The 107972-nt window shown below is 41.5% G+C and overlaps 3 protein-coding genes and 1 long non-coding RNA gene across 12 annotated transcripts in view; 1 reads left to right on the top strand and 3 right to left on the bottom strand.

Moving 5' to 3' along the window:
- CCDC170 (coiled-coil domain containing 170) overlaps nucleotides 1-11578 on the bottom strand; it is a 130608-nt gene extending 119030 nt beyond the window's left edge. Inside the window, exon 1 of the mRNA XM_045391355.3 lies at nucleotides 11405-11578. Coding sequence (XP_045247290.2) covers nucleotides 11405-11488 — 84 coding nt within the window. The 5' untranslated portion in view covers nucleotides 11489-11578. The remainder of the gene's footprint in view (nucleotides 1-11404) is intronic.
- Nucleotides 11579-37243: 25665 nt separating this feature from the next.
- Nucleotides 37244-55384, bottom strand: ARMT1 (acidic residue methyltransferase 1). 3 transcript variants are annotated; one of them, XR_012433547.1, is made up of 6 exons: nucleotides 55318-55384; nucleotides 53268-53373; nucleotides 50004-50248; nucleotides 44302-44488; nucleotides 43310-43475; nucleotides 37244-39228 (listed from the first exon to the last, which is right to left on the bottom strand). XR_012433547.1 is itself a non-coding variant. In XM_005552149.4 (5 exons), the coding sequence occupies exons 1-5, from the start codon at nucleotides 55356-55358 to the stop codon at nucleotides 38461-38463; spliced, it is 1326 nt and encodes a 441-aa protein (XP_005552206.1). In that variant the 5' UTR covers nucleotides 55359-55384; the 3' UTR covers nucleotides 37244-38460. The 3 variants fall into 3 exon arrangements, 2 of the variants coding, with proteins under 2 accessions (XP_005552206.1, XP_073893384.1); XM_005552149.4 differs by lacking the exon at nucleotides 44302-44488; XM_074037283.1 differs by lacking the exon at nucleotides 55318-55384.
- A 361-nt stretch (nucleotides 55385-55745) lies between these two features.
- Nucleotides 55746-103166, top strand: RMND1 (required for meiotic nuclear division 1 homolog). 7 transcript variants are annotated; one of them, XR_010586292.2, is made up of 13 exons: nucleotides 55746-55888; nucleotides 60959-61476; nucleotides 70391-70499; nucleotides 73669-73744; nucleotides 77369-77408; nucleotides 80212-80312; nucleotides 84014-84120; nucleotides 85050-85114; nucleotides 86346-86422; nucleotides 90586-90706; nucleotides 96463-96573; nucleotides 102223-102339; nucleotides 102787-103166. XR_010586292.2 is itself a non-coding variant. In XM_005552147.3 (12 exons), exons 2-12 carry the CDS (start codon nucleotides 60973-60975, stop codon nucleotides 102817-102819), a joined length of 1350 nt encoding a protein of 449 aa, XP_005552204.3. In that variant the 5' UTR covers nucleotides 55746-55888; nucleotides 60959-60972; the 3' UTR covers nucleotides 102820-103166. The 7 variants fall into 7 exon arrangements, 2 of the variants coding, with proteins under 2 accessions (XP_005552204.3, XP_005552205.1); XR_012433544.1 differs by lacking the exons at nucleotides 102223-102339; nucleotides 102787-103166 and adding an exon at nucleotides 101663-101700 and having other exon boundaries at nucleotides 70270-70499; XM_005552147.3 differs by lacking the exon at nucleotides 96463-96573.
- LOC141410073 (uncharacterized) lies at nucleotides 74141-89191 on the bottom strand. The gene is made up of 4 exons (XR_012433548.1): nucleotides 89061-89191; nucleotides 84611-84685; nucleotides 81502-81680; nucleotides 74141-74952 (listed from the first exon to the last, which is right to left on the bottom strand). It is a non-coding gene; the product is annotated as an uncharacterized lncRNA (long non-coding RNA).
- Nucleotides 103167-107972: the final 4806 nt, after the last annotated feature.

The following is a 107972-nucleotide window of genomic DNA, read 5'->3' as shown; positions in this document are numbered from 1 at the left end:
AGGTCAAAATGATGTGAAATGAAACTGTATCACCTGCATCTTGAATAAATCTATCTTTGTAAGTTTGAATAAATCCGAATATTTTCATTTCACTGTTAGGTAAATGTCAGTCTGCCCATTTGCCTTCATGAATAGAAGCACAGGCATTGATCTCTATTCAAATGGCATGGTTTAAAATCGTGAACCAGACATTAAATAGTTGGTAATTACTATCAGAAAGAAACACTTAACAGCCAATATGGTCAAAACCATAATCATTTTTTGGCAATTATTCTCTAAAATTCTAATTGTCAATTCTAAATAAATCCACGTGATAAGTCAACTCATTCTATTACTTGGAGGTATATTTTGTGGGTAGATATTGCTGGTGGGTCCAGGAGGATATAGCTTAGGCCAACACTGGAAGATTTCCCGAACTACAGAATTCTTTTATTTCTCTATTTATTTTTTAGAGACAGCATCTCACTCTATCACCCAGGCTGGAGTGAAATGGTACAAATCATAGCTCACTGCAGCCTTGAACTCCTGTGCTCAAGGTATCCTCCTGCCCCAACCTCCTGAGTAGCTGGAACTACAGACACACGCCACCATGCCCGCTGTTTGTTTGTTTGTTTGTTTAATTTTTTTGTAGAGATGGGGTCTCACTATGTTGCTCAGGCTGGTCTCAAACTCCTGGCTTCAAGACAGCCTCCTGCCTTGGCCTCCCAAACTGCTAGGATTAAAAGCATGAGCCACCATGACCAGCCTTGAGTTCTTGATTTTTAAGAAGTGGACTTTCTGGAACAGAAGAATGATTTAAATTTTCAAAAGCATGACTTTGCATATCAATAGCAAAGCCTAGAGGAGTCACAGCACAAGAATCCTTGCTTTTAATCCTAGAGTGGAGAACAATCCATATGGAGACCCATTTTCCCACCTGAAAGGGAATGTGTGCCACCAACACAGGGGGAAAGGGGAGGCAGGACCAGTGCTGAGATGCTGGCTGCCCTCTTGGGACCTGGATGCATGGTGGGCATAAACACTCCAGCTGGTTCCTGGCTTCCTAGTACGCAGGCCACTGAGACGGGAGCCTCTCAGAGAAGGTCTGCAGGCAGTACATATCCCGGGAGTAGAATAAATGACAAAGACTAAGAGAAGTGCCGAGGGGGCCAGAGGGCGGCTCCGCAGGCCTCCAAGTCCAGGTAACACTTTTTCACTCCCTACCTGACTTGACCTCCTTTTTGGCCTTTGACACACAAATCACTTACTGCTGGGGAATCCTCCTTACTCTCATGCCCCCACTCTCTTCCAAGCGTCTCTCCTTTTTCCCACTTCTCTGGCCCTCCGCTCAGTCACTACTGCAGCTCACTTCCTTCACCCACTCACAACTTGATATTTGCTGTGTTCTGTCCTCGACGCTGTCTCCTCATGAGAGTGGGACATTCTCACTGGGTTACTTCATGCCCTTCTGCGATCTCAGCCACTTCCAGTATCTAATGGCTCCCAAATCTGCATCTCTAACTAGAGATTGACATTTCCAGCCATCTAGTGACCATCATTTACATGTCCTGATGGCATGTCAAGGTCAGCATCACCCCCTGACCACCACCACCATTGCCCCAGTAACCTCAGCAAAACCTCCTTTCCCTCGTCCCTCCCTGGTCTCCTAGAGCACCCTGTGTAATTATGTTTGTTCACTGTGTCTGTCCCTCTAGGTTCTTCTCTGAGACCATATATTTACTCTAGCCATGCTTGCCTTCTTCCTTTTTAAAATTTTTATTTATTATCAATTATTATTTACCTGACTCAACTGTAAGCTCCACAGTTAGAAACAGGGAAACATTGACTTCTACTTTGTAACTCCATTTGTTGCCCGGCACATAATTTTTTAAAATTTTTATTTCAATCCTACAGAAAAGTTGCAAGAATAATCCAATGAACTCAAGTATGTTTCACTTTGATTAACCGATTGTGAGAACAGTGTGCTACATTTGATTTATTCCTTTCTCTATGTGTATATTACAGTATGATTGCTGAATCATTTGTGAGCGATTTGCAGACACTATGGCCCTTTACCCCTAAACACTTCCGCTTGTATTTTCTAAGAACAAGGACATTCCTCTTCATACAATTGTCAAATTCAAGAAATTTAACAATGACACTGTATTATTCACCAATTATCTCAATAATGTTCCTTAGAGAAACAATAAATGCATTACATGTGCCAAGTTTCTTTAGTCTATTGAATCTGGAACAGTTTTGCAGCCTTTTATTTTGTCTTCTGGCATGAGGTTCCATCTGCAATGCACTGAGAACAACACAACACCTCTTATCCAATTGCCAAAAATGCCCCAAATGATTAACTTGAATCTAATCATGAGGGAACATTAGATATACCCAAATCGAGGAACATTCCACAAACTGCACTCTTTCTAAACACATCGCCGGGTGCAGTGGCTCACCCTTGTAATCCCAGCACTTTGGGAGACTGGGGCAGGTGGATCACCTGAGGTCGGGAGTTCAAAACCAGCCTGGACGACATGGTGAAACCCCATTTCTAGTAACAATACAAAAATTTGCTGGGTGTGGTGGTGCACACCTGTAACCCCAGCTACTCGGGAGGCTGAGGCAGGAGAATCACTTGAACGTGGAAGGCGGAGGTTGCAGTGAGCTGAGATCGCACCACTGCACAGCAGCAGCTTGGGTGACAAGAGCAAGCCTCCCTCTCAAAAAAATAAAAATAAAAATAAAATAAACACATCAAGCTCATTCCCACCCAAGGACCTGGCACCACTCTTGCTGTTTCTAAGAATATTCTAATTCAGCATGTTATCTCCTTAGAGGGCCAACCCTCCCCACCCTACCCAGACTAGACCTCACCTTTCACCTCATTCCATCTCCATTCTGTTATTCTGCTTTATTTTCTTTTCAAAAGACTTAACACTCTCTAAAATTACCTTGTTTATCTATTTGTTTACTTTTTTCTTTTTTTTTTTTTAAGACAGAGTCTGGCTCTGTCTCCCAGGCTGGAGTGCAGTGGCGCGATCTCGGCTCACTGCAAGCTCCGCCTCCCGGGTTCACGCCATTCTCCTGCCTCAGCCTCCGACTAGCTGGGACTACAGGTGCCTGCCACCACGCCCGGCTAATTTTTTTTGTATTTTTAGTAGAGACGGGGTTTCACTGTGTTAGCCAGGATGGTCTCGATCTCCTGACCTCGTGATCCACCTGCCTCGGCCTCCCAAAGTGCTGGGATTACAGGCATGAGCCTCCGCGCCCGGCCTATTTGTTTACTTTTTAAAAATCTATGTCTCCCACTAGGATATAACTTTTTTTTTTTTTTTTTTTTTTTTTTTTGTGAGATGGAGTCTCGCTCTGTCGCCCAGGCTGGAGTGCAGTGGCGCGATCTCAGCTCACTGCAAGCTCCGCCTCCCGGGTTCACGCCATTCTCCTGCCTCAGCCTCCTCAGTAGCTGGGACTACAGGCGCCCGCCACCTCGCCCGGCTAGTTTTTTTGTACTTTTTAGTAGAGATGGGGTTTCACCGTGTTCGCCAGGATGGTCTCGATCTCCTGACCTCGTGATCCGCCCGTCTCGGCCTCCCAAAGTGCTGAGATGACAGGCATGAGCCACCGCACCCGGCTGCGGATATAACTTTTATGAGAGGGGTACCGTATCTAAAAGAGCATCCGCTTGAAAATGGGCACTTATTTTATTGTCGGTCAGGGAAAAAGTTCTTTATCTTCAGTGCCTAACAGAGTGCCTAAGACTCAATAAGTGTTTGTCAAATGGGTGACTAATATAATGTATGATTCACTAAGCAGAATATTTATGGTTCCCATTTCCTCCTGAGTTTTCATTTTTGCTTACTCCAAACACTCATAAGATTTCAACAAGAGTTCCTTTTCAGTGTTCAACTATCCATTTCTTTTAGTCTGAAGTAGAAAAGACTTAGGGAAATGTGACAATTATAGTCATGTCTTAAAATTGTTCCTTCTTGCACAGACATTGAGGTTAGACTACGATGGCCTTAATATGCTGAAAAATGCATTTTTATATGACACTAATAAGGAAGATTCAAGAGGAAAAGCATAAGGGAAATTCAGTCAATGAAAAGGAAGTCATTTCAGTTACTCAGAAATATAATTCAGATATTTATTTTTATGAGACTGACCCATTCCTTATGGCACTAATAAGGGAACTCAGATATTTATTGATTGATCATTTACTAATTCTTATTGCCATTATTATTTTTAGAGTCAAAGTCTTGCTCTGCACACAGCCTGGAGTGCAGTGGCGCGATCATGGCTCACTGCAATCTCAAAACTCTTGGGCTCAAGCGATCCTCCAGCCTCAATATCCTGAGTTGCTGGGATTACAGGTATGGGCCACCATGCCTGGTTTAGACAGTTATTTTTATAAGCAATATCTGAACATGCAGATATATAAGCTATCAGCAATAGCTGTGCTGGTATCAATAAGAGAAAGAATGAGGTGCTACTGGTCTGCCTCAGCAATGCCTTTGAACTTCTCTGCCTTAGATCAAAGCCACCAAAGCACCAATTTCAAAGGAAAGAAAGTTGGAAGCAAAACAAAGAAATAAAGAAACCTTGGGTAAAAGAACATAGCATAAATAATTCCTGGCTCGGCAAATGTTACTCCCTTTTTCAAAAAAAAAAAAAAAAATCAAGTTGTCCTTGAACATGGAAAAAACTCTTTATAATTATTAGTCAACTTAACTCAAGTACAAACCAAGGAATATTCACTATTGTTTGAAATACACTACACATTATATTTGGTAACAGTAAGTAAATACACGTCTCTTTAAAATATGCAAAGAAAAAGTGACTCTGGCATTCAAAAAGCTCTCTCCTACCTGTTCTTTGAAGATTTTATCTCATCTCTAAAGCCAGGTGGTAAAAGAGTAGATAATACCAAAAGAAATTAAATGTTAAAGTTAAAATGAAGTTAGATATGTGTAAACGGATTAACTGGTTATCGTTTATTTTTTGAGACTTTTTATTCTGAAATAATTTTAGAATTCCAAAAAAGTTACAAAACAAAACAGAGTTTCTATATGCCCTCTAACCAACCTCCCCTAATGGTAATGACGTATACAACTGAGGTAAATCTATTAAAACCAAGAAATCGACATTGTTACAATACTATTAACTAAGGAATAGACCTTATTCCAATATAATCAGTTTGTTTTTTCACTAATGTCCTTTTTTCTAGTCCAGAATCCATTTAGTTTTCATTTTTCCTTAGTATCCCCAAATCCTTACCTTGACAGTTTTGAAGAGTCCTGGTCAACATGTTGTAGAATGTCCTTCAAGGTGGGTTTTTCTAATGTTTGCTCACAATTAGATAGTCATTATTTTTAATAGTATAAAGCCTTTTTATTTAAAACAAGGGGAAACATTACTCATCTAATTCACTTCCCACCAATAGAGTACAATTTTTAAGCTTTTGTCTGGTTGATTATTTCATAGATGAAAGGCATTTATTCTCTTGGGTAATTGGGGAAAAATAATCCTGTTAATTTTTATAGCCATATCCCAAATAGTTTACATATTTCTATTCTTCACAGTGACTTACCCAAATTTACATTTCAGCACTTTTAGCAGCTCTCTTACCAAATTTTTGTCTGGTCGATCTACCAAATACCAAGAGATATGTTTAAAATATTCTCTTAGTTGTGGATTTGTCTATTTGTCCTTACAGATTTTTGCTTCTGTCAATTTTCATTTTTCTATTTTGATGCTGTGTTCTTAGGAACAGATACATTTAGAATTATTACAACTACCTGATGAATGAAATTTTTATCATTATTTAGTGACTCTCTTTACCACTACTGATGCTTTTCTTGCGTTAAAGTACTTTGCATAATATTAATATAGTCGATCCATTTTATGTTGGTTGTTATGTGACTGATATACATTTTTATACACTTTTGCTTTCAACCTTCCCATATCTTTTTGTTTAAATGTGTCTTTCATAAATAGCATATATTTAGATTTTTTAAATGCAATATGACTATTTCTTAGTTAACTAAGCATTTTGTCCATATGTATTTATCGTAATTACTGATATGTTTCTATTTCTTTCAACTATCATTTGTGTTTTCTTTTTTCTCTATTCCTTCGGTTTCTTTTTCTCTGTATTCTGTTTTTCGGGGTGGTGGGGTGGAGGTTGGTTTTCATTATATCTAGAGAAGACTTCTGATTTATGTTCATATGAAGAATGTGATTAGAGACAGATCTCTTCTTAAATTTGATTTTGAGAAAAAGGAGGAAAACAAAAAAAAAAAAACAGAGCAAACCAGAAGAGGGAGGAAATGGTTCTTTAAAAAGTGGAAATAGATACTACCTCATACCCATTAGAAAGGCTACAATAAAAGAAAAAAAAAACAGAAAATAACAAGTGTGGGTGAGGATGTGGAGAAATGAAAACCTTTGTGCATTGCTGGTGAGAATGTAAGATGTGTGCAGCCACTACGGAAACACTATGGCAGTTCCTCAAAAAACTAATAATAGAATGACCATAGGATCTAACAATTTCACTTCTGGGTATATATACCTCAAAATTGAAAGCAGGGTCTCAAAGAGATATTGGTTCACTCATTTTCGTAGCAGCATTATTTACAACAACCAAAAGATAGAAACAACGCAAGTGTGCAGAGACAGATGAATGGATAAACAGAACATGGCATGTGCATACAACGGAATATATTTCAGGTTTAAAAAGGAAGGAAATTCTGACACATGTCGTAACATGAAGAAACATTGAGGACATTATGCTAAGTGAAATAAGCCAGTCATTGAAGGACAAATACAGTCTGATTTTACTTACACAGACAGAGTGCCTAGCATAGTCAAACACGGTCTGATTCCACTCATACAGAATGCCTAAATAGTCAAATACAGTCTGATTCCACTTGTAAAGAGTGCCTAGAATAGTCAAATACAGTGTGATTCCACTTTTACAGCACACCTAGAATAAACACAGTCTGATTCCACTTACACAGCATGCCTAGAATAGTCAAATTCATAGAGAAAGAAAGTAGAATGGTGGTTGTTAGGAGTGGTGGGGAGGAGGAAATGAGAAGTTATTGCTTAATGAGTACAGAGTTTCATTTTTGCAAGATGAACAAAGTTTTGAAGATGGCTTGTGGCAGCTATTGCACAACAATGTGAATGTACTTAATGCCACGAAACTGTACCTTTATAAGTTAAGAAGGCAAAATTTATGTTATATGTATTTTATATGAGGTTTTTAAAAATGGAAATGCTGGGAAGAAAAAGGAAAACAGACTTTAATTCCTTTATAATTAGCTATGACCAGCTCTTAGTCCTTTGCTTTGAGGAACTATAGCTGCTGACAGAGTGTGTTGCTATTTACATTTGCTTCTCATAACAATTCTGTTGACAGTTATTCTAATTAACCCTTGTTTTACAGAAAGGAAAGAGATGCTCAAATTCCCAACAATGGTATCTACTAGAGTTCTAACTTTGAAAGTTTTCCAGGTTTGTGAAAACACTGACATAGCAAGAGAGCCTGCAGAGGATTTGGAATCCAAGCACCTTCCACAAAACTATTGCTACAGCTTTTTGCTGACTGGTGATCCTATTTTATAATTTGGTCACTTTTTTTTTTTTTTTTTTTGAAATGGTGTCTCGCTCTGTCACCCAGACTGAAGTTCAGTGGCAAGATCTCGGCTCACTGCAACCTCCACCTCAGGCAATTCTCCTGCCTCAGCCTCTCCAGTAACTGGGATCACAGGCACCCACCACCAGGCCTGGCTAAGTTTTGTATTTTTAGTAGAGATGGGGTTTCACCATGTTGGCCAGGCTGGTCTCAAACTCCTGACCTCAAGTGATCCTCCCGCCTCAGCCTCCCAAAGTGTTTGGATTACAGGCATGAGCCACCACGCCCAGCACATTTTTCACTGGGTAGCGTTATTTCAAATGCATGACAAAGTTGTGCAGTCTTACTGAAAGCTGTTTCTAAACTTCCCCCAAAGCATATCTCTTTCCTTCGTGTTTGGGCTGCTCCACTTCAATTCTCATAATATTGCTGTTAGTATTTGTCACATTTTCCATCCCAGTAAGGCTCTGCTGGTGATCACATTATAGGTAAATCCAACTTGAGAAGAGTTCAGCATTAAATTTTAGTATCAATAAAAGAGTAATATTTTATGTGTCTGTTTCTCTTGATTGTAAACTCTTTTTTTATTTTTATTTTTTTATTTTTGAGACAGGGTCTTGTTCTGTTGCCCAGGCTGGAGTGCAGTGGTGCGATCAAGGCTCACAGCAGCCTCAACTTCCTGGGCTCAAGTGATCCTCCCAACTCAGTCTCCCAGGTAGCTAGGACTACAGATCATGCCTGGGTACTTTTTGTGCTTTTTGTAGAGATGGGGTTTTGCCGTGTTGCCCAGGCTGGTCTTGAACTCTTGGGCTCAAGCAATACACCCACCTCTACCTCCCACAGTGGATTGTAAGTTGTTGATTCTTCATTATGAGCAGGGTCAGTCTCCAATTCATTTTTGTAGCCTCTGTCCCTCCTATAGACTCTCAAAACACTGATTATTGATATGGTGGCTGAAGTATTGATGGAAGCATTGGTGATGATGGTAGGAGTAGGTGCAGTGGTGTTGACACCAAAGCAAATTCCAAAAATTACAAAGAATAACAATAGCTAATATTGATATGCACTTATTCTGTGAGACACTCTCTTGGGTGCCTTCCATTTATTAACTGTGAAATCCTCAAACTACATTATGTGATAAGTTTTATGATTCCATGTTTTAGATGAAAACACTAAAATGCTGATACATGAATTGTTTTGAGCAAGGTGTCACAGATTAGTGATATAATCAGGATTGTTTGAATCTAGTTTTGAGTCTAAAGCTAGTATCTCAGTCTCTACAATATTTTACTTTTCCAGAAAGTTGCAGGCTATCAGGGCTTTGTAATTTAATGTTTTTCAGTCCAGCATGGAAGGAAAAGTACAAAACTTTTGAAAGAAAGATACAAGTCCCTGCTCCATCATTTCTAATGGAGTAAGCTATTTCCTCACCTTATATAGTGAGAAATTTCTGCCCTGCCTATCTAAATTATAAGATTATCTCAGATGAAGTATTTTGCAAACTGAATATTTAATTGTAATAAATGCTGCCTTGTCTGCAGCTACTTTTGTTTTCAATAAAATTTAGTTATTTTAAGCCAGTTAAAATCTCATGCTTAAAGGACATTTTCCTTTTGTAGGTAGTGACTTATGCTAAAAATTTCTATCTGAATCAATGTTATTACTCAACTAATATGATTACTTATTTATTGCTAAAGGGGAAAAATCTGGCAGAGGCCACCAGTTGGGGACATCACCAATAATGGGACAAGCTGATATATGCCCCTCCTGGTGTGATACACTGAGACATAACATCTCTTGTGTTATTCCTACCAAAAATCGAATCATGAAGAACAATCAGAGAAACTTATTCTATAAAACAAATGACCTGGACTCTGCAAAAATATCAGTATCATCGAAGACAAAAACAAACAAAACAAAAAACAAAACAAAAAGGTGAAGAACTGTTGCAGGTTTGAAGAGACTGGAGACATAACTAAATACAATGTGTGATCCTAAAATGGAAAAAAAAAATGGCAATAAATGGCATAATTGGGACAACTGGCAAAGTTTTAGTAGATCGTGTACATTAGATAATATTATTGTCACAATGCTAAATATCCTGATTTTGATCATTATATGTTCATTAGAGAATACCCTTATTCATAGGAGATAACACATCAGAGTATTTACAGATGAAAGGTCATAGGGCACCAGGCATGGTAGTGCACCTCTGTAATCCCAACACTTTGGGAGGCTGAGGCAGGTGGATCCCTTGAGCTCAGGAGTTTGAGACTAGCCTGAGCAACACGATAAAACTCCGCCTCTGCAAAGAATTCAAAAAGTATCCAGGCGTGGTGCCATGCCTGCAGTCCCAGCTAGTTTGAGCCCGGGGGCAGGTCAAGGTGGTGGCAAGCCGAGATCGTGCCACTGCACTCCAGCCTGGGTGACACAGTGAGACCCTGTCTGAAAAAAAGAAGAAAGAAAGAAAAGGAGGGAGGGAGAGAAAGAGAGGGAAAAAAGGAGAGAGAAAGAAAGAATCATGATGGCTATAATTTACTCTCAATGGGTTCACCAAAAATATATATATATAAATAATATAAAAATTATCACATACTTATGTATGGTTAAGACACCACATTGGGAAAAAAATTAATAAAGTCAAATATGAAAACGTCAGATGAAAGAAAAAACATCTAGTAACTGGCCTCTGAATTCGAAAGAAAAAAAAATAGTTTTATTTGCACATAGTGGTACTTATTTTCCACAAATATGCCAGGAATCAGAGAGATCTAAATACAGGTCAGATGTAAGGCAACAATCAAAACTGCTGAATATTAGAAGAATTCCGATAGCGCCTTGGAGAATCCAACTCATGTTTTGAATTCACTACATCCCCCAGCGATATCTATGGTTAGTACACAGCGCGGTAGGAAAAGTCCAAAACTTTGGAAAGAAAGAAAGAAAGAAAGATGCTCAATCATTTGCTAACTGGGTGAGCTACTTGCCGTTAGCAGTTGAGCTGAACACAATATCTCCATTTCGGGCATCTACTCCCGATACACACTATACCTGGTGGGCCCCGATGCCAGGGCCAAAGCGGGATACTTCACCCAGGCTGAGCCAGCCAGATCTTCTCGTGCGCCCAAGTGTGCATGCGCCCGTGTTCGTGTGTGTGCGCGCCCGTGTTTGCTCTCGTGTGTGCGTGTTCGCGTGTGTGTACGAGCGTCTGTGCGCGCAGGTTCGTGTGTGTGCGCGCGCGCGTTGGCACATCTAATACCTGAAAGTCCCCAGAGCCTAAGTAACTCCTGGGAGTAAATTAATAGCTGCATCCAGCAGCAACTGAATTATCAACGTTTCTGGATTAGTTCGCAACGAAAGGGCCAGCGACTCTACTCCGGGCTGGTCCTCCTCCTACCACATCAGATTTTCCAGAAATTGCTCCGAAGCAAACTTCAGTAGCTAAGCCAGAAAAGTTAAACGAAGAAATTCTTTGCTCCCAGAGGTGGCGGGGAGGAACTGCCCGGCCACACTGTCTTTCGAATTTCACATTTTTAAATGGTCAGAGAAGCAGCGTGGCACAACCTAAAATTCAGACGCACTCCGCAAACTCCAGTCCTGCCCATCCCCTCCTGAAATCAGCGCCCTGGCAGTCCCAGGCCACCGCCCACGCGCGCACAGAGCTGCTCTGATTCTGCCTACGCCTCCGGGAGGAAAAGGGTGCAAATCAAGGGCGCCTCAGCCCCTCAGGGGTCGTCTATCCCCGGGGCCACCCTCGCGCGCGGCCGGCAGCTGGGACCGTACCTCCGGCGCGGGCGAAGCAGCGCCCAATGCGGTATGGCTGGTGCAGTCCAGGCTCCCGGAGCCAGAGGAGCGGCCGCGGCTCATGGCGACCCGAGCCCGAGGGTACGCTCGGACCCGGAACCGGCCCTGAGCTAGGCGGCGGCGCGTGGAGCCGGCGGGTGGCCCGGGCGTCTCCTCGGGCAACGAGTAAACACCGCGGGGACGCGGCGGCGCCCGGCTGCGCGCGAGTCGGGTGGCCCGGCCGCTGGAGGCCGGGATGGACCCCGAACCCCTGAGCGTGGCCTCCGTGCCGAGGGCCTGCAGCTGAGCGGCCTGCAGCAGGGCGACCTGGGGGAGTCGGCGGGGGTAAGGGTCGGTCCTCCCGGTGGGACTCTGCCGTGAATGCAATTCCAGGCCTCATCCTTATGTCAGCGATAAATGCAACCAGTGGTCAGTGTGAACGGTGCTGCCAAGAGTGAGGCATAGGAGCCTTCACAAAGGTGAACGGAGCATTTATTTAGCACCCACTCTGTGCAAAGGTGTCTGCGAGCTTGCAACCTTTGCAGGTCCGGGTCCTGCGCTTGATTTAATACTCTGCTGTCCCAGTCTTGTCGTTTTTAGGAAGTTTTGAACAAGGTGTCCTGCATTTTCATTCTGTACCGGGCTCCACAAATTATGTAGCCTGCCCTGGTATGCGTTCTTTCATTTCACCTTCTCAACAACCCTGCCTGGAAATACGGATACTAGTAATAACAGTATTAGTAACAGCCACGGCTTCTCATTATGAAATACTTGTGCTCTTCCATGCGCTGTTCTACGTGCTTCCCGCGTATGATCGATCTCCTTAAATGAAACAAGATTATGAAGTGGATATTAGAATAATCCATCTTCAAGACAAGGAAACAGTCACAGGAAATAAAATAAAATTTCCAAGATGTACAGGGTAAGTGGTAGAGTGAAGATCAGGCTCCAGACCACAACACTAAAGCAAAGAGAAGATGAGTAACCTGTTTAAAGTCCCACAATTTGTAGCAGAATCGGAAAATGAAATCTTCATTCACTTCACTTTAAAGCCTTTGGGGGGCCAGGGGCGGTGGCTCACTCCTGTAATCCCGACACTTTTGGGAGGCCGAGACGGGTGGATCACCTGAGGTCAGGAGTTTGAGACCAGCCTGGTCAAGATGGTGAAACCCCGTCTCTACTAAAAATACAAAAATTAGCCGGGCATTGTGGCACACGCCTGTAATCCCAGCTACTTGGGAGGCTGAGGCAGGATAATCGCTTGAACCTGGGAGGCGGAGGTTGCAATGAGCTGAGATGGTACCACTGCACCCCAGCCTGGGCGACAGAGCAAGACACCATCTCAAAAAAAAAAAAAAAAAAAAAAAGGCTAAGGCAGGAGGATAGCTTTGAGCCCAGGAGGTCAAGGCTGCAGTGAGCTATGATCATCACTGCACTCGAGCCTGGGCGACAGAGCAAGAGCATGTCCGTAAAGACAAAACAAAAAGACAAAATCAGAGCTATGGCAGCTTTTCTTGGATTCCATCAGTCATCCTACGTGCATTCATATCGACCCTGAAGATTTCTTCATCCGGACAATGGCTTTTGATCTTACAGTAACTTTGCCATATATCTAATCCAGAATCATCTCAAGGCTTTCACCTGATACACCTTTAAAGAAAAAGTTCTTAATGAAAACTTAGGCTTTCAGAAATCTATTAATAGTACAATTTGGAGTAAACACATTTTTAAGATGTAGTTTTTCCTTGCAGTAAAACCACTACAAACTTGTCAAATTTTCTTTTCTTTTTTTAGTTTTATTTTTTTCAGACAGAGTTTCACTCTTGTTGCCCAGGCTGGAGTTCAATGGTGCAATCTCGGCTCACCACAACCTCTGCCTCCTGGATTTAAGCGATTCTCCTGTCTCAGCCTCCTGAGTAGCTGGGATTACAGGCATGCGCCACCACGCCCAGTCAGTTTTGTATTTTTACTAGAGATGGGGTTTCTCCATGTTGGCCAAGCTGGTCTCGAACTCCTGACCTCAGGTGATCCGCCTGCCTTCACCTCTCAAAGTGCTGGGATTACAGGTGTGAGCCACTGCACCCGGCCAAACTTGTTAAATTTTCTATGAACCAACACTGCCAGAGGAAACACAAAATTGATTAAAACTCAAGACACCTGGAAGAGAACCAGATGGAAATCCTTCTCCATTAACTCTAATCCAATTGTTTAAGAATCCCATGTCATAAAGCCTAATTCCGGTCACTTCGGTCAACCTCGTTGCTCTTATTCATGAGTATAGAAGATATAAATTTGCACAGTCTTTAAAAATCAGCATGAAACAGATTTTTCTCTGTATAAAACAATGTGATTTTGTGGTAACTGGAGGCGGAAAAAGTACTTGGCTCAGCCCTCGCCAAATGCCTTTGAGATTTCTGGAATATCAAGACATGAGCCAAGTGACTCTTCAAGCAGTATCTGATGATGTGATGACGTAAAAGAAGTTCAGCTGGGGGGCCCTGAGGTCTGGACCTTGGAGGAGATGATGATTTGGACTAGCTGGGACCATGGTGGTAGAACATTTCAGTCTGGGAGTTGGAGGGAGTGGTCTCTAGGTCTGATAATGTGATGATGTGGGAGTGGTCTCTAGGTCTGATAACAGTTTAAGCAAAGGAGAGAAGAAAACATGTACAAACAAGCTCCAGTCCAGACCTCTCACAAAACCCGGTGTGTGGGCAGCGCACTGTGGCCCACAATACCTCAATACAGACCTCTGTTTTGGAGTTTTCTTGTGGTGTCATAAATTTAGAACTCTCATTTCCTCCTTTTGCTTGTTTGCTTGTTTGTTTTACAGATGTACATGTTTCTCATAGGAACATTTGTAATATGAAAACTTTTGGGACTTTTGACTTCCGTATAAATCACTAAAATCACTCCTATGACATTTTAATTGCCTAAAGGTTGTTTAAAAGAGTAGGCTCGATTTTAGTATTTTCCTAAACACTTGCTATGATCTAAATGTTGGTGCTCTCCACCCCAAATTCATTTGTTGGAACCTAATACCCCTTGTGATAGTGCTAAGAAGTGGGGCCTTTGGGGAATGATGAAGTCATGGGGGCACCACCCTTATGATTGACATTAGCCCTTCTAAAAGTAGCTTGGATTTGTTAAAGGATACAAAGTGACAGCTCGACAGGGGGAATAAGTTCTAGTGTTCCATACCACTGTTTGATGACTACTGTTTACTATAGTACATTATATAGTTTCAAATAGCTAGAAGGAGGATATTGAATGTTCCTAACACAAAGAAATAATAAACGTTTGAGATGACGGATCTGCTAATTATCCTGGTCACTATATATTATTTGTATCAAAACTTCACTATGAATCCCATAAACATATACAGTCATATGTCCATTTAAAAAACACATTAAAATTTTTAGCCAGGCATGGTGGCTCACGCCTGTAATCCCAGCATTTTAGGAGGCCAAGGTGGGTGGATCGCAAGGTCAGGAGATCGAGACCATTCTGGCTAACATGGTGAAACCTCCGTCTCTACTAAAAATACCAAAAATTAGCCGGGCTTGGTGGCAGGCGCCTGTCGTCCCAGCTACTTGGGAGGCTGAGGCAGGAGAATGGCGTGAAGCTGGGAGGTGGAGCTTGCAGTGAGCCAAGATTGTGCTATTGCACTCCAGCCTGGGCGACAGAGTGAGACTCCATCTCAAAAAAAAAAAAATTAAAATTTTTAAATGAAGAAAAAATTTTCAAAAGCGAAATTCTTTCTTAAAAGGACATATCTATCTACATCTATATCTATATATAAAGTAACAGTTTTGAAACTTAGAAAAAGTGACTTGAGTGAGCTCCCTTGCTTCCTTCTCCATGTGAGGATATAGCAAGACAGGCTGGGCACAGTGGCTCAGACCTGTAATCTCAGCACTTTGGGAGGCCAAGGTGGCCAGATCACCTGAGGTCAGGAGTTCAAGACCAGCCTGGCCAATGTGGTGAAATCGTGTCTCTACAAAAAATTAGACAGTTGTGGTGGCGACTACATGTAATCCCAGCTACTCAGGAGGCTGAGGCATGAGAATCATTTGAACCTGGGAGGCAGAGTCTGCGGTGAACTGAGATGGTGCCACTGCACTCTAGCTGGGCAATAGAGCAAGACTGCATCTCGGGGGGGAAAAAAAAGAGGACACAGCAAGAAGGTGCCACCCACCCATAAGGAACTCACCAGGCTCCGAATCTGTTGGCTCCCTGATCTTGTGCTTTCCGGCCTCCAGAACTGTGAGAAATAAATGTCTATTGTTTATAAATTAGCCAGTCTAAGGTATTTTTGTTGTAGCAGCCTGAATGGACTAAGTCCTAGCTGAACGAAATGTTCTCAAAGACTGCAAGCAGCTCCTTCAGTCATCTACAAGAAGATTACTTGGTGAAGTACAGACCACTGACACCTGCTATTGCAAGTGAGAGGCAGCACTTCAAGGTCTTTAAAGCCATCCTCGGTCCTTTCCTAGACTTGTTTCACTTGTTTGCTGATCCTTATTTGATTTATCTAATAAATGAACACTTTTCAGCAGTGACTTTAATTCATCCTAAAACACATCCCCTGTCCCTTATTTGTTCTATTGTGACATACAGCTGGTTGTCAAGCAATTTGTCGGTGTCATTTCCAAAGATTTTCATACATTTTCACTTCATTTATTTTAAGGTCCATTTTCTATCTTTTCCCCATACATATGACTGTTTCCAATGTATTTTTACACCTAAAATAAATGTGATCTGTCTTATAACTTTACTATAGGCTAAGCTTGAGAACCACTGAGAACTCACTTTATGAAAAATAAACAACTCAAAGACCTTTGGTTTCACTATTCAGGTAAATCACAATTGTTCTTTTAAAAAACATCTTACCAAAAATGTAAAGTGCACTTCAAGACATTTTAATTGGGTAAATATAAGGTTCTAAAAAACACCTACAGTAAATATATATTTTCTGGTCCTATATCATGTTTATTTGACTGTAAATTCAATACATTTTAATGCCATTTTAATTGGTATTTTCTTAACTAGTCAAAAAGATTTGTTGTATATAATACAATACCACCATTCATGGCCTTACTGAAGTGATCTTTCAGTTGTGAAATTGCAAGTTTAAAATAGTTTAATATTCTTGGAAAAATTTACAGGGATAAACTGGGCATTCAATGTTAACATTTTTCTGTTCTAGAAGGAGAAAGCACTTTCTAGCAAAGGACTGCCAGAAGGACCGCATCACATGTCTTTTTATAGGAAAAGTGTCAACCAATCGGAAGGATTATGGAAAGTCTGGGGTGAAGCAAGAGCTGCATGAGCCTGCTTTGAATCCTCTGTCCTCTGAATCACCTGGCAGCTAATTATTCCTAAAGTCTTTTTCCCTTTGGGGGTTTCTCTAGAAGAGCTGGAGTCTACTACTACTAAGAACACAATTATTTTGGGGGATGAATAACATTTTTCTTCACTAAGACTCAAAGTTAGTGTTTCCTATCATCAAAATTTATTCCTAATTTCAACTTTTTTTTTTTTGAGATGGAGTTTCGCTGTTGCCCCGGCTGAAGTGCAGTGGCGCAATTTTGGCTCACCGCAACCTCCACTTCCTGGGTTCAAGTGATTATCCTGCCTCAGCCTCTCGCATAGCTGGGATTACAGGCATGTGCCACCACGCCCGGCTAATTTCGTATTTTTAGTGGAGATGGGGTTTCTCCATGTTGGTCAGGCTGGTCTCGAACTTCCGACATCTGGTGATCCGCCTGCCTCGGCCTCCCAAAGTGCTGGGATTACAGGTGTGAGCCACCACATCCGCCCAAATTTCCACTTCTTAATGCTTATCTGGAATGAAAATTTACGTGTTTCATCTTTAAAAATGTCATTCACACAGATGGGTACTGCTAACTACTGATTTCATTTCATAAGCATGTGATTTAAATTGAGCATATTAATCACTCAGAAGGCATCTATAAAATTACCTTAGATTTTTATGTTGATATTTATCTTTAAGCATGTCATTACGCTGCAGATTAAAAGCTTCCAGTTGAAGGTTAGATGGAAGCTCCTTAATTGCAGTTGAATATTAACATGTTTTTGAAATATGGGAGTTTCCTTTGCATGTGCATTGAGAGCTGAATATTTGTGTGAGAATGAAGATTTCACATTTTGTTTTAAATTTCATCAGCATAGAAAGCATATAGGGCAGCTTGACAGCTTGTACTTATAACAACATTAGCAGTTATTGCATATAATACTGTCTTACCGTGGCCGGGCGCGGTAGCTCAAGCCTGTAATCCCAGCACTTTGGGAGGCCGAGACGGGCGGATCACGAGGTCAGGAGATCGAGACCATCCTGGTTAACGCGGTGAAACCCCGTCTCTACTAAAAAATACAAAAAACTAGCCGGCCGAGGTGGCGGACGCCTGTAGTCCCAGCTACTCGGGAGGCAGAGGCAGGAGAATGGCGTGAACCCGGGAGGCGGAGCTTGCAGTGAGCTGAGATCCGGCCACTGCACTCCAGCCTGGGTGACAGCGCGAGACTCCGTCTCAAAAAAAAAAAAAAAAAAAAAAATACTGTCTTACCTTGTAATTATACCTTGAATTGATTAATAAATATTACTAACTCTATGGCAAAAGCTAATTTCCAAAACTGTTCAGTATTCAATAACACTGATTGAAGGCTGTGTTTCTTATTTGGAAAAACTTTCAGTCTCACCCCTGAGTTTCAAAAAATTGAAATAAAACATTGTCACCACTAATCCATCAAATTTCTGTGTGTCAGAGCAAGTCAGGATGTACAGTTTCTATTTCTGGCAAAAACTTGTAGAAGTGACAATGGTTAAGTCCACAAGAGTGATGAAGTTCAACATTTACACTACTGGTTTAATAATGCCTGACAAGTGGAAATATTTTCTGTGATGTGTTTGCTGATGAATAATATAATGAATAACCACAAGCTTTTCATTTTCAAAAGCTTCGTAAATGTATCCAATTAAACCCTTTTCTGGTTAACACATATTTTTACCATCATCAGTTTTAACACATCGTGTCAGATTCTACTTCAGATTGTACTGAATTTGTGTTTTCTGTTTCTCTTAAAATATTCTCACCTGTATTCTCTCCACACAGGGTTTTTTTGGTCCCTTCGGTCTTGGCACTGATATCTCAGATAACAACTGCTCAGTATTGTCAACATTTGTGAACTTGTCAAGGGCCAAAGAAAATCATTTGCCTTCTTTTTAAGACAAAAATATGTTCATGTTGCTCCCAACATCCTCAACTCTGTGAACAACCAGTCTCACTGAATTGCAAGTTTATCTTCTCTAAGAGCACGTTTCTTTGGCTGCAGCAATTAAACATGATTTAATGAACTCAACATTGGTAAATGGCTCTCTTTGCCTGGCTAACAAATTAACCACTCAGAAACTGACTTTGGTTGCAGCCTCATTTTATCTTTTATTTTTGTGAGACAATTCTGCTGTGGTCAGATATTCCATTTTAAATTTTCTAATTTTTCTAACTGTTACTTTTCTGTAAGTTAAGGATATTATAATGAGTGCTTAGTCTAGTCATGTCAATGTCTAAGTATTCTTTTAGCACATCTATAGTGTCATCTTTATGGTAAACATAATGCTCTGGCATTTAGTTCTACAAAAATAATTTACTATCCACTGTCTTAAAAGCATGACATCCAAAATCCACGTTTCTTGTATTAATGCGATGGGTAAGCTCTGGTAATTTTAAAATTAAAGTAAATGTCACCATAGTACAATACATATGGTACTTTACCAAACACTGTAGATTTATAACTGTACCCCTATTATTTGTGATTTGTGGATGAGCAGGGCAAAATGATAAAGGCACCACATGTAGTCTATTTTGCACCTCCTCAGTCCTGCTGTTTGAGTGTGAAAGTAACCAGAGACAAAACGTAAACAACTGTGGCTATGTTCCTGTAAAACTACCTATAGACCCCAAAATTTGAATTTTATGTCACTTATCTTCACGTGTCACAAGATATTATTATTCTTTTTTTTTAAACCAACCAAAAATTTAAAACTGACTCTTAGCTTTTGGGCCATATAAAAACAGGTAACAGGTTGGATTTGGTCTATGGGCCATAGTTTGCCAACCCCTGGTCTAGCTCAAAGTTTAGGATATGGGTACATTTTTCAATTAGAATCAACTTAAGCTAAATTATTTAGTAAATGATTGCATAGGTAGTATTCAGATACAACAAAAGTCATTCAGGTGATAGAGGAATGACTAACATTTGGAGAACACTGTACAGGGAAACACAGTGGAATTACCTGGCAGTGCTGAGTGAGCTCTTGAGGTTTATGGTCATGATTTTAAAATGAAACCACTCAGCTCAATTGTATGATTTTTCTCCTATATGTTTCCATTGTTTGAGAAAATGGAACATAGTTACCTTCAGCCAAGGTCAGGGTTATGCCAGGCAAGTAAGATAGAGGAACAAGGTAATTGATTGTATTTACAAGGGAGTCATTATAATGATGGATCCTAGAATTTAAGCTGGATAGTAAAGAAAATGAAGATAGAAAGAAAATAAAGGAATATAGGAGTTTGAAAAAATAGAATAGGATCAATGACTGAGAGGTCCTGATGAGGTCAGAGCATTGTTGCAATAGGGCTATTCCAGTTAAGTTAATTGAAAGGACAGTTGGTGGTGGTCAGAGTAGGATGCTTGAAACCAGAGATAGTGCAGTTCCTGGCCTAGGCTGTAACCATGGGAACAGGTGGCTCCATTGAAATATTGCAAAAAAAATCATTGATTCTGAGACACAACATCAAAGAACTGAATGGCCAAGATGGGTCGCACAGTTGGATGGCTCGCATAGTTGGACGTTGATGTCACCAAGGATGTTGACAGAGGAAGACAGCTAAGAGCAAAAGTCTTTAATAGATGTAGTACTTAAAAATTAGGGTCTGGGCACGGTGGCTAATGCCTGTAATCCCAGCACTTTGAGAGGCCAGGGTGGGCGGATCACCTCAGGTCAGGAGTTCGAAACCAGTCTGGCCAAAATGGTGAAACCCCGTCTCTACTAAAAACACAAAAAAATTAGCCTGGTGTGGTGGCAGCCACCTATATTCCCAACTACTCGGGAGGCTGAGGCAAGAGAATCGCTTGAGCCCAAGAGGCAGAGGTTGCAGTGAGCCAAGATTGTGCCACTGAACTCCAGCCTGGGTGACAAGAGTGAAACTCCATCTAAAAAAAAAAAAAAACTGGAGCTGAGGCATGGAGTTGGCAGCTTTTTGCTGCACAAAAACTAGCCCTCCAGATTGCCCAGTGAAATTGTTGTGAGGTAAAACATTTTCCCTGCTTTAACCAAGTTGCCAATCGGTAAATTAACCCTTAATTTTAAATGTATTATAAATGAGATCTGGTTTCATATATATGAAAATGAAAACCAAAAATACATAAAGTATACAAGAGATCTTTTTTTTGCTCAAGAACTACAATGTCCTTTTTTAAAAATACTGAAAGTTGGCGAGGTATGGTTGCTCACACCTATAATCCCAGTGCTTTGAGAGGCTGAGGTGGGAGGGTGGCTTGAGCCCAGTAGTTCAAGGTTACAGTGAGTCAAGATCGTGCCACTGCACTCCAGCCTAGGTGACACAGGGAGACTCTATCACTAAAACTAAAAATTAAAAAACTGAAAGTCCTTGGATTTGCCCCTGGACTTGAAGGCCTCTAACAGTGGTTGGGTAGACACACCCTGGAGTAAGGGTGTCTGGGTTCAAATCCTGCCTTTGCCATTTCTGAATTCCCTGATCTTGGGCAAGCTTCTCAACCTCCTAGGGCCTATCCCTCATATGTAGCATAGAAGTAATAGCAGTATGTAATCCATGAGGTTGCTTTGAAGATTAAGTTATTTAATGCATGTAAAATGCTTAGTCTGCAGAACCTAGGACAAAGTACAAAATAAGTATGAGCTGTTAGCATTACTCTTCTTAAACACAGAGTGGAGAATTCCCCCATAAGACACTACAAAAGAAGGGCTAGCAAAGCAAAGTATTTACTCTTACTCTAAATTACTCTGAACTTTGGAAGATCATTGGCTTAATTTTTTTTAACTACTCAGTATGTAAGAATAAATTTTTGAAGTACTTTCTTTACTTTTGGAAAATAGAAATTTTAGAAGGGGATTGGAGCAACAAAGAGGTGCCTTGCCTCCAGAAACTTAGAAATCAGTTGGCCTATGGGCCGGGCATGATGGCTCATGCCTGAAATCCTAGCCCTTTGAGAGGCCAATGTGGGAGGATCACTTGAGCCCAGGAGTTTGAGGTTACAGTCAACTATGACAGGCCAATGCACTCCAGCCTCGGTGACAGAGTGAGACCCAGTCTCCAAGAAATAAATAAATAAAATAAAATCAATCGATTGATTGGCCTCATATGGTTAAACCAAAGCAGAGATAGGTCAAACATCTTAAGAAGACACACTATCTCCCCAGCCAAGACAGAAATTTAACTAAATATATTAATACGTATAAGAAAAGCATATGGGCCGGGCGCGGTGGCTCAAGCCTGTAATCCCAGCACTTTGGGAGGCCGAGACGGGAGGATCACGAGGTCAGGAGATCGAGACCATCCTGGCTAACACGATGAAACCCCGTCTCTACTAAAAAATACAAAAAAATAGCCGGGCGAGGTGGCAGGCGCCTATAGTCCCAGCTACTCGGGAGGCTGAGGCAGGAGAATGGCGTAAACCCAGGAGGTGGAGCTTGCAGTGAGCTGATATTCGGCCACTGCACTCCAGCCTGGGCAACAGAGCGAGACTCTGTCTCAAAAAAAAAAAAAAAAAAAAAAAAGAAAAGCATATGATAATCACAAGACAGATTATTTCACAGTGGAAACTAGTTGGGGGGGCGGGGAGGCTGAGAAGACAGTGGACCTCAAATGCCAATGTCTTGATCCATTTAATAGCTCAGTTTCTCATCTAAATTAATAATAATCAACGTTTCACCCTCAAAGCCTGCAAGCCTGTGGCTACAAAGCCCTCCCCAGGACTCCACTTCCCTCAGGATCCCTGTCCATTCACAGGATGTACCTGTGAGTGGTCAATAGAACAGGACATTAAGGTCACCATTATGACCATTGTGATGGTTAATACTGTCAACTTGATGGGATTGAGGGATGCAAAGTATTGATCCCGAAGTGTCTGTGAGGGTGTTGCCAAAGGAGACTAACATTTGAGTCAGTGGGCTGGGGAAGGCAGACCTACCCTTAACCTGGGTGGGCACCATCTAATCAGCTGCCAGCAAATATAAAGCAGGCAGAAAAACATGAAAAGGCTAGACTGGCTTAGCCTCCCAGCCTACATCTTTCTCCCGTGCTGGATGCTTCCCGCCCTGGAACATCAAACTCCAAGTTCTTCAGCCTCGAGATTCGGACTGGCTTCCTTGCTCCTCAGCTTGCAGATGGCCTATTGTGGGACCTTGTGATCATGTGACTTAATACTCCTTAATAAACTCCATATATATATATACTATTAGTTCTGTCCCTCTAGGGAACACTGGCTAACACAACCACCAAAGCGAGGTTAGTCAGGATTATTCTAAGGTAGCAATAAGAAAATGATATTGCTCCCCCAAGCTGAAGTTCTAGAAAGACCAATGTTAAAAATTCCTCCAAAAAGATGATAATTGCCTAACATTCCATTAAAATCAACTTCAAAAGTAAACGTGGTTTCTAAACGTAGGAAAAAATACAGCTTCTGGATCTTTAAAATGCCCTTATTATTTTGGAAAATCTTATGGCTTTGGGTGGTGGGGAGGAGGTCAGTGTGGGATTTTCCTGACCCCATTTTAGATATGTGTTATATTTCTTTTAAAATTGTGCCAACTTTCTTTCAAAAAGCAACAAATACTTCTTGTTTTTAAAAGCTGAGAGCGACGACTGTTTCTCATATGTACTTACTGCCCTGGATTCTCTGTGTTGATTCTGACTTCCTGCTGAGGTTTCACAAAAGCATTCAAAAACATTTCAGTAAGTTTTCTGATTCAGACCAGGCTAGATTTTTATTACCAGTTGAGGTTTAGCCAATCCTATACATTTAATTATATATATAAAGTGATTCTCAGCTGCCCTTCTCAGAAACATCATCATCATAAATTAGTCTAATTTTTGGAAAGACATTTTATCTTCTGCTGATTTCACAGATTTAACCTCAACTAAAATACCCTATTTATAAACTTGCATTACTGGCCATAAATGTATTTGGTCTGTAAAACTTCCTCTTATAAAAGAGAGAAGGAAGCAAGACACAGGAAGCTGAGCAATCAGCTAATGATTTTTTTTTTTTTAAAATGAACACCTCAACCTTCCCAGAGACAGGTGTCCCTCGAGACAGCTCCTAAAAGTGTTACCACTAGATACAAAGCACTGATTTAAGACCATCAACTGCTTCTATTTCATCTGATAAATCAGCCTGCTGAATACAGAGCACTGATCAGAGTGTACAGTGAGTTAAAAAGAGAGTAAAAGGTACTCAACTCTGTCTTCAAGGATGTTCAGATTAACGAGGAATGATGAGATTCATAAAAGAGAAAAAACAAAATCCTCTCACCTTGGCCTCCCAAAGTGCTGGGATTACAGGCATGAGCCAGCTCGCCCAGCTGACTTCTTAATTTTTTGTAGAGACAGGATCTCACTATGTTGCCCAGGCTGGTCTCACTCAAACTTCTGGCTCCAAGCAATCTTCCCACCTTGGCCTCCCAAAGTGCTGGCATTAGCCACTGTGCCCAGCCTAGCCCTTACTCCTTTGAAAGCCAATGAATCTTTGTTCAATTGGAGTCTATTTCAGGAGCCTAGTATTTGGAACAGATCAATTTGGGGATCCCTCTGTTGACCTTGTAAACAAGGGGTGAGGCTCTAGAGTCTCCATGACCTCCATTGTCCATGCCACCCAAAGTCCCCAAAGTACCTCCACAGAACGCTTAGTGCTCAGAAAAGCCCAGGTTGAAAACCAACAACCAACAGGACAAAGTCTATGATTTCAGAGTTGCATTTCTGATCTCTGGGAGATCTTACTATTTGTCCTTAAATAGTAATCTCTGGGACCACAGAAAAGGCAGAAGACTTGGAAATCGTTGGGTTCCACTGCCAACCCAGCCACTTACTAGCTGTGTGGACCTAATTGAAGCTCTATTGCCTCACAGACCAAGTAAGTGTAATAATACCTATGTCATAGTGTTCTTCTGGTATACATAATATATGAATTTTTTGATAAAGTATGAAATACTTTGCAAAACGTACAATAGAGTACTATTTTTATGGGAGGTGACATAGGTCGTGGCAACAAACAATAGGCTGGGACCCCTTGACCTTGTTCAAATACAGATTCTGCCATTCGTTACCACTGGCAAGTGTCTTATTCTGAGTCATGTTATTTTATGTGTGAAATGCAGTAAATAGAGCATTGCTTCCGGACATGAAAACCTCCAGAGGAAGAAGGGGATGTCTCTTCATAAGCTTTTTGTAAAAGCAAGATGATGTTTCCCAGAAGCGTCCAGCGACCTTGCCTCACCTTGGCTAGAACTGCATCCCACGCATAAAGCAATCATTGGCAAGCGGGGGTGGTACCAACATGAGGAAGGATCCCCAGACAAGATGGTGCCTGTGCCAGCAAAAGACAAAGAAAACGACTTTTGTGTAGTCATTCAACAATGCTGGCTTCAATTTCTACCCTTGGAGTCCTGCTGCTAGGCCAGACCCCTCAATGCTACAAAATATTCCTCCATTCCATGAAGAATTTCTACACATAGTGTCAACAGTCTACAATGTGAAATTTTTTCAATGGATTTTTTTTTTTTTTTTTTTTTTGGAGACAGAGTCTCACTCTATTGCCCAGGCTGGAGTTCAGTGGCACAATCTCGGCTCACTGCAACCTCTGCCTCCCAGATTCAAGTGATTCTCCTGCCTCAGCCTCCTCAGCCAATGAATTATTTTACCTGAAAATAAGTTCTAACCTCTGGTTCTTCCTTACTAATGCATTTATTTATATCTTCATGATTTGTCTTATAGAAACCATTTTAAACTTCCCATAAAAGCAGTAAACTTGCAAAAGCGTGTTGTTGTATAAGAGATACCACCAACTGGCCGGGTGCAGTGACTCACGCCTATAATCCCAGCACTTTGGGAGGCCGAGATGGGCAGATCACAAGGTCAGGAGTTCGAGACCAGCCTGACCAACATGGTGAAACCCTGTCTCTACTAAATATACAAAAATTAGCTGGGCATGGTGGCGCGCACCTGTAATCCCAGCTACTCAGGAGGCTGAGGCAGGGAGAATTTCTTGAACCTGGGAGGCAGAGGTTGCAGTAAGTGGAGATCGGTGACAGAGTGAGACTCTTTTTTTTTTTTTTTGAGACAGAGTCTCGCTCTGTCGCCCAGGCTGGAGTGCAGTGGCGCGATCTCGGCTCACTGCAAGCTCCGCCTCCCGGGTTCACGCCGTTCTCCTGCCTCAGCCTCCCGAGTAGCTGGGACTACAGGCGCCCACAACCTCGCCTGGCTAATTTTTTGTATTTTTAGTAGAGACGGGGTTTCACCGTGGTCTCGATCTCCTGACCTTGTGATCCGCCCGCCTCGGCCTCCCAAAGTGCTGGGATTACAGGCATGAGCCACCGCGCCCGGCCGACAGAGTGAGACTCTTATCTTGGGGGAAAAAAAAAAAAAGAGAGAGAGAGAGGCCGGGCGCGGTGGCTCAAGCCTGTAATCCCAGCACTTTGGGAGGCCGAGACGGGCGGATCACGAGGTCAGGAGATCGAGACCATCCTGGCTAATACAGTGAAACCCCGCCTCTACTAAAAAAATACAAAAAACTAGCCGGGCAAGGTGGTGGGTGCCTGTAGTCCCAGCTACTCGGGAGGCTGAGGCAGGAGAATGGCGTAAACCCGGGGGGCGGAGCTTGCAGTGAGCTGAGATCCGGCCACTGCACTCCAGCCAGGGCGACAGAGGGAGACTCCGTCTCAAAAAAAAAAAAGAGAGAGAGAGAGATACCACCAAGCCGCCCGGCGTGGAGGTGGGAGTCATCACCTTATGGATGGAAGTCAAGATGGGACTTAGCCGATACTTCAATGAGTTAAACAAATTAGCAGAGAGAAAAAGTAGAGTTTTCCATGTAGACAAAAATGAGATAAGCTAAGTAGGAAGAAGGAAGTAGAATTTTCTACAAAGATGAAGTGCCAACTTTTGAGCAAGATCAAATAGGATTGCTTGGTGCATGGCAAAAAGCATAAGCAATTAGATCCTATAATCACACACAGAGCTAAAAGTGAGTTTTCTGCTTATATATAAGGACATTAAGTAGCAAATGAATGAAAAGCTAGTCAGATTTTGTGACCTATCTTCAAATGACATATTTATTTAGTAACAGAGCTGGGACTGGAAGCACGCTTGCCCGAGTTATTGACTCTTTGAATCCATCTCAATAATGGAAGAGGCTGATAAGTCTTCTCCAAGACCACAATTTTTTGGATTTCAGTGGTTCAAATCACATTCCATTTGAGAAATGATGAGAAAAAATAAAAAATAAACATGGAAAATTAATGCATACTTTTACAGATTAATGTAAAGTTGTACCTCATTTAGTTTTAAACAATTTATCAGTAATGTTATCTGTGGGGAAAAGAGAGATCAGCCTGTTACTGTGTCTATATAGAAAGAAGTAGACATAAGAGAGTCCATTTTGTTCTGTATTTGAGATGCTGTTAATCTGTGACACTACTCCCAACCTAGTCCTTGCAAGAGACATGTGCTGTGGTGACTCAAGGTTTAACAGATTTGGGCTGTGCAGGGTGTGCTTTGTTAAACAAGTGCCTGAAGGCAGTATGCTTGTGAAAAGTCATCACCATTCTCTTAATCTCAAGTACCCAGGGACACGTACACTGCCAAAGTTCACAGGGACCTCTGCCTAGGAAAGCTAGGTATTGTCCAAGTTTTCTCCCCATGTGATAGTCTGAAATATGGCGTCGTGGGAAGGGAAAGACCTGATTGTCCCCCAGCCTGACACCCGTGAAGGGTCTGTGCTGAGGAGGATTAATGTAAGAGGAAAGAAGGCCTCTTGGCAGTTGAGATAGAGAAAAGCATCTGTCTCCTGCCCGTCCCTGGGCAATGGAACATCTCGGTGTAAAACCCAATTTTATGTTCTATTTACTAAGATGGGAGAAAACCGCCTTAGGACGAAAGGTGGGACTTGCTAGCACAATGCTGCTCTTTATGCACTAAAAAGGTTTATGGAGATGTTTGCATATGCATATCAAGACACAGCACTTTTCCTTAAACTTATTCATGTCACAGAGATCTTTATTCATATGTCTTACTGCTGACCTTCTCCCTACGATGATCCTATTATCCTGCCACTTCCCTTTTTCTAAGATGGTAAAGATAATGATCAATAAATACTGAGGGAACTCAGAGACCGGTGCCAGCGTGGGTCCTCTGTATGCTGAGCGCCGGTCCCCTGGGCCCACTTTTTCTTTCTCTATACTTTGTCTCTGTGTCTCATTTCTTTTCTCAAGTCTCTTGTTCCACCTAACCAGAAATGCCCACAGGTGTGAGGGGCAGGCCACCCCTTCATTATCAAAGATACTTTGTATCAAAGTAATTTACACAAGTAGAATTTTGGATTTCAAGTTGAGAGCAAAACACCACTTTACGATCATCCATTTGGTTAGAAGAGTGAGCCAGTGTGTCCTGGTCAAATCATTTCCATCTGTTCAAAAAAAAATTTCTCTCCAAAATCTTACCCGCTGGCTTCCAGCTGCTTGGTGGCCTGAAACATCCTTTTCAATTGTAAAATACCTCTTAATAATAAGGTTAAGGGTGATTCAATCCTTGTACACATGTGAAATCTTCTGTTTCTTTTAAAGATCTTTTGAAGGCACAGAGCTGGATAAGAAAGGCTTAGCATTAAGTGAGATTTGAGATGAGAAGAAAAAAGTACACTACAATGCATCTCCTCTTTGATTCAAAAAATTAAATAAATGGGACGGGCGCAGTGGCTCACACTTGTAATCCCAGCACTTTGGGAGGCCGAGGCAGGTGGATCACGAGATCAGAAGTTCAAGATCAGCCTGACCAACATGGTGAAACCCCGTCACTACTAAAAATACAAAAATTAGCCGGTGTGGTGGTGCTTGCCTGTATTCCCAGCTACTCGGTGAGCTAAGGCAGGAGAATCACTTGAACCCGGGAGGCAGAGGTTGCAGTGAGCCGAGATCGTGCCACTGCACTCCAGCCTGGGTGACAAAGCAAGACTCCATCTCAAAAATAAATAAATAAATAAATAAATAAATAAATAAATAAAACCAGCCATGCCTTTCATCAACTTTCTGAAAAGGAAAGCGAATTGGGGGAAAACGAAAAAAAGAGCACATGTTCATAACTGTTTTTGTGCCATGGACTCCTCCAAATAAAGTATGTAAATGCCTTAAATAAACAATGCAAAGGGAAAAAATTACATAGAAATAGTTAACAAAACATTAATGACAAAAATTTGGGGTCAGGCATGGTGGCTCACGCCTGCAATCCAGCACTTTGGTAGGCCGAGACAACATTGCAAAACCCTGTCTCAACTAAAACTACAAAATTAGCCAGGCATGGTGGCCGGCACCTGTAATCCCAGCTACTCGGGAGGCTCAGGCAGGAGAATCGCTTGAACCAGGAGGCAGAAGTTGCAGTGAGCCAAGATCACGCCACTACACTCCAGCCAGAGCGACAGAATGAGACTCATCTCAAAAAAAATAAACAAATAAAAAATTAAAAAGTAGAGGAAAAAGCAGATTCCCTCCCCATGATAAGCAGTTACTTGATATTGACAACTTGGGGCTATGAATCTAATGTAAACACGATTCTAGGTGGACTAGAGTAACTGGGTGGCTCTTAATAATTAGCAGTATCTGAAGACTTTTAGTTGTTTGAAGATGTTCATTTCAGTTTTTTTTATAATAGCAAAAATTTTGAACAATTTATATAGCAAAATAAACTATGATCTAGTCATATGATGAATGTAGCCATATAAAAATCACATTTTTGGCCTGGGTACGGTGGCGCATGCCTGTAATCCTAGTACGTTGGGAGGCCAAGGCAGGTGGATCGCTTGAGCCCAGGAGTTAGAGACCAGTCTGGGCAACATAGGAAGATGCCGTATTTACCAAAAATACAAAAATTAGCCAGGTGTTGTGGCAGGTGTCTGTAGTCCCAGCTACTCAGGAGGCTGACGTGGGAGGATCTCTTGAGCCTGGGAGGTGGAGGTTGCAGAGAGCCATGGTCGTGCCACTGCACTCCAGCCTGGGCAACAGAGCCAGGCCTTGTCTCAAAAAAAAAAAAAAAAAAAAAAAATTCACATTTTTGAAGAATTTTTAACAAATGGAAAATTGATTATAATATAATATTGAAGGAACAAAGCAGTATTTAAAGAAGCATACACTTATCAAAAACTCTCGGGCTGGGTGTGGTGGCTCATGCCTGTAATTCCAGCACTTTGGGAGGCCGAGGCAGGTGGATCACCTGAGGTTAGGCGTTCAAGAACAGCCTGACCAACATGGTGAAACCCCATCTCTACTAAAAATACAAAATTAGCTGGGCGCAGTGGCGAATGCCTGTAATCCCAGCTACTCAGGAGTCTGAGGCAGGAGAATCGCTTGAACCCAGGAGGTGGAGGTTACAGTGTGCCGAGATTGTGCCACTGCACTCCAGCCTGGACAACAAGAGCAAAACTCCATCTCAAAAAAAAAAAAAAAAGAAAACCCTCAATTATATAAAATATATATTCCTTTGTTCATCCAACAAGTACTATTGATCTCCTTATATATGTCAGGCTTTCCAACAGATCCACTTTATCCTTCAGAGTTCAATTTAAATAGCATCAGCTCAGAGTTTTAAAGAAATATTTCAAGGCCAGACATGATGACTCACGCCTGTAATCCCAGCACTTTGGGAGGCCGAGGTGGGCGGATCACTTGAGTTCAGGGTTTGGAGACCAGCCTCACCAACATGATGAAACACCGTCTCTACTAAAAATACAAAAAAAAAAAAAAAAAAAAAATTAGCCAAGTGTGGTGGCGCACGCCTGTAATTCCAGCTACTCGGGGACCTGAGGCAGGAGAATCGCTTGAACCACGGAGGCGGAGGTTGCAGTGAGCCGAGATCACACCATTGCAGTCCAACCTGGGTGACAAGACAAGATTCCATCTCAAAACACAAAGCAAAACAAAACAAGAAACATTTCAAACACCGGAATGCATTACCTATCAATCAGTCATTCGTTGAGCATCTACTGTGTTCAATTGTGTGTAGGACAAATACACAGAAGATACAGGTGGCTGCCCCCAAGAAATGTAAGACTAGTGGGAATCGACAAGTTAGAAGTGTCTTCCGTATGAACTGATGCTCCCTTTTATTTTCTAAAAGGTTTGAAAATGGGGTGAACTAATAGTAAATAAACTGAAAACGAAAAATGTACCACACCAAAGAAAAGCAAAATGGAAAAAAATCAGGTTTTACAGAATATTCAGATGGCCACTAGGGGGTGCCAGAATGTTAATACCGTTCAGCAAGTTTCCAGTTTCCCAGGGGTATTCTGGGTTTGGGATTGAATGCAGTTTAAATTGACAGGAATTAACGTTTCTTTTCCCAGCAAAGTGGTAAGAATGTGACTCAGGTCTCATAGTTCATAGTAGACTGGTGCTGTGATTTGAAACTATCCCCTCCAAAATTCATGTGCTGAAACCGGTGGCCAATAGGGTGGTATTAAGAGGCGGGGCCTTTAAGAGTTGATTCGGTCAGGAGAGATCCGCCTTCACAGGTGGATTTCAGAGGCGTCACGCAGCCTTCAGCTCCCTTGCCCGTCCGCCTTCTCCAAGCAAGGGCACAGTGTTCCTCCCCTCCTGCAGAAGACGCAGCAACAAGGTACCATCTTGGAAGCTGAGACCAGGACCTCACAGTTAACAAACCTGCTGGCACGTTGATCTTGGACTCCCAGCCCCTAGGACTGTGAGAAATAAATTTCTGTCGTTTTTAAACTTCCCAGTCTCAGGTATTTTGTTATAGTGGCACCAATGGACTAAGACAATCAAGAATTAGAAATCAAGTATTTATGAGGCTCAGGCTATTATTTAGTACCAGGATCATGTTGTTATCCAGAAAAGAAAGGAAAGAAAGAAAAAGAAAGAAAGAAAGAAAATCTCCTGGCCGGGCACAGTGGCTCACGCCTGTAATCCCAGCACTTTGGGAGGGCGAGGTGGGTGGATCACCTGAGGTCCGGAGTTTGAGACCAGCCTGACCAACATGGCGAAACCCCGTCTCTACTAAAATATAAAAATTAGCCGAGCATGGCGGCAGACGCCTGTAATCCCAGCCACTCGGGAGGCTGAGACAGGAGAATCGCTTGAACCTGGGAGGCGGAGTTGCAGTGAGCTGAGATAGTGCCATTGCGCTCCAGCCTGGGGGACAAGAGCGAAACTCCATCTCAAAGAAAAAACAAAACAAAACAAAACAAAAACACCTCCTATCCGTCTAACAGGAACTAATTAGTAAATTAAACAAACAAAAACCCCACAAAAAGTAAAATGACAACAACAATAAAACCAATCAAACAGAAGTTGGAAGTTGGAAAAATACTTAAGAATTTAAGAAAAAAAAAAAAGGCTGGGTATAGGCTCATGCCTATAATCCCAGCACTTTGGGAGATTGAGGCAGGAGTCTCGTTTGAGCCCAGTAGTTTGAGACCAACCTGGGCAACATGGTGAGACCTCATCTCTACAAAAAAATTTTAAAATTAGCCAGGTATGGTGGTGTACGCCTGTAGTCTCAGTTACTTGGAACGCTGAGGTGGGAAGATCACCGGAGCCTAGAAGGTCGAAGCTGCTGAGACTGCACCACTGTACTCCAGCCTGGGCGACAAAGCAAGACCCTGTCTCAAAAAAAAAAAAAAGTTTTAATGGTATGATTCTGCTTTTTTATCTTAGAAATGTAAAAAAAAAGTATGTCTATACATAAAGAAGAACTTAGCAATATATACATCAAATCTTAACAAGGGTATTCGGAGATGGTGTTACTACCCTGTTGTTGTTTTTCTGAGTTTTTTTTTTTCCTCTGCTGTATTCATTTGCTGCAATTTCAAGATATCACTTAATGCTTAACACGAGTGTCAGACATGGCATGAGCACTTTAGGTAATGACATGAATGCATAGAAGTGTTCGAAGTCTTCTCCACTCCCAATCTAGCAAAAAAAAGGAGGGTAGAAAGAAAAAGAGGAAAAATTTTGTGGCAGATGTTCTGGAATAAGGCTTAGTGGGAGTTTGTGCAGAGAGGGCTGTGTTAGAAAAATGATTGGGAGAGGAAATTTTAATAAGAACTTTGAACTGTGTTTTCAATCCACTCTGGGGTTTTCTTAAAATGCAAATAAAGGTTTAAACTGTGTTGCTTTTTGTGGCTGGTGCGTTTTTCTTTTATAGAAACATGACCTTGAGAATAAGCAACTAGGATTTTGGCTTTACAAAAGTTCAAAAACATTACCGCATTTTATCAAACACAAACATTGCCTCAAATTAGTAAGAAAAGTTGGATCATGGCTGGGCATGGTGGCTCACACCTGTAATCCCAGCACTTTGGGAGGCCAAGGTGGGCAGATCACCTGAGATCAGGAGTTCTAGACCAGCCTGGCCAACATGGCAAAACCCTGTCTCTACTAAAAATACAAAAATAAATTTAAAAAAAAAAAGTTAGCTGAGCGTGGCGGCGTGAGCCTGTAGTCCCAGCTATTTTGGGAGGCTGAGGCAGGAGGATCACTTGAACCTGGAGGCAGAGGTTATAGTGAGCCAAGATTATGCCACTGCACTCCAGTCTGGGTGACAGAGCAAGACTTCGTCTCAGAAAAAATAAAGAAAAGCTGGATCATGCCAACAAATCTTGTCCACTTGCTGTTAAATAAAAACACCATCCTCTGCATAATTATTTGCCTGCCCTTCATCTACATTTCATCCTAATATACCTACAATACTGGATCTATGTCTTGATAAAAATGTATTGTATGAAATTTATAAGCTACACTTACTTCATATGTAGGTGTGGTAGCAGTTGAGAAACAATTGAAGCTGCTCCTGCTCAGCTCTTTAGTGGAAAACCCATTCACACCCCATTGCAGAACCTCAGCTTTCCCACTGTGCTCCTCTGCACCCATGCTAAACGTGTGTAGGCCACATTTGCTCAGGTGGAAACAAGCGTGTTGGAAGCAGGATGGGGGGAGTGTTGAGGGGAGTTGAGAGAAGGTTGGCAGAGCCCTGTCCATTTGGTTTCTTAGTCCCTCACTTTAGAGACCCTTGAGAGGATTTTAAGCAGCTCCAACACCAATGTTTTGCAATAAAAGTATTTATCCAAATTTAAAATGTTTGTGCTGCAAACTGATACCATCAAGAAAGTGATAAGGCAACACACAGAATTGGAGAAAATATTTATAAGTCATATGTCCAATAAGAGACCTGTATATATATATATATTTTTTGAGACGGAGTCTCGCTCTTGTCGCCCAGGCTGGAGTGCAGTGGTGCAGTCTTGGCTCACTGCAGCTTCAGCCTCCCAGGTTCCAGTGATTCTCTTGCCTCAGCCTCCTGAGTAGCTGGGACTATAGGCATGCGCCACCACGTCCGGCTAATTTTTGTATTTTTGGTAGAGACAGGGTTTCTCCATATTGGCCAGGCTGGTCTTGAACTCCTGACCTCATGATCTGCCCACTTCGGCCTCCTAAAGTGCTGGGATGACAGGTGAGAGCCACGACGCCCGGCCAGAATATTTTATTTATTTATTTATTTTGAGATAGAGTCTCACTCTGTCACCAGGCTGGAGTGCAGTGGTGTGACCTTGGCTCACTGCAACCTCCACCTCCCTGGTTCAAGCAATTTTCCTGCCTCAGCCTCCCGAGTAGCTGGGATTACAGGCATGTGCCACTGTGCCCAGCTAATTTTTGTATTTTTAGTAGAGATGGGGGTTTCAGCATGTTGGCCAGGCTGGTCTCGAACTCCTGACCTCAGGTGATCCACCTGCCTTGGCCTCCCAAAGTGCTGGGATTACAGGCGTGAGCCACTGCGCCCAGCCCAGAATATATTTTTTAAATCTTATAACTCAGTAAGAATATATTTATTTATTTATTTATTTATTTTATTTTTTTTTTTTTTTTTGAGACGGAGTCTCGCTCTGTCGCCCAGGCTGGAGTGCAGTGGCGCGATCTCGGCTCACTGCAAGCTCCACCTCCCGGGTTCACGCCATTCTCCTGCCTCAGCCTCCCGAGTAGCTGGGACTACAGGCGCCCGCAACTGCGCCCGGCTAATTTTTTTGTATTTTTAGTAGAGACGGGGTTTCACCGTGGTCTCGATCTCCTGACCTTGTGATCCGCCCGCCTCGGCCTCCCAAAGTGCTGGGATTACAGGCGTGAGCCACCGCGCCCGGCCAGTAAGAATATATTTAAATGGGCAAAGGAATTGAAGACATCTTCTGAAGGAAGATACACAACTGGCCAATAAGCACATGAAAAAATGCTCAACATTATTCATTCGGGAAATGCCATTCAAAAGCATGACATTCCCACTTTGCACCCAAAAGTTCAGCTATAATAAAAAACATGGATACTATTAACAACAGGCCAGGCACAGTGGTTCACGCCTGTAATCCCAGCACTTTGGAATACCAAGGCCGGTGCATCACTTGAGATCAAGAGTTCAAGACCAGCCTGGCCAACATGGTGAAACCCATCTCTATTAAAAATACAAAAAATGAGCCAGGTGTGGTGGCCCATGCTTGTAGTCCCAGCTACTGTGGAGGCTGAGGTGGGAGAATCGCTTAAACCGGGAGGTAGAAGTTGCAGTGAGCAAACATGCCACTGCACTCCAGCCTGGGTGACAGAGCAAGACTCTGTCTCAAAAAAAAAAAAAAAAAAAAAAGTAACAAGTGCTGACAAAGATGTGAAGTTGGAGCCCTCGTGCATTGTTGGAAGGAATGTGAAATGGTGCAAACACTTCGGGGAAAGTATTTGACAGACACTCAAAACATTACACAGTTAACATATGACCGAACACTTTCACCCCTACGTATATACCCAAAAGAAGTGAAAACGTACACAAGTCTTGTACATGAATGTTCATAGTATTATTCATAATAGTCAGAAAGTGGAAACAACCCAAATGCCCATCACCTGACAAATGAATAAAACGAGGTATGTCCATACAGTGGAATAGTATTTGGGCCGGGCGCAGTGGCTCACAACTGTCATCCCAGCACTTTGGGAGGCCAAGACGGCCGGATTGCTTGAATCTAGGAGTTGGAGACCAGGCTGGGCAACATGGCAAAACCCCATCTCTTAAAAAAAAAAAAAAAGTATTCAGCCATCAAAAAAGATGAAGTACTTGTAAGTCCTAATTAGAGAAGAGTTGGGACTGACTGACACATACAACTGATGAACCTTCAAAATAAGCTAGTCACAAAAGACCACCTATTTTGATTCTATTTATATGTAATGTCCAGAACATTTAAATTCCTATGGACAGAAAGATTCGTGGTTGCCAAGTGCTAAGGATGGGGGAATGGGGAATGACTATTAACGGGTACTAGTTTGTCATAGTGGTGACAAAAACAATCCTGTGAATATACTAAAATACTGTACCCTTTAAATGGATGAATTGTATTTACATTTCAATAAAGCTGTTTTAAAAAATCAACTGGACCGGGTGTGGTGGCTCACACCTGTAATCCCAGCACTTTGGGAGGCTGAGGCGGGCAGATCACGAGGTCAAGAGATTGAGACCATCCTGGCTAACATGGTGAAACCCCATCTCTACTGAAAATACAAAAATTAGGGCGTGGTGGAGGCTGAGGCAGGAGAGAACCTGGGAGGTGGAGATTGCAGTGAGCTGAGATCACACCACTGCACTCCACTCCAGCCTGGCGACAGAGCGAGACTCCGTCTCAAAAAGAAGTAAAAATAAAAAAATAAAATAAACTGGTGAGGCTGGGCACAGTGGCCTTGCCTATGATCCCAGCACTGTGGGAGGCTGAAACCAATAGTTTGAGACTAGCTCTGGGCAACATAGTGAGACCTCACCGCTACAAAACAAAATTAGCTGGACATGGTGGCACACACCCATATTCCAGCTACTGAAGAGGCCGAGGTGAGAGGATCGCCTAAGTCCGGGAGGTCAAAACTGCAATGAGCTGTGATCATGCCACTGCACTCCAGCCTGGGAAACAGGGCGAGACCCTGTCTTAAATACAAAACAACACTAAACCAACATTAAAAGTTAAAAATCAACTGGTGAAAACATAGGTAAGCCCTTCCTCCTGCTAAGCATTAAAAAAAATTCTATCTTGACCTGACCCTCTTCCTCAGTGCCACCTTTCTTGCACTAGTTTGCTTCCTTGCTCTTTTTCATGGGGAAGGGGGGTGTTGAACTACTTCCAGTGCTGGAGCTCACATGGTGGCTATGAAGTCAACCTAAATAAACAACTGTGTTCTAAATTATGTCAAATGCCTACAAACAATTCTAATACGAAAGCATTTTACAAACTTACTCTTTAAAAGAGGCACACATGTGGATAAAGAAACACAGTAGATTCAAAATGTACAGTTTTCTATAAACATTTTGCAAAAATCTTTTTTAATACTTAGCTAGAGCATAGACTAATAACCTTTTATAAATGATATTTAATAACTGCTTTTGGCAACATCTATAATACATATTACAAGTTTCTTTTTATATAAATCTCATTTTTAACCTTCCTTTCTTGATTTTTCCCCGCTGGAAAATAAAACCAATGAGATTTTCAGTACAACTCATTTTATTATTTTAGTGCAACAAAACACTTCCAGATTTTTTTCCAATTTCAGTTTCAAAACAAACTGACCTGAAATTTTTAGTGTTTAGTATCTGTGACAATGACCAATAAAATGTGTAAGAATATAAAAAACCCTGTCTCTACCAAACCCCGTCTCTACCAAAAAATACAAAAAACTAGCCGGGCGAGGTGGCGGCGCCTGTAGTCCCAGCTACTCGGGAGGCTGAGGCAGGAGAATGGCGTGAACCCGGGAGGTGGAGCTTGCAGTGAGCCGGATCTCGGCCACTGCACTCCAGCCCGGGCGGCAGAGCGAGACTCCGTCTCAAAAAAAAAAAAAAAAAAAAGAATATAAAAAATAAAAATAAATTCATTCATTGTTGGTAGTACTCCAAATTCAATGCGTAAGAACCTTTTCTATCTAAAGCATTTTCCTAAAACTGCAAACTAAAAATCTGTTTATTTAAAACACTTATGTGGTAAAATAATCTCATTTGATTATGGATATCATAAATAGAATATAAAAGATATCACATTTCTTAAAATACCATTTATTTCACTGTGTTCAATTCTGGGTTTCCTAACATCCATTCTACAGGTCAATGAAAATACAAAGGTGTGCAAATGAAACAAGCTATTGAAATGAAATAAAATTCAAGGAGAATAAAAGTTAGAATTAACTTATGAGGTAACTTTTATGTGAGGAAACATCACAGTTGTAAGGAATGCCTCTTTACAGAGAGTCATTAAGATGTGCATTTTCACAGAGCTATTATTTCATGAGCCCAAAATCAAGCAAAATAAAACTTCATGCTTCCTGGAATATTAAATACCATGCAGTGCACTATTTAAGAAAAAAATAGGGTTAACTAAAAGCAGAACTCGCTTATTTTTTGCTTCCTAACCAATTAAGTTCATTAAAAGCACTTGAAATGATGTATTTAACCTGAAAAAAAGTTGCTAAAATTCCAATATAAATGTAATTATCTGTAACTGGCTTAACCCATCTATCCCCAAAACAGTGTAGTGGGGCAAAATGTTAAAAAGAAAAATCATCCAGTGCGCATGTAGATGGGCACGGAGAAGCCAAGCTTCCCAGAGCGCGTACAGAGCCAGCCGCCAGGCGACTCAATTCACGCGCTCCTTTTCTGGGGATGAAAAGGTGCTCGTCATCTTTCTATGCAACTGAGAGCTCCTAAATCAAGTCAAAGGGGACCATCGTACTGAAATATTCCATACTTTCCACTGGTCCACCAGCAGGGCTCAGAGGCCATGAGCTGTTCCCCTTGCCCAGGCTTCAGACCAACCTGAATTTCAGCTTTTAATGTTCTTATGGTACAGAGGGGTGCGGGATGGAAGCCATTCAGAGCCTGATGAAATGGAACAGAAAACTCCCATTTTCTGTCACCTGTCAACTTCCTGTAATTCAAATCACCCTTGAATAAAATTAAATGTGCCTTCTGTAATTCAGCATATAAGTCGGGAGCAACCTGAGGCATTGCACAGTACTCATGAGGCAGAGTCCAAAATATATGATCGTGGTAAACCCATTTACCCATTTTAACAAACTCTTCCCAGTCAGCCCCACACTTGGACATCCACTTATGATTACCATGTTTTACCTGTTCAATTAACCAATTAAAATCATGTATAGTAGTATCAGAAACAAACCATGGAATTGTTTTTCCATAAAAATGAACCTCAGTAGCCAGTTCAGAGGACAACAAGAAGTTGGCTAATATTAAATCTGTAACAAGCTCAAACCCAGAATTATCGAGAACAATATACACTCTAGTAACAGAAGCTTTTTCTCTTGTTTTCTTGCAATTGCTAAGCAATGACCAAAGATGTTCCATATCATTCAATAAAATGAAAGGTTTTAGGTCTTCCAGTGAATTTAGTACATCGGTCTTCTGAGAACTACTTTCTCCACCTGAGAGAGACAGATCACACTTATTTCCCCACAGTGAAATCTGAAAAAGAAAAAGTACAAAATATTCACCCTTCTGCTGAATAGCCAACAAAACTCCATTATGTAGCGGGGTGGGGGAACGTTGCTAAAAAACTAATACATATCTACAAAACTCTTTAAATGCCCATCAAATCCATACTTTCTCTAACAATGCACAAACTTTGTTTCACATGATGCTGTATTAACAAGATAAAACTGAAATTTCTAATTCATCAGTACGTAATGGACTTAAAAAAACTGGTTTCAATTATTTTAGCACTCACATTATTTATTCAGAATAAAAGTTTTTGCAGCTTAATGATATTAGAACACCATCGGTTGCTGTAAAGAGAGGCTCAAAGTTGCCCATATAATGCAGAGTCAAGAGAAAAAATAAAAGTTTATTTTTTCCTCCTAGCCCCTGCAGAACTGCCCAGTTTCTTTCACTAACTGGATAACCTTAGGACATGACACCTCTCTGGGATTTGGTTCTCTCATTTGTAAAATTTTAAAAACTGAACAAGGTGATATCTAAAGACGCTACTTTTTAAACAAGGTCATGTTAACTAAAGACCCATTGTAATCAATTATCTTATTCCGCTTTAAATTGAATACTCAATTACGTTTTGTAGAAAACAGTATGTAGGCCTATTTTTATTTTAAGCCATAAAATTACATGTTTAGGACTTCAGGCTCAACCTGGGTTCAAACTCAGCATCTTCAGTTTATGATCATCAACAAATTAAACTTAAGCTCTCTAAGGCTCAAGTCTTGCAACTGAAAAATGAGATATTACTACTTACCTCACAGAATTATTGTGAGAATTGATATAATGCATGCAAATAATGTACCAAATACCTGGCATATAGAAGTACTCAATAAACACTAGCTAAAACAGACTCTACTCTCACTTGTGATTTCTTTTTTAATAAAGATGGGGTCTCACTATGTTGACCAGGCTAATTTCTATCTCCTGGCCACAAGCAATCCTCCTGCTGTGGCCTTCCAAAATGCTGATATTATAAGCATGAGCCACCTTGTCAGGCCCTCATTTGTAATTTAAAATAAGGAGAATGCATGTTCCAACCAATAGTTTTTTCTGTTTTTTTAATTTTTTTGTTTTGAGATAAAGTTTTCCTCTTCACCCAAGCTGGAGTGTGGTGGTGCGATCTTGATTCACTGCAACCTCCACCATCCAGGTTCAAGCAGTTCTCATGCCTCAGCCTCCCAAGTAGCTGGGATTACAAGGGTATGCCACCACGCTCAACTAATTTGTATATTTTTAGTAGATAAAGGGTTTCGCCATGTTGAACAGGCTGGTCTCGAACTCCTGACTTCAAGTGATGTGATTGCCTTAGCCTCCCAAAGTACTGGGATTACAGGCGAATAGTATTATTTATTTTTATTTTTATTTATTTTTTGAGACGGAGTCTCACTCTGTCGCCCAGGCTGGAGTGCAGTGGCGTGATCTCGGCTAACTGCAACCTCTGCCTCGCGGGTTCAAGCTGTTCTCCTGCCTCGGCCTCCCAAGTAGCTGGGATTACAGGCGCCCACCACCACGCCTGGCTAATTTTTTGTATTTTCAGTAGAGACAGGGTTTTGCCATGTTAGCCAGGCTGGTCTCAAACTCCTGGCCTCAGGTGATCTGCCCACCTCGGCCTCCCAAAGTGCTGGGATTACAGGTGTGAGCCACCATGCCCGGCCGAATAGTATTATTTTAAAAAGAGATAAATGAATAAATTTTGTTTAAAAATAAGGCTTAAATAGTAACTAAAGTGTCCAAGGTCACCCTTTTCTCAAGTTTCCTGAAGAAATCCATACAATGGTGTCCACGATGGCCTTCAGCGACTGAGAGCAGGTTCTGTGCTAGCCTCCTGCACTTGCCCTTCACAACGTCTTCGTCTTCGCCCCAACGACAACGTCTGTCGTTAGTTTGTAACGACATAGTTTTTTGTGCAATTACTTGATTGTCTATATTCCCTCAAGATCACAAGTTTTGACAGGGAGAATCAGCCTGTTTTTGTTTTACCACTACATGCCCAGCACCTAGAATGGCATTTGCCATAGTAGCCCCAGAAATGTGCGTGTGGACAGTGGGAGAGTGCTACGACTCTTGAAAGCGATCAACAGTCTCTGCAAACTAGAATGTTTTCAAGCTTCCCTTGAGAGGTTAACCTGTTGCTCACTGTGGCCACCAAGTGGAGGCAACTCTGGCCCCCTTCACTTGGGAGCACAGTGACAGTGTGAAGAAGTTGTTAGCCAAATCAGATGACAGAAAACAGATGCATGCTCATTCTTCTTCACAGTTTATTATACTTATGGGACAAAGAACACATTCAAAGAAGATGATTCCCTAAAAGAATGGGCTAGCTAGGAGTCAAGAACTAGCATGCCAGTTTTTGTTTTTGTTTTTGTTTTAATTCCAAGGCTAAGCATAAGGCAGAGTTGAAAGGAAAAAACAAAAAACAAGGTTTATTAGTTAACAATGTCCTGGGCCAGGCAAGGTGGCTCACGCCTATAATCCCAGCACTTTGGGAGGCCAAGGCGGGTGGATCACCTCAGGTCAGGAGTTCAAGACCAGCCTGGCCAACATGGCGAAACCCCATTTCTACTAAAAATACAAAAATTAGCCAGGTGGGGTGGCATACGCCTGTAATCCCAGCTACTCAGGAGGCTGAGGCAGGAGAATTGCTTGACCCCAGGAGATGGAGGTTGCAGTGAGCTAAGATCGCGCCACTGCACTCCAACCTGGGCGACAGAGCGAGACTCTAGTCTCAAAAACAAAACAAAACAAAACAATATCCTGACAATTTTTGTTTTGAACTCAAAATATGCCTTTATTTGTGACTTTGCTTGCCCTCGAAGTCTCACCAGGGCTTTGTTGCCACCTATAATCTGTCAGCAATTCCTGCAGTTTCTATGTTCAAAGAACATCGAGGCTCTGGTGATGTCACTACCTCTTATGCTATCAACTTGGCCCCAACCTCCCTCCCCAAGTTATTTTCAGACCAGCTCTCCCCATTTCCACCTTCGCCCCTCGCAGTCTATTCTCAGAAGCATTCCTTGAAATAGTCAAATAGCATTACCACTCTGCTCTCAGAAGGTTTTCTCTGATGGCTTGTTTCACTTTTAGTAAAAATTTATTTAATACAAGCCGTTCTGTGTCCCTTCCACCCCCCTACCTCTCAGCAACTACAGGGTTTCCTTGCAATTTTTCTCACCTCTCCATGTACTCCCCACACATGCACCTGACTTACTCCTTCCCTGCCTTCAGGTCTGTAGCCTCAGCCTCCATGGACCCTTCCCTGGCAGCCCTGATCTCATCCCCAACATCCCCAACACCCTTTTCCTGCTTTATTTCTCTTCAGGGCACTTTCTAACATTTCTTTTTGAAAGTCTTCCTCACTTTTTCTGGAAAATGTGAGGGCTGGGGATACTGCTGCGTACCACATGTTTCCTAATAGTTCTGATTCTAATAATGTGTTGTAAATTTCAGGATGTTTGCATGAATTAAAAACTAAACTGAATACAAGATAAACAAAGAAATGCAATGAAAGTGTATTAATGGGCCAACTGACTACCCAAATATTATCATCCACTGATGCTAACAGCAGGCTGTATCTCAGGCTCTGCGCTCAGCACTTCACATGCAAGAATCTAGTTGAATTCTCACATCAAATTACAAAGTGTACATTATCTTCATTTAACAGAGGAGGAAACTGAGGCCCAGATAAATTAAGCGACAGGCCTCAGGTCCAAACACAAATGAGCCACAGAGCCAACACACACCCAAGTCAGCTGGGAGACCAAATTACTATTGTTCTTTCAAGCACGACAAAAGCTAAGCAAATTACTATGAAGTATTCTCTCAAGTATGACAGAAGCTAGAAAGTCAGATAACTTCTTTGCCACTAAAATCATAGCCAGAGCAGAAAAGATTTCAAACTCATTTCACTAAATTAATGGATTTTCATCTCTTAACACCATTAGATAAAAAATGATCAATTATAGCAAAGAAAAATATTTACATGTTTTGTTAACTGTACAACAGTTTATTTTCTGTTTAAATAAAACACACTCAGAAGATTAATGATCACATTTACCTGAAGAAGTTTAAAAAACTCATCTTTCAGCTGATTTTCATCTAGGTCTTCAATAGTTTTTATCAATTGTTGCAGGTGAGTACATAAAGCAATGACAGATTCCTGTGACTCACAGAAATTTTGCTCTTTTGATTCTTTAAATACATCAAAGTAATCGATTGGCGGACTAAAGGAGGAGAAAAACATAAGTGAAACATTTTAATCTGTACATTAGGATAACTGCAGTTCTTAAAAGAAAATAGCACCACACAGTCTCAATAATTAGTGCTAACAGAAACTAGATATAACATTTATCTAATTGACTAACTAGAAAAACTTAACACTAAATAATCAAATTACACAAAAATCTCTCAAACTCATTTTCATTGTCAAAAGTTCCCAAATCAAGTATTTTTCTGGAAATATTAAATAGTGATAATGACTATGTTCATAATTATTTACCCAGCAGGGATTCCAGGGCAAAAGAAGGAGAAAGATAAATTTCAAGACAACTGTTTTAGTTCAACAAACATTTTTTAAGCACCCGATGTGGCAGAGTTCTAGTAACAAATGTATAGAATATAAACAGAATATTTGAATACAATGCAGCAATCATCAACAGAATGAAACACAGAGTATGATGGAAATACAATGAGTACTTAAGATAAATTAGACTTAATACTATTGTACGTTTTAGAAGAATGATAATTTTTCATCACTAATATTTAGGTATTTTTGGGCAACTTTAACCAAAGGTGACGTATGTGACACGACTACACCTTCATGTTTTCCAGCGAGAGATTAAATCATATTATATTGGCCTAAGAAAATCATAACTAAGAAGATATAAATACTAATTTAATAAACTTTACTGAATTGAATATAAAAGACATTCAGATTATTGGGTCTTCCAAATTAGCTACTTTTTCCATGGGCCATTCATGTTAGGGTAAAAACAATCTAAGACCGATGTAATGGGATTGATTTGTTTTGTTTTGTTTTAAATAACATACCAGTATTTAAACATCCGAATGATGGCTGCCTCCTTCCGGCCAGTTAGTCACCTCGGGAAGCTACACCCTTATTCCAAGGGCACTGCCATTGCTCAGGGCACTTTTGGAATTCCTCTTTTGGAATTTTCTTCAGAACTTGCTTGTGGCACATCATTAAACCTCCTGTCAGTGATCACATATCTTCATCCTTTGGAGTCAATTTATTTTTGGAAACAGTCAAAAGTCACTCGGAGTGACTTCAGTAGAATGAGGTGTGTGATCAAATTGGATAAAAACCTTTTTTTTTTTAATCAAAAATGAGTTACTAAAAAAACAGAAGACTAAATTTTCTTTTTGAGGCATGTAAACTGGCTCTGAAAGAAGTTCCAAATAATTCAAAGATGGTTTTAGCAATGGCAGCACTGCTGAAATCCATCAGTCTCTCAAGGTGACTTAAAAGGATAAATATCATTCGGATGCATAGACCCAATCCGGTCCACCACCTGTTTTGTCTGACTCACATGCTAAGAGTGGTTTTTATATTTTTGAATGGCTGAAAACAAAGTGAAAGAAAAGTAGTATTTTGTGATACATGAAATTCAAATTTCAGTGTCCATTAAATAAAGTTTCTTTAGAACACAGCCATGCTCATTCTTACATATTATTTAAGGCTGCTTTCACACTACAACGACAGGTTCAGCAGCTGCAACAGAGACCACATGGCCCCTATGCCCAAAAGATTTACTACAAAAAAAACAAAGATTTACTGGCCCCTCTACAAAAGGTTCTAATAAAAAATGTTCTAATGGCCGGGCGCGGTGGCTCAAGCCTGTAATCCCAGCACTTTGGGAGGCCGAGACGGGTGGATCACGAGGTCAGGAGATCGAGACCATCCTGGCTAACACGGTGAAACCCCGTCTCTACTAAGAAATACAAAAAACTAGCCGGGCGAGGTGGCGGGCGCCTGTAGTCCCAGCTACTCGGGAGGCTGAGGCCGGAGAATGGCGTGAACCCGGGAGGCGGAGCTTGCAGTGAGCTGAGATCCGGCCACTGCACTCCAGCCTGGGCTACAGAGCGAGACTCCGTCTCAAAAAAAAAAAAAAAAAAAAAAAATGTTCTAATGTTTTATTAACAAACCATTCATTAAAGTCACACCTCATATTAAGAATGAGCTTTATTTCTTGTATTTAAGAGAGTAAACTCACATAACTATATATAAATCCTCATTTTAGAATGTTTGCTATTTTAGAATCTACTAAAGCTGTGTATGTACACACACTATGACCCAGTGATTCACTTCTAGGGATATACCCAACAGATGTATTCATCCATATGTTCAGCAAAGAAGTGTTAGAATGTTTATAGCAGCATTCTTCCTAACAACTCCAAACTGAAAAGTACTCAAACATCCATCACAATGGAGTAAACAGATTGTAATACGTTCATATAACGCAATATTATAAAGCAATAAGAATGATCTACAATTATACTGTAACATATGGATGAGTCTCACAAACATAAAAATGAGTGAAAGAAGCCAGACACAAAACTATATACTGTATCATTTCATTTCAGTAAAGTTAAAAAACAGGCAAAACTAACACAGGTCAGGACAACGGTTATCCTGGAGGGGTAATGATGGTGGTGACTGGAAGGGGACTCAAGGTGGACTTCTGGGGTCTGTAAGGTTCTGCCTCTTGATCTGGGCACTGGGTACACAAGTATGTTCTTGAACATATAAGGCATGCGCATTTTTCTATATGTGTATTACACTTTATTAAAGTTTTTTTAAAAATTTAATATTTTCTCTGTATTTTCACCTTTCAATATCTGAAGTGTATGTACTTAATATGTTTAAATTTCACATATGGCCAAAACTTTGAATCTTAATTTAGACTGGCAGACTATCAAAGCACATTTCAGCATAAAATTGTAAATTAATGTAAATATGTCTGCTATAAAAGCTGGTCAGTTTGGAGTTGCCATTGACCTAGGATAGTGATCCTCCATACAAGAACCTAGAAATTAGACATTTCAGAACGACTTCAGTGCTAGCTCCATTGTAAGATGGTTCTTTATCTGCCACAGAAATCACTTTGGGAAGAGTTCTACATCCGTGACTGTGCAACATTCTAGTTTCTTGAACTTAAAGCTGCATGTTCCCTCTATTCCATTGAACAATCTGTTCGCTGAACCAGTGGCTATCATCACTCTCTGAGCTTCCGAAAGAAAAACTGACACCCAGGCCCCACCCCAGATCAATTAAACAATCTGTATTTATTCCAACGTAATAATCTAAAACTATGTGGGGTTTTTTTGAGACGGAGTTTCGCTCTTGTCGCCCAAGCTGGAGTACAATAGCATGATCTTGGCTCACTGCAACCTCCAACTCCTGGGTTCAAGTGATTCTCCTGCCTCAGCCTCCTGAGTAGCTGGGATTACAGGTGCCCATCACCATGCCTGACTAATTTTTGTATTTTTAGTAGAGACGGGGTTTCACCATGTTGGCCAGGCTGGTCTCAAACTCCTGACCTCAGGTGATCCACCCGCCTTGGCCTCCCAAATGCTGAGATCACAGGCGTGAGCCACTGTGCCTGGCCTAAAAACATGCATTTTTGAAGCCGCCTTCCTTTTCCCCCACTGGGTCATAAATGTGCAGCCAGGTTTGTGAAAATCTGCTCTAGGTACTTTTAGTCTCTGATCAATCTCTAAAAGCAAATTCAGAAACAGCATTGCTGTTGCCTTAAAAACCCAAACTCCACTAACCCTGCTCAAGGTGCCACCCAGTCTTTCAACACTTTGGCAGCTTTGGCTCATACCACAGATATTTTCCAAAATTATGAAACCATCACCCCGAACTTCAGACTACTCTAAGTCCTTGACAGGCATCTAAATCTACTATTTGGGAAGAATGGTTAAATAAGGACTCTAATCTGATTCACACAGTTCAGGCTCACATCCTGGTTCCACCATCTACTAGCCATGTCACCTTGGGCATGTTAGGAATCTGTCTGAGCCTCAGTCACCTCAACTGTAAAATGGACCATAACAACGCCTACATTTCACTGGGTTGCGCAGTCACCAGAACATTGCTAGTTACTGACAGCTCCTTACATCTACTGGGTGCCTTCTCCGTGCCAAGCAGTGCACTGGAGGTTTTTTTTTTTTTTTTTGAGACAGAGTCTTGGCCTTTCACCTAGGCTGGAGTGCAGTGGTACGAACTTGGCTCACTGTAACCTCTGCCTCCTGGGTTCAAGTGATTCTCCTGCCTCAGCCTCCCGAGTAGCTGGGACTACAGGCGCGCACCACCACGCCCAGTTAATTTTTGTATTTTTAGTAGAGACGGGGTTTCAGCATGTTGGCCAGGATGGTCTTGATCTCTTGACCTTGTGATCCGCCCACCTCGGCCTCCCAAAGTGCTGGGATTACAGGTGTGAGCCACCATACCCGGCATGCACTAGAGTTTTAATAGTGTATTTTGCTTTTAGATCAGAAGTTCTAAAACCTACCTATCAGAAAAAACAACAAATTGTGATATGAAAAAATATATATAGGCTGGGCGTGGTGGTTCATGCCTGTAATCCCAGCACTTTGGGAGGATGAGGTGGGAGGATCACCTGGGGTCAGGAGTTCAAGACCAGCCTGGCCAACATAACGAAACCCCTCTCTACTAAAAATACAAAACAAAAAAAAAAATTAGCCAAGCAAGGTGGCAGGCGCCTATAATCCCAGCTACTGGGGAGGCTGAGGCAGGAGAACTGCTTGAACCCGAAGGCAGAGGTTGTAGCAAGCCAAGATTGCGCCACTGTACTCCAGCCTGGGCGACAGAGCGAGACTCCGTCTCAAACAACATAAAAAAAACTTAAAAAAAAATATATATATATATATGTGTGTGTGTATGTGTGTGTAAGATTAAGACAAAAAAGCTGTTCATTAGCTTTTTTGTTTCCCAAAATGTTTCCCAAAATAGTGGAACTGTTTTCTCAAAATAATTTTTACATATGTTTTATTTTACATATGTTTCCCAAAATAATTTTATTTTATAATTAGTGCTGACTTGATGACTTTAAATTATCCTATGCTATGTTTACGAATAGATACCAAAGGATTCCTCTTAGTCAACAAACCTGGATTTTTGGAACCTGTGATCATTAAGAATAATCCAATAATCCCCATTAACTTTTCTTTGGCACTATAAATAACAGTTTTTTGTTTTTTTTAAACAGTCTTGCTCTGTCACCCAGCATGGAGTGCGGTGGTGTAATCTCGGCTACTGTAACCTCTGCCTCCCAGGTTCAAGTGATTCTCCTGCCTCAGCCTCCTGGGTAGCTGGGAATACAGGAATGTGCCACCACACCTGGGTAATTACGTATTTTCTGTAGAGACGGGGTTTTGCCACGTTCACCAGGCTAGTCTCAAATTCCTGACCTCAAGTGATCCACCTGCCTTAGCCTCCCAAAGTGTTGGGATTCCAGGCGTGAGCCACCACGCCTGGCCTAAAAACTAGTTCTCTATCAGATGTTTTCCTAGGAAAAATTTAATAATACAAACAAGCCTATAAAAGTTACTTTGAAACACGTGTACTTTAAAAATCTTTTTCTAAACTAACGTTTTTAAAAAAATGATGAAAGATTAAGACTGTAATACAATAGCATGATTCACTGTTCTCATGACTCCTTAAACCAAATAAGTTGTAACATGTTTATTATCTATTTTAATAAACAAAACATATGCTTACTTTGTCCCATCCTGATTTATATATATGCAACTATTTCAAATTAACATTTTTTACTCAATAAGCAAAACTTCTTTTATTCTATGTCTTTATTATAATCTTCAATTAATTCATGCTTTATTTATCTATTTTATTGAGGCAGAGTTTCACCCTGTTGCTCAGGCTGGAGTACAGTGGCACGATTTTGGCACACTGCAACCTCTGCCTCCCAGGTTCAAGCAATTCCCATTCCTCAGCCTCCCGGGTAGCTGGGATTACAGGCCTTTGCCACCATGCCTCGCTAATTTTTTATTTTTACTAGAGACAGGTTTCGTTATGCTGGCCAGGCTGGTCTCGAACTCCTAACCTCAAGCAATCTGACCACCTCAGCCTCCCAAAGTGCTAGGATTACAAGTGTGAACCTCAGGGCCTGGCCAATTCGTACTTTAGATATTTACTCTTATGTCTATTCTAGGCAAGTGGATTATAATTGCCAAGAATCTGTTAAATCGGTAACAGCTGTAGAAATGTCCATCAGTAACATTTGTAGAAATGTCCAACAATGCTATTAAGATTTGCTAAACTAGGCCGGGCGCGGTGGCTCAAGCCTGTAATCCCAGCACTTTGGGAGGCCGAGACGGGCGGATCATGAGGTCAGGAGATCGAGACCATCCTGGCTAACACGGTGAAACCCCGTCTCTACTAAAAATACAAGAAAATTAGCCGGGCGAGGTGGCGGGCGCCTGTAGTCCCAGCTACTCGGGAGGCTGAGGCAGGAGAATGGCGTGAACCCGGGGGAGCGGAGGTTGCAGTGAGCCAAGATCGCGCCACTGCACTCCAGCCTGGGGCACAGAGCAAGACTCCGTGTCAAAAAAAAAAAAAAAAAAAGATTTGCTAAACTCAACCAAATTCAAGCTTCCACTGGTGTTTATTTTTAAACTTATCCTTTTACAATTTCAGAAAAAGTATAAATTTCTAAACATTTGCTAGTTGATGATTACACACATACCTCTGGATAATTGCTTCATGAATTCTACGATACATGTAACATTCTACGAACAACCATGGTGAGTAGAACCATCTTGATTTTCCATCACTTTCATTTAAAAGACTCTGTTGATATTCTAGGTACTGATTCCATATATCAGTATCAACAAATTTCTCAACCAAGGGGATAATTGGTTTATCTGTTTGCAATTCATTCCGTAATTTAGAAAGGAGAGAAATAGCTTTCTTTTCAGCTTCCACGCCTTCCTGCAAAAATACAAGAAAAATCAATTATGTGTGTGTCTGTGTCTGTGTTTGTGTGTGTGTGTCTGTGCAATTCCTCTAGGGTAACATATTTTTACAGACTTAAGAAAAGAAAAATGTTCAAAACTACATTATACTTCTTTAAACATTACATTTAGAACTCTTAAACTGAAAATCAAAAACACACACGGATCTCATATGAACATAATCGTGCCTTATCTATCTAAGTTCTGGCCTTTCTGTTATCTTCTGTGACCATTACTACAGACGGAAAGGAACCCCTGCCAGACTTTCCATGTCTTTCATGCTTCCATACACATTCTTCTTTCACCATTGACACCACTAGAAAGGAAACTGTGGCCTTTCTGAGGTTTCTTTTGGTAGCTCAATTTTTTTTTTAACTTGTTTTCCACCGAGTTCTAGCTAGGTGAGAGATGAGATATGCTGACATACAAGGCGCTACAATATTATCTCACATGACAGGCCAATTGGAGTGGGGACAAATGTAATGGGATCAGAATGAAGTGAAAATGACTTGGCACCTCTGGTTTTACATCAGCAAGATTCCTGCCCCATTAAAAAAAAGAAAACGTAAGCCTAATAAAAACATGTATATAATAAAATGTAGAGAATAAACATCAAGCCTGAATATTTTTATAAGATCATTTTTATCATGTTGATATTTAGTCCCTACTTTCAGATCTGTAATTTTCTCAATATAAACATCTCTTCATTCTTTCTTTTGTTCCAAGTAGAATTTATTTTGCTGCTAGAACAAAAGATTGAAGCTTTAGAGATTCTGCAGGTTCAGAAATAGAAGAAGTTGTGGCTGACTGTTTTGAGAGGAACTCCCCCTCCTCCAAATCTCTACCCTAAAGTCTTAAACTTCAACTCTTTAACCATAAATTCCAACAACTGAGGTTTTATAGGGTATCAGGCACCCTTTTACAGAAACATATACCTACAAAGGCTAATGGATTAAGAGTGATGTCACTGCCAGTTTGTTCACTTACTTGAATTGAACTCAAACATTTACTGAACCCTGTATGTGCCTGACACTAACCTCAGGACCAGAGAAAGATGAATAAAGCCTGGCCCTGTCTCCAAGAGACACACATCTGCCAAACCAGGTAGTCTAAGGGGAAGGACGTTTGACCGCTGAGGTGGGGGAAGACAGAAAACTGTGTGGCATGGCTCCTTTGGAGGTAAGCCTGGCCCTGCTATAGGTGGGGGCTTAGGGAGGTAGGAGAACACAGGAGGCCCAAGGAGAGCAGTCATAGGTATAATAGAGGCATGAAAAAAGGACAGAAAGGCTACCAAAAGCAGACTTTATCTGTGTCAACATTTTATTTACATCCTGTTCTGTGTCCAGTAGAGTGTGAAACGCGATAGGGCTGGAGAGACAAGAAACTCTGCCTTCAGTTACCTGATGATTACGGGCATACAGGCCAAGTAGCAATATACTAAGACTTCATTAATTACTACATTTTAGATCACTCTGGTAAAAAAAATGAAATTACAAAAGCACTATGGGGCCAGGCACAGTGGCTCACACCTGTAATACCAGCACTTTAGGATGCTGAGCTGGGAGAATCGCTGGCATCTAGGAGTTTGAGGCTGCAGTGAGCCACGACTGCGCCACTGCACTCTAGCCTAGTAGATAGAACAAGATCCTGTCTCAAAAAACAAAACAGGGCCGGGCGCGGTGGCTCAAGCCTGTAATCCCAGCACTTTGGGAGGCCAAGACGGGCGGATCACGAGGTTAGGAGATCGAAACCATTCTGGCTAACACGGTGAAACCCCGTCTCTACTAAAAAATACAAAAAGTTAGCCAGGCGAGGTGGTGGGCACCTGTAGTCCCAGCTACTCGGGAGGCTGAGGCAGGCGAATGGTGTAAACCCGGGAGGTGGAGCTTGCAGTGAGCTGAGATCCGGCCACTGCACTCCAGCCCAGGCAACAGAGCGAGACTCCGTCTCAAAAAAAAACGAAAAAACAAAACAACAACAAAAACACAAGTACTACGGTAATTTGTTTACGTATATGACCAAACACTAAAGTGAACTATCCAAATTTGGCTAAATTATACTTGTGTGATAAAAGTATGTCAGCTATCAAAATTATGTTTATGTGATAAACATTAAAACCATTCATCAATAGAATTGTCAGTGTCTGAATTAAGCTGGATTTTAGCAATAAGGAACAATAGGTGATCCCTGTGTTATGCCAGGATTCGTTTCAAAGAAGTTTCAAAAAATATAAAAGAAGTTGAAAGAAGTAGAACATTACACTCAAACTGTGTATGTATTATCTCACTCCATTTCAACTTGGCCAAGGAGAAAAGATCACCGACCATTTCTCTAAATCTTTGTTTTCAACGCTTAAAAAAAATGTACTGGTGTATGCATGCTCTTTTACAGTCTATTGTGTAATAGAAAGATTACTGAACCTACAAGTTTAAAGACCTATATCTAACATAACATAGTTATCTGGATTTCTCCTCATCCATTAACTGAATGGACAAAGTGATTTCTAATGTCCTATTCTGCACTGAATGCTAATGAGTCCCAACTTGAATCAGTACAATGTGTCAATCAATTATAATTCATATCACTGAGCTTTGCATAGCAGTTTGAACTTCCAGGACTCAAGATCTCAAATTAGTAATATAAATACTACAACTCAAATTAAACTTGAAATTTAAAAAGCTCTTCTAAGCAACTCAATCGCTTAGTCACTTGGCTAAGTCAATTGCAAGTCTGTTGCCTACTCACCAATTACAACATTAAATATATTAGAAAATACATTCTGAGGTCTAAATAACTGACAGAAGTAATTGTTGGAACACAATTATTTTCTAAATTAAAGATTGGCTGTTCTATCTCCATTTCAATGTATTACATTAAAACCAAATAAATACTTGGCCCATCTATTGATTTTTACATTTAAAGGAAAATTGATGCCTTCAATAACTATTTATTATGTTTCTGTTGAGAAATTAACAAAAAATTAAAACAATTCTTACCTCTCCATGTTTCTCAAAAAATTCACTTTTATGTCGATGCAATGTATCAATAACCTTAGTTAAGATCTGTGGTATTCTGTCTTTAATTGTAAGATATGCAAATGATCTAGAAAAAAGAGTCACACGCATTATATTACTTAGTAGCATCTACACTAGAAGATTGGCTTTTAGTTTCTGGGACATTTCATGTATATTAAACTCTTCATACAACTATTAAAAGGTAGACAAGTATTGTGTGATTACTATATTAAGACATAAGAAAACCTGAAAACTTCTCTGGTATGTCATGGAAGCCAAATTGTCTCAGGGCCTCTAATCCCAGATTCTCCCATGGAGTCTGTTGAATCATTCTTATCTTTCCTATTCTATTGCTTTTATTTTCCTAAATCAGAAACTCGCTTAGCAATGTGACAGGATAGGGAATGGATTAGCTTAGAAATCAAACAGGCTCTTGTCCCAGGTCTACTACTATCTGCTAAGTCACCTGCTAAGGAAGGTGAAAGAAGCAGTGCATGTGAAACCACTTTAAAGTGTCTAACGTGTTTGAACAACATGAATAATTAAAGGTACTTGTAAGCCTGTGTCTCTCGATTCTGTCTGTATTCTGAGTCAATTTTCTTTTCAAAGGTTTTCCCCTTCTCTGCCTTCTCTATCTGCACAATAGACTCCTTCCATCCTATTCTGCCCCTAAGCAAATGAAGGCATGCTACTGTCTTTCTCCCAGTCAAAAAATTAGAGATTTTATAGAAGTGTCCAAAAATGAAGCAAGCTGGAGATGAAGAAAAACTTATACCCGCATTAAAAAATTAAAGATATTCTTGATTTTATTCATACAAAAAAACCAAGATTTACAGATTATCATTTTATATCATTTTAAGGAAATACATGATTCAGGTAGAAACAAAGCTTTATTTGGTGGTGAAACTCCGTGCAGTTTTAAACATAGAGCACAGAGCTTAGCTGACCAGTGTTTTTATCTTCGGATCACAAGAGACAATCGTTAAATTATTAGGTTGTAACTCGGGTATTTCTTCAAAAGGTTTCCTCAAATCATAGCTAAGAAAAAAACTGCAAACACTTTCTTACTCTGCGGTGCCTCCAGTACCACCCAAAACAGTGATAGGTTTTAATGTGTATAGTAACTACGTTGACCAGAATTTAATTTTTAAAAATCATTAATGAAAGAACACTAAAACCTCAGAGGGTAAGCAGGAATATTAAATCAACTGCCACTTGAATTTTCGCAGGCAGTAGGTACAGTAAGTCCTTTTTTGAGATTTTACTTTAATTGGAAAGTATTACTGTTTTCCTAACTACTACACTTCCTGCACCTCTGGAGCAAAGTCTCTGGCCAGGAATCGAGTGAGGCCAGAAGCCCTAGGGCGCAAAATTGAAGGAGACACTCTCTATACTTGCAGGACCTGAAACAGTGCCCGCTTCAATTTTGGGCCATTGGCGCCACTTTCTTGGCCTCAACCTACTTTCTGCGGTTTATTTTCCTCAAAGTGTTCTCGTCTTTTGCAATATTTTGAAGTAAGGACCAATTTCAAATATAAATTTGGGCAATTTATGCAAATGGATGTTCTTATTTGCACGGTCACCCACAACTTTACCCAAGAATCTGTAGCGTGATGACTATAAAGCAAAAAACTACAGACAGTTCTTACTGTGAGATTACGATTTGATCAACAGGAAGAAACCCGTTTCTTAACAGCTCTGAGATCCCCAACTCTTACGGAGAATTTTAACGCCCCCAAAGCGAGTTCATTAAAGTGAATAAATGAAAAGTGACCGCCAGGAACAGACCGCGAAGCTGAGCCCTGTCCTGATCCTTACGAGCAGCCACCGCGGGCGGGCTCCCTCCCCGGGGCCGCCTCCCCTCGCCTCCGAGCCAGTCCGCGAAACCCGCAAAGGCGTCCTGGGAAGCCGCGCCCGGCGGCGGGACTCGAACGCAGCCCACCGGAGAGCGAGCGCCCTCCGCTTAGTCCCCACAGGCTCCTGATGAGGCCCAGCTTTCCGCAAAAGTGGGGAAGAGAAAAGTAAGACGAACCCCACGTCCTGTCCTGAGAGAGACGCCGGGACGACAGCCATTACGTTCCGCGATCCCGGCCGCAAAGATCGGCGCTCAACCGCCGCAGAAACAGAGGCGTTACCGCCGCGAAGGAGGAGCTGAGAATGGGGGTAGTGTGGCTTTAAAAAAAAAAAAGTGCTTTTGAATAAAGAAACTTTATTTGGTGCCCGTACAAACGGCAAACAGTGGCTGGCCAGAGGACCCAATCTTCCGGGGACGAAGGCGGTGACAGCGGAAGGCGACTAGAGGAGCGGATATGGAAGCAGCGAAAGCCGGAAGCAGGTAAGGACCGGGAGGTCCCAGGGCCTAGGGAGCGGAAGAGGTCGCGGCGACGCGGGTCACGTGGTCAGACAGTCACGTGGTCCGAGTTGCTCCCGCTAAGTGGGACCAGAGTTCAGTGCGCCTGCGCAGTATCGGGGGTGGGAGGGAGCGCCCTTCCAGGAGATGGGGTGGCTGCTGTAGTGAGAGACTGGTGCTGCGGCTCTTTCCCTGCAGTCCTGCAGAGGAAGCGCGCGTCCCTGGCCCTTCCTTCTTCTCTTCCGGCGGAGAGGTTAGTGTACTGCCTTTCCTTAGCTGCTTGGGTGGTCCGGCTCGGAGGTCTGCGCCCTGGCTCCTGGCCGCCCGGAATGTGAACAGTCACGGGTTACGCTGGTGCGACTGTGACCCTCTGCCTCTTACCGTGATCTTTGGTCGACTTAGCTGGGAGTAAAAAGCACTCAGTCAATTAATGAACCCTTTTTTTGAGCCAGTGCACCGCGGTAACTGTAGAAATCGATAAAATAATTTTGAGTTTGAGGAATTGAACGGCCTGCTCCCAAAGATGAGTGACAGTTGTCTCTTGAATCGTAGCCTAGCTGTAACTGATTTTCTTAATTGGTGTTATTGTCTAAAAGTTGAAATGTGCCCAGGAACTGAGTAACTGCCTAGTATTTCATTTTAAAAATTCGATCGAATGCCTACTATGTACTGGGCGCTATTGTCAGGAGATATAGTAGGAAAAAACACACAAATCTGTATCCTCAAGGAGCTTCCATTCTGGAGGGAAGACACAAAAATCAGCCCTTTCCTTTTTTTTCCTTTAGCGTTCTGTCTCACGTATTTTACTGATTTACCTTGTTTTTGCCTGTCACTCCCAATGTAAGGTTCAAAAGATTCAAAAGATAGGATTTTTGTCTATTTTATTTTCAACTGTATTGTCAGCAACTAGGCACAATGGCTGGCACATGATAAGAACTGAGTTGTTTTGCAGTATGAATTAATAAACTAAAAATTAAAGGTATGTAAGTGATGTTACACAATGGAGAAATGCAAAGTGGAGGAAGTTAGAGAACGGGTGCTGGTTGTGTGTTTTTAATGTAGTGGTTGGGGAAGGCTTCACTGGGTAGAAGACGTTTTAGCAAACCTCCGAAGGAGGTGAAGGTGTGAGCCTTTCAGATCCCTGGGAGAAGAGCGTAAGGAACAGCAAGTGCAAAGATCCAGAGGCTAGAATGAGGAGCAAAATAAGCAAAGGAGAGAGCTGTCGGAGTGCTGATAAAGGGCCAGAGAATGTAGTGCCATGCAGGCCATTTTGAGGGCTTTGGCTTTTTTTTTTTTTGAGACGGAATCTTGCACTGTCGCCCAGGCTTTAGTGCAGTGGCGCGATCTCGGCTCACTGCAACCTCCGCCTCCCGGGTTCAGGCGATTATGCTCCTGCCTCAGCCTCCCGAGTAGCTGGGATTATAGACCCATGCCACCATGCCCGGCTAATTTTAGTATTTTTAGTAGACACGGGGTTTCACCGTGTTGGCCAGGCTGGTCTGGAATTCCAGACCTCAAGTGATCCCTCCCAACGTGCTGGGATTACAGGCGTGAGCCACTACGCCTGGTCGGAGGGCTTCAGCTTTTATTAAGTGAACCGTGAAGCCATAGCCACATTTTGCGCTAAGATTTGACTTCAAAGGATCACTTTGGTTGCTTGTGTTGAGAAGAAACTGTAGGGGGCCCAAAACAGAATCAGGGAAACTGGTTAAAGCTATTATAATTATCCATGAGAAGGATAGCAGTTTGGATTAGGTAGTAGTATTACTGATGATGGGCAGTGGTCCCTAGAAGGCCCTTGGGATTTACTGACAGGTTGGATATGGAGAATAAAGAGTCAAAGTGGACTCCACGTTTTTGGCTTAGCAGTTATAAAGATACTAATTACTGCTCGTCAATGGGAAAGACTGGGAAGAAAGGGATGCAAGGGATTCCAGGGGTATAAGAGAGAGATTAGAATGGTAGACCATGGAGTTTAAACAATATGGAGGAAGTGAAGTCATGGGGAGTGAGAGACCGCGAAAAGGTGGTTGGATCATTGACTCGTGGGTCCTGTTGGTGTTGAAGAATTGTTGGAATTGGGTAATGGAGTGAGATGCAAAGATAGGAGGTGGTGCTTAGAGAGTAGAATGGATGAAATTGAGGTGAGGAGGTCCGATGTATTGATAATGACAGTAGGGCCTGTCTGATAAAAAAACAACGTAAGGCACAAATGTAATCTTAGGCTTTCTAGAAGGTGCAGTGATAAAAATGGGATGGGGTCCGGTGGCTCACACCTGTAATCTCAACACTTTGGGAGGCCAAGGCAGGTGGATCACCTGAGGTCAGGATTTCAAGACCAGCCTGGCCAACATGATGAAACCCCGTCTCTACTAAAAATAAAAAAAATTAAGCATGGTGGCAGGCACCTGTAATCCCAGCTACTCGGGAGGCTGAGGCAGGAGAATCGCTTGAACGGGGGAGGCGGAGGTTGCAGTGAGCCAAGATCCCGCCATTGCACTCCAGCCTGGGCAACAAGAGCGAAACTTTGTATCAAAAAAGAAAAAAGAATAGCTAAAATGTATTTGAATAATGCATTTTATTTAGGTCAATATACCCAGACATATTATTTCAACAAATAATTGATAGAAGAGTTGAGATATTTTACTTATTAAAAAATTGAGGCTCAATTTATACTAGCCAGAATTCAAGGGCTCAATAGCAATGTGGGTTGTCTAGTGGCTACTTTACAGGTTACGGGATAATGACCATGGGCATGAGTGGCTGAGGAAAAGTGAAAAACAGGACCATTCAGGAAGGGAGATTAGGGAACTCAGGGCCAGGGTTTTGGAAGAATCATCCCCACCACTGATCAGCATGGATATAGAAACCATTGAAAGTTACTGCAACAATAATATTACCTGTAACTTTTACATACATTGTAATAGTGCTTCATGTAACCTCCATATTAAGGTAGTCAATAGCGTTTTGAGGTAAATAATTTATTCAAAGAGGCCAGGTGCAGTGGCTCACGCCTGTAATCCCAGCACTTTGGGAGTCCAAGGCAGGCGGATCATTTGAGGTGAGGAGTTGGAGACCAGCCTGGCCAACATAGTGAAACCCCGTCTCTGCTAAATAAATAAATATATATATATATAAAATACAAAAACTAGCTGGGCTTGGTGGCGCACACCTGTAATCCCAGCTACTCAGGAGGCTGAGGCAGGAGAATCACATGAACCTGGGAGGTGGAGGTTGCAGTGAGCTGAGGTGGCACCACTGCACTCCAGCCTGAGTGACAGATCGAGACTCCCATCTCAAAAAAAAAAAAAAAGAATTTCCTCAAAGATAATGAAAGAATCCAGGACTGTGGACACATTTCTAAAATATTTTATAGTTAGGTTCTTCAAAATTAAGTGGTTCAACTGGAATGGAATAGTACTAATCAAAGGTGAACTGCAGTAGCCAATTGGACTAGAATGAAACACAGAATACCGGCTTTTGAAGGGATTTTGAAAGCAGCAGGTTCTACCTCCTAAGTATCACTGTGAATCATCTTTGTCCTTATCCTGGAGAGAGGTAATAAATAAATAAAAGGTAGTGGGTAAGAGTGTTGACTTTGGAATTGGGAAAGCCTGGGTTTTACGTTAATTACGTCTCTGCAGCTTCTTAATGGTGAGCACTTAGCCTCTTTAAACCTCAGTTTCCTAATCAGTGAAATGGGATCATTATGAGGTGAGGCCGAGCACTTGGCATGTAGAAAGTGCTCAGAGTGATGTTAGAGTCTCTCTCGTTTCCTCCTGCACATCATCACCAAAAAGTTGTTTCAGGAACATACATTTGACTATGTGACTCTCAGAGTTAGAAGCTCAGCTTTCTCCCCGCCTGTAGAAACTCTTTGGGATGACTTTATAGATCCTCTGGTGATCTGGTCACCGGTTCTTTTTCGGTCCTTACCTTCTGCAGCTCACTCGTACCTCCCCTGAGATAGGGAGATAAATAGGACTCCATGCCTGAAGTGTTTGACTTGCTGATCCTTCTGCCCTTTCAAGACTCAGTTCAAATGTCACCTCTGTGACAATGCCACACTCTTCACATGCTCCTTTCTCTGGAATAGAGCAATTTGTGCATCTCATTCATTTTCCTCTGCTAGACTTTGAATTCTGAGATCATTGATTCATGTATCTCTAGCACCTAACGTGTTATTTTTTAAAAAAGAATTATTGATTACTACGGTCTGACTTTTTTGTTTGTTTGTTTTGAGACAGAGTCTCATTCTGTTGCCCAGGCTGGAGTGCAGTGGAGCGATCCTGGCTCACTGCAACCTCTGCCTCCCTGGTTCGAGCGATTCTGTATCTCAGCCACCTGAGTAGCTGGGATTAAAGGCACGCACCATCATGCCTGGCTGATTTTTTTTGTATTTTTAGTAGAGAGGGGTTTTCGCCATGTTCGCCAGGCTGGTTTTGAACTCCTGGCCTCAAGAGATTTCCCCCTCCCGACCCTTTTAGCCTCCCAGACTGCTGGGATTACAGGCATGAGCCACTGTGTGTGGCCTACTATAGGCTAACTTTAAAATAACACATTTCGTACTGTAAATAAGGGGGAAATTCTGTTTACCTTGTCTGGAAGGTTCATGTGTGTATCTGATGTGCCTCATGCACTCCCATGCCCAGCCCCAAGCTGAAAAGCACCTTCCCCTACTAGAATCAGCTTAGATCTTTCTGGGAGCCTTTCCTGATTCTTTTTTTTTTCCCTGAGGCAGAAAAAAGGCTGGAGTGCAGTGGTACAATCATGACTCACTGCAGCCTCGGTCTCCTGGGCTCAAGTGATCCTCCCACCTCAGCCTGTGAGTAGCTGCGACTATAGGCCTGAGCTGCCATCACACCCAGCTAATTTTTAAATTTTTGTCATTTTTGTAGAGATAATGTTTGGCCATGTTGCCCCAGCTGTTCTGAAACTCTTGGACTCAAGCAATCCCTTTGCCTCAATCTCCCAGTGTGCTGGGATTACAAGTGTGAGCTACAGTGCCTGGCCAGTACAGATTTTTATATACTTGATATGCTAATGAAGTAAATGAAGTGGTCCCATCACTTTTTTTTTTTAAGGTTCTTGTTATGTCAGTAGCTTTATAATCTTGTAATCTTCCAGGAAGAAGGCCAAATGTTGATAAAGGCAAAGTGGCAGAAACACTGTACTTACTTTTTTAACCTTGTTCTTTTGCTAGAATTAGGATGTATCTGTTTTACAAATTTTTTTACAGAAACATGCCTATTACCTAGGGAAATATTATATATGTTTTAAGCGTTAATTTTAAAACTTGAACTTTGAATTCCTTTTCTTTTAGCTTGGGACGTGGTAATGCCAGCCACATTCCTCAGAGCCGTGGCCGGATCTCATCATATATTATCAAAAGCACATCAGTGCCGAAGAATCAGTCATCTAATGTTAAAACCACTTAAGGAATTTGAAAATACAACATGCAGCACACTGACAGTATGTCAAAACTTGGATTTCTTCCTTCCTGATAAAACATCTGGTGGTTTGAATAAGTCTCAGATCCTGGAAATGAACCAAAAAAAATCCAATACAAGCCTGCTCTCTCCATTAAATGCTGCTCGTTGCCAAGATGAAAAGGCACACCTTCCAACCATGAAATCCTTTGGTACTCACAGGAGAGTGACCCATAAACCACATCTATTGGGTTCTAAATGGTTTATAAAAATATTAAAGAGGCATTTCTCATCTATATCAACGGAAACATTTGTTCCAAAACAAGACTTCCCACAGATCAAGAGACCACTAAAAGCATCCAGGACCAGACAGCCATCCAGGACCAACCTTCCAGTTTTGTCCGTGAATGAGGTAAAGTAGGGGTGGCCGTGGCTCTTGTGCTTAGTGATCGTTGCTCACACTAAACTAGTGTGCGTTGCACCCCAGCCTTACCACCAACGTCAGAGAACTGGCAGTCACTCAGACTTCCTCATCAAGATCTTTGAAGCCTAATAAATATCCAAAGGGATTCAAAATCTTAATTTTTAACAATTAATGATACATATAAAAACAAAATACAATAAAACATGAAAATATAGTTTATAAAAGATTTGGTATTGGTCTAAGGAAATTGAAAAAGAGGACCGATATTAAGTCCAGTCTAAGAATGGGACTGTAAAAAAAATTAAAAAAAAAAAATTAAAAAATCAAACTAGAAATTCTTCATCAAATTAAAAAAAAGTAACTGCCGACAGATAAGCCTTTATTAGGCTGTGGCAGTTGCATGGGTCGGTGAAATGACACGGTAAGGTAGCCTCCAAAAGCTGCAGGGGAGGAGGGCCTTGTTTTTTTATCCTCCTAAGGTTTAAGGGGTTATTTTTTTTATTCATCCTTAAGGAGTTTCTGGGAATTTTTCTGCTACAATTTGCATTTCTTCTTCAATAACAGGTTAAGGGTCAAGATCAAGCCCTTAGTAACCTTTGTGTCTTGCATAATACCTAGAACTGTATGTTGTACTTACATGTTTATTAAATTGGAAAGGATTGAAAAGAGGCAAGAGGATCTTTAATGCCAATAGTCATCAACATTAAAGATACTTTAAACTTGATGAAGACTTCTGAATCTATCAGAAAACAGGTTAGAATGTCTGTCTTCAAGTCTTGGTTCTGAAAAGTAGCCCCTGAGCCTGTTTAATTTGGGCCGTGTTTTTATTACTGTGTAGCTGACACCCCTTGGAAAGGTATACATACATACCTTTACTCATCCTCTGATTCGGAAGCTAGGAATTAATGAATGGTTTTTGTGTTGGATTCTGGAATGCTTTCAATTCTTGTGTGGTTTCTCTGAACCCAGGATGTGAAGGATGGAGTGTTGTGCGGCTACTGCTCCACCTTTCCTTTTGCTGGAGCTTTGGGGTAACCTGGGAAATTCAGTATTTAAGTGTCCAAGATGACATTAAGTGTAAAAACCTGAATTCATGGCAGATCCAAAAAAGAGAAAGCTCAGTTGTGTTCATTTGTAACATCTAACAGCACAGTGCGTCGGTTTCTTAGGAAGAAGCTGATACAGTCAGAGATGTCCCTAGGCTATTTCTTTGGGCCATCCTTAGACTTGCAAGCAATTTTCCTAAATACCGTATCTTATTTTTCTTTAGGTTTTTTTTTTTTTTTCTACTTCCTTCCAGGAAAGAATTTGAAGTAGATTTTCAACATTCAACATAGTTTCAAATGAGATAATAAATACTTTTGCATATTAGAACAAATAGTTGACATGAACAGAGAAATGTTATGAAGTACCTGAAATGAATAATTTATTGAACATTGTGTTTTGAGAAGCCCGGTAATTAAAAGAGGAAATCCTCCTGGGATTTACTGTTTGTTGTTTTTTATTGTGGGAGAGGGCAGAGTAAAAACATAAAAATATCTTCAGAGAAATAACTTTTTCCAGCACCGAAATGAAGGAGTTATTTCATGGATTCTGTTATAGGAGACATTGTGTAACACGATAGACAATGACTTCAGTTGGAGTTTGGCAAAAACAAGCCGTATGCTGTCCTTCTGAAAGCACAGGAATATAATAGAAAATCAGATGTTTCTGGCCGGACGGTGGCTCACACCTGTAATCCCAACATTTTGGGAGACCAAGGCAGGTGGATTACTTGAGATCAGGAGTTTGAGACCAGCCTGGCCAACATGGTGAAACCTTGTCTCTACAAAAATACAAAAAGTAGCCAGGCATGGTGGTGGTGCACACTTGTAATCCCAGCTGCTCGGGAGGCTGAGGCAGGAGGATCTCTTGAATCCAGGAGGCGGAGGTTGCAGTGAGCCAAGATCGCACCACTGCATTCCAGCCTAGGTGACAGAGTGAGGCTCTGTCTTAGAAAAAAGAAGAAAATCATATGTTTCTAAAGTGATCTGAGATAATATAATTTTGGAACACCATTTTTTGAAGATTTTATTTTTCATAGAGAAAGCAGTCTTGGCATGACTAGGTAATATGTCCCCGGGACCGAAGCCTGACTTTCATCTGCCACAAATTGAGGGCCACTCCATTTTCATACGGCCATCATAGTGGTAAACCCTTTATACCACTTTATACCATCAAAGTAGTAAACCCTCTATGTCCTTTATACCATCAAAGTGGTAAACCCTTTATACCACTCTTGACTGAGACAAGGAAAAGCCTCTGCTTTGTGTCAAAAGCATGTGGACTTTGTTTTGTTCCCATAGTTGCACTGAGCTCATCTTTTCAGCTCTGCAGAACAACATGCATCTGGAGTTGGCTGAATGGTTTCAGTCACCCTCTCTGTTCGAATTAAATCTTTACCTGGTCTCATTTTCAGCGATCATCATCTGAGATATTCAACCCACATCCCTTTGGCTTACAGTTCCTAAAAGCAATAGTGGGTCCTGTGGCTTATGCCTATAATTCCAGTGCTTTGGGAGGCTGATGCAGGAAGACCACTTGAGGCCAGGAGTTCAAGACCAGCCTGGCAACATAGCAAGACTCCCATTTCTAAAAGACTTAAAAAAAAAAAAATTAGCCGGGCTTGGTGGTGCACACCTATAGTCCTAGCTACTCAAGAGGCTGAGGTGGGAGGTTCGCTTGAGCCTGGGGGTTCCAGGCTACAGTGAGTCATGACTGCACCTCACTCCATCCAGCCTGGGCGACCGAGGGAGACCCACTAAACAGTCACCTCATTGAAACAAAAGATGTTCCCATCACTCGTGAAATTCCAAGGGGTTTAGAAGCTCTGTGTTAGTAACTAAAGACCCACTAAACAAACGAGAAAACAATCATAGCAGTGCTTCTTATTAATGCCCAGTCTTTGAAGAGAACACCAGAGGATGGGAATGGCAGGTCTGAGTGGTGTGGAGCCTGATACCAGGGAGAATGTTTTCAGGCTAATAGCACAGTGTGTTATGGAATCACTAGTGGATTATTAACCATGTTTTTTGAAAAATGAAATAGAAAATAACAGAATACATTGCTCATGATAAAGGTAAATACTGGTTTGTGAAGCTATTGTGGCAATTATTGGTGTGTGAGCATAGATGTGTATATGTACTATGTATAATGATTTCTTATAGATTGTAGTAAAAAAACTTAAAAGATAAAGCATAATACTGGTAACATAAAATGTATCTGTGTTTTTATAGCTTTCATCTCCAATGAGTACATTGCAGGAGAAAAGGCGTTTTTCCTTAATATGATCTATGTACTCACAGTACCTCTGACATCAAATATATGGGAGCCTTTTCCTCCTCCTCCCAGCCAGTTCTCCAATTCTCCAGACACTAACAAGGTGTCCTGCAATTCAGTTCAATTCCAGCACTAGCCAGAGTTAGTGCAGACCCCAGTTAATTAAGCTCAGCCCCACAAGACTGCCCTCCCTGTTGACACCTGTGCTTCTGACCAACCAGCTCTATGACCACCACCCCCTCTCTTCAGGTTTGATGATTTGCCAGAATGTCCCACAGAACTCAGGGAATCACTTTATTTATGTTTACTGGTTTTTTATAGAGTATACAAAATAACAGCCAGATGTAGAGGTGCACAGGGTGAAGTTTAGAAGGGCCTGGAACTCAGGAGCTTCTGTTCCTTGTGGAATTGGGCTGTGCCACCCTCCTGGCACATGGATGCATTGATCAATGCAGGAGCTCTCCAGACCCCGTTGTTCAGGTGTTTTTATGGAGGTTTCATTGTGTAAACCGTGATTGATGATTAACTCAATCTCCAGCCCCTCTCCATTCACTAGAGGTTAAGGGTGGGGTTGAAAGTTCTAAGCTTCTAATCAAAGTTTGGTCTTTCTGGTAACCACGCCCCATCCTGAAGCTGTCCAGAACACTGGGAGTCACCTCATTAAAACAAAAGACGTTCCCATCACTCATGAAATTCCAAGGGATTTAGAAGCTCTGTGTTAGTAACTAAAGGCAAAGAGCAAATACTACAACCAAAAATGCCTCTGTCACTTAGAAAATTACAGGGGTTTTAGGAGTCTGTACTGGGAACCAAGGACAAAGACCAAATCACTATAGAAGCAGCATTGCTGTAATACACCAATTTTCTTCAGTAATACAGTGTAAGTGAAAGTACAATTTTTTAAAAAATGTTCTGATCAGAGCATGTGATGCTTCTGAAACAAGAATCATATATAGATTTCTAGCCCCATCTGCTGGACCGTGTCTTCTGTGACCAGAAAAACAAAACATACTAAAATATTGGGGTTTTGGGTTTTTGTTTTTTGGGTTTTTAAAAACATTTTGAAATAGAGAAGCCCTAAATCTTGTAAGTATTATAGGTTGGTTTGACACATTTATTTAAGAGCAAGTTGTAGCTCCCCATCCTGAAATCCAAAATATGCTTTACATGTATATGTAGCTAATGCTTAATAAGGATTCACTATAAAAATCCAGAGAAAGATGTATAAAAATGAAAGCTGCTCAGAAAACAATAGCATCTTTAATAAGGAAGAAAAAAAGCAGACAAGACATTCTGGCCGGGCGCGGTGGCTCACGCCTGTAATCCCAGCACTTTGGGAGGCCGAGACAGGCGGATCACGAGGTCAGGAGATCGAGACCATCCTGGCTAACACGGTGAAACCCTGTCTCTACTAAAAAACACAAAAAACTAGCCGGGCGAGGTGGCGGGCGCCTATAGTCCCAGCTACTTGGGAGGCTGAGGCAGGAGAATGGCGTGAACCCGGGAGGCGGAGCTTGCAGTGAGCTGAGATCCGGCCACTGCACTCCTGCCTGGGTGACAGAGCGAGACTCCGTCTCAAAAAAAAAAAAAAAAAAAAAGACATTCTATGGTTCTTTCCTTTTACCAAATAGGCTACAATTAAAAAAGCAAAGAAAATAAAACCAAAACAAAATGTCTAAAACGTCAGGTTCATCTATGAATAGAAGAAGCACACAACTAAGACTCAAGAGCTAAGAAGTTTAAGAATACAGAAAGTAGCGTGGCAAAACATATAAGCTGAGTGACATTGGATGGATAGAACTTTCAGCCAAACTAAATGGGAGATCCCGAGAGGAGGAAAGGGGATGGTTGACAGTCTGGAAAACCTACGACAAAGATGCTTAGGATGGCTAAGTGAAAACAGATTGTGTTTAAAGATTTATTCATAATCTATTTGGAGCTTAGAATATATTTTCTCATAAAAATAGTGATTGACTTGCTTTGTCCCGTCCTTGAGAGTTGAAAATAGTACACGTTCTCAATTTGCTGTTAGTGTCTGAATATTCACATAATTTGGGATACCAGATTGCCCAAAACTCAGTTCTGAATATATTGTGCCCTTTATTTTTATCTCCAAGTGGCAGTTTTTAAAACTAGCCTTTTACCTTGATTTAAAATAATAGTGCCTGGCTGAAATGGTGGCTCACGCCATTTGGTAATCCCAGCACTTTGGGAGGCCGGGTTGGGCAGATCATCAGAGGTCAGGAGTTTGAGACCAGCCTGGCCAACTTGGCGTAACCCCATCTCTACTAAAAATACAAGATTAGCCAGGTGTGGTGGTGCATGCCTGCAATTCCAGCTTCTTGGGAGGCTGAGGCAGGGTAATCGCTTGAATCCAGGCGGTGGAGGTTGCAGTGAGCTAAGATTGCACCACTGGCACTCCCGCCTGGGCGACAGAGGAAGACTCCGTCTCAAAAAATAATAAATAAAAAAAAAAATAGAGTAAAATAGTAGTGCCTGCCACCACCATCAAACAGACCTTGTACTCTAATGCCAAGCTGTATATGGGATGCTTGCTGGCACATCTTCATTGGCACTATAAAATATGGCCAAGAAAATAATCTCTGAGAGTAGGAAGTCTGTGTTGGTTAGGAGTAACTTTGTCCGGGCTCTCTGGACTCTCAGAGTAAGAAGTCTGTGTTGGTTAGGAGTAACTTTGTCCTGGCTCTCTGGTGTAAAGCTCTCAAATGTGACTATGTCAATCCGGGTGGGATGATGGACTCGGCTCTGTCTGCAACATGCCATTTTGCAGAGAAGCACTCTAATGCATAAGCTTTTTATGCTGTAAAATATAGTAGCTGAAATTAAATGCCACTTTTTCAAAGGTGAATTAATGGAGAGCCTGGTGAAAGTCAAAGCTTTTTGATGTATAAAACTTGATAAATGGACCTATTCCATCAATAGGCAAAGTATAACAACCTATCTACATAGATAGTATGTAATTTCTGCACAGGTCTCTGTTTAGTAAATACATCACTGTATATCAATCTGGAATTTTGCTCCAATAAAGGAACATAAAGTTTTGTTTTTGTTTGAGACGGAATCTTGCGGTGTCACCCAGGCTGGAGTGCAGTGGCGCAATTTTGGCTCACTGCAACCTCTGCCTCCTGGATTCAAGGGATTCTCCTGCCTCAGCCTCCTGAGTAGCTGGGATTACAGGTGCCAGCCACCACACCCGGCTGGATTTTTGTATTTTTAGTAGAGCCAGGGTTTCACCATGTTGACCAGGCTGGTCTCGAACTCCTGACCTCAAGTGAGCCACCCGCCTCAGCCTCCCAAAGTTCTGGGATTACAGACGTGAGTCATTGCACCTGGCCAAGAATATTTTTTGGGAAAAAAAAAAAAAAAAAAGTAGTACACATTCTTAGCGCAGATGGGCTTGGCCAATAACACATGATGGAGAAGGAGATGTGAGACAACAGGGAGAGGCAGGGAGGGTGTGGGCTGGAGATCCTGGGACCCCCTGCCAGATCTTCCACTCGGTCAGAAGATGGTGGAAATCTGGATTTTTGTGTGAAATCTCTCAGTTTATTGTTGACAAGTCAATTCAAATTTTAGAAACGTGATGTAGGTCAGCTCTTGAGTTAGATGGTTCTCCAAGCTGCCAGTTTACAACTCTGATTCTAGCGAAAGAGACAGCCTCTACCATTTTCAGTACAGCTATAGGAAGATCCTTCAGTGGACTACCTTATGACCTTCTTATCTCCTTTTTCTGCCTCTTGCTCTTCCCACTTCAGCCCAAACTAAGCACATGAGCTCTAGCCATCACAGAAGTAATTCTGACATCCAACCTAACATACTGTGATTTCACCTAGCAAGCTTGAGTGAATTTGTCAGGTCTTGCAGAGTGTGGAGCCTGCCCCATGTCTCGCCTGATGTCCTTTGCTAGGGTTCCTTTCTTTCAGCTAGCTTCAGCTCTACAGACATAGCACGTCAGCGCTTTTTAACTCCATGGAGCCTTAAAAAGAACTAGTGCTCACAGGTCTAAACCTTAAGCATATGCCTGTTCCCTATACTCTGGTAACTCCTGATACATTTTTATTTGTGTATCCCCGTGTTCCTACTTTTGTATGTGACTATGGGAATTAGCTAATTTGGAAGGAATTAGCAGTTTTCTGCTCATAATCAGGGTACTACATCCATTTATCCCCACATTCCCCAGTAATTTCAGCTTGTCTGACTTCTATTTTTTTCTAATTGAATTCGTCTCATTTTGCTTATGAGTAGATACTTTATTGATTTTGGATTTTTCAGTTTGCATGGATCCTCAGGTTCTCTGTTATTCTTTTACCTTTAAACCACACATCAGAGCTGTGGAACGGATTGAGGAAGAGCAAATGGGGTCAGGTCATTTCATGAGAAAGAGCCAGGAGTTGCGGGATGTAGGTGGGAGGAAGGAATGAATTAATATATATTCTCTAGAATTTCTTACTAGGAATATACAGAACGGAAAAGAATTGGGGAGCTGAGATGAGTAAGTCCTAAGAATAAATGTTGATTTAGTGACTCATAAACTTCTTTTGGCCAACTAGAATCTAACAACCGTTGAACACTTGTGTTAGCCACAATGCGGAGCAGTTTATGCTTATTAGCTTACTTAAACTTTACAACAACCCCATAAAGTAAGCATTATTGCTATTCTGATATTCTTTTAAAATTGTAACCAACTTCTGTGCCTAAAATGTTAACTCTTACGCCAATAGCTTTCAAACTTTATTGACCACATCTCATAGAAATATATTTAACATTTTGCATACATAGCGACCTAGAGTAGATACATACATATAAGTGACAGAAAACTTCATAAAATAACATTTCCTGTGAATAATGTGCTGTAATATTTTTCTATTTAGTTTTATTAAAAAGCTGTTTTGGGCCAACCAAACTGATATCAGAACTCACTAATGTGTTGTGACCTACAATTTGGAAAAAAACAGCATTGAGCCATAGTTCTTACCATCTTTCCTCATATGTACACAGGCAAGATGAGGCATGAACCAAAGTACTAAGCAAACCAAGACACATGCTCAGATGTACAGACCTTTTTGTTTGATGTTAACTAGTGTAAAAATACTGTAATTCCTTTGGTGATTTAAAGGAATCTGCTGTACAAGAGTAGTTACAAATTAGGAAATGACCTCAAATACCAACGTTGCTTTGAAAAAGACTCATGGAAACTCAGGGTTGGAGAGACTTAACTATCATTCCATCCAGTCACCCATGTGATGCCTTAATCATCTCTATTTTGTATTCAATCTGTGCTTGAGACACTACCAGTTGAGAGTGGCTTGCCTTTCAGAATAACCCATTCCAACTTTTTGCCTGGTGGGAGGGAGCAAGTGCTTTGGAAGATTGAACTGAAATTTGTCTCCCAGTAACTTGGTTCTCTTCATCTTCATCCCATCCCTTGTATCGCCCTTGGAGATGTTTGAAGAAAACTCTGGAGTTCTAGCTTTGCAGAATGGAGTCCCATAGGGTGCTCAGCAGCCATCACAGATGCTTCAGCCTCTTGGTAACCCATGTTGTGCTCATCTCCCTGGAACAGGACCTAATGCACTGCACAGCATTTGCAACGGCAGATGAGTATCATCTGGGAAATCTGTCTCAAGATCTGGCCTCCCACGGATATGTTGAAGTAACAAACTTGCCTAGAGGTACTTCTTCTTGAACCTGGGGCCAAGTATATTAAAATGTATTGGATAATTTTCCTATGATACTATCTTAAGTATGTATTTGTTTGCAATTCATTTTCTTTTGAAAGGATTGTATCATAAAAGTGGGTGTTGAATTTCTTTATACAGATGACAAAGTTAAGAAATGAAAATGTACAGAGAACTTCTCATTAAAATCAGTATGATTTATTAAGCATTATTTATAGGATCATTATTACTTGAGGTGGTCAGAGGTCATACTACTTCATTTCTAGCACATTAAGAAGTTATTTTAGTTTGTGTGTGTGTGTATGTATTTTTTTTTGTTTTTTGAGACGGAGTTTCGCTGTCGTTGCCCAGGCTGGAGTGCAATGGCGGGATCTTGGCTCACTACAACTTGTGCCTCCCGGGTTCAAGCGATTCTCCTGCCTCAGCTCCAGAGTAGCTGGGATTACAGGCATGCGCCACCACACCTGGCTAATTTTTGTATTTTTAGTAGAGACGGGGTTTCTCCATGTTGGTCAGGCTGGCCTCGAACTCCCAACCTCATCTGATCCTCCTACCTTGGCCTCCCAAAGTGCTGGGATTACAGGTTTGAGCCACGGCACCCAGCCCGTTATTTTAGTCTTATAGAAGAACCATGAAGTTGATAGACATGGGGAGAGCCTTTAAAAAAAATTTGCCAGCTCAATCTAATACTTTAAAACAATTAGTTAGCCGGGTGCAGTGGCTCACGCCTGTAATCCCGGCACTTTGGGAGGCCAAGGCGGGCAGATCACCTGAGGTCGGGAGTTCGAGACCAACCTGACCAACATGGAGAAACGCCTGTCTCTACTAAAAATACAAATAATAATAAAACAACTAGTTAAAAGATAAAAATGAAAAAGAAGAAAATTAAAATGAACTTAATTGAGGATTTTTATGGTGATATCAGGAAGGATTCTTGAGAAATGGCTTGCTTTACATTAACTAAAAATAATTTAGGCCAGTCATGGTGGCTCAGGCCTGTAATCCCAGCACTTTGGGAGGCTGAGGCAGGTGGATCACTTGAGGTCAGGAGTTCGAGACCAGCCTAGCCAACATGGCAAAACCCCCATCTCTACTAAAAATACAAAAATTAGCCAGGTACAGTGGCATGAGCCTGTAGTCCCAGCTACTCGGAGACTGAGACACAAGAATTGCTTGAACCTGGAAGGTGGAGGTTGCAGTGAGCTGAGATCATGCCACTGTGCTCCAGCCTGGACGACAGAGTGAGACTCTGTCTCAAAAAACAAATAAATAAATAGGCCAGGCGTGATGGCTCATACCTGTAATCCTGCACTCTGGGAGGCTGAGACAGGCAGATCACCTGAGGTCAGGAGTTTGAGACCAGCCTGGCCAACATGGTGAAACCCCACCTCTACTAAAAATACAAAAATTAGCTGGGCATGGTGGTACGTGCCTGTAATCCCAACTACTCAGGAGGCTGAGGCAGGAGAATCACTTGAACCTGGGAGGCGGAGGTTGCAGTGAGCCAAGATCATGCCACTGCACTCCAGCCTGAGTGACAGAGCAAGACTCTGTCTCAAAAATAAATAAGTTACTTAGAACATTTTGATGAATAAACTTTTACCGTGAAACTCAGGATAGCCCAATACCCAGAACATTTATTAATTTACCTCAGAGTAGCAAAAATAGGTTGAAAGTCTTCCTGTAACAGAGGAAATTCTTAAGAGTCAATCCCATAGAAGATAGTTGAAATATCATTGTGATAATCCAAACAGACCGTTTGTGATTAGGTGACAAAAACAAGCATAGTTGACTTAGAAAGACAGAGCTATGTCTAGAGCCCGTTGGGATGAAAATTTGCCTGGAGGTACTGTTGGCTGACGCTGAAGGCTGCCAGCTGTGTGGTCTGTGCTTCACAAAATTGGGGGCTTCACTGCCCTGGGTTGTTTCAGTCAATTTTATTTTGCTTTTGGCTGCATAGGCAAACCCTGTCCTATGTAGGATGTAGTAATTAACAATTTACAAAAAAATAATAATAATAATTTTGGTCTCTGTCTGAATTGCCCATCACCCAACCTTTACCAGATATTTCTGAAGCTTTGAGGATCCTAACTTTATGTTAATTTCATTAAGACATACAACCTTTTGCAAATTAAGAGTATATTTATTAATTGATTAACATTGGTTGTCATTTATATTATGGAATATATGCTTATGATAAATATCAATATACTAATATGTAAAGCAACTTCTTATGATGAATATTGGTATATTAGTATATGTTTAACAACACTTAGGCCAGGCCCCGTGGCTCATGCCTGTAATGCACTTTGGGAAGCCAAGGCAGGAAGATGGCTGGAGCTCAGGAGTTCAAGACCAGCCTGGGCAACATAGTGAGACCTCATCTCTACAAAACATGAACAAAAACTTAGCCGGGTGCAGTGGTGCATGCCTGTAGTCCAAGCTACTTGGGAGGCTGAGGTGGGGGGAGTCCCTTGAGTCCAGGAGGTTGAGGTTGCATTGAGCTGAGATCATGGCACTGCACTTAGCCTGGGAGACAGAGCAAGACCCTGTCTCAAAAAAAAGAAAAATAAATTTTTTTAATAGTTGCCGGTGGCTGCAGTGGTAGCCCCTGCAGTGGTTAACCTTGAAATCACATATGTTTTGAAATGATCAGTATCTTTATTTCTGTGTATTTTCTATTGCCCTACTCTTTATACTTTAAAATTCAGCAGAAGGAGTAGTTTGCAAATATTAAAATTGCATTATTAATGAAATAGTAAAGGAAGAGAATATATTAATACTTCAAATTTTATTTTTAATTAATTTCGTAGAAAGAAGTCTGATTCTTGACACTTAGTTATATCGAACCTAAGACTTTAATAATTATCTGGACTAGTGATTATTGAATCAAAATGGGCATGAATGAGCTCTAATAATAATATCACAGGTTGTTGAATGTTTTATGAAAGTAATTGCTGATCATTTTTTTGGTGGTCATAGTTGCATTTTTATATATTAAATCCTTTCAGAGGCCTTAGTAGAAAGATGGTGATTGGGTTACAGAGCACTCCGTGGTATATAAAGAAATGATCTTAAGTACTTTATTAGAGTGTTTATAGGTGACTCTTATACCTTGTGTTACCTTGACATAGCTTTTTTGTTCATTTATTTTAAATCACAGATGCAGCAAATATTTTGGTGATGGGTGTGGAAAATTCTGCAAAAGAAGGTGATCCTGGAACGATATTCTTCTTCAGGTAAGACAGGAAAGAAGCCCCATTAGGTGATGATGGGTTTGGGTCAAGTAATTGTGGTCTTTAAAGGTGCAGGCATACCTTTCTTAACAGTAAATGTGTTCAAATTGTATTTGTGATTTAAATTTATCACTTAATTCTTATTTAATCTAGGAGAGTTTGTCACTTTTAGGAATTCTCTGGTAAACCCTCTTATAAAGTAAAGAATTTTTCAAACAAGTGAATGATCTTCCCCGGGGTGTCTGTCTTTGTACATACGGATTTTCATGGACTAAATTTCTGAAAAGCAGCCAAATTCCTATTCATCTTTAGTGCCCCTTGTCAGACTCCTGCCCCAGGGAAACTCCCGCTACCTCCCTGCTGTCTCTTCTTGCATTTTCTTTCTTTTCTCCCTTCCCCTTTGGTAGCTCTTTAAAGTTTTAGCTTACCTCTCCAGAGGTTTTAGACTAGGAGACTCACATGCACACTTACTCCTTTTATCTAAAGGCTGACTCAATACTAAATATTCCACAGTAGCTGCCTGGGAATGATAATAATGATAGAACTGTGTGAAATAATCTCATTTATCCTCACCACACTCGATGAAGGTCTGTTACTCCTATTTTGCACCTAAGGAAACTGAGGGTCATAGGGATTAAGTGAATTACCCATAGTCATGAGACTAATACGTGACAGAACAGAAACACATGGAACATCTGTAGGAATCCAAAGTTGAGTAAAGTTTTTGTGGTCATAATCCTTACAGTTGATTATAAGTGGAAGTTCTTTTTTCCTTTCAATGCCTACCTTCCTGTTGACCCCATCTTTAGAGATAATCAAGATTCCAGCATTTAATTCAAGTAGAATAATAGCATCCCTGTTGTTCCGAGTGAGGAATTTAGATTTCTGAGGGACTCTAGATCAGCACTGTCCAGTAGAAATATAATGCAGCCTCGGCCAGGCGCAGTGGCTCATGCCTATAATCCCAGCACTTTGGGAGGCTGAGGTGGGCGGATCACAGGGGCAGGAGTTCAAGACCAGCCTGGCCAACATGGTGAAACCCTGTCTTTACTAAAAATACAAAAAGTTAGCTGGGCATGGTGGAGGGTGCCTGTAATCCCAGCTACTCAGGAGGCTGAGACAGGAGAATCACTTGAACTCAGGAGGCAGAGGTTGTGGTGAGCTGAGATCGTGCCATTGCACTCCAGCCTGGTGACAGAGTGAGACTCTGCCTAAAAAAAAAAAGAAAAGAAAAAGAAATATAATGCAAGCCTCATATGTAATGATACATTTTCCAGTAACCACATTTTAAATATTTTTAAAAAGATAAAATTAATTTTGGCCAGGCGCGGTGGCTCAAGCCTGTAATCCCAGCACTTTGGGAGGCTGAGATGGGCGGATCACAAGGTCAGGAGATCGAGACCATCCTGGCTAACACAGTGAAACCCCGTCTCTACTAAAAAAATACAAAAAACTAGCCAGGCGAGGTGGCGGGTGCATGTAGTCCCAGCTACTCGGGAGGCTGAGGCAGGAGAATGGCGTAAACCCGGGAGGCGGAGCTTGCAGTGAGCTGAGATTCGGCCACTGCACTCCAGCCTGGGCGACAGCGAGACTCCGTCTCAACAACAACAACAACAACAAAATTAATTTTGAACAACACAAATAATATGTTTCTTGAAATTAATTTTAACAACGTATTTTATTCAACCCAGCATATCTAAAATATTATCATTTCAACATGTAATTAATAATGATATTTTTTCACTCTTTATACTAAATCTTTCAATTTTGCAGTGTACTTTACACTTACACTTACAGCACATCTCAGTTTGCACCAGGCATGTTTCAAGCGCTCAGTAGCCACATGTGGCCTCTGAATACCATATTGTACAGTGCAGTGCATTCCTCTAGATGGAGGAATACGAAATTCACCAGACCTCTCTTCTGCCTGGAAGGGATTCTCTGAACTGATACTTTGGCTGTGGCTTGAAATACCTCTCAAATCCATATTCAGAAAGGGCCTTATCCCTGCCTGTTGTAACAGCTGACTTATTGTCTCCCTGCCTGCCTGCTCACCCACCACCAGTCTGTTTGTCTATTGTAAGCAGGGTCATTCTTCAGTGGCCATTTCTGACCATTATACTCTCCTGCCTAAATTTCCATGGACTATGAACAAGTTCTCGATCACTACATAAAGTTCCCTTCTGTATTGGCCGCTGCTTGCCTCTTCAACCTGGTTGCCCACTACTTGACCACATCTGCAGCCATGCAGCTGCTGGCTGTTTATTCTGAGATGCTGCTGTGCTCCCTCCCGCCTCCTCTCTGAGCCTGTGTGTCCCCTCTGCTGTGTTGTCTCCTCTTGTTTTCTCATTTGGCTACCTCTGCTAGTCCTTTAGCAAAGGGGTCCCTCTGGTGTACATCCCATGGTATAGTCTGCGTACTTGTGTAGCACTGATCACACGCTGTTGTAATTGGTGGCCTAAGTGTCAGCCCCAGTCTTTTCTAGGTTGAGGATAGGAATGAAATCATACTTACCTTTCTGTCACAAATACTAAGCACGGACGGCTGGGCGCGGTGGCTCAAGCCTGTAGTCCCAGCACTTTGGGAGGCCGAGACGGGCGGATCACGAGGTCAGGAGATCGAGACCATCCTGGCTAACACAGTGAAACCCCATCTCTACTAAAAAAATACAAAAACCTAGCCAGGCAAGGTGGCGGGCGCCTGTAGTCCCATCTACTCGGGAGGCTGAGGCAGGAGAATGGCGTAAAACCCAGGAGGCGGAGTTTGCAGTGAGCCGAGATCAGGCCACTGCACTCCAGTCTGGGCGACAGAGCGAGACTCCGTCTCAAAAAAAAAAAAAAAAAGAAAAAAGAAAAAACTAAGCACAGACCCACACATATACTAAATACTTAAGAAATGTTTAAAGAATAATGTGGGGCCATTAATATTTTTACCTTTCTTTATTTCCTCCTTTCCTTCCTCCAGTGCAGTGACCCTGAGCCATAACTCCTGTTTTTATTTACTACCTGAAACAGCTTCAACACGTCAAACTTCAGAAATCAAAACAAGTGCATTTGTAGTTTTAGACCCTAAATAATGTTAAAGCCATAATCAGAGTCAGAGGGCCTCCTATGGTGTCATTGTAGTTCTGTTCAAAGCACTGTGAGCACCGGGAGCATTATTCCATAGAGGCCTTTAACCATCTGGCGCTTAAATTAACCACCATCTCTTTATTCCACAACTATTACAGGCATAGTCCTTTATTCCTTGCCATAGTAGAATCTGCCTAATGAGAGCTAAAACAAGGTCTCAGAAAATTTCCTTATTCTGATTTCTATGGATCAGAATTGAACCAGGTATGAAAGAGTCTACATATGTGAAGTTTTATAGTATTACAATAATGGCTATTTGTTTGGCAAACCATGTGAGAAATCATAAATTTTGGGGAGGCCAGGTTTTATCAAGAATTTTATTTTCGCTGTTATTGTAGCAAGCTTACCTAAGGACCATAATAGCAAATTAGTAAGTACATCATATTTTGAAAAATCGCATCATGTATATATTCTAGAAGTTACATGGTTTTATATATGACCCTAAAGAATGTATTCTACCTGTATCTTAGTTGGTTCTTTTATTTTTTTAAATCAGGGAAGGAGCTGCTGTGTTTTGGAATGTGAAAGACAAAACTGTAAGTGTAAATAAAAATGTGAAAGTATAAAAATGTAGTTTTGTGAGAATGAACTAATTAGCACAAACTGAAACATTAGAAATTAATAGATAATGCACAACTTATTTGCTCTGTATTACATGATACTTATCAGTTTCAGCTTCCAAAATATATTGTATTTTGGGTTAAGAGTTCCTGTGTTTTCCTTTCTCTAGACACACACTAGTTTGTGGAGAATCAGAACCATCCTAACTATACTGCACACAGAAATAAGTACTGTAGACTTTGCATGTTGTACTGTACAAAATGTATACACGGTTCATTGGAAGCTGGTTGCATTGAGGGTTCTTTTAGGTCAAGTTGTCTAGAACTTACTAATGGGAAATAATTTTTTCAATATCCAAATCAAGATTTGTTTAATACAACCGTTTTAGAGGCAAATTGGTAATCTCCATTAAAGCCTTTATATTTAACCCAGCAATTTTACACCTAGAAATTTATCCAAAGGAAATAATCATAACTATTCACGATGATTTTTGTACAGAAGTGTTCATCAGAGCAATATTTAGAATGGCAAAAATTAGAAATTACCAAAATACACAATAATAGTTTGTTAAATACATCCATATACTACAGTTATACTACAGATTCCCTTAGAAATCATGTTAAAAAAAATCTATTTCTGGGAGATTACCATATATATAATACAGTTACATTAAAAGAGCTGATTATACGGCCAGGCACGGTGGCTCACACGTGTAATCCCAGCACTTTGGGAGGCCAAGGCCGGCAGATATCTTGAGGCCAGGAGTTTGAGACCAGCCTGGCCAACATGGTGAACCCCATGTCTACTAAAAATACAAAAATTAGCTGGGCTTGGTGGTGTGCACCTGTATCCCCAGCTACTCGGGTAACTGAGGCACAAGAATCGCTCAGAGGCAGAGGTTGCAGTGAGCCAAGATCAGGCCATTGCACTCCAGCCTGGGAGACAGAGGGATACTCTGTCTCAAAAAAAAAAAAAAAAAAAAAAGGTTACGAAATATAACCAATATAATCTCAGAACTGGTTAAAACACATGCTTTATATAATCCCAATTTTACTAAAAGGAAACACACACAGAAAATATAAATGACCAATAAATATAAGAAAATACAAGTTGGCTGTTTGAAGTTGCAAAGATGTAAAAGGCTGATAAACCTCATTTTCTTAAGAGTAGTTTCATAAATGTTTAGATTCTACATTTGAAAAAACTACTTTGGAGAGCAGGCTAGCAATATCATAAGTGTGGGCCAGGTGTGGTAGCTCACACCTATAATTTTACCACTTTGGGAGTCTGGGGTGGGAGGATCACTAAAGCTCAGGAGTTCCAGACCAGTCTGAACAACGTAGTGAGATCCCATCTCTACAAAAAGTTTTTAGAGCTGGGTGCGGTGGCTCACGCCTGTAATCTCAGCACTTTGGGGGACCGAGGCTGGTGGATCACAAGGTCAGGAGATCAAGACCATCCTGGATAACATGGTGAAACCCCATCTCTACTAAAAATACAAAAAAAATTAGCCACACCTAGTGGCGGGCGCATGTGGTCCCAGCTGCTCAGGAGGCTGAGGCAAGAGAATGGTGTGAACCCAGGAGGCAGAGCTTGCAGTGAGCCGAGATTGTACCACTGCACTTCAGCCTGGGCGATTGAGCAAGACTCAAAAAAAAAAAAGTTTTTAGAACTTAGCCAGGTGTGGTAGTGTGTGCCTGTAGTCCCAGCTACTTGGAAGATTGAGGCAGGAGGATCACTTGAACCCAGGAGTTTGAGACTGCAGTGAGCTATGATTGCATCAGTAGCATCACTGCACTCTAGCCTAGGTGACAGAGTGAGACCCTGTCTCTTACATATATACATATTGTGTAAGTGCACATATCTTTTTATGTAGCAGTTCCTAAAGAAATATTCCCACAAGGCCATGAAGACCTATGCACAAGTATGGCACATTGCAACACTGTAATAGTAGAGAGTAGGAAAAATTCCCCATGGAGGACACACCTAGGTTGGTTAAATAAATTGTAGTTCCCTTGTTAAGGAAAATAGTGTTGAAAATGTTCATGTGCATAATATCCTATTTTACATAAAAAGCAGCATAAATAGGTACATATATACACATAAAAAGTCTGGAAGGATATGCACCAAGTTTAATCATGGTTGCCTCTGGGGATTAGGATTTCAGTAGGGCAGAGAGAAAGAGATGATCACTTCCCACACCTGTGTGGCTTAATTTTGTATCAGTATATTGGGCTTTACTTTACTTTTCATTTTTTTTTCTTTGCACAACATGCAAAACACAGTACTTGCACAACATGCAAAGTCTACAGTACTTCTTTCTCTGTGCAGTATAGTTAGGATGGTTCTGGTGCCACCACACCCAGATAATTTTTGTATTTTTTTGTAGAGACAGGGTTTTGCCATGTTGCCCAGGCTGGTCTTGAACTTTTAGCTCAAGGATCCACATGCCTCTGCTTCCCAAAGTGCTGGGATTATTAAAGAGATTTAAAGAATACAAATTATAATATTACTAGTAATTTTCTTTGGGTTGTGGGATAATGATAACCTTGATTTTCTTTTCCATTCTCATCTGTGTTTTCCAAATGTAAAAACAAATGAACATGTCATCCTGATTACTTTAATATCACAATGGATTTGATTTGCCTTTTCCTTAAAAACATGCAACAGAAATAATGCCTGTAAGTGTAATGAAGACTGTTATAAGCATTAAAATCATAACATAATTGAACTGAGGGAGTCAGTTATGATTTCAAGTTAATCTTCCTTTTCTTCTAGATGAAGCATGTGATGAAAGTTCTAGAAAAACATGAAATTCAGCCCTATGAAATCGCACTGGTACACTGGGAAAATGAAGAACTTAACTACGTAAAAATAGAGTAAGCAGCTTTTCATCAAATTTATGAAAGGGGCACTTGGAAAAAATTAGGTAAAGCAATAGAGGAGACAAATTATTATGCATATGGAAACTTTTTTTTTTTTTTTTTTTTGAGACAAAGTTTTGCTGTGTCACCCAGGCTGGAGCGCAGTGGTGCGATCTCGGCTGACTGCAACCTCTGCCTCCCGGGTTCAAGCAATTCTTCTGCCTCAGCCTTCCAAGTAGGTGGGACTACAGGCACCACCACACCCAGCTAGTTTTTTGTATTTTTAGTAGAGGCGGGGTTTCACCATGTTGGCCAGGATGGTGTCGATCTCTTGACCTTGTGATCCGCCCGCCTCAGCTTCTCAAAGTGCTGGGATTACAGGTGTGAGCCACTGGACCTTGCCTGGAAACTTCATTTTAAGGAAAAAGTGGCCGGCCACAGTGGCTCACACCTTTAATCCCAGCACTTTGGGAGGCTGAGACAGGTGGATTACCTGAGGTCAGGAGTTCAGGACCAGCCTGGTCAACATGGAAAACCCAGTCTCTGCTAAAAAATACAAAAATTAGCTAGTTATGGTGGTGGGAGCTTGTAATCCCAGCTACTCGGGAGGCTGAGACAGGAAAATTGCTTGAACCCGGGAGGCGGAGGTTGCAGTGAGCCGAGATCGCGCCATTGCACTCCAGCCAGGGTGACGAGAGTGAAACTCCATCTCAAAAAAAAAAAAAAAGAAAAGAAAAAGGTTACTGGTACAAAGTCTAAACCATATAATAAATATTAGAAGATAAACATAATGTTTTGAACTTCTCAGGCTATCCACAAGTTAAAACAAGTCAATAGTATAGCCCCAAAATGGAAATTTTAAGTTTCTAGGCAGCATAATCCAATAAAGTAGTATCCTTTTATCAAATGAACCTATCAAATTATTCCAGTACATTTTTCCTTAATCCGGTTTTTTCCTATTGATTTTGGGGTGAGGGTGGTATAAAAAGGAAGTATAGTGAGGGGCAATCTGAGAGACCCACTTGTAGAGGTGTGGGTACTGGAAGAAGTGGGACCTGATGTACCATTTTCACTAAGATGTATGGCTAGGCAATGTTCTAGCTGATTTTCCTGACTCAGCCAGAGGGAAAAAATGAAGAGATGTTAGGGCTAAAACAGAGGCAGTATGAACAAGATGGTAGTGTCTTTTTCCTCATGGAGTTACCTGCCCAGTGGAATATGAGTCTTTGCAGGTTCTTAAGAAAGGTAGTGTTGGCCAGATACGGTGACTCACACCTGTAATCTCAGCACTTTGGGAGGCCAGGGTGGGAAGATCACCTGAGTCAGGAGTTCATGAGCCGAGATTGCACCACTGCACTCCAGCCTGTGCAACAGAGTGAGACTCTGTCTCAAAAAAAAAAAAAAAAAGCATTAAAAGCAGAGCTTTGGGAAGATTTGGAAGAGAGACAGAGACTAGCTATAGAAAGACCAGATGGGGATGAGAGCTGAGTAATCAGCACTTAGCACCAATAGGGCCAGTCACGGTTTTTTGTTGTTGGTTTTTTTTTTTTTTGAGACAGAGCCTCTCTCTGTCGCCCAGGCGTGATCTCGGCTCACTGCAACCTCCGCCTCTAGGTTCAAGCAATTCTCTGCCTCAGCCTCCCGAGTAGCTGGGATTACAGGCACCTGCCACCATGCCTGGCTAATTTTTGTATTTTTAGTGGAGATGGGGTTTCACCATCTTGGCCAGGCTGGTCTTGAACTCCTGACCTCATGATCCACCCACCTCAGCCTCCCAAAGGGCTGGGATTAGAGGTGTGAGCCACCGCACCCAGCCACAGTTTTCTAAGTAAGTGCCTTCTGTGCATTATTTCATTTAATCCTGAGAAAAACCCTATAATTGCAGCTAACTGGCTTTCAGATGAGATTTATTGAATCCTGTCTTGCCAAAGGGCACCTGACCTGACTGTGAGTCAGCCTGAGCCCAGTGGCAGCTGCAGTCAGAGGTAAGAATGTAAACCTGAGAGAGAGAGCAAATGAGCAGCCCATAGTTTTGTTATCTTTAGTGGTTATTCAGCCCTTGGCCTGCGGATATGGCTCCTGTGAATCCCCTTTCTGTGTTCTATTAGGTTTACATTACAACGGCAAAAACCGTGATGACTTTTCCACCAACCTAATACTACCATGTCAAACTACTGCTTACTAGACCCTTGTGTGTGTGTAGGCTTATCCGCACAGTCTGTGAGGAGTAAAATCCTCAGTGCTTAGGATCCCAGTCAGCTATTTTGTTTCGTCAGAAACACTGTCCTGGCTGCCACCTATGTGGTTATTATTTGAGTTCTGCCACGATTCCAGGGATCTGCTCAGCTCTGTGGCATGGGCCGAGCTCACTCATAAAGCCTCTTGTGGCCAAGCACAGTGACTCATGCCTGTAATCCCAACACTTTGGGAGGCCAGGGTGGGCAGATCACTTGAGGTCAGGAGTTCGAGACCAGCCTGGCCAACATGGTGATACCCTGTCTCTACTACAAATATAAAAATTAGTGGGGTGTGGTGGTGCATGCCTATAATCCCAGCTACTTAGGAGGCTGAGGCAGGAGAGTCGCTCGAATCCAGGAGGTGGAGGTTGCAGTGAGCTAAGATCATGCCACTACACTCCAGTCTGGGCGACAGAGCGAGACTCCGTCTCAAGGAAAAAAACAAAAAAAAAAAAAACAAAAAAACCTCTCGTGACTGCTGTCTTTGCTTTCCTTCCTCCATCTGAGGCTGTCATAGCAGATACTGCCTCTCAGCCCTCCATCAGGCCCCTTGTCCCCCTCCCTTTGGCCGTCTCTTCTTGTCTGACATCTTTTGCGAAGGTTTACCCTGTATTTTTTCCATTTACTTGTGATGTTTATATTCACACATTCCCCTCTTCCCCCGTCCCCTGTCCAGGGTTCTCCACAGTCACATACTCATTTTCACAACTTACTTGTCTCCCTCCCCAACCCCACCATGTCAGTGTGAGTTTAGATTACACTCCATATATAGTTTTATATGGAGCATTTTTTCACATAGAAATTTACTGTGAATATTCTCCTTTTTATTAACTATCCTTCCACAGCACACTTTTAAGTTTTTCTTGTGTGGAGTGACTATTACTGAGCCAACCCCTACTGAACATTTGGTTTCTTTCCTAATTTTTTACTCTTCAACACTGACCATTTTTTTAAGTTTTCAGCTGGGCAAGGTGGCGCACGCCTGTAATCACACCACTTTGGGAGGCCGAGGTGGGTGGATCATTTGAGGTCAGGAATTCGTGACCAGCCTGGCCAACATGGTGAAATTCCATCTCTATTAAAAATACAAAAAAAAATTAGCTGGGCATGGTGATGCACACCTGTAATCCCAGCTACGGAGGAGGCTGAGGCAGGAGAATCACTTGAACCCAGGAGATGGAAGTTGCAGTGAGCTGAGATCGCACCACTGCACTCTAGCCTGGGCGGCAGAGTGAGACTCTGTCTCAAAAAAAAAAAAAAGTTTTCTTGTGCACAAATTTTTCTTTGCATCTTAGATTATTTCCTTAGGATAAACTCCTAGAAAGGGAATTACTTGAACCAAAGGGTATGAGAACATTTGTAACACTCCTGATATAAATTGTCAAAATGACCTCCAGAAAGATGATATGGTGTCTTTTTCAAAAGAAAAGTTAAAGTGCTTTTTAAGTTTAGAAGGTATTATCGTTTTGCTTTTCACAGGGGACAGTCAAAACTTCACAGGGGGGAAATCAAGTTAAATTCAGAGCTGGATTTAGATGATGCCATTCTAGAGAAGTTTGCTTTCTCCAATGCTCTCTGCCTTTCTGGTAAGTTCCTACTGCTTATAGGATAGGGCACTACAGCTGTCATTTCACTGAGGGAAGTTTAAATATGTAGTAACGACTTTTGAAGTATATTTTCAGAATACTCAACAAAGGCTTAGCATTCCTTTTCCTTTTTTTGCCTCCATCAGAAAAAATATCTGGTATAAAAGGTAGTACTGTGCTGAAGTTACTCATTCCTTATTAATTGTATTAATAGAGCTTAACCTTTCCAAAAGTAGTTTTTAGATGATTATATTAGCCTTTGTTTTTTTCTATTCTCTCTATGAAACTGTTATTCTTAGATAGTCTCTAATCCAGACAGAGATGCCCAGCCTCGTGTGACTGGGTACAGGTCCCGGTATAGAAAAACATACTCTAGTGTTTCATAGCAGTGGGCCCCAGAGTCACAGTGGCTGTAAGTTTGTTCTGAAAGATCCATGTCCCGAATAAAACTATAGAAGTTCTTTACGAATTTCTTTCGCCAGCAGTCTACCTTAGATGGCTGCTGCAGCATCCTGTCCATCCCACCCTGAGGGGCTTCAGAGATTTCTGAGGTTTAGTCCTCGTCCTGCGGAGCAAAGGAGAGGCCAGGAAAGTCTTAGTCCCTCCTGCAGAGCTACCCATGGTATCAAGCTGTACCCTACCCTCCTCAGTTTCCAAGATGTAATATTAGAAAATCAAGAATTCTACTAAACGTAGTTTTGGTCTACCAACAGTTCATGGAAAGCGATTCAGTTTCCTCTATCTACTTTAATTCTGTCCTTTATGATAATTAACTGTTCTCAAGTTATATTTTCAAGGTTTTTTTTTTTTCCAAGTACTTTTTCTTAACCTATTATTGAAATAGTAGTGAAGATACTATGCAATTACGTATTTTATATAAATGTGAATATGATGATAAAGAAATGTTCCATTATTAATTTTTTTCCCAGTAAAACTGGCAATTTGGGAAGCATCACTGGATAAATTTATTGAATCTATTCAGTCAATTCCTGAGGTAATTATATCAATTTTATGCTTATTCAAGGATTGATTTTTATATGGAAAAAATACGAATTTCCCAATGTAACAATAAATAGTTGTCCCTCAGTATCCGTGGGAGATTTGTTCTAAGACCCCACTGGATACCAGAATCTACCAATGCCCAAGTCCCTGATATAAAATGGTAAATATTTGCCTATAACCTATGCGTATCCTCCCGTATACTTTCAACTATCTCTAGATTACTTATAATACCTAATATAATGTAAATACTATGTAAATAGTTGTTTTACTGTATTGTTTAGAAAATAATGACAAGAAAAAACAGTTTGTGCATGTTCAGTACAGATGCAGCCATTCTTTTTTCTCTAAATATTGTCAATTTGCAGTTGGTTGAATCTGCAGTTGCAGAACTTATAGAGGGCCGATTGTTTAGGAGTACAACAAAATTATTATAAACAATAAGAAAGCTACACTAAACTTAAGCAAACTAGAACTCCCAGTTGCATATAAAATGGCAAAATAAGAAACTTCATATTGATTATTTTTTACTTTTTAAAACTTCAAATTGTTTTCCTCTGTTGGTGCAGTTGGTGCAGTATTTTTTTAAAAAATATTAATATAATTGAAATGGGGTCTGGCCATGTTGCCCAGGCTGGTCTCGAACTCCTGGGCTCAAGCAATCCTCCAGCCTCAGCCTCCCAAAGTGCTGGCATTACAGGCCATGAGCCACCATGCCCATCAGTTGCAGTATTTTTAATGTAACTGAATTAAAGAAAAAAGTGAAATGTTCCCTAAGAAAGGAAATTATGACCACTTTTCCTGATTTAAGAAAGTGTTTGATAAATTATGAGAAAAATAGTGGCATGAAAAATACATATAAAGTTATATTAACATTTCAGTGTACATTAAAAATCATTTTATTGTAATTAACTGTCTTTGTTGTGAAAGAGTAATCTAATTATACTTTGGAAAGGAGGCCCTGCTTTTCCACTAAGAGATTAGGAATGTATATATCATATGAAATGCTGATGAGAAGGGAAATGAAAAAAGGGAATATACAATTTCTACCTAATAAAGTTATGAAATTTCAAGGTGAGTTAAGACATTAATCTGGGAGACAGCCATCCTAAAAAATATTTACATAGGATCCATATCGTGCCACTTCAGATTTTGCCCTGTTGACCAAATGCTTATTAGAAAGAGAGATACATGGTTTTTTGGTTTTTTGATTCCCTCTCAACTAGGCTTTAAAAGCTGGGAAGAAAGTGAAACTATCTCATGAAGAAGTCATGCAGAAAATCGGGGAACTCTTTGCCCTAAGGTAAAAGTTTTCTCTCTAAATAAAATATTTCATATATTTAACAGTCTCAAGAAAACATTCCCATAGTTCTGTGGTAAAGAGCAAACATTTACACCTTTATGGGAATTGTAGCTGTTTTCATTTCATTGGTTATAAGCAGGGAGAACTCTCACCCATTAGAAGTAGTTGGGCTGTGTTAAGACTGTACTGAAAGAAATTATGCATGTGCAAAAGAGATCACGATTCATCTACATTAAACCCACATTAAGGAACACAGTAGATGTTCTTTGAAGGTAGAGAGACACATTCCTGAATTTGGTTAATGGGAATTCTCCGTAAAACTGTATCACTGCATCCTAATGCTAACTAGACCTAATTGCTACAGAAAAGTTTCTTTGAATCTGAGACACCAAGATGCCACTGGAGAGAAAAACTGCTGCCAGTTAAACTATGACAATACTTTTTTTATCAGAGGATTAAAATTTTACACTTACTGAAATAGCTTTTAGTCTTAGCTGGATATAAATTATATCACATTCCCTCTTAGGCATATATGACAAGGAGAGCATAAGAAAATAAATTATTTAAAGCAAAGACAAGTAAGTCTCAACTGCCACCTGTCAGACACCATTAATTTTAAGACGCCTCGAGATGTTAAAATGGGAATAACTATGTCTAAAAACTGATGAATCATTTAAATAAGTGTCTGGAAAGGTTTTCAGCTTATTTTATTCTTGTAGTTGTCCCAGGATTTATGGAATGAAACATCCCAGATGTTGGTGTTTTTCTCACAGGCAGCATTGTCCAGTTTATCCCTTCTAGCATGTGGAATGAGTTACCAGAGCTCATTGCAAATGTTCACCTAAGACTTGTTTTTCCACATTCTCCTTAGACGCTCTGCCTGGAGAGAAGTGGTACAGTGTTTCATTGTCTATGTATCTCTCATAGCTCAGGACTTCTAGTTCAGGGTACCAGCAAAAATTAAAAACCCATCCATCAGGAGCATCGTGTAGCAGATCTGAAGCCTCAGATTCTCTGAGAAGTAGGGTACAGAGATTCTTCTCTCCTGTTCTCTTGGTCATGCAAGTAGAATTTGGTATTAGTGAATTATAATATCCAAACTGAATAGTTAGGACTAAATATACGTGGGTTTGTGAATAGTTTCTATAAAGACTTACTTTTATTATCCTGTTTTCTTACTTATACAATAAAAATGCTTATTAATACAAGGAATGTGATACATCTGTGAAAATAAACGTGGCAAATATTTGAATAAAAAACTAAATCTAAATTTATATAGGGTATGATCCCATTTGTGTAAGCAAATAAAAATATTCATATTTATCTTTATATGCATACACATATACATGTATTTGCTTGCACACACATGCATGTATGAATACAGAAAGAACTGGAAGGACCCAGCAAAGTGTCTCTACAGGCCTTTCCTTGGGGAGAATAAAGGCTTTGAGTCGTGTGGTAGCATAAGAGGGCCTACCACTATTTTTCTGAATCCTTCTCTAGGATAGTTTCCTTTTTTTTTTTTTTTATCATGAACATAGTATGTATGTATTAGTTTTTTTTTTTTTTCAGTCAGGGTCTCATCCTGTCACCCAGACTAGAGTGCAGTGGCATGATCATAGGTCACTGAAGCCTTGATTTCCTGGGCTCAGGGATTCCTCCTGCCTCACCCTTGTGAGTAGCTGGGACCACAGGAGTGATCTACCACATCCAGCTAATTTTTAAAATTATTTATAAAGACAGTGTCTCAAACCCTTGCTCAAGCCATCCTCCTCCCTTGGCCTCCCAAAGTGCTGGGATTACAGGTATGAGCCACCACATCAGCTTATGTGTACTTTTATAACTTAGATTTTTATTTCGTTAATTATCTAAGTGTAAGACCAGACGCAGTGGCTCACACCTGTAATCCCAGCACTTTGGGAGGCTGAGACAGGTGGATTGCTTGAGGCCGGGAGCTTGACACCAGCCTGGCTAACATGATGAAACCCCATCTCTACCAAAAATACAAAAATTAGCTAGGAGTGGTAGTGTGCGCCTATAATCCCAGTTTCTTGGGAGGCTGAGGCACGAGAATTGCTTGAACCCAGGAGGCAAAGGTTACAGTGAGCCAGGATCACACCACTGCACTCCAGCCTGGGCAACAGAGCAAGATTCTGTCTCAAAAAAGAAAAAGGCCGGGCATGGTGGCTCACACCTGTAATCCCAACACTTTGGGAGGCCAAGGCCAGTGGATCACCTGAGGTCAGGAATTCGAGACCAGCCTGACCAACATGGAGAAACCCTGTCTCTACTAAAAGTACAAAATTAGCTCGACGTGGTGGCGCATGCCTGTAATCCCAGCTACTCGGGAGGCTGAGGCAGGAGAATTGCTTGAACCCGGGAGGTGGAGGTTGCGGTGAGCTGAGATCGTGCCAGTGCACTCCAGCCTGGGCAACAAGAACGAAACTCTGTCTCAAAAAAAAAAAGTAAGCACAGACTTCTTATATTAAAATGTAGAAATTAAGAGGGAGAGTGTGTATGTGTATGCTTGCTTGTCTAGTGTTTGCATAAACACTGGAAGGATACAGAGGAAACTAGAAGGGACTACTGGTAGGGGAAGATACAGATAAGAATAAGAGTAAGATTTATCAATTTTTACCTGTTTATATCTTCTTGATCTGCTCAGGAGGCTGAGGGAGGAAGATCACTTGAGCCCAGGAGTTTGAGGCTGCAGTTAGCTATGATTGTGTCACTGCACTCCAAACTGGGTGACATGTGAAGACATTATCTCTAAAAAAATTTTTTTAATAAAAAACAAAAAAGTGTGTACATATTAATTTTTTTTTTTCAGATGGGGTCTCACTCTGTTGCCCAGGCTGGAGTACAGTGTCACAATCTTGGCTCACTGCAGCCTCTGCCTCCCAGGTTCAAGTGATCCTTCCACCTCAGCCTCCCAAGTTGCTGGGACTACTTGCATGCACCACCACACCTGGCTAGTTTTTGTATTTTTTTGTAGAGATAGGGTTTCGCTGTGCTGTCCAGGTTGGTCTCGAACTCACGGACTCGAGCAATCTGCCTGCCTTGGCCTCCCAAAGTGCGGGGATGACAGGCATGAGCCTTCATGCCTGGCCATAAAATTTTTAAGGAAAAAAGCTTAGGCTGGGCATGGTGGCTCACGCCTGTCATCCCAGCACTTTGGGAGGCTGAGGTGGGCAGATCACGTGAGGTCAGGAGTTCGAGACCAGCCTGGCCAACTTGGTAAAACCCTGTCTCTACTAAAAATACAAAAATTAGCTGGGCGTGGGCACCTGTAATCCCAGCTAACTGGGAGGCTAAGGCAGGAGAATCGCTTGAACCTGGGAGGCGGAGGTTGCAGTGAGCTGAGATCATGCCATTGTACTCCAGCCTGGGTGACAAGAGCGACTCTGTCTCAAAAAAAATAAAAATAGGCCGGGCACGGTGGCTCAAGCCTGTAATCCCAGCACTTTGGGAGGCCGAGACGGGCGGATCACGAGGTCAGGAGATCGAGACTATCCTGGCTAATACGGTGAAACCCCGTCTCTACTAAAAAATACAAAAAAACTAGCCGGGCGAGGTGGCGGGCGCCTGTAGTCCCAGCTACTCGGGAGGCTGAGGCAGGAGAATGGCGGAAACCCGGGAGGCGGAGCTTGCAGTGAGCTGAGATCTGGCCATTGCACTCCAGCCTGGGCGACAGAGCGAGACTCCGTCTCAAAAAAATAAAATAAAATAAAATAAATAAAATAAAAATAAAAATTGAAAACAAAATGAGTTTTTTTCTGTCTACTTCATAAATAACGTTGGTATTAAAGATTGAATTAATTTGGTTCAGAATTTCGAAACCCGTTTGTAAATGTTATTTACACATTTGTTGGAAGTATTTTGCAAAGGTCAGTGTTAACACGTGTTTTCAGCCAGATGCAATGCCACATGCCTGTAGTTCCAGCTACATGGTAGGCAGGAGACAGCTTGAGCTCAGGAGTTCAGGTTGCAGTGAGTTGTGATCACCACTGCACTCCATCCTGGGTAACATAGCGAGACCCTCTCTCTTAAAAAGAAAAAAAAAAAAAAGTTTTCATAAAGCACCATGTAAATATTAAATATAATAGAAACAATGATTTTTAATTCAAGATAAATAAAAAGTTATAATTTTCCCTTTTTTAAAGGCACCGTATAAACTTGAGTTCAGACTTCTTGATTACTCCTGATTTCTACTGGGACAGAGAAAACCTGGAAGGACTTTATGATAAAACATGTCAATTCCTTAGCATTGCCCGAAGAGTTAAGGTATGTATTTTGCACTTTTAATGAGAGAAAAAGACACGTTGTTGCCTGTAAATTGAATGTTTAACTGCTTGCAGAGAAATATCGTTTGACTTCCGTTCAAATCTCTTTATATTTCCCCTTCTTGTCCTCTATACAGTCACTTTTCAATTTTTTCTGTCAAAGAATCTTCTGATATTAGCTCTACAGACTAGATAAGGTTGGTGAATAAGATGAGAGTTTGGAAGCCTAATGGTCCATCAGGAAGTTCTTGTCAAGTATCAAGCAAGAGTTCCTGACTGCCCCGATCTGTCATGGTGACAGTGAGAATAGAAATAAATTTAAGGAAGAATCATATAAGACAAGTGATAGGTAATGGCAGACCATGGAGAAGGAAGAATAAAGGATGACTGATGTTTGCCTGGAGGTGACAAGTAGAAAGGTGGAAAAACAATGAGAGGTCAGAGAGGAGATGCTGAGATTAGAGTAGCAACAAGATATCCAATTAGCTCCATCATGTAGGCATTTAGAAGGGCAGAAGCAAAGTCGAGAAGAGAGACGCGTATCAAGAAATCCCAACACTTTGGGAGGCCAAGGTGGGTGGATCACCTGAGGTCGGGAGTTTGAGACCAGCCTGGCCAACATGGCGAAACCCTGTCTCTACTCAAAATACAAAAATTAGCCAGGCATGGTGGCACGCACCTGTAGTCCCAGCTACTCAAGAAGCTGAGGCCAGAGAATCACTTGAACCCAGGAGGCGGAGGTTGCAGTGAGCTGAGATTGAGCCACTGTATTCCAGCCTGGGTGACAGAGTGAGACTGCGTCAAAAAAAAAAAAAAAAAAAAAGCTGTAGTGATGGAGGTAGACCACATGTGGAAAGAGCATAGAAAACAGAAAATTGGCATTAGTATAATGGGTACACATAGTTCTGTGACATTTCGCCACATCTATAGATCCACGCAACCACACGATCAAGACACAACTGTGCCAGGTGCAGTGGCTCACGCCTGTAACCCCAGCACTTTGGGAGGCCAGAGGTGGGCAGATCACTTGAGGCCAAGAGTTCGAGACCAGCCTGGCCAATATGGTAAAACCCTGTCTCTACTAAAAATACAGAAATTAGCTGGGTGTGGTGGTGCATGCCTGTAGTCCCAGCTACTCGGGAGGCTGAGGCAGCAGAATTGCTTGAACCCAGGAAGTGGAGGTTGCAGTGAGCTGAGATCGTGCCATTGTGCTCCAGCCTGGGTGTTGCAGCGAGACTCCATCTCAAAAAAGCAAAACAAAAAGACACAAAGCTATTTTATCACCACACAGTTCTTCCTCATGCTACCCTGTATAGTCACACTACCCTCCCCTTACCCAGACTGTCCCTAACCCCTGGCAGTGAGTAATCTCCATCTCCATAATTTTGTCATTTTGAGGATGTTATATAGAGTCATACAGCATGTGACTTTTTAACTGGCTTTTTTCATGGAGCATAATGCCCTCAACTTGGATCCTTCCAAATTGTTGCTTGTATCAAAGTTCCTGTCTTCCTGTGGTTACTGAAACATTTTCTGGTATTTCGTTTTGATGTTATTTTTTAGTATATCTCTTTGCATAGATATTTAGTAGTTGCTTTGGTTATTACATCATATGTATATAACTTATTACAATCTACTGATTTCAACATCTTGCGGATTAAATGAAGTATAGAATCTATTTCCCTGATGGGTGATTGGATGCAGAAAAAAAAAGAATCCTTATTTCTTCTATATTCCTTTACCCTTCCCTATTTATAATTTTCTTAACTATTCTTCTGCAGACATAGGAAACTTCATCAGATAATGTTATAATTTTTGCTTCAACCATCAAACATAATTTAGAAAACTAAGAAAAGTAAAGTCTATTGTATGTACCCATGTTTTTATCCTTTCTGTTCTTTTTTCCTTCTGATATTCTAAGATTTCTCTTACTGTTTTTTGTTTTGTTTTGTTTTCTCCAAGAACTTTATTTAGCCATCCTTTTAAGGTAAGTCTAGTGAGACAGATTCTCTTAGTTTGTCTTCATCTGAGAGTGTATTAATTTTCTCTTCATTCCTGAAGGATATTTCCTAGAAACAGGATTCTGGGTGGACAGTTTTCTTTCTTTCAGCACATGAAAAATGCCATGCCACTTTCTTCTGACCTCCATGGTTTCTGATAGGAAATCTTTCATAATTCTATGACATGTGCATTTTATCTTTTATCATTTCACAAAGTCTTTGAGGCTCTGTTCACTTCTTTTCCAGTATATTTTGTCTCTGTTAAGACTGGGTATTCCTTTGTTTCATCTTCTAGTTCATTGATTCCTTCCTCTGTTACATTCATTCTGCTGCCCATCATTGAGTTTTTTATTTCATTTATTGTATTTTTTAGTTCTAAAATTTCCATGTTTTTGTCTTTGTATCTTCTGTTTCTTTGCAGAGACTTCCTGCTTTTTCATTTGTTTCAAATGTGTTCAAAATTGCTTATTGAATCATTTTTATGATGGTTGCTGTAACATCATCTGATAATACCTAACCTCAGATACCTCTTGATGTTAGTGTCTACTGATTGTCTTTTCTTATTCCCTCCAACTAATTTTAATACCTCCAGTTTCCCTCATTGCCTCAAGTGTTCTGGCTTAATATACAAGGTCCTTCCTATTGTATCCCTTTTTCAATCATATTTCCTACCAATCCCCACATCCACTTTGTATCACATCAAAAATAAAGGATTAGCCTGGGAAACACAGTGAGACCTCATTTCTAGTAAACAGTTTTTTTAAAAATTAGCCAGGTATAATGGCATGTGCCTGTAGTCCCAGCTACCCTGGGAGGCTGAGGCAGGAGGATTGCTTTAGCGCAGGAGTTTGAGGCTGCAGTGAGCCATGATCATGCCACTACATCCCAGTCTAGGTGACAGAGCAAGACCCTGTCTCAAAAAATAAAAATAAAAAATACATTATTTATCATTTCAAAACCCTACCATGACTTATTGAATGCTATGTTCCACTTTAGTGTCTACACTTTTTTCCTCTAAGCTAGACACTGCCCCTTGCAAAACCACATCAAAGGTATCTGCAGTTGTCACTCATCTTGGTACCACCTATTCCTCTGTAGGTGTCTTCCAGCACAGGACAGTAGAGATCATCACCTCTGGTCAGGGCAAGAAAACCAAGCTATGTTGCTCTTAGCTGACACAGAAAGATTGATTAGTGATGGTTTAGGAATCAAATTCAGTGGACTCCATCAGTACAGTTTTAGATACCAAAGGTCTAACTAGACACCGATTTGACAATCAATTATCTGGTCAAACATGAAAAGCACTGGACTTTCTTGGTTGTCGACTGTGCACACAGGCTGAAGATCCAGAGGAGGCAACGGAGGAATACTAAAAGCTTTATACAGATGAGGTATTTCCTGTGGTTGTGTTAGCTATTCCTGTGTAACAAATTACCCCAAAACTTGGTGGACTGAAACACCCACTTACTGGCTGGGCACGGTGGCTCATGCCTGTTACCCCAGTACTTTGGTAGACCGATGCAGGCAGATCATTTGAGGCCAGGAGTTCAAGACCAGTCTGACCAACGTGGTGAAACCCCGTAAATTAGTCAGGCATGGCGGCATGCGCCCGTAGTCCCAAGTAGCTGATTCTGGAGGCTGAGGCACGAGAATCACTTGAGCCCAGGAGGCAGAGGTTGCAGCGAGCTGAGACTGCACTACTGCACTCCATCCTGGTGACAGAGTGAGACTCCGTCTCAAAAAAAAAAAAAAAAAAATGAAACACCACTTACTATCTCAGTTTTTGTGGGTCAGGAATCAGTGCACCTTAGCTGGGTCCTCTGATGCTGTGTTTCTCACAAGGCTGCATTCATCTCAGAGATTCACTTCCTAGTTCACTCGTGGTTATTGGCTGGATTTGGTGCTTCTCAGGCTATTAGATTGAGGCCTCAATTCCTCATAAGCTGTTGTCCAGAGGCTTCTCCATAGAGCATCTCACAATGTGGCAGCGTGCTTCACTGGAATGAACAAGTAGGGGAGCGATATGGCTTAGATCTGTATCCCTGCTCAAATCTTGTGTCAAATTGTAATGCCCCGTGTTGGAGGCAGGTCCTGGTAGGGGGTGATTGTATCATCAGGGTAGATTTCTCATGAGTGGTTTAGCACCATGTGCTAAACAGTGGTGCTGTTCTCGTGATAGTGAGTTCTGGCGAGGTTGTTTAAAAGTGTGTAGCACCTGCATCTCCCCTCGCTCTCTTGCTCTCGCTTATGCCATGTAAAGTACCTGCTCTCCCTTCACCTCTCACCATGATTGTAAGTTTCTGGAGGCTTCCCCAGAAACCAAGCACATGCCAGCATCATGCTTCCTGTAGAACCGTGCAGAGCCATGAGCCAATTAGGCCTCTTTTCTTTATAAATTTGCCAGTCCCAGGTATTTTTTTATAGCAATGAGAGACTGGACTAATACAGAGAGGAAGAGTGACTGTCAGGAAGAGAATGCTAGTAAAACAGAAGTCACACTCTTTTGCAACCTCATCACAGAAGTCACATCCCGTCACTTTTGCTGTGCTCTCTTTGTTAAAAACAAGTTAGGGCCGGGTGCAGTGGCTCTTGCTTGTAATCCTAGCCCTTTGGGAGGCTGAGATGGGAGGATCACTTGAGGCCAGGAGTTCAAGACCAGCCTGGTCAACATAGTGATACTCCATCTCTTTAAAAAAATTTTTTTTCTTTAAAGCAAGTTATGGCCAGGTGTGGTGGCTCACGCCTGTAATCTCAGCACTTTGGGAGGCCTAGGTGGGTGGATCACCTGAGGTCAGGAGTTCAAGGCCAGCCTGGTCAACATAGTGATACCCCATCCGAGACGGGCGGATCACGAGGTCAGGAGATCGAGACCATCCTGGCTAACACGGTGAAACCCCGTCTCTACTAAAAATACAAAAAATTAGCCGGGCGAGGTGGCGGGCGCCTGTAGTCCCAACTACTCGGGAGGCTGAGGCAGGACAATGGCGTGAACCCGGGAGGCGGAGCTTGCAGTGAGCTGAGATCTGGCCATTGCACTCCAGCCTGGGCGGCAGAGCGAGACTCCGTCTCAAAAAAAAAAAAAAAAAATTTTTTTTTCTTTAAAGCAAGTTATGGCCAGGCGTGGTGGCTTACGCGTGTATCTCAGCACTTTGGGTGGATCACCTGAGGTCAGGAGTTCAAGGCCAGCCTGGCTAACATGGTGAAACCCTGTCTCTACTAAAAATACAAAAATTAGCTGGGCATAGTGGCAGACGCCTGTAATCCCAGCCACTTGGGAGGCTGAGGCAGGAAAATCACTTGAACCCAAGGAGGCAGAGGTTGCAGTGAGCCAAGATCGTGTCACTTCACTCTAGCCTGGGTGAAACAGCAAAACTTCATTTCAAAAAAAAAAAAGGCAAGTTATTAGGCTGAGCCTACTCTCGAGGGTAGGGGATTACACAAAGGTGAACACCAAGAGGCGGGGAGTCTTTGGGTGACATCTTAGAAATCTGCCTACCACAGTGGTTTTGAAAAAGATGGAGAAAATTCTAGAAACCTACTTTATGACCACTGACCCACATGATCCTCATACTAATAATTACTTTAATGGTTGCCAGCTTCAGGCCATCAAAGATGGTGGAACCATTGCTGATCTCATTGTGTTCTGAACTGTCAGCAAGCCAAATGCCACTGCTCTCGGTTTGGACGAGAACGTTAATGCCAAAATTGATGATCTGATCTTTGACCTGGGTGGCATTTGTTATCTGTCCATCCTCAGTATTCAAGATGGAATTGCTGAAGTCAAGTCTACAACTGAGGATACCCACCTGAGTGAAGAATACCTTGACAACTAAGTGCTCAGCTGTTTCATGGCTGAGATCAACTGCAGGTACAGAAGGGACACCTGTGAGAACAAGCAGGCTGCCCAAGCCCCTTCGGCCTCTACTAAATGTACTCTTCATTCTGGTGTCGGGGCCAATTTGAGATTGAGTCCCTCCATGAAGGGGTTCACATCTATGCCTCTGTGCACATGAGCAGCTGGAAGAATCGAAAGCCACCCATCCCTGGCACCCTACACCTGTGGAGAAAGCCATAAGCAGTGTCACCCAGACACACCACCAGTCCTTCACGGGTGGCTCCATCTATATCCCCAAGATTTAAAATCTCCTATAGGGCCGGGCGTGGTGGCTCACGCCTGTAATCCCAGCACTTCGGGAGGCCAAGGTGGGAGGATGGCTTGAGGGCAGAAGTTCGAGGCCAGCCTGGCCAACATGGTAAAACCCAGTCTCTACTAAAAATACAAAAATTAGCAAGGCATGGTGGTGCATGCCTATAATCCCAGGTACATGAGGGGCTGAGGCACAAGAATCACTTGAACATGGGAGACGAAGGTTCCAATGAGCTGAGATTGCATGACTGTATTCCAGCCTGGGTAATACATTGTCCAGTAAGACATTTCTCCAAAAAAATAATAAAGATAAAGTCTCCTACAGGAAGAACAAGAGCTGAATTTATTTACAGGCAGCATGATCTTGTATGTAGAAGACCTGAAAGAATCTACAAAGAAGCTACCAGAATAAGTGAGTTTATCAAGGTTTCAAGATCAATGTATAAAAACGGTTATCTTTCGTTATACTACCAATACACAATTGGAAAATGAAATTTTAAAAATACTGTTTATAGTAGCACCCAAAACTTGAATTACTCAGGTTTGAATTGAGTGATTCAACTATTCCAGAATAATGTTAATTAATCATTGGAGTAATCTGAGCAAGCTAATTGTTTATTTCATTCCCATCTCACTCTGGGACATCGTTTTTGGTGTGAAATCTTCTGCAGGAGTTATGAAATACCTAAAAGGTCTCAAAACTACATTTCTCAGTTTCTCAGCATCCCAAAGGCAGTTCAGACTCGTTGGATGATGTCAAGGTTATTTAGAAGGGGTTGAAAGAGTTCACCCTGCCTTAGGCTCAGCATAGTGTTGGCATTACAGTCTTCCAAGAAAACAGATGGAACAAAGAGTGGCGGGGTTTTTTTTCTCCCTCAAAAAGTAGAAGGGTCTTGAGAAAATAGGGGTGAGTAGGCATAATACATGCTAAAAAGTTGAGCACAGAGGTCCAGATGCAGAGAGCAGTTACACAGTGTCATGGGACAGAAACTAGTTGGCAGTGGATCCCTCGCTCCATTTTCTCACGTCGTTATCCCCCGAAGTCCTGTCATTGAGGCTTCTGTCCCCATGCCACCTACTCTGTGAACACTTGTTTGTTGTCATGACTTCTAATCCCACATTCTCCTGGTGATTTTCAAATGTCTCTCTCATCCCAGTCTCTCGTCTGCCTTCCAAACGTTTCTAGTTGCCCCTCAATCTCACAGATCTTCCTCATTGACATATCTCATTGCATCCTTTTAAAAATTATGTGTGCACCGTTTTCCACTAGAATGTAAGCCCCTTGAAATCGGAGACCATGATTATTTTCTTGCCTGTTCTTGGCAAAGGCCTCACATACAGTATGTCCTCAAAAAATATTTGTAGGATTTAGTCAGCTGATTTAAGATTTCAAAATGAAACTTATGGTATTCCCCCCACCCCCAGAATATAGTAAACCTTTTCAGTTCTCTATTTCAGCTCATGGGAGGACCTTCTAGCCTCACCTATCTAGTCATTCAACCAGAAACTTAAAAGTCATCTGGGTGTCCTTTTTCTCCTTCACCCTCCATATCCAGTCAAACGATCTTTTTATTTTCCTCTCAGTATCATGGATTCATTAACAAATATTTATCGAAAGCCTATGTGATAGGCCCTGGGCTGGTGAAACGGGAGTACCATACTGACCCCTGATTTCAAGCCCCCAACTATTAACGTTCATCCACACAGCCCCTCATCTTCCTTTCCCACCTGGACTTGTCTAATTCCTTCTTCACTCTGTCTCCAGACTGGACCTTTTTCCAGTCTCTCTGCACCCTTTGGCTGGAAGACAGAGACGTGTCTATTTCACCATTCTGTCTCCTCTGCCCAGCATAGTACAGTAAATGTTAAACAAATACTTCCAGATTGAAGAGGCCTCCCCATTACCTGCAGAATGAAGTTCAGATATTCTAGCATGACATGCTGCTTTCCTATTGCTGCTTAACCTAGTGGCTTATCAGAAATTTACCATCTTACTGTTCTGTAGGTCAGAAGTCTGGCATGGCCTAAAGTTAAGGTGTTGATTCCTCTTTGGAGACTGTGGGTGGAATCCATTTCCTCACCTTTTCCAGTGACTGGAGGCCACCCATATTCCTTGCTTATGGCCCCTTCATCTAACAAAGGCCAGTGGAATCCTCATATTGTATCATTCTGAACTCTTCTGCCTCTCATTTCCACTTTTAAGGACCCTTGTGATTACATTGGGCTTACCCAGATAATCTAGGATTATCTCCCCATCTTAAGGTCAGCGAATTAACAACTTTAATTTCTTATACATTCTTAATTCTCCTTTGCCATATTATATTCACAGGTTCCAAGAATGAGGACATAAATATCTTTGGGGTGGGGGACATCATGTACACAGTACCTCTCACAATCCAGTACTAACTTACCTTTTTTTTTTTCTGAGACAGAGTGCAATGGCATGGTCTTGGCTCACTGCAACCGCCAGCTCCTGGGTTCAAGTGATTCTCCTGCCTCAGCCTCCCAAGTAGCTGGGATTACAAGCGCCCGCCACCACACCCAGCTAATTTTTGTATTTTTAGTAGAGACAGGGTTTTGCTGTGTTGGCCAGGCTGGTCTTGAACCTCAAGTGATCCACCTGCCTTGGCCTCCCAAAATGCTGAGATTACAGATGGGAGCCACCTGCCCCCAGCTAACTTACCTTCTTAACCTCACTTCCAAGCACTTTCTTCTAGGTTGTCCACAATCTAGCTATGCTTGTCTCCATGCTGTTTCCTATGCTTGACATGCTCCTTTCATGCCCCTATACCCCCACCAGCAACCCACCTTTTCTTCATGTCTGCTGCCTTTTAAAGCCTAATTCACATTGCCTGCCTCTGTGAAGCCTCTCCTGGTTTTTTCTTTGCTCCCTTATCTGCATGCTCAGAGCATACATGCCTCTATACCTAAATAAATAGAAAGCATGCTGTGGTAGTAGGGACTTTTTTGTGTGCGCGCGACGGAGTCTTGCTCTGTCACCCAGGCTGGAGTGCAGTGAGCGATCTCGACTCACTGCAAGCTCCACCTCCTGGGTTCATGACATTCTCCTGCCTCAGCCTCCTGAGTAGCTGGGACTACAGGAGCCGCCACCACGCCCGGATAAATTTTTTGTTTTTTTTTTTGAGACGGAGTCTGGCTCTGTCGCCCAGGCTGGAGTGCAGTGGCCGGATCTCAGCTCACTGCAAGCTCCGCCTCCCGGGTTTACGCCATTCTCCTGCCTCAGCCTCCGGAGTAGCTGGGACTACAGGCGCCCGCCACCTCGCCCGGCTAGTTTTTCGTATTTTTTAGTAGAGACGGGGTTTCACCGTGTTAGCCAGGATGGTCTCGATCTCCTGACCTCGCGATCCGCCCGTCTCGGCCTCCCAAAGTGCTAGGATTACAGGCTTGAGCCACCGCGCCCGGCCAATTTTTTGTATTTTTAGTAGAGACAGGGTTTCACCTTGTTAGCCAGGATGGTCTTGATCTCCTGACCTCGTGATCCGCCTGCCTCGGCCTCTCAAAGTGTTGGGATTACAGGCGTGAGCCAGTGCGCCTGGCCATAGGGACTCTTGCTTGCACATTTCAGTGTGTCGTCAGGTGTTTGGGTTAATTGAGGTTTGAAGCTAAGTTGTTAGACTTAATAGGAGACTTTGGGACATTTAGGAGACTTGTGGTAATATGAACAGACTCTAAAGGAATAAACTGGATGATGATGAGGTAGTGGAGAAAGAAAATGTTGCCTGTTTTTTGGCCCAAGTTGAAAGAAAATGCAAGAGGCTGAATCAGTAGTCTGCAGAGAGAAGCAAGCTTAAGGATGAACATTAAAGACCAAGTAGCCAATAGAAACAGACATTAGGCGGCCAGGCGCAGTGGCTCACGCTTGTAATCCCAGCACTTTGGGAGGCCGAGGCAGGCAGATCACGAGGTCAGGAGTTCAAGATCAGCCTGACCAACATGATGAAACCCCGTCTCTACATAATACAAAACTTAGCCAGGCATGGTGACACGCACCTGTAATCCCAGCTACTCACGAGGCTGAGGCAGGGGAATCACTTGAACCAGGGAGGTGGAAGTTGCAGTGAGCCGAGATCGTGCCACTGCACTCCAGCCTGGGTAACAAGAGTGAGACTCCGTCTCAAAAAAAACAAAAAAAAACAAAAAAAACAGACATTAGGAAAGGGCAAGAGGAAAGGAAAAGAGGGTGGGGAAAGGAAGAGGGAAGAGGCATGCTCTAAACATTTATACAGATTAGAAACTACAGGGTGACCATAACGTCTGGAAATAGGGGCAAAGGTGATGAGTGTGGTTCAGCGAGTTAGTCCTGTGGTTCCATGAGTAAGGTAGTTTCTTTTTTTTAATTATTATTTTTATTTTTTTGGAGACAGGATCTCAGTTTGTCACCCAGGCTGGAGTGCAGTGGCATGATCTTGTCTCACTGTAGCCATGACCACCTGAGCTCAAGCAATCCTCCCATCTCATCCCCGCCAGGTAGCTGAGGCTACAGGCACACACCACGCCTGGCTAATTTTTTTGTAGAGACAAGGTTTCACTGTGTTGTCCAGGCTGGTCTCCAACTCCTGAGCTCAAGTGCTCCCCTGCCTCAACCTCCCAAATGCCAGGATTACAGGCATATGCCGCCCAGCCTAGTAAGGCAGTTTAATGCTATGTGCAAAAATCGTAACATGGTGCAGTAACACATTCCAATCAACTCCTGAACATGTACGTGTGATTTATCTCTTAACGTTCGCTGACCAAACCTGTAACTTCAGCATACCCCATGAGACAAACTGTTCTAAAATTTTGCTTCCAGGATTTCCAGTTTCCAGAAACAAGTGACTAAGATACTAGGTAGGCATTTAACAGTTGTCACATCCAAATTATGAATTCAGGGACTTTATTTTCTTTGAACCCCCACAGCCAGCTTGTTTGGAGGCATCAGAATGCAGAACTGTTGCTGTTCAGTTGAAAGCAATGCCATCTAGTGGTGTGTGTGCAGCAGGTCAAATGTTAAGCGTAGGTTTCTAGTAGAAAGTAAATTATCTTTAGGTCTTGCTAAAAAAACATGTTTCAAGTTTGCCTTTTTTAACTGCTAAAAAGGGCAGCTACTAAAAACTAGGACTCAAAAACCTATTTTTAGTTCTTCCATCAAAATCTTACAAATAGAGCTTCAGTATGCCAAGTATTTCTTGCAGTTAAATCTGTACATTACAAAATGTCTCTGGGTGGATTCACAAGAAACTGATAATGTTGCTGGCTGTCTCTGGGGAGAGAACTGAGGACCAGGATTTTTCACTGTATAGCTATAAAATTTTTATGCATATGACTGTATTGTTTAAATATAAATACGTTACTAAAATTTTTCTTACACAGGTCATGAATGAAAAACTTCAACACTGCATGGAACTAACAGATCTAATGCGGAATCACCTGAATGAGAAGAGGGCACTCCGCTTGGAGTGGATGATTGTCATCCTCATTACCATAGAGGTAAGGTGGAAGTGCTGTGTACCGTAATCAGTTACCGTCTCTTAACAAATACAGGGGCTATGCTAATAAGATAGTTTGAGATAGAAAATTATTAGCAGGAAAGAGGCTGACTTTGTTATCATTACTGTTTGGAAGTTTCAAATTACTATTTTGCAAATACATTAAAAGTAATTTTTGAAAAGGTTCACTTTTTAAAATTTGAGAGTGGACCTCAAGGTTCTGCATTTTTAAAGACAGCATTTGGAAAAAGTTCTAGCTGTTAATTTATAATGTACAGCTCAACATCAATCAAGCATCCATGCCTCCAATTCACAGTTTGCCATGTGAGAAGGGGCAAACATTTACCTTACTTTGGGAGCATTTCTCATTAAGCAGAATCTTGGAAGTCATTTTAGTTTGTACCCATAATTTGCCTGTCATGAAATAATTCTCACTTTTTATTCTAAGGTAATGTTTGAGCTGGGACGAGTATTTTTCTGATCAAGTGATAACCAAAGTGTCACTGCAAGAGATTCAGGTTCTACAATCAAAAAATAAATGTTCAGCCGGGCGCGGCGGCTCATGCCTGTAATCCCAGCACTTTCGGAGGCCAAGGAGGATGGCTCATTTGAGGTCAGGAGCTCAAGTCTGGCCAACATGGTGAAACGTCTCTACTGAAAATACAAAAATTAGCCAGGTGTGGTGGCACACGCCCATGATCTCAGCTACTCGGGAGGCTGAGGCAGGAGAATCTCTTGAACTTGGGGAGGTGGAGGTTGCAGTGAGCTAAGATCACGCCACTGCACTCCAGCCTGGGCGTCTCAAAAATAAAAATTAATGTTCACTAATGGGTGATCATTTAATAGGTGTTTTTTTAATCAAGAAATTATCTTTTTCAGCCCCCAATATATCGTCTGAATAAAAATGAATCTAGTGTTTACATCACTGACAATTCAAAAGGAAAATATTTCAGTTAAGAACTCTGGAAAACCTTAGCATCTAGGAAATCTTGGCAAATACTTTTTAAAGCCAAAGGACTTAGGTTTTAGACACCACAACTTAACCTATCCCCAGGGAATCCCATCATGACCCTGGCTAAGGGAACCATACAGGAACTCAAGTGTTGAAATCAATATATACAGTCCGGGTGCGGTGGCTCACACCTGTAATCCCAGCACTTTGGGTGGCCGAGGCAGGTGGATCACAAGCTCAGGAGATCGAGACCATCCTGGCTAACACAGCGAAACCCCGCCTCTACTGAAAATACAAAAAATTAACCGGGCGTGGTGGCAGGCGCCTGTAGTCTCAGCTACTCGGGAAGCTGAGGCAGGGTGAACCCGAGAGGCGGAGCTTTCTGTGAGTTGAGATCACGCCACTGCACTGCAGCCTGGGCAACACAGCAAGACTCAGTCTCAAAAAAAAAAAAAAAAAAAAATTAATATATACAATAACAATACAGGCTTGTTATGTGGCAGAGATGAAATCTTAAATACCTATTTTAGATGGCATGATTTGAGTATGGCTGTTCACTGGCACCTTTTATTAATGCTTTGTCCTTTCACCAAGTTAGTCACAATATTCTTCCCACATTTGTTTCAGACATATTTTGGGGAAATTTAAAAAATACCAAGCACAAAGAATCTAACATCTACATATTTACCTCCTTGGGTTGACAACATTAAAAAAAAAAAAAATCACATCTTTTATCTTCATTGCCTTTTATGCATAACCCCTCATGCCCCACTATAGTCCTCACTTGTCAACTATTTTTTCACACATATCCTTTTGTTTTGCAACTCACTTAACTGCTACACAGTATTATACTTGAGAATACATTCATCTGATGGACATATTCATTTGCAGTTAACAGTGCTAGGATAAAACATCTGATGTCTTCCAGCGAGATTTCTTCAGTAGCTGTCTTCCATTTGAGGTACCTGCCTGTATGCCAAGGGTACCCACAAAAATTCTCCAAGGAGCATACAGGCACGAATAGTTCAAGAATTGCTTTTCAGGATGGGTGTGGTGGCTCACGCCTGTAATCCCAGCACTTTGGGAGGTCAAGGTGGGAGCACTGCTTGAGGCCAGCAACCCTGTCAAAGTAACTTTAAAAATTGCTTTCTACATGAAGTTCCTCCTGATTTTCATAAAATCAACATACCTGTGTACACATCTGCAGTGTATCCTGTTCTTACCATCTTTCCTTATCACACTTACACAAGAGGCATCTCTCACCTATCCTCAATAGTTTGGTCCACTATATTCAATAACTTTTAAATACATTAAATCTATTTGTCAACATTTTTGGAAAGCCACAAAAACAGGAGAACAATTTCAAAGATTGCTAAATGCAACCCTCCTCTAATTGAGGCCATTATTTTTTTCCCATTTTTTTTAGGAGGTACAATTCCAGTAAAATTTTACTGCAAGTATCAATGTATAGAATTTGCTGTTTTGGTCAACTAATTAGTAGTAACAATGTGAAATAGTCCAGAAAAAAAACATGAACATTTGATGCCTTATGGTTACAGCAAATTAAATACTTCAAGTTCTATTTAAAAATTTACAAGAAATAAAAGGATCAAAAGAGGTTCATAAACATTTATTAGCATAAAGTGTTGTAAAAGAAATGTAACACAAATACATTTTCAAGAGGAAAAACATTTGCATAGTTCACCTATGTTTACATGGATCATGGTGGACATCAGCTCAGTACACTATTACAATGCACTAAATTAGAAGGGCTTTCCTTAAGTAACAAAACAGCTTTATTTTAAAATACCAGTATTTATGATACACTGGCAATTACATCTTTTTCAACTAATCTTATGATTCAAAACTTCAACTTAAAGTTATGAAAGTTTAAAGAATTGTTTTAGTTGTAACATAAGTAAAAACTTAATACTAAGATCACCACCTCTCTAAGAACAAAATGACCAAGAAATTACACAGAGTATTTACAGCCTAAAGTAAGTACATTCACCACTGGCTCCCAAAATCCTCAAAGGGGTATCTAATTTCTATCACACATGAGAGCTCACTGATTAAGACCAACCTGGATTTGAATTGTTTCACCACAAATTCTTGCTGTTATAACCTTGGGCAAATCACTGAACCTCTTGGGCCTCAGTTTCCTCATCTGTGAAGTAGGTTTAATTATTAAACTAGCTCACAGGTTGCTGTAAGGATTAATGAAATATGTGTGAACAGGAGGGTTTAATTATTAACCTATCTCACAGGGTTGCTGTGAGATTAACTCCCAGATGAAATGGAGGCTAAATCAAATTCCCAGGAACCATCTTTGAATCTTTAAGAAATATCATAACTGAAACTTACAGAATAGACGTTACTGAATCCTGCACTGGAACAGAAAGGTTAATTTAAATATAAAGCAATATTTTCACTGTATAAAACGGGTTGGCTCCTCAGTGCAAGCCCAAAAAGGCTTTTTTAAATGACATATTTTTGCATATACCAAACAGCGGTGGCCAACAGGTATTCTGGGGTGCCTTCTTGGATAACCATAGCAGTCAGAAGCAGACTTTTTTTTTAAAAAAATACATAAAATCAGTAACTTTCTAGTTCTACCATTTTAAAAATAAGCCGTATTTGCCTGTTTTAAATTACTGTCCTGTCTACTACCTAAAGCAGGTTTTCCAAAGTATGGTCCTCAGACCAACTGCATCAGCAAATACTCAAGACTGTCCCGTTAGTATTACTGACTCCTGAGTTCTACACCATACTAAATCAGAACATGTGGGACCACAGCTAGGAAATCTGTTTCTTCTAATTCTCCAGGAGACTTATGCTCCCTAAGCTCTGAGAAACACTAACTTAGTCTATGTATTGGTTTATACTCAGGTTACAAAGATTTTAAATAATTCATTAGCGCACTCTTGCTAAGTACTAATCTCAAGTGACTCACTTCTCTCTTTCACCAACCCAATCTCCTCAGACCCTGCTCTATGCCTTTACAAAGTACATGTGTTGGGATAAGGTGATGTGGGTGAGAAGTAGAGGGAATTTTTCCAAATCCAAATATCTAACTTTCAGCGCTCTCCATTGGTTCTGAATTGCCATTTTAAAGGAAGGTCTTAATGTCACCATTCTAAATTCCCTTCCCTCATAGAGGGTTAATGAAACAATTTTTTTTCTTTTTTCTTTTTTTTTTTTTTGAGATGGAGTCTCACACTTTTGTCCAGGCTGGAGTGCAGTGGAGCCATCTCAGCTCACTGCAAGCTCTGCCTCCCAAGTTCATGCCATTCTCCTGCCTCAGCCTCCCAAGTAGCTGGGATTACAGGCGCCAGCCACCACGCCCGGCTAATTTTTTGTATTTTTAGTAGAGACAGGGTTTTATCATGTTGGCCAGGCTGGTCTCGAACTCCTGACCTCAAGTGATCCTCCCACCTCAGCCTCCCAAAGTGCTGGGATTACAGGCATGAGCCACCACGCCCTTGCAACAAAAGTTTTTAAAGACCACATTTTCACCTTCTCTGAACAATATCAAACAAAACGTGGACTTTTAAATGTTTTAACAACAAAACCTTTCCACATCCCCTAGACTGTTAATCCGGGAAGCATGCAGCATTGTAAAACTGACTCATACTCATTTTATTTCATCCAATTCTACAATTATTTATTAGAAATTACGATGCGCTACTCTAAGATCTAAGACACAGTGCTAAAGATGACACATAGGGCCTCTGGCTTTCACGAAGCTTACATTCCAATGAAGACAGCAGGAAAACTAAGTAATCTGCTTATAGACAGATGCTCTATAAAGAAAGCTAAGGCTGGGTGCAGTGGCTCATGCCTGAATTCCAGCACTTTGGGAGGCTGAGGCGGGTAGAATCACCTGAGGTCAGGAGTTCGAGACCAGCCTGGTCAACATGGAGAAACCCCATCTCTACTAAAAATACAAAGTTAGCCAGGCATGGAGGCATGTGCCTGTAATCCTAGCTACTGGGGAGGCTGAGGGAGGAAAATTGCTTGAACCCGGGAGGCGGAGGTTGCAGAGCTGAGATGGTACCACTGCACTCTCCAGCCTGGGCAACAAGAGCGAAAATGCGTTTCAAAAAAAAAAAAAATCTACACAAGAGGTGTAGAGAGGTGATGTGAAAAGTCAGGAAAATGGAACAGACTAGTTAAAGAACTTAAAATTTACTTCAGATTTAGACATCACCAGTTGAATTTTTAAAACTCAAAACAGTAGAGATTCTGGTTAAGTAGAAACTTGACTTTTAATCTAGCTTCTACACACAAGGCTTGGGAAGTTGCTTACTCTTTTTTTTTTTTTTTTGATACGGAGTCTCGCTCTGTCGCCCAGGCTGGAGTGCAATGGCAGGATCTAGGCTCACTGAAAGCGAAGCCTCCCAGGTTCACGCCATTCTCCTGCCTCAGCCTCCCGAGTAGCTAAGAATACAAGCGCTCACCACCACGCCCGGTTAACTTTTTGTATTTTTTAGTAGAGACGGGTTTCACTGTGTTTAACCACAAAGGTCTTGATTTCCTGACCCTGTGATCCGCCCGCCTCGGCTTCCCAAAGTGCTAGGATTACAGGCGTGAGCCACCGCGCCCAGCCAACTCTTAACAATTTAACAAAAACGATGGAATTCCAATCAAATCTAAACCTCTAGCCACAAAACCTTAAAATC

This window comes from Macaca fascicularis, chromosome 4, assembly GCF_037993035.2.
Source record: "Macaca fascicularis isolate 582-1 chromosome 4, T2T-MFA8v1.1".
NCBI lineage: Eukaryota > Metazoa > Chordata > Mammalia > Primates > Cercopithecidae > Macaca > Macaca fascicularis.
The sequence above is the reverse complement of the archived record's forward strand: the minus strand, read 5'-3'. Positions and strand labels throughout refer to the sequence as shown.

What these genes read in the sequence shown, in the direction of transcription:
- ARMT1 (XM_005552149.4), bottom strand. Translation starts at nt 55,358, where the DNA reads ATGGCTGTCGTCCCGGCGTCTCTCTCAGGACAGGACGTGGG. An exon ending in TTTTTGAGAAACATGGAGAG is followed by an intron (nt 50,249 to 53,267) that starts GTAAGAATTGTT and finishes GTATTTTTGCAG; the next exon opens with GAAGGCGTGGAAGCTGAAAA. An exon ending in CATGAAGCAATTATCCAGAG is followed by an intron (nt 43,476 to 50,003) that starts GTATGTGTGTAA and finishes CTCCTCCTTTAG; the next exon opens with TCCGCCAATCGATTACTTTG.
- RMND1 (XM_005552147.3), top strand. Translation starts at nt 60,973, where the DNA reads ATGCCAGCCACATTCCTCAGAGCCGTGGCCGGATCTCATCATATATTA. An exon ending in CAGTTTTGTCCGTGAATGAG is followed by an intron (nt 61,477 to 70,390) that starts GTAAAGTAGGGG and finishes TCCCTGGAACAG; the next exon opens with GACCTAATGCACTGCACAGC. An exon ending in AGTAACAAACTTGCCTAGAG is followed by an intron (nt 70,500 to 73,668) that starts GTACTTCTTCTT and finishes TTTAAATCACAG; the next exon opens with ATGCAGCAAATATTTTGGTG.